The sequence below is a fragment of the Phoenix dactylifera genome, unplaced genomic scaffold (genome assembly GCF_009389715.1).
Source record: "Phoenix dactylifera cultivar Barhee BC4 unplaced genomic scaffold, palm_55x_up_171113_PBpolish2nd_filt_p 000207F, whole genome shotgun sequence".
NCBI lineage: Eukaryota > Viridiplantae > Streptophyta > Magnoliopsida > Arecales > Arecaceae > Phoenix > Phoenix dactylifera.
Window position 1 is genome coordinate 24,210 of NW_024067723.1, and position 144,179 is coordinate 168,388.

At 40.9% G+C, this 144,179-nt stretch overlaps 6 protein-coding genes and 1 pseudogene across 9 annotated transcripts in view; 3 read left to right on the top strand and 4 right to left on the bottom strand.

Moving 5' to 3' along the window:
• Positions 1-405: 405 nt before the first annotated feature.
• LOC103719059 (protein ENHANCED DOWNY MILDEW 2) lies at positions 406-27,725 on the bottom strand. Of its 2 annotated transcripts, XM_039117359.1 has the most exons (19): positions 26,862-27,725; positions 26,674-26,770; positions 25,244-25,294; positions 24,944-25,101; positions 22,507-22,603; positions 22,295-22,393; positions 18,541-18,788; positions 18,343-18,432; positions 17,765-18,178; positions 17,284-17,337; positions 17,028-17,172; positions 16,832-16,933; positions 14,303-14,395; positions 13,430-13,471; positions 7,792-7,902; positions 1,619-1,690; positions 1,381-1,499; positions 1,208-1,271; positions 406-1,103 (listed from the first exon to the last, which is right to left on the bottom strand). In XM_039117359.1, exons 1-19 carry the CDS (start codon positions 27,266-27,268, stop codon positions 558-560), a joined length of 3,009 nt encoding a protein of 1,002 aa, XP_038973287.1. In that variant the 5' UTR covers positions 27,269-27,725; the 3' UTR covers positions 406-557. The 2 variants fall into 2 exon arrangements, with proteins under 2 accessions (XP_038973287.1, XP_026665046.1); XM_026809245.2 differs by lacking the exon at positions 17,284-17,337 and having other exon boundaries at positions 26,862-27,724.
• Positions 27,726-49,908: 22,183 nt separating this feature from the next.
• On the top strand, positions 49,909-62,805 carry LOC103697422 (BTB/POZ domain-containing protein At2g04740). Its single transcript, XM_008779273.4, has 6 exons — positions 49,909-50,596; positions 58,232-58,973; positions 59,053-59,223; positions 60,218-60,586; positions 60,819-60,910; positions 61,019-62,805. The coding sequence occupies exons 1-6, from the start codon at positions 49,924-49,926 to the stop codon at positions 61,156-61,158; spliced, it is 2,187 nt and encodes a 728-aa protein (XP_008777495.2). The 5' UTR covers positions 49,909-49,923; the 3' UTR covers positions 61,159-62,805.
• Positions 62,726-86,637, bottom strand: LOC103697421 (fimbrin-5-like). 2 transcript variants are annotated; one of them, XM_008779271.4, is made up of 15 exons: positions 86,437-86,637; positions 86,050-86,246; positions 85,765-85,935; positions 85,426-85,664; positions 85,082-85,253; positions 83,823-83,861; positions 83,458-83,526; positions 83,241-83,357; positions 81,901-82,112; positions 78,475-78,630; positions 78,207-78,406; positions 64,239-64,396; positions 64,025-64,121; positions 63,708-63,799; positions 62,726-63,300 (listed from the first exon to the last, which is right to left on the bottom strand). In XM_008779271.4, exons 2-15 carry the CDS (start codon positions 86,131-86,133, stop codon positions 63,034-63,036), a joined length of 2,073 nt encoding a protein of 690 aa, XP_008777493.1. In that variant the 5' UTR covers positions 86,134-86,246; positions 86,437-86,637; the 3' UTR covers positions 62,726-63,033. The 2 variants fall into 2 exon arrangements, with proteins under 2 accessions (XP_008777493.1, XP_026657039.1); XM_026801238.2 differs by having other exon boundaries at positions 86,050-86,331.
• Positions 86,638-91,693: 5,056 nt separating this feature from the next.
• On the bottom strand, positions 91,694-94,239 carry LOC103697420 (fasciclin-like arabinogalactan protein 7). 2 transcript variants are annotated; one of them, XM_039117360.1, is made up of 2 exons: positions 94,008-94,239; positions 91,694-92,759 (listed from the first exon to the last, which is right to left on the bottom strand). In XM_039117360.1, the coding sequence occupies exon 2, from the start codon at positions 92,707-92,709 to the stop codon at positions 91,930-91,932; it is 780 nt and encodes a 259-aa protein (XP_038973288.1). In that variant the 5' UTR covers positions 92,710-92,759; positions 94,008-94,239; the 3' UTR covers positions 91,694-91,929. The 2 variants fall into 2 exon arrangements, with proteins under 2 accessions (XP_038973288.1, XP_038973289.1); XM_039117361.1 differs by lacking the exon at positions 94,008-94,239 and adding an exon at positions 93,894-94,006.
• Positions 94,240-111,516: 17,277 nt separating this feature from the next.
• LOC103719729 (rho GDP-dissociation inhibitor 1-like) lies at positions 111,517-114,961 on the bottom strand. The gene is made up of 5 exons (XM_008809106.4): positions 114,159-114,961; positions 113,971-114,037; positions 113,172-113,390; positions 112,806-112,930; positions 111,517-111,966 (listed from the first exon to the last, which is right to left on the bottom strand). The coding sequence occupies exons 1-5, from the start codon at positions 114,453-114,455 to the stop codon at positions 111,883-111,885; spliced, it is 792 nt and encodes a 263-aa protein (XP_008807328.1). The 5' UTR covers positions 114,456-114,961; the 3' UTR covers positions 111,517-111,882.
• A 26,818-nt stretch (positions 114,962-141,779) lies between these two features.
• LOC103719058 lies at positions 141,780-142,392 on the top strand (annotated as a pseudogene).
• A 1,635-nt stretch (positions 142,393-144,027) lies between these two features.
• LOC103719057 overlaps positions 144,028-144,179 on the top strand; it is a 700-nt gene continuing 548 nt past the window's right edge. The window contains exon 1 of the mRNA XM_008808122.4: positions 144,028-144,179. This exon is cut by the window's right edge and continues 548 nt beyond it. Within this exon, the coding sequence (XP_008806344.1) occupies positions 144,088-144,179 (92 nt within the window). The 5' untranslated portion in view covers positions 144,028-144,087.

Here is a 144,179-nt window from a genome sequence, read left to right on the forward strand (position 1 = left end):
CCGTAGCAAATTATGGACCATACCTGCCATCAGCCTGATCTATTTGACCTTTCATAGTCCAGAAATCTGCCCAAAAGACTTTTCTCGAAGGATGCCATCTCAGCCATGGATACCTGAAACGCCAGTGCTGCAACAACTGGCAACCAGCTAGTAAACCACAATTTTTTTTTTTAAAAAAAAAGGAAAAATATGAACAGAAAAAAAACCTTCCGAAGGATGTGGTTTTCTTTTTGGTGCGTAACACTGGTTTTAAGATTTGGAAAGAAAAAAAAGAAAAGAAAAATATATCCTTGGGGTCTTGGGGATTATAGATGATCGACACCCAGCGTGCCAGACTTTTGCGCCATCACAAAATTAGCATTGCAGTCCCAACCGACAGCACGAACGCATTACAACAAACCAACCTGCCAATAAGCCTCATAACTATAACAATATCAAAAAAGAAGTTCATTAAGAATTTACAAGTGTTTGTGCAATGTGTAACAAACTCCAAAACCGTGTGACCATAGATGGTTATAATTCATGCCGAGTCTACAAAAAACGATCTAAATGTACCATCAGTCATCAAGCCAACCACAAGAACGCTGGTCGAATGACGGGGGTTCTGGACAAAGTGCGAAGTCGAACAAGCCAGAAGGCGCCCTATCTAAAAGAGTTCCAGAAGAAATGGATGGAAGTTGGTTTTCAAATGGGAATGGGTAATCATTCCTATCAGGAGGTGAAATGCCCATATCTGACAGATCATCTTTCTCTATTCCCTTCAATACCTCGTCATTACAGTTTGATTCTCTTCTTTGGGACCTATCCACGGGGTTTATTGAAGAACTATCGCAATCTTTCTTAACCTCATGCTCTCTCTCTTTTGGAGCAGAATCTCTCTCTTCATTTTGCTCTGCGGGAGGAGCATCTACTGGTCTATCTTTTTGACTTTCTTCATCAGAAGACCCAGCATGTTCCTTGGACATGTGGCCATGCCTTATAGCTATATCCCTGTGCCTCTCTGTCCAGCCACTGCGGCTCCATAGATAGAGGGGAGGTGGTCTCAAGTTCCACTGTTCAATCTGTTGTTCATCGTCATCAACAGAACCAGGTAGGTAGAAGGACTGCGCAACAGAAAATACAAGTTACTCGCCAATGGAGGCTCTTCCCAGAAGACCCAGGTAAACTTAAATGAGTATACAGGATCAACTACTGATTTCGAGTGTACCTTCCCTGAAAGTTTAAAAGAGTCCTCCCAGATTAGGTCATATCTTGGATCTCTCTTATCGACTCTGTCCAGATTAAAAAGCATCAAAGTATTTCATATCAACCACAGACTTGACCATTTATTGTCATTCCAACTAGTAAAAGCAGGACAGAAGGCAGCCAGAAGTTGAATACCTTCTAGTCTCCCTGGGGACAATCAGAATGAGGAGCTTTGGTCTGAATGTCAGGGCTTTGTCAATGAACTTGTTGGCAAGTGATGCTTTGACCCCAAAGGGAGGATTGAGCCCCATGATCTGTCAGAAATAAATGAAATGAGAATATAAAATCTTTGGTTATAAAACTATTTAATTACATAGGCAGTTCACTAAAAAAGTTAAATAACAACATACATGAAAAGCTTATATTTTCATACCAATTTAGACCCAGCAGGTAACTCATTTAGCTGCACTGTAAACCAATCCCTCTTCTCAAAATTGAAATCATTCTGCAGATAACATTTATAAGTCTCAATTTCAATTTTCACTATGAGAAAATATTAAAGCGGCATAAACTCGTCCACTTCATATTTATTCAATTTACACAAATACTCGAAAGCAAAAATAATACTACAGTAATCACCTCAAACCAGCTCAATGATGAAAGAGAGTAAAATTGCTAATTTTGCAGGAATTTGACTCAATATTCAATGCAGTTAACCAGTCTGAACTGAACATTTAAATCATGTAAAGTCTAGCTTCACTGTATGCCTAACAAGTAAACAACCAATTCTTTTCAATTCCCTACATTCCATATGATGGGGGGCGAAATGGATCGTCCAGCCCACAGCTAAAAGGCCGCCCAGTCTTGGCCCAATAAATGCCAACACCGACTAATTGAATCCTTGGTCCAGCTCAAAGCCAGCTCGGCTTCGAACTCCGCCGAAAGCTCCATCGGCTTCAGATATTCGCCCACTCTCCCGACCAAGTTCGGGGTGCCTCCAATATTCGCCGATCCGCCCCGACCAAGCTTGGGGCACCTACTTCAAAAGTGTGCCTCGACCCTCGAGCTTGAGGCGCTCCACCAAGCACACCTCGGAACCCGGAGAGCCGAGCTACCCCCAGCACCTGTCTGGCCGACCTCGCCAAATGCATGATGCGACCTCTCAACGGGCTCGGCCTCGCCAATAACCGCACTCATATGCGCGCCTACACCCTTATACGTAGCCGTACATTACAGCACCACCGTGCCACGCTTCGATAGCTGGCCCTCGATAGTCAAAGGACGGCACCATGACTACTTCGGCCATACCCTGCTGTGACTGTCAACACCTTACCGTTCTCGAGAACGGACAGCACCACACGCCATCAACCAGCCTAGGCTGCGCGCCATTCGGCTCAGAGCTACGCCCCCTCATAATGAGTGCGAACAGTGCCTCTGCCACCTGGGCCTCTCCATCGGGACTATAAATAGTCCGGTCTGGTAACTTCTAAGAAACTTTTGGCTGGACCAAATTTATCCCACTCTAACTTGATCGTCGAAGAGCCCTCACCGGAAACACCGGTGAGGCTTTGTGCAGGTCCGTCGCCGTCGTGCAGGAGGTGGCCCCCCATTTTCTTCTTCCAACAACCAGCAGCTCCCTTGACTCCTCCGGCGTGGTCACCCTCAAGCCAAATTTGAACCACAACATTTCTGGCGCTAGAGGAAGGATCTAAGTCGTGATCATGAGGCTAAGGAGTCACGGAGCTCCGAGTGCATCGAGCAGCCGGATCTCGCCACCTGGCCGCTCTCGTCAAAATCCACTCCCCGCAGTACCTGCAGCAGCGGACCAGGTCCCACAAGTCCAGCCAGAGCGATTTGACCTGCTCTTTCAGCAAGTTCAAACACTAACCGCAGCCGTCCAGGGTCTACAACGAAGTGGGGCCCAATCTGCGCCCCCTCTTCGTGGGTGTGAGTCCACGGGATGCCACCCGCGGCTTCGCTCCCCTACTAGGCAGCGTACGACGGGCGAAAGGGAGCCCCGCCGTCATTGAAGCCTCCATCGAGCTCGGTCCCCAAGCCGGGAGAGCTCCCCGCGCCGTCATCATCCTAGAAGCCAGCGCCGAAGTCTAACCCTCCGGTCGCGGGAGCAATCGTTGGAGGCAGGGTCTGCCCCATGTCGAGGCGCCTGCAACGTTGACCAAGAGCCGAAGAGGCCCCGCCGACCACAGGCGATGGTATCCACGTCGGGACTCAACAGAAAAGTCGAGGAGCTAGAGCGACAGATCCAAACGTTCCAAGACCAGGCTCCCAGGCGCGACGCGGACGTCGACTTCACGACCGAGTCTCCATTCCCTCGATCGGTCGCAGACGAGCCGATCCCCCAGAGATTCAAGATGCCACAAATGGAGCCATATGACGGTTCGTCCGATTCTTTGGACCACCTGGAGAGCTACAAGGCTCTCATGGCTCTCCAAGGAGCCACAGATACCCTGCTTTGCAGGGCCTTTCCAGCAACCTTCCGCAAAGTAGCTCGCCTCTAGTTCTCCGGGTTGAAACTCAGCTCGATTCTCTCCTTCGAACAATTGGGAAGGCAACTCGCTACCCACTTTACTGCCAGCCGGCATCAGCGCCGGACCTCAGACTCCCTTTTTGCTATCAAGTAGAGGGAAGGGGAGCCTCTGAAAGACTACATCGATCACTTCACCTCAGCTACATGGGAGGTTCGCGATCTTAATCAGTCTATCGCCATGTCTTCTCCATCGAGAAAAAATTCCATGCCAACTTTGCAGAAATGTTGGCCCGAGCCCGAAAGTATGCCAAGGCTGAAGAAGCCATGGCCTCTCGGCATAAGGCGGCCGAGCAGCCAGCCAAAATGCAGAAAAAGTGCCTCGAGGAGCGCTCCCGCCCAAGGAGCCGATCTCCTCGGCATGAGATGAATCCTCTTCGGTCCAAGAGCCCGGTTAACCCGAGGTCTCCTGCTCAAAAGTTTAACAAGTATGCTCTCCTTCCGAAGTTCGGGAGGTACACCCTCCTTACTTCCACCCGAGTTGAGATCCTCCTGGAGATTGAGGGTCGAGGCTACCTCCGACCCCCACCGAAGATGTGGTCTTCAGCACCGCGGAAGCGCTCAGCCAAGTACTGCCGCTTCCATAAAGACTATGGCCATGACACGGAGGACTGTTACCAGCTCCGTGACGAAATTGAAGCGCTCATCCGCCGGGGACGGCTGAGTCGTTTTGTTATCGGCCAACCTGAAAGAAGGGCACCCGAGGAGCAGAACCGCAAACCACCCGAGGGGCAAAGAAATAGATGCCTTGTTGCAGGTGTTATTCACACCATTGGCGGAGGATAATCCAAAGTGCCTAAGGTGTCGGGCCGAAGAGAAGGAACCCCTTCAAAACATCAGCGCACCACGGAGGTTATCTCCTTCTCCGACAAGGACCTAAAGGGTGTCGAAATCCCCTATGATGACGCTGTAGTGATTTTCCTTACCATCGCGAACTATGATGTAAAAAAGAGTTCTGGTAGATAATGGAAGCTCTGCAGATGTCTTATTTTATGATGCCTTTCGAAGGATGGGAATGGCCAGAGAGCAGCTTGAAAAAATGAACACTCTCCTGGTTGGGTTTATAGGAGACTCTGTACCCTTCGAAGGGGTTATCAGCTTACCAGTCACGGTTGGAAGTGCGCCCCGCGAAAGTACTGTGAAGTTAAACTTTCTTGTGGTCCAGATCGCTTCGACCTACAATGCCATCCTCGGTCGACCAAGGCTGAATGCCTTCCGAGCGGTGGTATCAACCTATCACCTCTTGATGCGATTTTCCACAAGCCAAGGGGTCGGCGAGGTCCGGGGGGATCAAGCAGCTGCAAAACAATGTTATATGACTGCGCTCAAAGGCAAGCGGCCAGCCGAGCTCCCTTCTCAAGCACTGCCCATTGAGGGGCTGAAAGTGCGAGCCGGGCGAGCCTCTCCTTCGCATCCCCTTGAGGGATGACAGACCCGAGCAGACTGTGTAGATCGGATCTGGCTTAAGCCTGGAGACTCGAGCCCATATGATTGAGTTTCTCCAGGCCAACACGGACATGTTCGCCTGGTCGTCTACCGACATGCCAGGAATAGACCCCGAGGTGATGGCCCACCACCTCAAAGTACAGCCGAGCTGAAGGGTTACTCGACCTCAAAAGTGGAGGGCAAATGATGGGGGGCGAAATGGATCGTCCAGCCCACGGCTAAAAGGCCGCCTAGTCTTGGCCCAATAAATGCCAACACCTACCGATTGAATCCTTGGTCCGGCCCAGAGCCAGCTCGGCTTCGAACTCTGCTGAAAGCTCCATTGGCTTCAGATATTCGCCAACTCCCCCGACTAAGTTCGGGATGCCTCCAATATTCGCCAACCCGCCCCGACCAAGCTCGGGGCGCCTACTTCAACAGTGCGCCTCGACCCTCGAGCTCGGGGCGCTCCACCAAACACACCTCCGAACCCGGGGAGCCGAGCAACCCCCAGCACCTGTCTGGCCGACCTCACCAAATGCATGATGCGACCTCTCAATGGGCTCGGCCTCGCCAACAACCGTACCCATGTGCGCGCCTACACCCTTCTACGGGGCCGTACATTACAGAACCACCGTACCACGCTTCGATAGCTAGCCCTCGACAGTCAAAGGACGGCACCATGACTACTCCGGCCATATCCTGTTGTGACTGCCAACATCTTACCGTTCTCGAGAACGGACAGCACCACACGCCACCAACCAGTCTAAGTTGCGCGCCGTTCGGCTCAGAGACGCCCCCTCATGATGAGGGCGAGCAGTACCTCTGCCACCTGAGCCTCTCCACGGGGACTATAAATAGCTCGGTCAGGTAACTTCTAAGGAACTTTTGGCTAGACCAAATTTACCCCTCTAACTTGATCGTCGGAGGGCTCTCACCGGAAACACCAATGAGGCTTTGTGTAGGTCCGCCGCCGTCGTGCAGAAGGTGGCCTCCATCTTCTTCTTCCAACAACCAGCTGCTCCCTCAACTCCTCCGGCATAGTCACCCTCAGGCCAAATTTGAACCACAACACCATATATCAATGAAATGACGACCAGATGGAACATAAACCATTCAAGTTGACTTCAACTCAATACTATGCAATGTAACTAAGGTAATGTAAACAACCAATTCTTTTCAACTATCTACATTCCATATATCAATGAAATGACGAGCAGACAGGGAACATAAACCATTAAAAATGACTTCAACTCAACAATATGCAATGTAACTAAGGTAACATGTAAAAAATGTTGTTCCTGCATCTGATACACCACAGAAGAACGTAAAACTTCCTGCATATGGTATAAGGAAGTGTCTGACACTACCACGTGAAAGAACAACCTAAAAAAATAATTCAAACAAATTTTAGTACAACATGCTAAAGGGGGAAATTGTAAAAAGAAAAGTTCTAGAGAAACAACAGTCCATTTATCCCCTTTCTAGTCTCGAAGAATAAATATCACCATATCCTACTAGAAATACAAGGCGAAAGAAGAAAAAGAAAACTCAACAGACAAATGCAGGAGTCGGTGTCAAAAGTCTGCACTCTGCACCAGCAAGGCCCAGGCCAAGGATTCCCCAAGCCTTTTTCTGGGATGAAAGCACTAAGCTCAGCATTGTCTGAATCAGCCTAAACATACCAGGACCAAACCCAACCAAGACATTCGCTCTTTGTTTCTGGGCTGGGCTCAGAAACAGGTCAAGCAATTGTCCATTAATATCACTTGGCATAACTAGAATTAACTAGAGCTTAAAACTTCGACTTATGGATCCAGCCAGTTGGTTGAGTTCTGAGCACTTTATTTTTTTTTCAGGCAAGCTGTTTAAGCTGATTGGACCTGCCCAGCCCTTTGACAACTTTCAAGCAGAAAGAAAAGGTATGAAATTTTTGAAGTATATAGAAAAAATAAAGGCACAGAAACATCTGAACATTGGAGATGAGACAGATGAAAAATATGTAGGTTTAGCGCCAGCAGCAACAGGTCATTGAACAAGCCTTATAATGTACATATTACTACAAAGATGAGCATACTATGTCCAGCATACTTACACTAAGAGTGTTATATCTACCATAGCCATCAATCTAATTTAATAGTAGACAAGATCATGGAAACTCTATCAATTTGGGGGCTGGCTACATGGATTACTTTTCACTGTCAATTCCAAGGTTGTCCGATCAATTTGGATTAAGCTGTAGGGACCCTACATTGCCATTTGTTCCTTACAAGGTCCTCAAAAAAATAGATAGATCTTCAGTAAGGCACGGATCAAATTGCAACCATAATGTCCCATAAAACCACATTTTCCATAACTAGTAGTCTTACAAGCAAATTCATTTTGCACTCAGACAAGAGTACCTTCAAGTGCAAAGAGTTCCATAAACAATTTTTTCGTACTGAGTTGCTCCTGATCTTCGATACGCACTTAGTATTTGCATTCATACATTAGCACAAGTGCACAAGCACCAAGTACAAAATCAATAGTATAAGCAAATAAACACCTAAATATATTCTATCTTTAAGTTACATGAAATAATTGATCCACAGAAGAATATTTGAAGTAAAGCAGCTTGAACAAAAGGCATTCACTACCTTTGGTGACATGATATCATAATTTTTAAATGAGCATTTCTTCCCAACAGCATCCAGCTTGTCTTTCATTAGTATACTAAAGTCATTGGCACCACAGCAGAAGTCAACTATCTGCAGTGAAAGAAAAATAAGAAAATCAAGAATCAAACAAGAAAGAAAATAATATGAATTGCACTAATGCTCTCTATGAACAGAGTTGCATCAGATCTCGCATGCAAATTGTATTTGTTAATCATTAAGTTGCCCATCCACCACACGACCGCTGAGTTGTACTACAAAAACGAAAGAGAACCAAAATGCCGGAAAACTAGTCAATCAATACAGAGGGCTGTGCACAGTATCCACAAAAAGCTCATAGATTGAAAATGCGCACATCAAAATTCAATGAAGAAATTATTAACATTGACTTTACCTTATTTCCTAAAGAATAAATAAATATTCCAAACAAAGAAATAATATTTACATGAGTTCTGATGAAACATATTCAACTGAGCATCAGCAGTGTTAACATGCAGTCTCAGGAGTTTTCTAATGTTACCACTAAAAGGAACAAAAGCAAGCAAACGAACAAACAACAAGAGTTATCCACCAAAGTCAGCTATGGACCTACTTCCTTGATGACTTGCATCCAAAGCCAATCCACCAAATCACAGACTATCTTCAACTATTTCTAGCAAACTTCATACAAATCTTATGGTCCTCTCTATTTCTTTCCCATGCTTCAAGCTGCACTCTAGAACCCCACCTCACCGAGGCCTAAATTATCCAAAGCTCCACTTGTTCAGAATTGCAACCATCTCAAACACAGCACCACATTTAAATTGGCGCTAACTCTTAAAACCCTCAGCCTCTCACTTTTTCCATACAATTACCTTAATATTACACGTGCACAATCTTCACCGTATGTCTTGGACCTCATGGCCCATCTCACTACTCAAAAATTTACCTATATCAATAATCTGTCATATAATTGTTTACTTTTTCCAAATGGTATTCAATAACAATATTAAAATGCAAAGGCTACATATTTATTTCATTCACTCTATCTTACAGGAACATCCTCATCTACCTGAATCATTTTGTCACGTAATCAAACGTCATCCAAGCAGTTTGTCTTGAAAACCAGAATCCCCATCTACTTGCCAATGCTTTCTTTCATAGTCCAATTTGGCATTCACTCGTCCCTAGTTTTATACATGTAGATCCAATTTTGATTAACTGTACCCACAGAAGGTTATGATCTCAAGATCAACTCATACATGAAGTAATTGGTAAATTTTAATTTATGTTCCAAATTTTGAAACAAAATCTGTGCATGGAATTAAATCCTCCATCCAAGGGCGACTCCTCAAGCCCGAAACAGAAGAAAAGAAGGAAAAAAAAACCAACAAATCAATTTCTCAAAACATTTCCAATGCATCATTTTAACACACCCTCTTATTACTAAGCAAGTTGTATTATAAGTTCAACAGATCACAGAAACTGTATAATGCAGTACAGCTGTGTTTTGATGATGAGAAAGGAAGTAGTGAAAAACTGAGAGGCAGGGTTAGTCAACATCGCATCTGTTTCTCTTCTTCCTTATCCTTTTTGCATTTCTTTCTTCCTTTTCTTCTTTATTTTATTGTTTCTTCTCTTTTCTTCCATTGTTCCCATAGCTTCCTGTGTAGCCTCCCCTATGGCCACAAAGTGAGCCGGAGGTCAAAGGGCTCATATTTTTACTTGATATTTTAGCTCTGCAACCACATCTGTTGCCTATATGGCCAAAATGGATAAGTCGTGCCCGATCATCTCAGAGCTTGGACCATCTCTACCAAAACAGACCATAATCTATTCATTATCTCAACAAATGGGAAAAAAACCCCTAACAACTTAAACTGAACCAGAAAGCAAAGGAATTTTTTTTTTAAAAAAAAAAAATGACCCTTAGGACTATTACAAGCATCACTAAGACAGAAAAGTGAAAAACTAACACAAAAATATAAGCTTAAAATTTAAATTCCTCAACTTTTCTAACCCTAGACCATCACATCTACAAGAATTACCAAAAAACAGTACAAATATATGTTCCCATTTAATGCAGATATGCCATGATACTGGGAAGGCCAATAAGCATATGATATGATGTCGCTCTTCGACCATGTCCTGCATATTCATATGAAGGCCAAGAGATTCCTTCTTGCAAGTTCTTTCTAATGATATGATGTTTCAATCATGTAATCTCTAACCAGATGTGTGCATCACATCTCATGTTTCAACGAATCCCTTCCATCTTTCCCTAATATCAGTTATCATCCACAAGTCGTCATTCTTTAAAATACCAAGCCCAACCTCTCTTATTCCAATAAATCTATTTAATAAAAATCATTTCTGACCATATTTTCTATCTAGCTTGATGTAAAAATTACCAGAAGACACAACACTGGCTTCATTACCTCCCTATAGTACTCCTACATCTTTAAAAGTGCCCAAATATTAGCTTTAATCTACAACTATGGCTTTATATTCCCAATGGAGCAATTGTTGAAGATCACTCAGCGTGCACCAAAGGAGGAAATGTTAAGCAAAGCAATGTAGGGATAAAATCAGAATACCCTCAATGTATGATAGTGCACTTCATTCACATCTACCCTACTGGCACATTGAAGGAGAAACTTGGTTCCCCATAGTTGTTTAACGGCTTAGCATTTATTCTAGTCTGAGTATTTATTTTCTTCCAACTGAATCTAGGAGTTGATTGGACACTTCAAAAAGGGTAAGCAACTAGTAGTGGCCGAACTTTATATTAATCTAACATCACATAATATAATAATATATTGCAATAATATAATATAATGCAATGTAACATATCTATATAATTATGACATAATATATTGATATAAAGTATCACAATTATTATTACATAGTATAATATTATTATAATATATGAATGTGATGTATTATTTAGTATAATATTAGAATAGAATTATATTACAATATTATTTGCATATTAATATAATATAATGTAAAGTTTAGGGATATTTTGACAATACATAGCTTTCCAATGGGCTTCAGAAAGTGCTCTTGGAGAGAAGCTCCAAATTGGAGCTTTTGCCAAATGAGATTTTTCAACTTCTAAGAGCTAGAAAGCTATTTTAAGTTCTTTACCAAACACCTATATAACGCCCAGAAGTATTTCGGCTCCAAAAAGCACTTTTGGCCCCTCCAAAAAGTAAGCTCGAACAAGGCCTAAAAGCATTTTCTCAGTGGTTACCAGACATACATTAATCTTCCACACACTTCAGAAACAACGTTAACAAATAGCAGTTAGCTTTTATTAAAAACTCTATTAATGAAAGCTCTATAGAAAAAAGCTCTACTACCTGTATCAATGCCAAATGAAGCCTTAGTCTCCATTTTTCATGAGATATTTAACATTTACACCACTCAATTATTCAATCATCCTATTTAATTATAATTGTAGTAAATATTGAATTCATTTGCATAGAAAACTCAATCCCAAATATGTTGTTTAGCACTAACTTGTGCTTATACATGTTCTATGTCACTTCCTTGTCTCACAATGAAATATATTCTCTCTCTCCTTTCCAAATTCAGCATACTTACGAGAAAAAAAAATTCATTTTCATCCCTCCCACTAGGCAAGGTTTTAAATACTATGAGACGGGCTTGTCCCGATCAAACATCTTGGTAGATACCCTCCATCTCTCTTCCCCTATTCTTTCTCTCGCTTTCCTTTTCATCTTTCATTCCTTCCTTTCTTTCTTTTTCTTCGGCCTTCCTCTCTTTCTTTTTTCTTCTTCTTTTTTTTCTTATCCCTTCCTTTCTTTTTTCATTTATCATCTTCTTTCTCTTTCATTTCTTCCTACTTGACTTTCTTTCCTTTTTCTTCTTCTTCTTTTCTTTCACTTTTTCATTTGCTTCACATTTCATGCATTCATTCCTTTCCTTTTTTTCCCTCTCTCCCTGTGTGGATAGGTTTCGGAGTCCCAACCTCATCCCTATCCCATTCTTGACAGCCAGGATGGCCTCCATTTCATCAGGACTTAAAACCTTCTTGCTAAAAATGTCAACATGTTGGTTCAGATTTGATCATGGCCAAGTCAAACTCAATACAAAATATTTTAGGCCTTACCTACCTGATCGAATAAGCCACCATTTTAATCCAGAGCTCACCTCGAACGAGATTGATATCTAATTCCATCCCAAATATGTTAAAGTTGAGATAAAGTTAGGATAAAGATGAGACAAAGGAGGCAGCAGACGTCAATGAAGAGGAGTAATGGCAGTAGGCACAGCTTGGGTGAAGCTAGCAGCAAGGGCAAAGAAAGGGCAGAGATGGTTGGTGTTCCAGTAAGGGTGATGGCACAAGTTAAAGGAAAGTGGTGAGGGCAAAGAGAGGGCTAATGGGAGAGAAGCTGGCAAGCGAAGCAAAGTGTCAGCAAAAGGGAGGAAGAGAAGCACCGTCCTAGTTTAAGACTGCTGGTAGGTGATGGTCTCAAACAAAGTAGCATAAAGGCTGTGCTCGAGGAAATGCAAAGAGGAGAGAGCAAAGAAACAAGTAGATAAGAGGAAAAGGCAGAGGATGGGGTTTAAAGATAAAAATAACAAGTAATATTATATTGATAATATAAAGCATAAATGTATTTAACGAGCAAAATAATTTATACAACACACAAGGTTCGTTTAGTACTAGACTGAACCTTTTTCAACTATTAGGCTTAATCCGTGGACCATACCAGGTCATCAGTTCAAGTCATCATCTAACTGCTCCATTTGATATTGTTGATGCAATATAGCTTAACTGGATTGGATTCAAATTGAATATAGGCTAACATCCAATATTTGGCAGGTCAACCTACAGCAACGATTGATTGCAAAAGCATTGACACTTCGCCAATATAGGGTCTTCAAATCAAGCAAGCTTAATTTCATCCAAAAAATAGTGGCATATAATTTTAACAATTCAACATTGTTAGGTACAAAATTATTGATTGTTAGATTAGCAATTACAGTGCTTAAGCATGTCATTGCCATTTACAAGTACAGTGTTATGCCACCATACAACCATGCTCACCCAATTCAAGTCCCAAGTGCAAATTAAAATGGGAGAGCCACTAGAAAAAAGAAGATCAAGCCACAAAATGAACACCAGTAATATAGATATTATGTGGCCATAATGTAAAAGATCATTACAAAGTTACATTCAACAGGTGCCATAAACTATCTTCCTAAATCTATTTTCTGTAAATGGAAATCATGCTTTCTATTTAGCATTTGGGATTCATTGTCATTTAATTCGCACATCCTTCTATTCTTTCTTCAGTTTCAGCCTGTTCCTGCAAAAACTTCCTATGATATTTTTTAGGCTCCTACAGACTGAAATGTAAACAAAAACCAGAAGTCATAACCCTCTGAATCAACCAATTTATGCAACAATAAACATCAAACAATATAACTAGGCGCTGCAAATAAAATAATATCAAGATAGCAACAAGAAAGATTCTTCTCCTGCATTGATACCCCAAAAGTTATTAATCGGTTACACATTTTGCATTCAAAATCAATGGCAATTCAAAGCCAGGTCCTATCACCTGAGAACAAAAACAAGATCGCAAGAATCGAATAAAATTATTACCATGTCACCGCTTTCTACGTACCACTGAAGCATATCCACAATCTGCATATCAGCACATATCCTATCAGTGTCAGTAATCATGATTACACAAGTAGTCCCCGAATCATGAAATGTAACAGGTAGAACAACAGTATATAGATATCAGCACTTTTCATTGATTAGAATGCCTACAAATTATGCAAATTGCACAAAGCATCTAACTTGAGAGCATGCAGCATGAATATGTAAGTACTAAATGGGGCAGTATGTACTGATCCAGGAAGATTCATTTTTTATAATTTAATTGGACTCTTAAAAACAATAAAAACACAATCTGCTCTTTAAAGAGTGAATGCAAAACCTAACAAGGTAAAAAATATTTTATTTGCCAGAAACAACATCATTCCTCATTAGAATGTCAGATGAAATGAGAACAATAATAACTCTAGAAAATAATAAATCTATAAGAAAACTATAAAAAATCTATAACGCTGTTCCAAATTCCAAAAAACTATAATAAATCTTCTAGTCAAGCTAGTTGGCAAAGAAAAATTGCAAGAAGAAATATGTGGTCTCTAATCCAATGATACAATGAAATGACACCTCCCAAACTAAACATAAGTTTTAAGAATATCTCTAGAAAAATTGACCGACATGATAGAATGAAGAGTTTTTTCAACAAGAAAGGTCCTCAGGAATTATATTAAATTTTGGGAAAGAGGAGGTACCCTTGTTTAGCATAGAAAAACCAGATAAAACGAAATATAACTTCAAAAGCAGCCAGTATCAGTACCCAAAGTAAATGCATAGACCACCTTACTTAAAGTGAATATTTTCAGACAGAAAAAAAAAAGATTAACTAGCTGGTTGCTTATTTATAATTTGTGCACAGACCTCCTTAAGTTTCTCCACTTTTGTGAAATGGCGTCCGAAAGACGTGTAGCGCATACCATGGAGAAATGGTGCGAGATAAACTCCGAGGTGATTCTACAGGGAAACAACAATTTCCAATATAAAACATATCAAAAATTATTTTGCAGATATGGTAATTACACGTACACCCAAAAATGCCACATCCTGAAATTATTACCACATTCTGGATAGAAAGAGATGTAAAAGCATGGAATAGGGAAAAAAGATTGAAGAGCAAGAAATGCAGAAATAGAAAACTACTAACCAAAAAGCTGAAATTGGACTATCTGGAAGGGCTTTGGAGATCTAACCAGCAAAACTCTTAAAAATACAATCAACGCCAAGTAAGACAGAAAATGCATGAAATTTCATTACTGAACTACTTGCCAAGAGACACACTCCCAAAGGTGAACTATTTTACTTGTTTCTTTGATGATGGTTCCAACCACAATAGGACAAAACTAGGAATCAAAGTTTGAGTCAACAAAGGAATCTCACGAGAAGAATAGACATGAAAAAAAAGTATAAAAATCAAAAACAAAGAGCAAATGTAAGGCAAATTTAAGCCCGAGATTGCATTGATTAAGTGAATTATGACACCTAAATATGCCTTAAAGTCTTCCACGGTGCATAAATCAAAGCACAGAGTTAATTAACCAAAAAAAGCAAAGAAGTTGAAGTTGAACAATAAATGGTTACTGACAGCAAGTATTCTATTTTCCTCTTGTTTCATATTATCTAATATTTCTAATTTTTCATACTTGAGCTAGATATATTGAACTGCTGAAACCAAAACTTGGTGGGCATAGCCTAAACAGGAATCAAAAGCCGATCTGCCAAGCCTTGGATATTCATGAAGTATGATGACGCATATATTTCTCGCAGTTCTTTAACTTTTTCCATTTTAATTTCAAAAACAAGAAAATGATTTACTTGCATTTTTCTCTTACCTTTTCTGTGCAAACACGTACATGGATATGATGAGTGTTTGAGCCATGGGCATCAGACACACTAAGCAAACCAAAAAAAAATGAAAAGAATTCATAAAAACACTATTTTACTACCACCATTAGAGAAGGCTACATAATGATATTCGGAAGAGATACCTAATACATAACATCGCTTTTTGAAGAAAATGGCTCATCTAAATATGTGGAAGAGATACATATTTAGGAACATCACTTTTTGATAACTGCTCATCTAAATATGTGGAAGACATACATAATAAGTAACATCACTTTTTGAGGAAAACATCCCATGTAAAAGTTTTCCAAGTCTATTAGGAACATGGTAAATTCCCAAGCATGACCCCAACCCAATTAATTAAGCCATTCTATCAAAATTTAAAGAAGCATCCATAAAACCCCCATACACTTATTTGGGCCTAACAAATGGGGCTAATGACATCTAAGAGCGTGCTTCTCAAATCAACCATGGAAAGTGTGCCTCCAAGTAAAAATTCTTCTCCCATAGTTTGCCATTAATAAGTGCTTCCTTAAAATGCTGAAAGCAGAATTCTCTTGTCAGTTAACCATGAAACCTTATGAGTTAACACTAAACCCCAACAGCTCCATGGCCTGCAATGCATTACCTGTTACGAAAAAGTTCATTCGTCAACTTGTTAAATCTTTTGCGCTTGTAGGATGAAGAGCAACATGCAGGTCAGCTCATGCAAGATCACTCAGCTACTTGGTCATTTACCTCCAGATGCATGCCACATCCTAGCCAACAAAACTAAACTCTCCTGCGATATATGGCATCCTCAATGAAAAGAATATCACCTTCCACATCAAGAGGATTACTGAGGACACTTCAGGCCCTGCCCAAACTTTAACCTCAGAAATGTCATCTAGCAAAATTCCAAGTGTCGTGCTCACATACTGACCTTAACCTCAGAAAGGTTGGCATCAAAACATTCAACCCCAATTGCTCAAGCAGAATTTTGCAAGCCTTCCTTCTAATCTGTGGCTTACTGACACATTCACATGTTCTTCACTGAAATCCTCTTATTGTACCACCCATAGCAGAGACTGAGAAGTAAATATTAGATTCTTAGAATCAATATAAAGCTCCCATTAATAGTGATCCTGTTTCAAACTTCAACAGCAGGAAAAATAATAATTTGAAATTAAGTACATATAGTTTTCTACCATAAAAGGATTCTGAGTGATGATCCCATACACAAATCTCCACCATATGGTTGTTGTGCATACACCAGCTTTAAATAGAGAAACAAATTTGGCAACAAACATGAAAGATGTAAATGCAACTGGGGTACAGAGAGCCTAATGGTTTTGAATTGTTAACAAAGAAGTTGCTTAATTTATTAAGCAACAGGTGGTGATGCAAAAACAAGAGCTTTTTCCAACACAATGTGGAAATAATTGTATAGTTGTTGACAACAAAAAGGCTCAACAAGAGCTTTTCTAAGAATAAACAAAGAGCTAATTGTGAAGTTCAGTAGCAATAATGCTTCAAAAACAAGGTTTGCCGAGAAATATCTACACATACCCTCCACTTAATTATCTGACTGACTACATCAGGTTCACATACAGCTTTGGCATCTTCCATGCTCGCACCATCTTCTAGTTTTTGTAAAGCTGTTCGAATAGCCTGAAAATAAAGCAACTAAAAGATAGTCACAATCATGAAGCACCAGGTTGAAAAGTTCAAATATCAATTTTTCAGATTTGTAATGGATGATTACCACAACAGAACCCTCCACCTTTCCCAGAGTAATGCTCTTGTCAATGTGCCTTGCAGAGTATGAATGAGTTGATGGTGTCAAGTGCTTTTTTACAACATCTTCAAGTGTTAATGTGGATGATACCTCCTCCATTAAAGAAACAAGCCTGCATTTGAACATATGTGATGAAATACACCAGGAGCTTAAATTGAAAGACACATGCTCTAAAAATAAAATAAGGAATCAAATTTAGCATTAAGAAAGAACATCACATAACTGAACTGTTGGAAAGCAGCAACAGCACTGCTTGCTCATGGCTTGATTTAGCGGCCTAGTAAGAAGGTAGATTTAGAAGATAAATCCAAAGTATATACAAATTTTTTTCTCCAATTACAACTGATGGAAATACTTAACAAACTAATGATGTACATAGCCATATAGTTCATTTTTCTACATATAGTTCATTTTTCAATAAATATACTTCTATGAAAGTTTATAGCCTTCTGAAACAGGGTAAAGGGCTGCAAACACGGGATGATCAAATTATATTTATCAAATGAAAAAGTTTACCCAATTTCATTGCAACCTGACTAGATACTACAGACTGAAGTACTATCAAGCAACAAATTCACCAAGTTGTTGAATTCAAGCATAAAATTCACTTAATATCAAGTTGAAGACTATTTTAAGTCATCCCTATATGGGGCTAGGAAATTCACAAGGTACAAAAGTTACAATTTAATATGGTAGAACCTTACTTTCTTTTCGTTACACCATCTATCACAGGAAATGAGCTATGAAACTTCTCTCCAGTCAAGATTGGAGAAATATCTGACGCTGGAGCTTTCCCCTTCACTTTCAATGCCTTACTTGAGTCCAATTCTGTGTTTCTAAAAATATCAACTTTTTTCTTGTGGCCTACCATTTGCTTTGCATCAATTCTCCCAGCTTTACCTGCAGCATAACTATCTTCTGCACAAGAAAGCTTTTCAAATAATTTCACTGAATTTTCAGAAGGCAGCTTTTCAGGCAAGTCATCAGAGAGCTTCCTTTTCTTCAACGAAATCTCAAGTTTTTTTGGTTCATCCGCTGTTTTTCTCTTTTCCATGACTTCAGGAAATATGATACGGTCTCGTATGGGTGTTCCAAGATCTTTATCAAGCTCATGCCTCCTGGCCAAAACAAAGATAACAGTAGTATTAGCATTCAAACGTTCATACAAAACCAGTGAGAAACAATAGTACCTGATTGTAGCATGTATAAGATCCCAAACAACAATAACATTTGCAATGCACAAGCACAAAAGCAACAAGCAACCCCAGAAATGAGAACATACAGGCAGTAAATCAAGATACGATTTGGGAGAAGACCATCCCAAGCCCTCAGCATGACACCTTTTTTCTCTGAACCTTCAAAAGAAATTTTCCTGATTAATGCAGTAAGAATATGATCAACAGAAGAACATAACAGTTTTACTTATCAAATGCTTCACGGCTACAGAACAATTGAAAATTGGAGAAGAATTTGTGAGTACCTTGGCAAACACTTTCTATGGTATGACTTCGGACAGCGTCTACACAGTGCAAACTGCAGCTCCCAGATCTCTTTGTTTTCTGCTTGTTTACAAACGATGCACTTATGAATAGGGCATGTAAAGGATTCCCTGTTCGCAACTTTTCTTTCACATTCGGTTGCTTCTTCTTGATTTTCAGGAAAAAGTAATCGCGCAACACATTTTGGATGGTAGAAGTGACCACAAGTTGCAGAAACACATTGAAACACCTAAAAACAGACAGAAAGCACACATTTTATAACAAATATAAAGCAGAAAATTGACAAAGAAGGTTGAGCTACAAATCCATAATATGTTAGAACCACAGTGAAGGGTTGAAATTTGAGTGCACACCAAGCAGTATTTTGGAATGGGAAAGAAGAAGAAAGCTACATAATACAGTGATTTGAATGTACACTAGATAGTATTTTGGAAATGGGGAAACAAAAAGAAGAAGAAGATGATGATGATGACGATGACAAATATTATTGTGACATGAACCTTAATAGAAACTGAGATCTACATAAATATTAGTCAGCAAATATTCTATGGTTGGACAAGAATGTAGTGATTGCTATTCAATGTTTTTCAAGAAGTAAATTTCTTAAAATAAACAGTAAGAATAAGACAAGATCAAAAATAAAATCAGGATGACAAATACATTGTTGTAAGGTAATTTAATTTCACATGTTTCTTTTTATGGATTTTGTCAGTGTAAACAACAAGAGGCATCCTTAAGCAATAAAAGGGGACTTGTTTTTACTCCCGTGTGTTGAGTCCTACATTTCAAAAACTAAAACAGTTTTAAATATGACAAATGAAGAGGAGAATGTCTGCAATTCGGATTAAGAGAACTACACAAAAAAAGGCAACCATAAGTCAGAGCAAAACCTTATTTTTAGAATGGAATGCAAACTAGTAGAGACTAGAAACCATTTATCTTTTTAAGCAACACGAATAAAATGAAAAATTGGAGAAGTAGCATGGAGGCACACCCCATTTCATTTGTAAGATCTCAGCAAATGTCTAACTTATGCTACCCAGTTTTCAAGCATACAGCACACATATTATTCAAGAGTGGAACTCTGACTTGCAATTGGTCCAAGCTAATTATGTTTTTCAGAGACACCATAAATATTCGACCTATGCAACACAATCGAGGTCCTCAGGACCATCAGAAGAACAGAAGGAAAAGGAAAAAAATGCAAAATGTGAGTCTCATTTCTGTTGACCTTCAGTCCACTCTCCACAAAGTATCGTCTTACCTCATAAAACAAACTTGCATATTTACTCCACTCTTTCCTCAAAAAGGTGACCACCAACTTCTCTTTGAAGTTGCTTAGATGCCATAAGTGCCATTCATGGAAAGAAACTCAAAAAGGAGAACTCGCCACATAACAAATAAATCCATTATCTAGCAGTCTTTTTTGCTCACTCTAAATCTTTGAAAATTGAAAGTTGCAGAACAGGCATATGATCCAATACCCGATTATCTGCCCACAAAATATCATTCTCTGCAATGCAAAGCCTATAAAGCCATTAATATTAACCACCTTTGATTTTCTTACTCCACTTTATCATCCATCATATTGTTAGTTTCCCGCAACCACAGCAGAAGATAAAATATATGCATCTCCCCAAGCTCATGACAACAATTTTCAACTTCTGAATAATGTTTAAACATCAAACAGTGAAAAGCATTGAAGCTCAAAATAGCTGAAAAATGTTTTAAGGAATGTATTAAACAAGGCAACTCATTTTAAATATGTGACATAAACAATAATTGCAATATTACCACCACTAGTCCAATAATTGACTACCTAAGTGCTCTAACCCCGATCAATTCACCCCATTCATGCAACAATAATACAAGTGATAGTAACAGTAGGAGATAAACTAATCATGAAAGCAGCCATATCACAAGTATCTAAATGTCCTCGGGTGTCAAAAATGGCAGCCTACAAAAATCCAGGCACAGGGACACAATATACACACGCGAATGTCAAAAATGTCAAAAAGCCTACTAGAATGTCAAAAATGTTTCGAATACCACCAAAATGAGATGATACAACAATACTATACCATTCTAGTAGGTTTCCAGCAACTGTGCATAGTGAGGCAGTACGGGATGCAATCCCACACCATCTGCCAGCATTCGGTATCATACAATTTCAGCGAAAAACTGATATGAGGTCCACTAGTATTTGACACCTCGCACACATGTTCGTCTGTTTTGATGCTTATTCAGAAAAAGAAAAGAAAAGAAACTTCAAAGTTAAAAAGAAAAGTATAGTTATAAATGAAATCTAACAAATAAATTAATAGCATAGTCATGAGTTTGCAAGTTGTTTCATTTATTCGCTAGGTTCCTTCAAAGTTACTAAAGATGTGGTAAGATAGTTATATTCATCATTTATCATGGTACATTTATATTTGAAACATTATGACATTTTGCTTAAAGCATCCATATAATCATAAGAACTTTATATTAAACACACAATGTGCTTATGTATCTTGATAATTTTATATTAAAACTATAAGGACATTTCACTCGATAAGCCAACAAAACCTTGATAATTTAATACTAAAACATAAGAGCATTTCACTTAAAATGTCCATCAATAAAAACTAAAAGTCCCCTACATGACACTCCAAAAAAAGCACCAAGCATTGGTCATTTCAAAGTGGAATGTCCAACCAAGTTGTGCCATATCCAAGTGTCCAAAAAGTGTCCACACTCCCAGACAGCTTAAAATAGAGAACCAAGGTAACAAAGAGTCAACCATGCTTAATAATGCAAAAGTTTATGCAAGTGATATTTCAAAATTCACTATAACAGTCATTGGTCTTTTGCATCACAAGTCATAGAATTCATGACTCGCCCTTGATGCATGAGTTAATATCTCAATGTCCAGCTAAGCCTAGCCATAAGTTACTAAGCCAATCAGAACCAAAAGAAGACAGAGTAATCAGCTCAAATAGAGTAAGTTCAAAAAACATAAAGCATATGCTGTGATCACTAAAATAAAAATCAGAACAAACACAAATTTCATGCATTCATAGCTTTTAGAGATGGTTAAGGCTTTTGTCTATGTAAAATTGTAAATTGGAAGTCAAAACTCAAAAAAAGCCATGATATGCTGAAGGGCCCTGATATGTGATGATGCTCCAACAGTAGAAAAGTTAAGGCTTAACCTAAACAGGCATTTCAGGGAAAATTCACAAAGGTCCAACCAGGAAGGAAGTGGCACAGAAAGATAAAGTATTGATATATGATTCTTGAAGTAAAGACCAGATAAATGGGTTAATGCTTGGCGGTTGTGATCGTGGTGATATTATCTTCAGTAGCACACACATATGAACACAAATGCAAACATAGATAAGAAAGGCATGTAAATGAAAACTATTATGACATGCTTGCATGGCCTTTAGTGCAGTGCTGTAACAAATACTATTCATCACAGTACAAGAATCTAATGCAAGACCAAAACATGCCTGGTGTTTTGTTGAGTAAGAGAAGCCTAAATGGTTAAAACATGTACACTTAAAAGGTTATGCTATTGACCTGAACCATCTTTGAAACTACAAAAGAGAACAACTTTATGCATAAACTAATAAATGTAAAGTGCACAATTGGATTTTCCAAAAATTCTGACAGATCAATTTTAACAAATCTATCACCTGAAATACAATAATGAGGTGTAAGGGGACTAATTTCCAGTTGAAGATTTCAAACCTTAGCACCAGCTGTTTCATCCGAGGAACCCAACTTTCCACAGGCAAAGCATTGATGTTGCTTATACTGGCAATTCTTGCATAGAAATATCTGCATTGCCTGCACAGGACCAAAGATTATTAAAAAGATAAGTGCATATTTGGGCAAGCAAACCAGTAACCTCAGAAGAAGCTTAAAACAGGAGTAAAATTGCACATTTCATGAAGAGGTACCTCTACTTGAGCCCTGGAGTAGCCAAGGGATCTACAATCTGTATCAATGCCTGCATCTCTAGTGGCATGAAAGGACCTCAGGCACCTGCCTTCACAGCTGCAATAGGTATATCACAAATTTCTCTTATATTACAGAAAATAGAAGGGAGAGCATCAATAAGTATTAGTAAATAACCACGCATCAATTCCACAGTGATCATGCCCAGCATCAAACAGAAGCAGAAAATTAAGCAGCTTATACGTTTAATAATGCTTGAAAGTTTAGTTAAAGAGAATGTTATACAATGATAAAACAAGCAAATATTTAAAATTTGCATAACCTTGATGGCCATCTCTATACTGTGTACTTGTGATGATCAGGAAATCAAATCCTTATCCACAATATACTGTTTTAACAGTATTTTATTGTGCCAGCAGGTCATTGCCACAATAGAGGAATGCATACCTATGTACCGTCCTAATCAGGCCACATCATTACATATTGACACGTATCAAGGCCTATCAAGCCTGTACTCAAGGGTATAGACCTGTAAGAAGCAGCAAATGCTCATCTCCTCCTGGCCATCTTAAATAATTCTCTTCCAACTCAATATGGTTTGAAACTTCTCTGATAATACTTCCTTAAATCAGTTTCCCAAATACTTGCAGTATGTTCAGAATACCATGACAGTTTTCTAAGCACAGTTACAAATCTCCATGCAGTTTAATCATGAATTTTAACATTGTTTTGCTATTTAAAACATAATTACATCATATTGCCTATATAAGAGGTTACCTGAAACAAAGGGATACGCAAATAGTAAACAATAGTTAGCACAGGCTTATGATCCCAGATTTCTGTACGCTGAACTAAAACCTGTCTTTATGCTTAACATTCCATAGGCATTTGAAAATAATCAATATTCAAAAACTATCAGAATAGCATAACTAAGCATGCCAATTGCAAATCTCTTCAACAACTTGCATTTCCTTCCATGATAGTACGTAGCAAGCATCCGTGCAATGCAGCACAGCACATGTAGTATGCCATCCTTTAACCAACACAAACATGATATGAGATTCTTTAACCATTGGCTGTGACTTGTGTTTAAGTACTTGTGGCAAGGGTTTTCTAATAGTCAACGATCACCAAGTATTAATCCTGAGACCATATATCTTATTGCTTGCTAACTTTTAGTTGTTTGAGCCACAGTATATATTTATTGCCAATGGCACTCATTTTAATTGATGCAGCAAAAAACAACTAAAGGCTGGGTGGAATTGGAGTTATAAAGGAAATATGTAAAGAATCAAAAATTCAATTTGAATAAAACAAAATATCCAGAAAACAATTTGATTGGAAATACAAAGGAGACAAAGGACGCTGATAAGAAAATGGGGAAATTACATTGTTGCCCCTACTTCAATTGCAATTTGACAAATAGAGCATATTGTTCAAAACTTTACTCCCTAGTCCCTTGTTTTGACTGCCATTTAACTTTTATTTCCTAGCATATGTGCGAAACAAGTCATACAAAACAGGCACAAGTAGGCATTAATATGTATAATATAGGCATGTATACACCAGGGACTAAGAAGCAAACACAACATGGCTAGCGACTAATTGCTAAAGTGCAGTCACAGTCAAGGACCTAGAAATAATTTTTGCAAAGAAGAGAGATAACCTAAAAGAGTTACAACCATGTAATTTTTTGCAAAATGGATCATAATAGTGCTGGAAAACAAAGAAAGACCAAGTAAATACAATGGACGCCCAGGAAAAAAATGATGAGTTTAATGTGATAAATTTATTCTATTATGGATTTAGAAATCAGGAAATGACAGGAATAAAAGAGTTTATAATGGGAAAACCACTTTTGATGGTATGATGGGAAAGAAAGATCAGCATATAAGCTTGAAGAGAGGGTTGTGATCAAATTATTGTTGAATGATAACAAAAAGTACTATATAAAGGCAAGGATGGAACTTGGAAAGCATGAAAAGAAATCTGAAAAGGCTTCCAATAATGTAAGATGCAGATTTGGTAAGAATGCAATGATAAGGATTTACGGAGCAGGACATTCAAACTGACTTCATGTCTATGGTCATGGTATGGATTTTCTGCATTTAGGGGCACAAAGAAGGCATGGACATTCTTTCATAGGATGCAGTCATTGGTAATACGATCTTGAGAGAGCAGATTTGTATGGAAAATGTGGAAATATTTCTCATTCACTTGTTTTTCTAGTATACATTGCCTTTCTTCTTTTAGGATCCTTTCAAGATTTTTTTCTTTTACATTTTATTGTAAAATATGTATGTGTTAAATCTCATAGATATTTCTTTCACCAGAGTAGAAGAACCAACACAAGATGAAAAAGAATTTTATAAATGAACATAAAGATATGCCTTATTAGGCACGAGTCTTAACTTGCTAGAGCAGTAAGAAAATACAAACCACAAAATTTCGCCACCATTGTCACAAATGGCACATATTGAATCAAATAACCCTCTCTGTTCATTGGATTCCTCGCTATCAGCATCTCCTATGCCCTCGTCCACTTCAACATCATTGGCAATAAATTCTTTTTTGTCATCTAGATCGCTTTGAACAGCCTATTAAAACAGCACTTCAGTCATGTTCATGTCCAATTTTATACTATAAATATGATATCATCATTTTTTTTATGCAATATCTTAGAAGGATGTTAGAAGAAATAATTAAGGTGACATGGAAAAACTAAATAAAATAACTGACCACAGCAGAAATTAGTCTCTTCCCTAGCTTCTCCTTCAGAGCCACCACTAGCTATCCAAAAAAAATCTTCATTAGAAATACATATGACAATGTAATGATTACATAAGCATGAATCATAGCAATTAATACATATCATATAGTGTCAAGAAAACTAATTCTATTAGCAAAAGTCAAATTAGGAAGGTGCAGTAGTTACATCCAGGTACATGACTAGAATAAACCTCAGCAGTGTGCTTGGCTGCATGCATTTTAAAATTCAAGAAACTCGAAAGCTTAAAAGTGCATATTTTCTAAATATAAGTCAGTCCTCATGTGTCTGACACAACCTAAAACATGATCAACGAGATGATTTCATGCGTTTAGCACATCAGAAACTGCAGTATAAAATTTATAAAACGAGAAGAGAGTCAGTCAAGAGAGACAGAGGTGTTTGTCAGGACAAAGTGGTGTTAACTGGTGGATACATCCAAAAGGTTTTCACCGTCAACATTTCTTGGCATTCTTTGAAAAATAGAGGGCGATGTTCTCAACAGTGAAAGCATGTTGAGCAAGATATATCTAACCTTTTCCAGATAAAATCTGAATTAACTTCAAGGGTAAGAAGTGTGATCGATAACTAGCCCATTCACTTAATTCGTCTCACTCCTCATGCTTGTTGAGCAGTATAAAATTTATAAAACAAGAAGAGAGACAGTCAAGAGACAGACAGAGGTGTGTGTCAGGACAAAGTGGTGTTCACTGGCAAAAGGTTTTCATCGTCAACTTTTCTTGGCATTCTTTAAGAAAATAGAGGGCGATCTTTGCAACAGTGAAAGCATGTTGAGCAAGATATATCTAACCTTTTGCAGATAAATCTGAATAAACTTCAAGTGTAAGAAGCGTGATTGAGAACTAGCCCATTCACTTAACTCGTCTCACTCCTCATGCTTGTTGAGCATTCCAGTTCTATCACCTATATACTATTTCCGCAGAGAAACAAAATTGTGCTTATAACTTACAAATTCAACGCAGATACCACTGAATAGCATATAGATTTATAATATCAGATTGTGTAACCCATTTGCTGGTTCTGTATAAGCAATAACATCCCAGATAACTAAAGCTCTGATTATAAACAACTCACTGGTCTCAATTTCCTAAAAAAACATCAGAAAGACAAGCCTGTCAAGATGATTTGGACCTCATATGAATTTATTTACTCGGTATCACATTTTACATGTGTTTAAAAGAGCTATTAACTCTCACTAATCCGAGATCCAATTCAAAACCTGGCCATTTTGACAAGATGCTAGAAATTAATAGCCACTCATTAGTCACCATTGGCATGACTAACAGCCTAATTTTCCTCATAATAAACTGTTGATACAATATAACGCAGTAGTTTCATCCCATATATAAAATCATACATATGTTGCAACTGGAATCCAAACCTGAGAGTTTGATAATATGTTGTCTCTCTCTGCAACCAGCTTGATCAACGAGGTGTGATCCCTGAGGTCATTCTCAGAAGGTCTGACCTCAAACGAACTGCATATTCCAAGCCATCCATCAACAATCTCAGAGAAGAGCACTAAAATAAATTAATACTAAAAAAAAGAACCCTCAAATTGTACCCCACCGGAAAAGTTTGGATAGATGTTCCCAAACACTCTTTGCACAAGCTCCCGGATTCCTTCTTAAAAAGTGAAGCCAATGTATAGTGATCATTATCGTCCTCGCAGTCTCCAAGTAGCTCTCCCTTGGTTTGAGAAGCCTTATCCACTCATTTTCCTTCGTCAGCACCGAAATCTCAGGCTTACCCCCTTCAAGCCCAAGCTTCCAGGAAGTCACTTGTTTATAGACCACCTGGTGGCCGTCGGCAATGCCACGCAAGAAAACTCGACCTCTACTGGTGTTGGGTCTCTCTGCTCCATGCCACCAGGAAGGCAGAACCGAGAACGAGATCGGCGTCTTGTTTTCATCGACAAAGCGATAGTCTCTGATGAACTGTGGCACGATCTCATCTTCAACTTCTGAAAATGACATGATTACCCGGAAAACCTAACGTGGATAAACAAGAAATCAGAAAAGATGATCGAGGAATGCAACAAGAATCAAACCTCTAAATAACTTCAACATGATTATACTCCGACTTTCGTAAAACAAATCTTCGTCAATCAAACTCTTGTTTCTTTTTTTTTCGCCTTCTTTTGGAGAGAACCGTGGTCATGTTTCAAAAATATGGATTTGGAGTAGATAAACCATAACTACTGCAGAGAAACTAAAATTGATAGAATTTTCAAGAAAATTTCAGAAAGAAGCTCAGCTTCTAGTTCTTAAATCTCATAGGAAACGAGGAGAAAAGGCACCAAAAAAATGTCCGGAAACTACGATAGCTCGAAGGGAAAAAGAAAAGAAAAACCTAAAAAAGTCCCATAAACGCAAGATAAAACATGTAAAAAGTGATTTAAATCGAGTACAAAAAAAAAAGTTCAAGAAGAACAATGGCGTTAGACTAGAAATGCGGCGCCTCAAGAAAAAAAAAAACCACAATAACCGTCCGAGGAGCAGGATCCGGTACCTAAATCCCTAAAGGGTATCAAAAGTGCAACCTAACAAAGATCGAGCTACGAAATACCAGCGAAAGATCGGGGTTTCTCCAAAGTGGGAAAGAGAGTAAAAACTCTAGGCCTTGCCTGGATTTTCAGAAAAACGACGAGAGAGACTCCTTGGCTTCTAAAACTGGCTAGAGTGAGAGAGAGCGAGAGCGGGAAATAGGAAGTCCAGGAGCCACGTAGCAGCCATGGGGCTTTGCTCGGAAGAAGTTATTAAAACACTCACATGGGAACACCGATGGTCCATGGATTCTAACCGTCCATTTCAAAATCTCAGGGAAGACGAACAGCCGAGAAATAACCGCGTTGGTCTCTTGGTTGGCAGTCTTGACGCAAAAGCACGACGATTATGCGATGGTTGCCAAGGAAAAAAATGGATTCGGATTTAGGAGGAGTGTGATTGCACGGCGTTATAGGTTTTAAATTAAATGTATATCGTCCGTTGATCTATCAACGGTGGTATGATGCTATTTATTAATGCACTGGATAAATTTATTATAGGATTTTTTTTCATCACCATCCTTCTAAAAATTTAAATTTACATAATTTTTATTAAAAATTTATATTTATTTTTTGATCTTCATAAAATATTGTTTTTACATAAATACCTTTAATATAGCCGTTTTAGTACCATTTATAAAACCATATTTATTTTAATTAAAAATTAAATAGAATTTTTAAATTATTTTTTGTTTTTCATATATCTACCCATTAACAATATTTTGGTTATTTTAATTTGAAACCGTTAATTTTTTTAACAGCATTAGATGACGTGTATACATATACAACAATAAGGATTAAAAAAATAGAATAATAAAATAAGTATTTTATGAAAATATACATATAAATATCTATTTTAAAAAATATTATATAAAATTTAATATTTAAAAAAAGATTTATGTAAAAAAAATAATATATCATTGAGCATAGCGCACTAGCGGCACTGCCCGCTCCCCTTCAAATGGGTTTGGGTTAAACCACACGCTGGGCGAGTTAAACCTTTTTTTTCAGGACAGCTGTAATACGGAATTTCTTTCTCTCAGTGAATTTTACCTTGTGGCCATGTGACCTTCTCATCAGGCCTGTCATGTCACCTTCTAGTTTAGTGACATGTGACCTTCTCATCAGGCCTGTCATGTGTTGTTCATCCAGTTTAAAAAGATACAACAAAAATATATTGCTACTTGCTTATGTCCCTGGAGTCTCTACCATCCAAACTATGTTCAAGGTTGGAGATATAACTAACACAAAACCTATGTGATGCTTGTGAGATAGTCTTTTCTCTTTATATTATTGATATATAATATAGCAATGTAATAATTATAATAAATAAAAAAATTTAAACCTAATTTTTTGCTGCACATTAAAGGATAAATTTTAACTAATCAAACATACTGGCATCCACATGGAAAATAGATAAATGTATAAGCTAAACCTCCCATGCTCCTATCATTAATAATAATGTCATTAATACTAGCCTTTCATGATTGGTGGTGTATAGTTTTTTTTTCATTTTTAGATATTTTTGAAATACAATATAAGAATGTAATAAATTATAATATATATAAGGCTAGCTAAGTTTATGTTGCATATTAAGTAATGATTTTTAATACTAAGTAGAAACTCTTGTGATGTCATTAATACTAGCATCCGCATAGCTAATAGAAAATTCTGTACAAGAGTTTCAAGAGCCTCAATCAGAAATTTTCACCGGCAATACCAGCATTATTAATACTTGATGCATGAGTACAATCTTTTTCGCATTTTTCTAACTGCTCTTTCAATACAATATGACGACGTAACAAATTATAATAAAAAAAAGTTTGAACAGCCAAAATTTTGTTGCATATTGAGCAGCAAACTTTAATAATATCCGAGCATATTAGTATTGGTATTATTAATATATGTTGCATATTAGACAATAGTCTTTAATAAAGGCCAAGAATATTAGTACCGATTTCATTATTAGTATCCAAATGGAAAATGGAGAATGCAACACAAGTTGAGTCTCCATTTTAAATACGCAATGTACCCACTTCAACCTAGGTCCTCTATTGTAAAGAGTGCTAAATGTACATGAGTGTGCACAAAATAGTTTGCTAGCAATTTAGTATTGTCATGTATCTTAAATTTTAACATGAAAGTGTTTCATTATCCGTTCTGTTGCTTTGTGCTTAACTAAATTGTATAGGATCATAAGATTACAAGCACTCATGTATATGCTTGAGCATCTAATACTCTACTAACATTTTATATCACGTATTGCAAGAATTGAAGTCTATGTACGGATGTTGGTGTAAGTTAATTTTACTTGAGGATAGCAGGCAATGCACATCTTGAATCCTCATCCATTTATTAATTCGTCTTTTACTCCATTTAATCAAACCGTTCTGTTTCTGCTAATGCAATAGGAATTTTGGAAAGTGCAAGGTGCACGCAAAGGTCAACGTTTACTTATAAGTTTAAAAGAAAAGGTTTTTTGTCATGAAAAATAATAGATTGGAGGGTAAAACAATATAAGGATCCATAAATACTTCCCTCTCGTCCAATTTATGATTATTATGCAAGGCATATCAAATTAGTCATGGAGTTGACTGAAAAAACTGCTTATGATCTTTGAACTTCAAGCATCTACATATTAATCAGAATTAGAAGGAAACAAATATACATACTGTTGCTGGTGGTCCAAACCGAGAACGATTGACACGACGGTGTGAACGGGGTTCCGCCTGAGTTGTCTTGGTTGGTGCTGGTTGCGCTCCACCTTCCGCCAAGGAACCTGCAAACAAGCCTTGCACCACCACCAGGGTGGTGATGGCCCTCCGACGGTCAAGTCAGAGGAGATTGGAGGAGGAGAGATGATAATCCCAAGTGGGAGAGAGTGCTCTGGGAGGTATTGCTTACCCCCCCCTTCTCCCCCCAGTCGCATATATACCTGGCTGGGAGGTCTCTCAGGGGGGTTTGTCGTCGTGGGGCACGATAGAATGGCCACTGACATGGCCGTTACGGGGCGTCGTGGAGCAGCGCCGGGTACGGTCATGGCAGGGCGTAGTGGAGCTCCGCTTTGTACGGTCGATACAGGAGATCGTGGGCAGCATCGGGTACAGCCGTTGCAGGGAGTAGTGGAGCAGGAGGCCGCGGCGTGCCTCTGGAGAATAGCCTGTCGTTATCAAAAGATCTCCGACTCGGGGTCGGAATGCTGGATCATAGGGCAGCCGACCCGGGGTCGGGCTGCGAAGCCGGGGAGGTCCGACTCGGGGTCGGAGTGCTGGATCATAGGGCAGCCGACCCGGGGTCGGGCTGCGGAGCCGAGGAGGTCCGACTCGGGGTCGGAGTGCTGGATCATAGGGCAGCCGACCCGGGGTCGGGCTGCGGAGCCGAGGAGGTCCGACTCGGGGTCGGAGTGACAGTAGCTTTCCTGGATACGCGTGCCGATCACGTGGGGCATGGCGGCTCAATTCCCCCATAACAGTAGCCCCCCGCTTCCGAGCCTGGAACCAGAAGGGGAACAGGTGAAGGGAGTGATGTTTCGAGATTGCCGCCATCCTTCGGAGAGGCGCGCGCGCTTCAAGCTTCCCGCCTTCTTTATGGCGTATGGCGGTTGCTGCTGACCTGGCAACCTGAGGATTTCGGCGGACATCCTTCCTTAATGGTGTCGATTCGCCTTTGGGGTGCGAGCGACCCTTCGGCGGCCAGGCGTCTTCTGGCGTCATCGAGGTGTCACTTGCCCTTTCGCCTATTTAATCGGGGGCCCTCCCCCGTCCGTCTTCTTCTTTACGGACATTTTCGAGTTTCTCCTTTGCGCTACCATTGTTGCCGCCGAAACGTTCGCTTGCTTTTCCTTTGACGCTCTCGGAGCCGTTCTTCCTCCTCTTCAAGTGAGTTTCCCACTCTTCTACTTTGAGCTCTTCATACTTTTTCTTTTTGTACTAGTGCACCCCAGTCGTTCCGGCCTTTCCCTCCTTCTTGACCCCGTCCTGACCGTAGATTGGCCATTAGGGATGGGCGAAGTGGGAGCAGATAGCATCAAGTCAAAACTGGTCGCCGAGGACTTAGACGGATTTGTGGCTCGGTACCACCTTCCCGAGGCCTGCAATGTCACGCTCCCAGGGCCTGAGGAGAGGATGTCTCATCCTCCCCGAGGGAAGATCGCCATCAATGAGGGCATCCTCCAAGCCGGGTTCCGCTTTCCCCCTTCAGACCTAGTCTTACAGGTGCTCCGGGGTTTAGGAATGGCACCGACGCAACTGGTGCCGAACTCGTGGCGTGCTCTGACGGTCTTCCAGGTTCTCTGTCGCTTGCATGCGATTCCCGCCACCTTGAACGTTTTCTGGGAGCTCTACGGCCTGAGCGGCCACCCCCAGGACAAAGGGTGGTGGTGCTTCGCAGCGCGGCGAGGGTGCGGCCTTGTCAAGGAGGGTCCTACCTCCATTCACCACTGGAAGGAGCGCTTCTTTTTCGTTGATGCAGACCCCTCCTGGGAAATCAGGGCAATCTGGGGGACGCCGGTGAAGTCCCCAATTGGCCTGTCGAAGTTGTCGAGGGAGGAATCCGAGGGCGTCGCCGCCTTGAAGGGGTTGGTCGCCGAGGGCCAGCTTCCCCCGGTGGGCCGCCTTATTTCTGAGGATACCTTGGTGAACGTCGGTTTGAGCTCGGTCCCCACCGACCGTGAGTCCGCCATCGTTTCTTTAGCTCTTTTCTTCTCTTTCGTTCCTTCTTCCTTTCGGTTTCTCAGTCCCTGACCATCCCGTCCTTCTTGCAGAGGTCGACGACGTCATGCGGTCGGTGAAGTCGAAGGCTGTTGGTAGGGCGTCCCTGCTGGAAGCAGTCCGGAGGAGGAAACGAGCTCTTCCGAGCGGGGCCCCACCGGCGAAGAAGTCCCGTAAGGAGATACCTCCGATGCCGACCGACGAGTCCGGGCCCACCGGTCAGGGAGATGTCGTGGGCACCGACCGGCAGCTGACGCTGTATCAGCCCTCCGGTGGTAAGGTTGCCGCTACTCCGGAGGTGCCACCTGAGCCTGCTCAAGACGGACGGGTCGGACGTGATCGGTCCCCAACCCGGCCTTCGACTCGGTCGGCTCCTGATGACTCGAGGAGGGACGCGCCGAGGCCCCGGCCGAGCGGGACCCTATCAATTCCTGGGGCGACCCCCGCCCCGAGCGTGATCAGCCGGACTCTTCCCCAGGCGATGGATAAGGGTAAGGCTGCAGAACCACCATCCGGCTCCGGGGAGAAATCGGGGTCTGCCTTCACTACCGATGGCGCCCGAAATCTCATCGAAACAGTGTTGCTGGAGAAGGACCGTCGGCGGGTCCGGGAGTTGGATGTCTCTGACGTCGGGGCCGCCAGCTGCGTCTGTCTCATGTCGGTGAGTGTTCTTCTGGCCGTCTTTCACCATTTATTGGCTCTGTTGTTCTCCGCCTGACTCCCTTATTTTTCCTATTTCTTAGCTCGCCCAGTACATGATCCGTCTGGAGGAGTGCTACAAGGAACAGGCGGGGCTTTTGGCGAAGGCCGAGGACCGGCTGAAAGCAATGGAAGAGGGAGGCCGGGCTGCGGCAGGCAGGACGACCGGGGACCTCGAGGCGAGGCTCCGGGAGGCCGAAGAGCGGGCACTCGGCTTCGCCGCCCTGGAGGAGCAACTGTCAGAGGCTCGGGAGCAACTCAAAGCCGCCTCGGGCCTCGAAAGCAGGGTCAAGAAGGCGGAGGAACGGGCTGAAAAGCAGTCCCGGAAGATCGCGGACTATCGAGAGCGGTGGGAGAAGGCCCAGCGGTCTGCCGACAACGCCTGCGACCGAATCCGCTCTTTTGAAGCCAAACTAGGCGAACTGGAGTCGGCCCTGGAGAAGTCATGCACGGACGTCCAAGAGCTCCGTTCGCGCCTGAAGGAAGCCGAGGCCGCTCGGGTTGCTACCGAGGCAAAGCATAAAGAGGCTCAGGCTGATCTGCTGAGGGTCTCCTCTGAGGCCGAAGGCCGGATTGTGGCGAAGGTCTTGGAGGCCAAGGCTCAGATTATGGAGCGAGCTGAGGCGGAGCTGGCCGAGAAGAGGGCGGAAATCGGGCGTCAGGCGGTAGAGGCTTATCGCCAGTCCGCCGAGTTCGCCCATGATATGTCGGAGGCAGTGCGGACCTATCGCCAGTCTGACGAGTTTGTCCATGACGCGTCGGACGCGGGGGCCGAAGCCTTCACCTTGGGCTTCGAGGAGGGCCTGGCAAGGGTGTCGGCTAAGTATCCCGAAGTTGACCTGAGCGAGATCTCCCTCCTGGACTCCTCTCCGGCGCCATCGCCTGCTGGTTCTCCTGCTGCTTCCCTACCTCCCGCGGACGAGCCCGGCGTTCCCGACCCGGGAGTTCCTCCAAGCTGACCTCTTGTACCTTCCATTGTCTTTTTTATTTTTGTATGTCGGCGTTTTGCCCAATTGTATGGGCCTCGGCCCTGAAAATTAATGCACGTTGAATATTTCTTCATCTCGCCCTCGTCCTCTTTTTTTTTTTTTTTTAGCTCTTGGTTGCTTCTTGCTGACTTTTGATTCCCGAAGTTCTTCCGGCGCTAGGCCAGGCATCCGAGGGTTAAACCTCAGGAAACTCTTCCGGCGTTAAGCCAGGCATCCGAGGGTTAGGCCTCAGGAAATTCTTCCGGCGCTAAGCCAGGCATCCGAGGGTTAGGCCTCAGGAAATTCTTCCGGCGCTAAGCCAGGCATCCGAGGGTTAGGCCTCAGGAAATTCTTCCGGCGCTAAGCCAGGCATCCGAGGGTTAGGCCTCAGGAAATTCTTCCGGCGCTAAGCCAGGCATCCGAGGGTTAGGCCTCAGGAAACTCTTCCGGCGCTGAGCCAGGCATCCGAGGGTTAGGCCTCAGGAAACTCTTCCGGCGCTGAGCCAGGCATCCGAGGGTTAGGCCTCAGGAAACTCTTCCGGCGCTAAGCCAGGCATCTGAGGGTTAGGCCTCAGGAAACTCTTCCGGCGCTGAGCCAGGCATCCGAGGGTTAGGCCTCAGGAAACTCTTCCGGCGCTAAGCCAGGCATCCGAGGGTTAGGCCTCAGGAAATTCTTCCGGCGCTAAGCCAGGCATCCGAGGGTTAGGCCTCAGGAAATTCTTCCGGCGCTAAGCCAGGCATCCGAGGGTTAGGCCTCAGGAAACTCTTCCGGCGCTGAGCCAGGCATCCGAGGGTTAGGCCTCAGGAAACTCTTCCGGCGCTCAGCCAGGCATCCGAGGGTTAGGCCTCAGGAAACTCTTCCGGCGCTGAGCCAGGCATCCGAGGGTTAGGCCTCAGGAAACTCTTCCGGCGCTAAGCCAGGCATCCGAGGGTTAGGCCTCAGGAAACTCTTCCGGCGCTGAGCCAGGCATCCGAGGCCCGAGCCTCGGGAGATTCCACTCGTTGGTCGGCCTAGGCTGGCGCAAGCCGAGGCGACCGGTCGGGGCTTCCGGCTAGTCTGCTCCCGGGATGATCATCGGGTTAGCCAGGCATCTGAGGGTCGTCAAGCCTCAGGGAAATTCCGCTCGTTGGTCGGCCAAGGCTGGCGCAAGCCGAGGCGACCGGTCGGGGCTTCCGGCTAGTCTGCTCCCGGGATGATCATCGGGTTAGCCAGGCATCCGAGGGCCGAGCCTCGGGAGATTCCACTCGTTGGTCGGCCTAGGCTGGCGCAAGCCGAGGCGACCGGTCGGGGCTTCCGGCTAGTCTGCTCCCGGGATGATCATCGGGTTAGCCAGGCATCTGAGGGTTGTCAAGCCTCAGGGAAATTCCGCTCGTTGGTCGGCCAAGGCTGGCGCAAGCCGAGGCGACCGGTCGGGGCTTCCGGCTAGTCTGCTCCCGGGATGATCATCGGGTTAGCCAGGCATCTGAGGGTTGTCAAGCCTCAGGAAAATTCCGCTCGTTGGTCGGCCAAGGCTGGCGCAAGCCGAGGCGACCGGTCGGGGCTTCCGGCTAGTCTGCTCCCGGGATGATCATCGGGTTAGCCAGGCATCTGAGGGTTGTCAAGCCTCAGGAAAATTCCGCTCGTTGGTCGGCCAAGGCTGGCGCAAGCCGAGGCGACCGGTCGGGGCTTCCGGCTAGTCTGCTCCCGGGATGATCATCGGGTTAGCCAGGCATCCGAGGGCCGAGCCTCGGGAGATTCCACTCGTTGGTCGGCCTAGGCTGGCGCAAGCCGAGGCGACCGGTCGGGGCTTCCGGCTAGTCTGCTCCCGGGATGATCATCGGGTTAGCCAGGCATCTGAGGGTTGTCAAGCCTCAGGGAAATTCCGCTCGTTGGTCGGCCAAGGCTGGCGCAAGCCGAGGCGACCGGTCGGGGCTTCCGGCTAGTCTGCTCCCGGGATGATCATCGGGTTAGCCAGGCATCCGAGGGCCGAGCCTCGGGAGATTCCACTCGTTGGTCGGCCTAGGCTGGCGCAAGCCGAGGCGACCGGTCGGGGCTTCCGGCTAGTCTGCTCCCGGGATGATCATCGGGTTAGCCAGGCATCCGAGGGCCGAGCCTCGGGAGATTCCACTCGTTGGTCGGCCTAGGCTGGCGCAAGCCGAGGCGACCGGTCGGGGCTTCCGGCTAGTCTGCTCCCGGGATGATCATCGGGTTAGCCAGGCATCCGAGGGCCGAGCCTCGGGACATTCCACTCGTTGGTCGGCCACTTGTCGCTCGCCGCCCATCGGGGTTTCTCTGTGCCCAGCCGCGACCGTGTTTCTCCTCTCCTCCAAGCGTTGCCTGGGGGGAACACGAGAAGGGTATTAAACGCTAATTAATGCGTTACCTGGGAAATCGGATCGCCAGTTGCTGCTGGTGAGGAGTGTTAGTTGAGCGGCCGCGATACGCGGGTTCTTCGAGGAGGATGCGGCCTGGGCGCGAGCGGAGACACGTGGACCTAGGGGTATACGTCACCCGGATCGTCCTGCACAAAGAATGCGATTCAAGGAGAATGACGCTTAGGAAATCGCGGGGAGATACGCCTCGGGAGCCGGTACGGCTCCGGATTCAGTGCGCCTGCATTTATTGGAGCCACCCGTATCGGAACTACCAGGGGGCCGCAGCTTGGCTACAAATACAGGTGCAGGTACGATGGAATTTGCTAAGCCGGAGCTGCAGGTTGCCATGGATCGCGGACCTCCTCCTTGGCATATGACTGAGAGACTCCTGTCGAAGGAAAGGGGAGGCGCTCCCCTTACAACTTCAGCCAACTAGCCGTTTCATCTGGGATCAACAAGGAGGGTCTCCCCGGCGGAACTCCGCTCTAGGCGTTTCATCCGGGATCACATCTCCCCTCCTTGAAGTTCAGCCTCCCGGTTGAGCTCTGCGCCGGACGCTCAATCCGGGACCGCGCCTCCATATACTCTTCCCCCTCGAATCCCTTCTCTTCCCTACCACTGGGGAAGATGGGAATATCCTTTGGAGGCGGCGTTCCCCTGGGGGCAGCGGGAGCTTCTTCTGCGGCGGCTCCTCCTCTTTTTGGTGAGGTGCTGGATGGCGCCTCCGGTTAGAAGCACCCACTTCTGGTGGGACTGCAGCCGCCCTGGGTTGAGGGTTTGGGTCCCCACCTCTTCTTTACTTTCTTTACTCCCTAATTCCCCTCTGGGAATTCCTTGTAATCACACGAGCACGCCACTGTAACCAGAAATTATTGAAATGAAAAGTATTGCACCTTTTTAAATTGTCTTTCTGGCCTTGTTGTTCTACTGGTAATACATCCGCAGGTTAGCGGAATTCCAGCCCCTTGGAATTTCTCGGCCATCTAGGGCTTCCAACTGGTAGGAGCCAGGTCGGTTTACCCAACGAACTTTATACGGGCCTTCCCAATTTGGCGCTAGCTTCCCACCTTCCGTAGGTTGAGATGCCTTAGCTCGCCTCAGCACCAGATCTCCAATTCTGAAAAGCTTCGGTCGGACTTTGGAGTTGTAATATCGGGCCACCCTCTGCTGATATATTGCCATCCGTACCTGAGCCATTTCCCTTGCCTCTTCCAAGAGATCCAAGTTCCCTCGGAGTTGCTCTGAATTGGCCTCGGGTCGGTGCGCGGCCACCCGAGGCGAGGGGAGTCCGAGCTCCACGGGGGCAACGGCTTCCGTGCCATAGGTTAGGCTGAAAGGCGTCTCTCCAGTAGGAGTCCGTTGTGTGGTCCGATACGCCCAAAGGACATTCTCGAGTTCCTCGACCCAAGCTTGCCCCGTCCGGCCGATCCGCGCTTTGATACCTTGGAGGATTGTCCGATTTGTGACCTCGGCCTCGCCGTTGGTTTGGGGATGCGACACGGATGTGAACCGATGCTCGATCCCAAATTCCTCGCAGAAGTCCCGGAAGTGCTTGTTATCAAACTGTCGACCGTTATCCGAGATGAGGACCCGAGGTACTCCAAATCGGACAATGATGTTCTTCTTCACGAACTTCCGGACTTGTGCCTCCGTGATGGTGGCCAGTGGCTCTGCCTCCACCCACTTGGTGAAGTAGTCGATGGCGACAATCAAAAATTTCCGCTGGGCCGAAGCGACGGGGAATGGTCCGAGGATATCCATTCCCCATTGTGCGAAGGGCCAGGGCGCGGTGATTGGCGCCAAGGGGACAGAGGGGACTCTCTGGACGTTGGCGTGGTGCTGGCAGGCGTCGCATTTCCGCACGTGGTCCTTCGAGTCCTCCATCAAGGTCGGCCAATAGTAGCCTTGCCTCATGATCTTATGCGCCAAGGACCTAGCCCCCAAGTGCGATCCGCAGATGCCTTCGTGGACTTCGCCGAGGGCGTAGGCCGCTTCCGCGGGGCGGAGGCACCTTAAGAGGGGGGCGGTAAACGAGGTCCGATACAGCCTCCCTTCATAAAGTACGTAGTGGGCGGACTTCTTTACAAGCCGCCGGGCCTGATCTTCGTCTTCAGGGAGGATTCCTTCGGCGAGGTAGGCGACGAGCGGGTCCATCCAAGACGGCTCCGGATCAATTGCCATCACCGCTCCAGCCCCGTCAATGCTCGGGGCATCCAGGGTCTCCAGGTAGATTGCCCTCGACAAGTTGTGCGCGTCTGCGTCCACTAGGCGGGACAACCTGTCGGCCCTGGCATTTTCGCTCCTCGGGACCTGCTGAATGTCAACACTGCCGAGGTCGGGAATGAGTGTTTGCACCTTCCGGACGTAGCTCTGCATGGTCGGGCTCCGCGCCTCGAACTCCCCTCGAACCTGCCCGACCACCAGCTGGGAGTCGGTGAAGACTTTCAGACGCCGGATGCCGAGCTCCTTGGCGAGTTTGAGTCCCGCGACTAGGGCCTCGTACTCCGCCTCATTGTCGGTCACTGGAAATCCGAACCTCAAGGCATACTCGGCTATCACTCCATCGGGATTGGTGAGGACCAGCCCAGCCCCTCCACCTTCAGGGTTCGACGACCCGTCAATGTGGAGCGTCCAGATCGGGAGATCGAGGCTGGGTGTCTCCGGCGGCTTAGGTTCCGCCTCCTGCACAGTGCACTCAGCGAGAAAGTCCGCGAGTACCTGGGCCTTGATGGCTGGTCGGGGCTGGTAGCGGATGTCGAACTCACCAAGTTCTACTGCCCACTTCACCAGCCGTCCCGCATTCTCTGGATTGCTGAGAATCTGCCGCAGTGGTTGATCGGTCAAAAGAGTGACAGAATGAGCCTGGAAATAGGGGCGAAGCCTCCTGGTCGCAGTCAGCAGCGCGAAGGCGATCTTCTCAGCCTTCGTGTACCGCGTCTCGGCATCCCGGAGGACTCGGCTGATGTAGTATACAGGCTTCTGAAGTCTTGCCTCTTCCCGAACCAGTACTGCGCTGACTGCGGTTGGGGAGACCGCCAGGTAAAGGTAGAGCATCTCCCCTTCTTGCGGCTTGGACAGCAGGGGAGGAGACGCCATGTACTCCTTGAGCTGGTCGAACGCCGCATGGCATTCGGCCGTCCAGAGGAAGTCTTTTGGGCGCTTCAACACCTTGAAGAATGGTTGGCAGCGTTCGGCCGACTTTGCCACAAATCGTCCGAGCGCGGCGACCCTTCCAGCGAGCTCCTGAACCTCCTTCACTTTGGTCGGAGGGGACATATCTTGGATGGCTTTGATCTTGTCCGGGTTGGCCTCGATCCCGCGCTGGTTGACAATGAAACCGAGGAACCTCCCGGCCGAAGCACCAAAAGCGCACTTCGCTGGGTTTAGCTTCATGCGAAACTTTCGCAAGGTGGTGAAAGTCTCCTCCAGATCTGCAATGTGCTGGTCTGCATGGCGGCTTTTTACCAGCATATCGTCCACGTACACCTCCATATTCCGGCCGATCTGCTCCTTGAAGATTTTATTGACGAGGCGCTGGTAAGTGGCGCCAGCGTTCTTCAGACCGAAGGGCATTACCTTGTAACAGTACAGCCCCCGGTCTGTTATGAAGGCAGTTTTCTCCTCGTCCTGTGGAGCCATCATTATTTGGTTGTAGCCGGAGAAGGCGTCCATAAAAGACAGTAGCTGATATCCGGAAGTCGCGTCGACCAGTTGGTCTATCCGTGGAAGCGGAAAGCTATCCTTGGGGCACGCCTTGTTCAGGTCGGTGTAGTCGACGCACATCCTCCACTTCCCGCTCGCCTTCCGGACAAGTACGACGTTTGCCAGCCACTCGGGGTAGCTCACCTCTCTTATGAAACCTGCCTCCAAGAGTTTGTCTACCTCCTGGTCGACCACCCTGATCCGATCCGGGGCACAGTGTCTCTTCTTTTGCTTTACCGGTCGGTGGGTCGGGTCGACGTTGAGGGCGTGAGAAACGACCTCCGGGTCGATCCCAGGTACATCGGCCGCCGACCAGGCAAACACATCTGCATTGGCTCGGAGGAATTCCACTAACCGGAGCCGAGCTTCCAAGTCGAGGTTGGCACCGACCCGGACCGTGCGGTCCGGGCGGCCTTCTTCGAGGGGAACTTCGATTACGCCCTCGGCCGGCTCCCCGTGCCGCAAGGCCACTTCGTCTCTGGCGTCAAGTGACTCGACGCTTAGGGCCTCCATGGGCTTCTTCCCTTTGAGAGTTGCTAGGAAACACTGCCGTGCGGTCGGCTGGTCACCTCGGACCTCTCCAATCCCGGCCGCTGTGGGGAACCGCATGAGCAAATGGTAGGTAGAAACCACCGCGCGAAGGGCGTTCAGTCCGGGTCGTCCGAGGATAGCGTTGTAGGCCGAGGGGACACGGACGACCAAGAACCCGAGCCGCACCGTGGCTTCTGCGGGTGCAATGCCCGCAGTCACAGGCAGCTCGATGACACCTTCGGCCGAGATAGCGTCTCCAGTGAATCCTATGAGGGGGGTGGATGTTTTGTGCAACAATTGTCGGGAAAAGCCCATCTTTTGGAAGGCCTCGTAATACAAAATATCAGCTGAGCTTCCACTATCCACAAGAACGCGCCTTACATCATAGTCCGCCATAGTGAGAGAGATCACCATGGCGTCATCGTGGGGAGTCTGAACCCCCTTTACATCTTCATCACAAAAAGTGATTACATTTCCGACCCGCTGCCTCTTTGCGACGGCCACTCCTGATACTTCCGCCGAGCCCCCTGCGTTCCTCACGGGCCGAGAGCAGCCCCCAGTGATGGTGTGGATCACTCCCGCAACGGGTCGATTCTGCTCCCGAGGCTCCTGAGGGGCCGGGTCGGCTGGACGCGGGTCTGCGGGGGGACGTCGGTCGTTTACATATCGACCGAGACGTCCTCGGCGAATGAGAGCCTCGATCTCGTCCCGAAGCTGGAAGCAGTCTTCGGTATCGTGGCCGTGGTCTCGGTGGTACTCACAGTACGCCCGAGAAGGCTTCCTCCCAGGGATCTTCTTCATCTGCCTCGGGACCGGGAGGTCCTCCCGCCCCTTGACCTCCATGAGGATCTGGGCCCGGGGGGCCAGGAGTGGGGTGTACCGGTTGAAGCGTCGGTGCGGAGAACGAGGGCGTGTGGCGCCGTGGTTCCTTGCTGGTGACGGGCTTCTGCGCCGGCGTTGAGGCGTCGGGCTCCTCCTCTGGGGTGCCTCTTTTCGCCTTTTCTTCCCGGGCTTTAGAGGGGCTTCGGCGGCCTCCTTGTTCCGGTGGGAGGCTGCCTCCTCGGCGTCTGCATACTGGTTTGCCCGAGACAACAGCTCCGGGAAGCTCCGCGGCAGACGTTTGTCCAGGGAGAAGGTGAGTCTGCCCTTCCGGAAGCCTCGCTTCAGGGCTGAGAGAGCCACCTCCTGGCTCAAATTCCGGACCTCCAGTGTTGCCTTGTTGAAGCGGGTGAGATAATCCCGCAGGCTCTCTCCCTCGTTCTGCCGGACATCGAAGAGGGAGTCGGAGACCAGTCTTCGCCGGCTACTGACGGCGAAATGGCTGATGAAGAGACGGGTGAACTGGTGGAAGGACTGGATGGAATTAGCCTCCAGGCCGGCGAACCACGCCCTTGCCGGGCCGCGGAGGGTCGCCGGGAAGGCCTTGCAGAGGAGAGGATCCGATGCTCCATGGAGGAGCATAAGAGTCCTGAAACTCTCCACGTGGTCCCGTGGGTCCGCCGCCCCGTCGTAGGGTTCGATCGCCGGCATTTTGAACCCCGGCGGGTTTAGGGTTCGCAGGATCCTTGAGGCAAGCGCCGGCTGGGAGGAGATTTCCAAGTCGGCGAAGGGATCTTTGGAGTGGCCCTTCAGGACCTGGAGCTGTCTGTGGAGATCGTCCACCCGCCGGTCCAGGGAGCGCGACCGGTGGGTGGGAGACAAGGAGCGGCGCGAGGGGGACCGACTGGAGTGCGGGCCCCTCGAGGACTGGGGTGTCTGAGAACGCGCCCGGGTCCGCCTCTCGTACCCCGCGCAGCTCCGATGAGAAGGTCCTGGCAGAATGGACCGCACTCGAGAATCCTCCCCGCGCCGGCGCTCCTCTCCATGGGAGAGGAAGGAGCGCGGGTTGTGAGGAAGAGGCGAGTGCTCGGGGAGCAGCGGCTCCTGAGCCCGCTGCGGCACCCGAGAGATCACACCCTGCAGATTCTGCACTGCCTCCGCGAGGGTGCGAACCTGCTGGGCTAGCTGGTCGAACTGAGCAGGTTCGACCGTCTGAATGGGAGGAGAAGCGGTGGAATGCTGCTGAGAGTGTGTTGGGGACGCAGCAGCCTCCCGGCCAGAGGCGCGAGAGGCTCCGCGACCGGAAGCATTGGAAGCTCCGCGACCACCTCGCCGTGCCATTACGATCGTTCTGAGATTCGGTGCCCTTCCTCTAGCGCCAACTGTTGCTGGTGGTCCAAACCGAGAACGATTGACACGACGGTGTGAACGGGGTTCCGCCTGAGTTGTCTTGGTTGGTGCTGGTTGCGCTCCACCTTCCGCCAAGGAACCTGCAAACAAGCCTTGCACCACCACCAGGGTGGTGATGGCCCTCCGACGGTCAAGTCAGAGGAGATTGGAGGAGGAGAGATGATAATCCCAAGTGGGAGAGAGTGCTCTGGGAGGTATTGCTTACCCCCCCCCTTCTCCCCCCAGTCGCATATATACCTGGCTGGGAGGTCTCTCAGGGGGGTTTGTCGTCGTGGGGCACGATAGAATGGCCACTGACATGGCCGTTACGGGGCGTCGTGGAGCAGCGCCGGGTACGGTCATGGCAGGGCGTAGTGGAGCTCCGCTTTGTACGGTCGATACAGGAGATCGTGGGCAGCATCGGGTACAGCCGTTGCAGGGAGTAGTGGAGCAGGAGGCCGCGGCGTGCCTCTGGAGAATAGCCTGTCGTTATCAAAAGATCTCCGACTCGGGGTCGGAATGCTGGATCATAGGGCAGCCGACCCGGGGTCGGGCTGCGAAGCCGGGGAGGTCCGACTCGGGGTCGGAGTGCTGGATCATAGGGCAGCCGACCCGGGGTCGGGCTGCGGAGCCGAGGAGGTCCGACTCGGGGTCGGAGTGCTGGATCATAGGGCAGCCGACCCGGGGTCGGGCTGCGGAGCCGAGGAGGTCCGACTCGGGGTCGGAGTGACAGTAGCTTTCCTGGATACGCGTGCCGATCACGTGGGGCATGGCGGCTCAATTCCCCCATAACACATACATACATACATATATATATACATATATATGTGTATACATACATATATATATACATATATATGTGTATACATACATATATATATACATATATATGTGTATACATACATATATAGATACATATATATGTGTATACATACATATATATATACATATATATATGTGTATACATACATATATATATACATATATATATGTGTATACATACATATATATATATACATATATATATGTGTATACATACATATATATATATACATATATATATGTGTATACATACATATATATATATACATATATATATGTGTATACATACATATATATATACATATATATATGTGTATACATACATATATATATACATATATATATGTGTATACATACATATATATATACATATATATATGTGTATACATACATATATATATACATATATATATGTGTATACATACATATATATATATATATATATATATGTGTATATATATATATATCTATATATATATATATATATATATATATATTGCCGCTCCAAACCTGACTCGACGATGGACGAGCAGACAAGTAGCGCTGCTATGCTCGATTAGGATGGAAGAGCATAATACAATGCTAGAGTTGGCCTACAGTTATAGAAAACAATTAGAGGGCCCTTAGGATATATTCGGTTGGAAATCCCCAGATGCACAGAGTTTTGGGAGAAAATAGAAAAGATAAAAGAGATATTGAAGTATTATAGTGTGGTGTTTATATTTTCTCATGCTTAAAGGGTCCCCGTGCCTGATATTTATAGAGGAAAGGGTGTGAATATGCATAGTTAAGATCATGCGATTTGTAGACGAGTAGTTGAGGGTGAGATGAGACACTTTCTTTATTTGTTGATATGGTTGGTTATGATATTTCTTTTTGGTGCATGTTAAGATCACCCCTAGTTGTAACCGATTGAGCTGATTATTTGGAAATTTGATTGACTATTAATATTGCGAGACACGTATCGTCGTTTGGTTGGGAGGCTGAGCTATCAAACAAAACTTTAGGGCATGCACAAATAATTTTTATGTAACATTTGTTAACAAAACCTTGTTGGATTCACTCTAGCTTTCACATGAGCTATATGGCGCAACACACACACACACACACACATATATATATATACATACTCGTGTACGTAAAAGAACGCGTTTCTATAGAAAATGGGGGTATTATACATGATTTTTAATTAAATGTAGATATGGTTGCGCATTTGTTCATTAGAAAGAGCCTTCCCAATTTTTTGAGCCAAGGTTTTATGTATTGGAGGTAGAGGTGGGCAACGGGCCGTGCCGGGCCGGCCCGGCCCAGGCCCCTCGGGCCCAAAGACTAAACGGGCCGTGCCTGGCACGGCCCGTCCAGCACGGAAGGCCAGCCCGGCCCGGCCCCAGGCCCCTCTATTGGTGGGCCGGGCCGGGCACGACACGCCACGGGCCGTGCCAGGCACGGCCCGTAACGGGCGCAAACGGGCCGTGCCAGGCACGGCCCGCAACGTCTCCAGACGGGCCGTGCCTGGCACGGCCCGTGGCGTGTCGTGCCCGGCCCGACCCACCAATAGAGGGGAGGAAAATAGCCGTTTCCAACGGCTATTTTCGTGAAAATGACCCTTTTACCCCTCCCAACAGTCCAATAACGGCTGAATTGAGGGGTATTTTGGGAAAAATTTTTTTTTGGGCTTCTATAAATAGCCCATTCCTCCCTCATTCTCACCACACCAAACCTCTCATTCTCTCCTTCTCTACTGCTATTATTTCTCTCTTCAAAGTGCTCTTCTAGCAATTTAATTTTTAGTTTGTTCAAGTGCTACACAAGAGGATGTTCCTGTTGAGAAGAGAAGGTCGCTTCTGTTGAGAGCACAAGAGGAAGCTCGGAATCTCGGCTCTGCCTCTGCCCTCCGACCCTCTACTCAATTCCTCCTTGCGGTTAGTTTTTATTTTTTGAATTAATCATAGATATGTCATCTTTTGAGGAAAGTCAGTTTGGCATTCCTGTTTCTGAGGGAGAAGAAACTAATCCCCAACCCCCTGTTCCTAGTTCCTCTAGAACTGGTGAACCGAGTGAAGGTCAAACCTCTTCTCGTAAGAGGACTAGTACTGTATGGAATGAATTTGATAGAGTTATGGTTGAGGGAGTCTGGAAAGCTAAATGTAAAAAATGTGCCAAACTTTATAGTTGTAGTAGTAGTGGGGGAACAGGGCATTTAAAAAGACATCAAGAGAGTCATAGGATGCATGATTCTCATGCTCAAACTCAAAGTACCCTTAATATACAAGGGGGATTACTTGTAGGTAATTTTGCATATAATCATGAAAATCAAAGAAAAGCACTTGTAAAATGGATAGTTAAGGATGAATTACCTTTTAGTTTATGTGAATCTTTTAATTTTGAAGAATATGTTCAATTAAACCTACAACCTGCTTACAAAAGAACTAGTAGGCGTACATTTAGAAGAGTAGCTATGACCAATTTTTTAGCAATGAAACAAAATTTAATTGAAACACTTTCTACTTTAAATGTAAAAATTTCATTAACTTCTGATATTTGGTCAGCATCTGTAGGTAGTAATTGTTTTATTGCCATTACTGCTCATTATATTGATAATGATTGGCAATTAAATAAACGTATTCTTGCTTTTCGTGCTTTTGATTTTCCACATTCTGGGCAACAAATTTCAAATATAATTTATCAAACTGCATGTTCATATAATATTAATGATAAAATTATGTCTATTACTTTTGATAATGCATCTAATAATAATTCTGCTGTTGTATTATTAAAAGACTCATTGCATCCCATATTAGATGGAAATTTACTGCATATTAGATGTGCATGTCATATCTTAAATCTTTCTGTTCAAGCTGGCATGGGCATGATTCAAGATGTGATTTCAAAAATTAGAAATGCAGTTTCTTTTATTCATACTTCTAGATCAAGACTTCAAGAATTTAAGGAATTATGCATAAATCATGGTAAACGTTTTAAAAAATTTAAACTTGATGTAATTACTCGTTGGAACTCCACATATAGCATGATACATGATGCATACCCATATAAAAATTTATTAAGTGCATATATTAATGATCGTGGATTAGGATTTACATTGACTGAAACTGATTGGAATAAAGGAAAAATTTTGGAAGATTTTTTGCTTAGTTTTTATAATGCTACCAATGTTCTTTCTGGTATTTATTACCCTACTTCATGTTCATTTTTACAACAAGCATATATAATTAGTCAAAAATTTGCAGAACATAGATATGATGATGTTTTAATGCCTATTATTGACCTAATGGAATCTAAATGGAATGAGTATTGGGACAGGATATGTCCTATGCATAACTTAGCTGCTGTATTTGATCCTAGAGTTAAATTAAATGGCGTGCTAATTTTACTTGATGCATACTCTGAAAATATGAATCAAGATGCTGAATCTGCTAAAGATGAGGTAAAAAAACTTCTTTATGATATTTATGCTATATATGATGAAAAAATTTGTGGATCTAGAACACAAATACAAACCTCTATTTCTCCTTCTAGTAGTTCTCGTTCGTCATCTATTTTTTCATTCATTGCACAGAGAAGACACACACATGCTTCAAGTTCCTCTTCATCTTCTTCATCTTTAAGTAGTGAACTAGAATTTTATTTACGAAATGATCTTCATTCTGCATATGATGAAAATCAAATAGAGAATCTAGATGTATTATCTTGGTGGAAGAGTGTTAGAAATCAATATCCTGTTATGTCTGCAATTGCACGCGATATTTTAGCTGTGCCGATGTCCACGGTAGCATCGGAATCCGCTTTTAGTGCAGGTCGGCGTGTTCTTGACGAAAAGAGAAGTAGGATGACGGGCGAAACGGTGGAGATGCTTCTCTGCTTCAAGGATTGGCTGGATGCTGAGGCAAGACTTCAAGATAAAGGTGGACATAATACAACATCCTATGATGATGATGATACAAACACTACTGAAGACTGAAGAGTGAATACTGATTCACTGAATCACTGATGATTAGTAAGATTTCTTAATTTTTTATAATTGTACATTTTTATTGTATTCTGGAGGTCAGACCAAGGTCCAAACCTCGGCCCTTTCTTAGTTTCTTATTGTATTCTAGAGGTCAGACCAAGGTCCAAACCTCCCTTCATGTACCATTTTGATTTAAATTAATAAACTGGTAGGGGTCTATGCCAAACCCCCCACCATTAAGGTGGCTTTATATTCATAAATCATAAATTCTTAGTGTTCAATATTTATTAATTTATTAAAAAAATTTATGAAGCATTAATTTTTATCGGGCCGAGCCGGGCCCAGGCCCGGACCGTGCCAGGCCCGCGTGCCAGCCCGGCCCAGGCCCTTATGGGCCGTGCCGTGCTGGCCCGCGGGCCGTGCCGTGCTTGGCCCGCGGGCCTAGACCGGGCCGTGCCGGCCCAGGCCCGAAGCGGGCCGTGCCAGGCACGGCCTGCTGGCCAGGACCCTCTAGCCCAGCACGGCCCTCTCAAAGGGGCCGTGCCAGGCACGGCCCGTCACTGTAGCTGGCGGGCCGTGCCTGGCACGGCCCGCTTCGTGCCGTGCCGGGCCGTGGGCGGCCCGGCCCAGTGCCCATCTCTAATTGGAGGGGGCGCATCTCAACCATCCCATTCGGCTTTTGTGAGAAGATGGAATCGGGACAGGATCAGGATTCCAAAAATCATCCATGTGGGAAGAAAAGAAGAAAAGATGGAAAAAAGAGAAAAGATAAAAGAAAAGAAGAAGACGAAAAAGAAAAAAAGGAAGGGAAGGGAGAAGAAAAAGACAAAAAAATTGAAGGAAAGATGAAAGAGAGGAAAGAGAAAAGAGAAGAAATTTAATATTTTGATTAAAACATCAATATCTCAACTAACATACCATTCTATTGGAAAAAAGTTTTATATAAGTTTCATAACTAATAATAGTGAAAATACAATAGCAATTAAGTGTTAGACAATATTACACCCCCATAAAAGTAAAAATTAAGAGACCAAAAAGGTGCCAACCTACTAATACAGAAAAATTTTCTTGGTGGATTTGGATTCAATTATCATATCCATCAAAGTTTGTAGGGTTAGGAGTGTCGTGGAGGATGGTTGTCATAGACTAGTATAATTTATTATCTATGTACATTTCACTGCCTATGGACCTATTTCACACGAGAAGAATATAATAGAATAGAGAGCTACGAGAAAGTCAATCTCTGGTCTTTTGCTCACATTCATGTTTGAACCGGACAATGAACATGTTATCATGAGGTCAATATTTTGGAACAATAAACTTGTATAATTTCATTGCATGCTAGATTCAAACCTATCCGGAACTAAAGACAATGTATGAACAGGCATCTTAAATACTTTAATGTGTATTTCAGGCATACGTGCACCTAGTAGAAGCTATAGGGTAGATTCGCAACAAATTACATCAGACACGATTAAATTGATCAAAAACAACTTTGAAAAGTTCTTGGAAGCCCTCGCCGCCTAGCCATCTCAAGATAAATTTTGATGACAACCTGCCTGCTCGTGGAGACAGAGCTAGAGCTATGTTTGTGATCAAGGACCATGACTCCAAGTTGATTGCTGCGGGAGGCGTCAAGGCATCAGCTTTTGGGGTAGAGCTCAGGGTAGCGTGGAAGGAAATCTTCTACGCAAGGCATGTGTTAGGGGTTAGGAGTATCGTCCTTGAGGGAGACTCAGCCATGATGATTGAATGGATACTAAAGGAGGGGTGGAGGGGGGCAGAATACCCGCTACTAAGCAATATCCGTCGGTTGCTGAGGGAGTGTGATGCCTTTTAAGCCGTGTATGTGTATTGAGAGGCAAACAGAACAGTTGATTGAGGCGCTTTCTTTGCTGTCCAACACTCCGATAAGATTCTCTGGACTTGGCATGTATTTGTTCCTCCACCACTGTGCCGTCTTCATTTTCTTGTCTCTGCTGGCTGTGCTCATGCAAGATTTGTGTGAGCAGCTGGCATATAAAAAAGAAAAAAAATGTTCAACACAAAAATGCCAAACTCAGATCAAAATCGAACTCGGATATATGTCATGATAAATCTTACAAAACCAAAAGGTTCAGCGATGGACGCATCATGGGCCGATCAACCAACTCGGATCCATCCTTGCATAATGTTACATGTCCGGCAAGTATCAAACACCAGCAAAGCAGAGTTGCCTACCCCTGCTCATACAAATCTCCGCAAGTTTTATAAAACCATCTCCACCACATCCCAGGGCTTCCCGCCCGCTTCCCCGATCCCTAAAGACCCACTCCAAAAGATGGACCGGCGGCCGTGGGCCATCGACCCGGACCTGGACGGCCTGGACCTCGACCCAGAGGACCTCCAGCCGTCCGTCCCGCTCAAAAAAGTCCCCGCCGGCGACGTCTTCGAGGCGGCGCGCGCCGGCGACGTCGACCGCCTCCGCTACCTCCTGGAGACCGGCGTCAACGTCAACGCCCGGGACCAGTGGGACTCCGTCGCCCTCTACTACGCCTGCCTCGCCGGCCACGTCGAGGCTGCCCGGATGCTCCTCGAGGCCGGCGCCATCTGCTCCGAGCGCACCTTCGACGGCGACCGCTGCCACTACGCAGCCCTCAACCTTCGCGTGCGCCGCCTCCTCAAGGCTTTCGAGGCCCGCCCGCCGCCGCTCGGACCGCTGCCCGCCGCCCTCCGCGACACCTTCCTCGGCTGCCCTGCCAATCGCCGCGCCTATCTCGAGCAGTGCGATGACGCCGCCGCCGCGTGGGCAACAGGTCAGGTTGCATGATTCCCCAAGAGAGCTTAGATTTTTCTTTCAATTTTTTTTTCCGATTAACTAGTCAGCAAGCATAAATTGGTTAATTGGTTTTTTTTTTCCGACTTCATCAGTGCCTATTTAAGTGCTGACCTGGTAATATAGAAAACAATTTGGTAAATTCACAGAAAGAATGCGAGTGACTGACTAGAATAACGTAGGAGGGTATTTTGGAACACTTCTGGATGATCACAGCTGCCCGTTGGTGTTAATTTTGATGAATTAAGCTGAGAAGGGAGAGGAAAAGGGGAAGAGAATAGAGAATATAGTGATCTGAACCTACTTAACGCTAAAGGAGGGAACAAAGAGATGGAGGAGGAGGGTTTACTAGGTGGAGTGAAGGAAGATGGGTGTAAAGGGAAGAAGAATAACAGAAATGAGACTACAGGGATGAGGAAGAAAGAAACTGGTAAACAAAGTTTTATTTAGTATTAAGGCACTACTGAATTTGATGAAGCAAGTAAAAAACTACAAATTTATTACACTAACCAAGAGATGCAATCTGTACTAATGAGAATCAAATATATTTGTCTTTTGAATATCTTTCTCTTCTTTCCTTTCCAAATGATTGAAATAAGGTAGATAAAATGACTTCTCAGTCTCTGTCCATTATTGCCTTTAAACGGCCAGAATTGCTGGTTGAAGTCAAAAACTCCAAAAGCAATCCAAGTTGGCCTTCTTTATGCTTTTCTAAAACTTGATAAAACCTAGAGCATACATCTGTATATAGTAGCCGAAAACTTCTACCAAGGGTTGCAGACCTACATCAAGATGTCTTATGAAACTTGTTCTGGCACCGACTTCCTATATGCTTCCAATTCTAAATAATTTTGAGAGATTTGCTTTCTTGCACTTATACCAAATCTGCTCCAACACTGAAATCCTGTTTCAAGTAGCCAAGCATTGTGATGCCCTTGATGCCTCTGTTGCCTTTTTTAGCAACAGCTAATCTATGCTTAAGTTCTTTCTAAATTGTAGGGCATACAATCCCCTAACAAACAAACAAAACGCAGTAGTGCTTATCACATCAAGATGGAGTAGGCAATAGAGCACATCTCAAGAGAAAGGTCCAATGAGTACATGGGGAATTTTACAACCTAAGTTCCCAATTGTCAACCTTGTATCAATACCCCTTGATTTTGCAAACATCCTTGGCTTATGCAAATTGGTATTTAGGGGAAGCTACATGTAGGAGAGAATGGAGAAGAGATAAAAAAGCAATCTATTATAATCCATCTTTTACTTCGTAGTAAGTACTGTTGTGATTACCTTGTATGCCCATTTTAAAAGGCTGATTTGTATGCCATAAATTGTATTTGCCCTTCTTCAGCAATTGTGTGATGGAAAGTTTTCATTAAAAAGGAATCTTTCCTAAGATAAAGTATGCTAGGTGCTTCAATTTATTCTCAATATATTGATTCCTTTGTGAAAGTTGATAGAAGAATAAAGGATAATAATCCTAATCAAGGGCCTTTTCTCCTTTTAATTCAAACACAGAGTGCTTAGTATTGTTTTTACCAAACCTGTTTTGATTAGTATAGCCTATTCAACATTCATATTTTTTGAACTGCCCTTGATATGACCCTAAAGATCTCCCACTGTCTGTGTATAAAAGGGTCAAAAGTGATTCAAATACCCAATTAAAACACACAGACATGGGTGCATTTTATAAGAGTAACCTCACTTGAAGTAGGATCACTGAAGAGGTCAAAACTCAAGTTTTTCTTTTAATTAACTTGTCAGTGTTAGCTGATCTCATCAGGCGAGAAATTTTATATCATACTCAATCCTTGGAGACCTTTTTGATGCTGTATAATCAAGATGATGCCAACCCCATACAAATCGGCACCAAATCCTTGGTAAAGGTAACTCTAGGTAGGAGGCAAGCTGCATTGAGACCTAGGCTGCTAGCGGCTGAGCAAGACATGTACGCCCTTGGTCATCAGAGCTTATACAACTAGGTAAGAAGAAGGTGACACTTTATCTTGAAACTCCTTTATAACATGGTATATAACATAGTGAAGACCCTTTCTAGGTGGTTGATTCTAAATAGGGTCAACAGACAGGCACCTTTTCTTAATTTACGCTTCCTAACTTGTTAATGCTCAAGTTTTTTTGAGGATTTGTAAAGGTGTGGCTTTATAATGATCTTTCGAATTTCATTTTTAAATAGTTCGAGAAGTACAATGGTTGAGTAGGACTTATAAAACATAGTGAGCCTGTGATAGGATCTATCAAATAAAATAAAGGTTGATTTCAAGCTAGAAATCTTAGTTTGATTTGATCTTGTAATCTATTGGATCCACCTGTCATTCAAATTCAGATCTATTAATCATTCAATAACCAATCTGACAAGGTAGGGGTGTGGGAAGGGGACTTAGGTGTGGGGTGTTTGTGCGTGACCGTGGCACATGAAGGTGAGGGGGTGATTGTCGGAGGAGGTTGGTGGATGGAGAAAGGAATAGAGAGAAATATGAAGAGGAGAGGATTAGAAAGAGAGAAGGGCCTTTATTATTGGTGGTAGTGGGTGGTTAGCTATTGGTGGTGGATGAGTATCCACTATTGGATATTTGCTGCTCCTCAGTGCAGTAGATGGAGATAAGTGGTGAGGTTGGGAAAGCCAAAGAGGGAGATCTCGGCAGTTTCTGGATTTGGTGGGGAGGATTGTGTCCTTAATGTCTCCACTCCTCTTTTACTTTTGAAATCTTTAAAGAGGATCCAAATCTAATGGAGGACCTTCAAGATTAATTTAGACATTGTATAAGTATAACAATATCTGAAAATTCAGTTTGGGTCGTTATTGGACCAGACCCCAACCCAAGTTCAGTTCATTTTAGTATTGGGTAATCGTATTTGTGTCATGATTTGAATATTGTGTCAATTTTTTTTGAATTGAGGTTGCTATGTCAAAATTGTTTACCAGATTCACCCAGTTAGATCGATTGGCCTAGAATCTAATCCATTGATAGGACTATTGCATAGGATGAACCAAATTATTGGAGATATGTAAAATTTGTATTGGAATCTACTTCTTAGCCATAATATATGAATGTCGAATCTTGAGTAGTTAATTATGTGTTGTCCATTACCGGTTCTTGATAAAAAGCAATAATAGTAAAATGATAAAATATATGTAAAGTGATGTACATCTAGATTAGACACTATATATATTTTAAATAATCATAAACTTACTCAACTTGAATCTCATGATGGGTGCTATGCTCCCTTTAGTAATTCCCCTTTTAATGTTTAGGAGTGTAGGACTTAGTTGCGTTGTCCTTCGCTCCTCATTAGAGGGTTGCCTGCTAGATGTAGTATTCGATCTACCCATACCCACCTCTACGAATAGATAGCTTGTGATCACGACCTGATGCCTATGCGGTTGTTAAGACACATGCTTGCTTCCACAGGACATACTTGATGCGGGTTCAACCTCCTTAGCATAAAGATATACCTGGCCTAAGGGTTTCAAAGTGCCTAAGAAAGAAAGATTAAGGGTAATTAGACTAATTTGGATGCAATGAATATACCTAAACTAAAAACTAGAAAGAGAATAATTGAAATAATACTAACTTGGGGATTTGGTAGAGAAAGGAAGGTATTGGGACACCTCGTCTTCCCTCTAAAATCCCATAAAAAGAAACTAAAGGGACTAGGCTAATGCAATTATGCCTCATATGCAATAAAATTAATTAAAAAAAGAGATGAGAGACTGAAGGACTTCCTGGAGACATGCAAACCGAGGTTGAGCCTTATTGCCAGTGACCTTCAAATCTTCAGCACCCTCCATGACTATCGGAAAAGTTATGTCCATTAAGGCAAGGTAGCCTTAGTCTACCTAAGTTTGTTATTGCAAAGGCTTAGAAATCCAAAGTGGGACTTTTCCAAGACATTTCTCTCTTCTCTATTTTTTTCATCTTTTGGTTTTAGGGGCTTGGGGGTTTTATAGGGCTCTCAAGAATAATGTTTTATAACCCGGACCAAATAGGCTGGTTGAACTAGGTGTTTGATATGGGTAGACCTATACGCTTAGCTTTCCTAAAAATCCATTTTAATTTTGAAAAATTATGAGAAATTGCTGGTTGAATTGATGATTTGTTCAAACTAGAACAAGTTCATGGGAATTGGCTGGTTTTTAAATAGTATATGAGATTAGGTTGAGATGGGGAATAGGAAAAGTGGATTGATAGAATTTGAAGCCTCATAGGATTTTCTTCACTCCGTGATCTCTTTCCCTTCTTCCTTTTCCTCCATTGGTCAATGGGGGTGCACGGTTGGTGAGCATTGGATGACCTAGGTCTCTCTCTCTTCCCCTCCCCTCTCCCTCCCTATAACCAGCCTATCTCTCCCTCGCCTTTCCTCTGTGTCTCTTTCCACACTTTCACCCACCCAATAGTAATTGGAGCTGGTGAACGGTCTTAGCCCCGAACCACCTCTGCCTCCCCCTTATTTGGCTCGAGGGCCAAGGCAGTAGCCTTACATATAGGCCATGCTTTTCTTTTAATTTAATATTTCTTTTTATCTTTCAGATTTTATTTAATTTGGGAGAGTAAAGCAATTTTCATTCACCATAAATCCTTGGATAGATGTTTAAAGCAAGGGCAACAAGTGTTGCTGCTAGCTGCAATTAATAAACTAGATAACTATAGAGCCCATTATGATTTGTTATGACTTTTTTCCTTCTTAGTCCTAGGGACACTCTTGTAGGAGCAGCAGGGGTCGACTCTTTGCTTTCAAGAGTCGACTCATGAATAGCAGGGGTCGACTCTTTGCTTTCAAGAGTCGACTCATGTGTAACGGGGGTCGACTCATTGCTTTCAAGAGTCGACTCATGTGTTTAGTGAGTCATCCTTTGATCCTGGCAGCATGACATAGTTGGTTTTGAATTAATTCTGGAAGCAATATATGGTTAATCAGCTAGCATGCCATATACCATTGGAAAGCTTTACTCCTCTAATTTCCAACACACTTGATCTCGTGCCATTTGAAGATCCTTAGAGAAAGTTATGGCATTTTTACTACTGCACGTCTGGACTACCAACGCCTAGCGAAGTGCATTTAAGTTGGTCTTTTTCCAGCACATAGTTTCATTTCCCTAAGTGTCTTTTGGTATTTCTAAATATTGGAACTTGTATCTAGACTCCCATCAATGTGTTTTAGCACTGTTTTGTTTTACCTATGCTTGGAGGGATGTTCCAAGATAGCATATAAAGCTGGTATATGAATGAGATGAAAAGGAGAGTTATTATTTTTAGAATTCCTTTCCAGCAAGCCTTTTTTGCTTTTGTGAGTTGAGTGACATTCTCCTCCCAATCAAGCGCGTGGCTTGGTCGCATCGAGTGGCATCTGCGATTAGTAGCGTCGAGTGGCATTCGCTATCACTGGTTGAGTGGCATTCCAGGATTATCTTTTTCTTGGTTGAATCCTTTTGGTTTGGCCAAGACTTGCAGGTTTCAGCCTGCATCACACTCTTTGTTCCAAGTTGGTTCCTTGTATTGGTTAGTGCCACCCCCTACTGGGTGTGCCATATTGCCTAGTACTGAACCAATACTTGGTATGGGGGGGCACACCGTGTCTCGATGTGCCAAACTAACCCCTATTTCAGGCATAGCAATATTGCGATCTTTGGTTCCAACCCTTGCTACTGATCAACATTGTCCTTGGAGAAAAAGTTGGCACAAGCAACTTTTGGCAAATATTTTACTTGTCAACCCTATCTTTTGGTTTATTTTCAGTGAATAAATGAAATTTTGACAATTAATTCGTAATCATATTGTACATATATTATGCTTAATCGGTATTGTGCATTATTTGTAATGCCATATTATTATAGAGATTAGAGAGTAGTAAAAGTTGTTAGAAATGTTAATTATTTTTTTGTAAGTTTGTGTGTTGATAATATTAATATTATATATATATAAAATACTATAATTAATATATTTATTGCATCATTATGATATCATGGTTCGATTAAGGTTAACCTGATGGTTGAATCAGCGACGCATGAGCTTGCCTCCTTTCCGATTCAATGAATGGTCCAGGTTTTAGAATATTGCTCAAAAGAGGTCTAGGCTAGGTGCATACCACGTGGAACTAAAGAAAAGTAGTAAAAATTTCGTGAAAGCTCATCAAAATTGGCTAGAAATCAACTCAGGGGAGTTTGAGCTCAAGTCGACTTTGGATCCCTTCCAACAATGAAGGTGGTGCCATTAGAAATGTATTGATAATGAATGGTCCACCATCATGCACCAACCAACATCGAGAATAAACAGTTAAAATTACTGACTTTGGGGAGTCTCACTGTCAATGCCTACTAATGATATGTAGTTTACTGTCAATATGGTTTGGATTTGGTCTAGTCCTTTCCCTTGTAAAATTGATGGATGTAATGCATGTGGCAGGCTATACGACATGGCTAGGCCCTAATTCTCAGGATCTAGAATCGCATGGCGTCCTTATTAGTGACACTTTAGTCTTTGTCTGGATGTCAAAACTCGGGTCTCTACAAGGGCTAAAGTTCATATTGTCATTTTTTGTTTGTAGGGCCCTAAACCTGCCAAGAGTAGTTTAACCCCCTATCATATGGCTGTAAAAGATGTCTAGAACTGCAAGAAGTGAAAATTTGACAATTGCAAAGAGAAAAAAGAAGTTAGGGTATGAACACGGTGCCGTGTCATTCAATGTCCTGAATTCAATTGTCATATGATCCATGATTCAGATCTTATGATGCCTATCATGTGCATGCATTCAATCGAATCTGTACAATTAAAAGAAGGAACCCTGGTACTTCAATGAATCAAATTGGTCATGCATAATGTGGACCTAAATGTCTTACATAGAATATACATTGGAGGAAACTTAGAGGCAACGTTATTTAAGGTGAAAATAAGGGAACAAATTGAGTGAGAAGGTGTGCTTATGTCCATTCGTCCATGACTAACAGGAGGGTAGTCTATCATGATTGAGATTGTACCTTTGCAGTGCTCTACAGGTCACTGCACCAACATAAAACACTGAGATGATGCTGTTGCTGTGTGTACATGGGTTGCTTGGTTATGCACACAGCCCCTCTGTGTGGTGTTTTTTTCTTTGAACTTCCCCCTCCAGGTTTTTGAGTATTGTTTTTGTGTACAAGGCTCTATCAATCTCCTTGTTTTCATAACTCAGGTTTGATCACTGTTGAGGAATTACTGCAGAATATCTCTATTTATTCTCTAACATATAGGCATCTTTGTATGCAAAAATAAATTACATCCTAGATAAATTCTGTATAGTTTTCTTGCCAGTGTTGTTGCATATTAGTATAATTTCTACATGGGCTATCAGCTCTCACATGTCCTTGATACATGAGGCAGTTGCTATTTATGGGTTAAATATGACTAGAATAAATGGGTGTTCCTCGTACTGATGACATCAATTTTTTGTTATCTGCACTGCAACCAATATCACTTACTTCAGATCTATGATAAACTGTTTTTCATTTAAACACAATATAAGCATATTTCTATTTGTATGGCAAAAGGAGATGTTTGAGAATACAAAACTTTATCATCTAGTGTCGTTACTTACAGAATTTAAACACATTACTGAACAGGTTACACTTTGTTAAATGATGGATCCATTTCCACTCCACTGCCCCCAGATATCACCTTCTATGTGGATGGAAGACCTATTGAAGCTCATCGGGTTATATTAAGTGCCCGGTCACCCTTCTTTAAGAAGAAATTCGAGACAGATTGGAAGGATCGCAAGGAAGTGAGATTTTCTAGCCAAAAATTGTCTTATCGTGCATTATATGGCCTTATTCATTTCTTCTACTCCGATAGACTTGAAGTTGCAGTGGATGACATGGAAGATCTTGCACGCACATGCAAAGCCTGCAAGTGTGAGGAATTGCAGAAAGTCCTTCAGAAAGAAATGATTCACCAAAAATATGCAGACTATAAAGCACTAATGGAGGTGGATAATTCTCAGAAAAGGTTCATTTTACAAGGCTTGTCCCTACCAGAGCAGGATAGGCTTCCCTTTGCCTTGCATCGCATTCTAGAAATTTCCCTTGCTAACTCCAGTGGGACAAGCATGTGTTCTGATGATACACGGGACTTGCAAATGAGCCAATCTAATGATGATCTTGCTGATGTTTGTATAAAAGTTGGTGAAAGGATTTTCCGCTGCCACCAAGTGATCCTGGCCTCAAGATCAGAGTATTTCAGAGCAAGGTTGTCTCGAATGACAGGATTTCTTGAAGGGAATGATGGACTGCCTAGTGTCTCACTTCCCTTTCTAGAAGAGCATGACTTGAGTACAGAAGCATTTGAGAAAATGATAGAATATATGTAAGCTGCAAGTCTGTTTCTGAAGTTTTAGTTTCTACAATGTGTCCCACTTGCTTCTGACATGCCTGATTAAACTCAGGTACACAGATCGCTTGAAGGATATGGACCCTGATCAGGCGGAAGAAATGTTTGATGCTTCTTCAAGATACTTGTTATTTCCTCTTAAACGCGCTGTTGCTGATGCTCTGCTACCGCATCTGGAGCTGGTCTCACCTGCTGAACTCTGCCACTGGCTGATATTATCGGACATGTAAGGGATTATATGTCTCCTTTCTGTTAATCATGTTCTTAGCTGTTACTTGTATCTGATGGATACTTATTACATATATATGATGAATAAAATACACGAATAAGTTCTATTTATGATACAGTTTATAATCAGTTACATTGCAAAGGTTTCTGCTACAATGTAAATTTGTAAGCTTTTTTCTTTAAATTCAGAACTCAATGATTCAGCTCGAGTATAATGTGATGTAAGTAGATTCAACTGATCTTAATTCCGTGCTTTTTCCAGTGCTTGAATCAGGTGCCGGACATCCTTATTCGGCAGATAGTCTATCCCTTTATGCCATTGTTCCTGATTGACACTTAAGTTATTTATAAAGATCCTTAGTATGGAAATCGGTTAGCATAAATATTGAAATGTCTCCAACAATAGTTGAACATAGGAAGTAGTAGGTTCTTACATACTCATTTCTGATCAATACACATCGTCATGGATTAGTAAGCTTGAGAAAGTGTCATATGAGTTTCATATTATGAAGCAGTGTGCTTTATTATCCAATAGCTTTTTAATTATCATTTTTGTACATCATATCTCTATACGTCTCTCCAAACAGAATACAAGTCCTTTCCCTATAGCCTCTATTTTTTGGGTATACCTAATTAAAATGGACAGAAATATATCTCACTCATCCACTAAAATTGTGCTTATGCAGTTTTTTAAATTATTTTTATAGCAAATATTACTTGAATATTATGAGGCCTAAAGTACATTGCCTGCCTGATATTTTCGCTGTTATCTGCAGTGCTAATCTTAACCAAGAGTCTTTATATGATAAAATCACTTCACCAGTACTGAATTATCACTGTCAGATAATGTTTGTGCAATACAGTAACCCATGACATCATATATTCCTCGAACACTCATAAAGGCCATGCAGAAATCTGTGCTTGCAGCTTCAGTAGAATGATTATCACTTAAATGCATGGTTTTGCTGAAGTAGGTTGATGAAATAATGCAGGTACGGTGTTTTAAAGATAAGGGAATATTGTTTGGATGTTATTGCTTGTAATTTTGAGACATTTGCTGATACACGAGAGTTCCGGGCCATGCTCTTGACACTCCCGCCGCCCTCTGGAGACGACTCATTGCGTACAACCCTTCCTAGTGCCCCAGGGTCTGTGGGCAAAACTGATCAGGGCAATCTTCTAGATGACTTGAGAGAGAAATGGTTAGAAGCTGAAGCTGCAGAGCTTGACAAGAGAGATGAGAGTGCGGCTTTGTTTGACAAGCGGCTTGAGATGCTTATGCTTGCAGCAGAACAGGAAGCCAATGAAGTTCATGGTGATTCCATTGAAAGCAAGCACTGTGATCAGGTGTCCACCATGTTGTAAGTTGTGCCCAATCTTGATTTATGTTGTAGTGAAGGGGTCTGGTGCGGAATAATTGTTTTTTGCCCGTCATTCATTTTGCTTCTTGTTACTATATGAATGAAGATGAATTACAGATAGCGGATACCATACATGTTCTTTTCTTTGCAAAGCTGAGTCAATGAAAAAGAAAAAGGAAAACTGCTATTTTCAGCACACTATATCTTTTTAATTATTTTGTTTTGTTTCAAGATCCCATTGGAGAAACAATTTAACTTCACTGTGGTTGCTTCATCATGCGCAATTGCTTAGGCTGCCAGCCATTCTTATGGTGTTTTCAAATGGTATTATTCAAATCTCTAATGTTCTTTACACTATTAAGTATTAACAATTATCTTTAATAGATTCTGGCATTGCTATTATCTCTTTCTTTATGCAATAACAATGAGCAGGACCGATCATTTCAAAAGAAATGATGCGAGTTACTAGGTTGGATAATGACTTGTGTCAAATTAAAGATCCGGCAAGCTGGCTTCATCATGAATGGTTGTTTAAAAATGTCAGCTGCTCTGCGGCTGTTGGGATGAAATAACATGGTGTGATTGGCACCCTCCATGTCCAGATCCTCTACAGCATGTGACTGAACTGGAGATACTTCAGTTCTGCAATCATGATTCATGACTGTTTGTATATCACATAATGACCCATGATTGCATGATTCCTGCATGATCATGCAACGTGCTATCATTATACTGTGCATGTCCTTGCAATTAGGAGCTGTCTCATGATACACCAATGACCATGATTTCTGGATCTCTACAGTTCAAAACCCAGCATGACAGGATCGGATCTAACTTTTAATTAAGCATGATTTTCCACCAGATGTGAAATGTGATTCATTCATGAAAGAACATGCGAGCTGGAGTTTCAGCCTGAATCATAAGAATCAGGATGTAACTTGATTTCTGCCCACTGCAAAGCATGCCCACAGGACAACTAAGAAAATATACACTTCACTGACCTTTTTTTTCTTTTGGTAAATATGCTTTGCTGGCCTTTGGATGAACACCTGTCTACAGTCAGTTTTCACATTTGGTGATGAACCAAAAATGTTCGCAAACTCTGAGCTCAAAATGCTGCGTTTTGCCTCGTGGTCTATGCTGTTGAAGCTATTAATCAACCAACTAACATCCAGGATTCATGTAGAGATGAACTCCAACACCTTAATCATCAATCTCAAGATTTGTGGGATACTCCAGCGCAATCGTCTGCATCCTGAAGTGAAATCTTAGCTGTGTAATTCAGAGCGATCAGTATAAGACCAACATGAAGCATCAGGGGTACGTTAGCAGTACGACTCTACAAATTCAAGAAATCAGAAGAATAAGCAACTCAGATATTTGAGAGGTACTACTCTCACGCTAGTTTATTAATCAACATAAATCGCAATAACGTAGATGATCTCAACTTCAGAGCATAACCTGTGGGATATTTATGGTTTCCTCAACTTAAAAGCATACGCATGCCTCCAAGTCCAGCACAACAATCTCAAGGAAGTTTTCTGCGAATTTTACTACAGGCTTCACCATTAGAAGAGGGATTATAAATTAGAGCATATAAAGGCTCTCCCATAAGAAGGGTAAAAAAGAAGAAACCTTCAGATCTTTTACCAGAAAGTAAAAAACCTTCAAATCCACTAGTGAAGCACATGTGCCAGCTACTGGCTTTTAACATCATTGAACAGAACCTTCATCTGCTGTAACGGTAGCCTGCAACCTTCCATAAGATTTAAAACTTAAGAAACAAAGGAAATGTTGTCACTCCCGGGTCATTATCACAACACAGGCCATAAAGCCTTCTGATTTCATCACGAAACATCTTTTTTCCCCAGATGTACGATAGACATGCTATCATCCTGAGACAAATTGGGAGCTCTCGACTGAGGGAGGTGCGAACCAGCTGAGAGAAGTCTGGTTAGCTGATTTGGACCTACAACAGTTAACCACACCATTAACCAAACAAATCCCAGGCGGAAAAAAAAAAAACATTCAATCTACATTTGTGAATAATAAAATAGAAACATTCTCTCACAAGCTAAACCATACAAGAGTTCATTTATAAAAGAAGTTCCATGCCCAGAAACTGTCTTCACCCACATCTGCCCAAACAATGCCACTCCTTTTGCATTATTTATTCAACAAGAGATGAACAAAATTCAATTGTCAAAGAATACCTATAACAGAATTGAAAAACCTATAAGCACATTCTGATACCTATAATTTTCTTTTTCTTCTCAAATGAGAAATTAAAAAGCAAAAAGATTTTTCTTTTGATGCAACCACTTTGAGATACAAAAAAGCATCCTGCTATCTGGTACTGTGGATCTATAGAAGGTTTTTCTACCAAAATACTAGATGTGCTTTCCTTTTTAACTTTGCTTATCTTTGGATGGACTTGAGTTTATGAGTCACTCTCTAATAATATCATTGCCATTTTCAATTTGTGAGGTGTCTGAAGCTGCATCATCAACACTCAAGTTTGAAATGTTGTCTGCAACAACACTTTCATCTTCTTTGTCTGAGGGAGATTTCTCTGAGGCAGCATCCTCAGTGGATGGCTCAGACACTGCACCGGGCTCTGCAGTTTCTGAGGGTGCTTCGGAGTTTGTTGCAGGTTGCTTCAGACTCCAGTACATGATGCTTGCAGTTAATGTAAGGATCATCTTCTGGTTTACCTGTCATAGCCAAAAGAAAATTAAACAAATAAAAATCTGACTAGAAAAAAAATTGTCCAAAGCTTCTATTAGAACCAGTGCAAAAGTAGGGAGGGACACATCAATTAATAAACAAGCCAAGTATTTAATTCCATTAGATGATTTTAGCTATCTGATCATAAAGTTCTTACGAAGAAAGGCGGCAGTGTACAGGAAGATGCTGGCATCCAAATGAACAATCGAATAAAATATGTTTGGCATGGATAATCCAAGATTTGATAAATGCATGGTCATGCTTTCAAATCATTGAAACAGTTTTCAGAAGCAAACTGTGCTCTAAAGTGTCATCCTTTTATGAGTTGTTTGCACAACATTCAGATCTGAAAATATATTGCAATATTTACTGATCCAGGTTATACTAATTTTACCTCCATTATGTCCTCAGGCAACAAAAAGATGGAACATCCAAGCTTTCTCGCAACACTGATTATATATTGAGCGTTTAACTTCTTCTGTTCATCTGCATATAAAAGATGCGGACAATAAGATTAATGGGTGATCTTTTATGTGATCGAAAAGAGTAGATTCAACCTAATTTCATTCTCCTGCTTTCATTTCTGTAAACATAAAAAACAAAGTACAATTTTTTTCTCCCAAACAAGCACATCAAAGACCTAAGATGGATGAGTTGCCACATGGTAACAGACAAATATTCGATTTGATGTGCACCGGATAAAGAGCATACCTTCTTCACCCTTTGTAACAAGTTTCCAGTTTATAACCCTTGGCTTGACAGCACTAAGAAGCTCGAGGAAAAATATTCCATTTGATAGGCTTTTGTCCTAAAGGAACAAAGAAAGTAAAAGAGGAAAACTTGAGAGGAAAATAATGTTTCAAGAGCTGACATGCAATATTTGAAAAAAGAAAAAAGACAAGCAATAGGAAATTGTTGAGAGTACCTTAAAACTTTCCATTTGAGTAGTTTTGCCTGATTTCTTCACTTTATTATTGGCCCAAATTAGGATATCAGCATCTGATATCTCTTTTCCTTGGGAGTGGAATCTCAAGTTCTTCAGTAGCTGAAGAATATTGAATCTCATTAACTGCCACAAGTAAGCTGGAAGAAAGCAAGATGAAAGAGTCAAATTATAGGTTGAAGCAGCGATCTGTCTGCCAATTTTAATTGCACAAAAAATAAAAGGTCAAAGCGAGAACAACAGAACCAAGTAATTATCAGGATCGCACCACATTTATGTATGTATGTATGTGTGTGTGTGTGTGTGTGTATATATATATATGTATGTATGTATATGTATGTATGTATGTATGTATGTATGTGTGGGTGTGGTTATATTGCACATCGGGTGTAAACAAAGTACATATACCTACCACCAAATTCAATGTTTGTGGTTGAAAAATGGAAATTTAAACCATTAGATGTGATGTGATTTGGATGGCTTAAAATATTTATTCACAAAAGATTACATGTTTTGGAGTCCCCCAGCCAATGCATCAAGTCATCCCAAAAATATTGTTGTAATCAAGCGATGGTGTGTAGATTCCAGGATGACTCAATGCATAGGCTAGGGGTCTTGAAAACAAATGAATTTCTGTAGACATTTTAAGCCTTCTAGATCATATCCAATAGTTTAGATTTCCAACTCCATCTTTTAATCACTAACAGTGAATTTAGTAGTGGGCGTAAAGTTTTTTCTTTGCAACCGATGTGTATTATCACCTCAACCTCACCTCCACACACACACACACACACACACACACACTCAAACAGAAAAAAGTATATCTGATTACATGATCGAAAAGTACCGGAACCTTTTATGTTTATGGTTTAATGTTATACATAAGGAAACCCTCATAGTTTTATGCATGTCAAAGGGATAAGCTTATCTTTTTATGCTTTCCATGTTAAACATCAAAGACACATTACACCTTCTCTATTCCTGCCTCAACCACATTTGGCTATGAAAAAATGTTGCATCAAGATAGCCATTTGTTTGAAGGTTGGAATATGATATATTTTTTTTAAGATTAAGAGAGGCTAATCACCACCTTTCTACATTATACCCATTGTGAGAACAAGTACGAACGTGTCTTTAGTCCCACATTGGCTATACACTAGGTAGATTTTAAGAGCTTATATAGGAACGAGGAACCCAAATAACACCCCTCTGACTAGCCTTTTTGGATAAGCTTCTAGGTCGTTACAAATGATATTAGAGCAGATCTGGCCCATGGCCCATGTCAACTTGGGGACACTGCAATACAAGCCCATTTGGGTTGACCATAGGCTGATCGAAGTGTTTGTGATTGAATTTATGATACTTGTGATTAGATTTGAATGGATTTGGACTCTTAGCTTGGCAAGAACTCCAGAATTTAAATGGGAAGTATGTAAAGATCCGTGCGAGTGTGTATTTAGTCTTTTATTGGCTATACACTGAATAAATTTTGGGTACTTATACAGGGGCAAGGAACGCGAATAACACATTTTGGTTAGCCTTTTTGGTTGAGGTTCTAGGTCGTTGCACCCACCTCATCCTTTTAAGGGCTAACTCTCACGAGAATGAAACCAACATCCCCTCGTTCAAATGGCAAGGAGTAATACTGTAATACCATCCAAATAGGCGCTCAGTGGTTACAAAATGATATCAACCCATCAGAAATGCGATGATGAAAACTGAAGGTTGATGATCATAACGTATAGTAACATATATTCGATTGACGAAATCAGATAGAAATTTGTTTTGCATTAGAGGGCGAGTCTTGGCACAATGGTAAGGTTGCTCCATTGTGACTTGGGTATCACAGGTTTGAAATACAGAAATAGTCTCTCCGTATATGGAGCTAAGGCGGCATACATCTGACCCTCTTCAGAGTCCACAGTGGTGGGAGTCTTGTGCACTGGGTCATCGTTTTTTAACAACTTGCTTTGCATTAATAAGTTTAAATAAGAGCATTGAGAAATGGAAACCCATCCGTCCCCTTTTATTTTGGTGGTCTCTTGTCTAATATATTTTCATGATGCAATATTCAGATTATTTGTTCCAACTAAACTCCCAAATATCTAAGATCTAACCAATTTGTTTTGCATATAATTTTGACTAGCAGTCAAAAGAGCAGAAAATCTACAAGGAACTTTTACTGTGATCTTCATTGGTTCAATACATTTAACAATACAACCTATCTCCATATATTTGAAGAGATGATAAAGCAAAGCTAAAATTAGTCAGTGCTCAAAAGTAGCTAAAGAAGTAGTTTTGAAGGATAATGTTTATACAAGAAATCTAGAAAACCTACAAAATGAATCAAAATGAAGGACTTCTTTTGCTATAATTGATATCTTCTTCCTTTACGCATATTAATTTGTACATCTTTAGAATGATATAATTCAGCATATCATTAACAATTTGTTGTTGATACATGCACCAAACTAATAAACAATGAAAACTAGCATATCTATAGAAATAATATGATCAAGAGTTTGCTCAAACACCTCAAGTATCAATATGATAACTATGCCCCAGTGAGGTTCTACTTTTATCCAAAAATTAAAAATAAAAAAGAAACAACAGAATCCAATATCCAGTAAAACAATTTGTAATGCCATACAGCATCATTATTAAAGAAGCTAAAAAAAGGGAAAAGATAAGCTTGCAGATAAATGTTCTGAAAACTTCATTGCTGAATCATTGAATTTCCACTCATACAGTGCCTGTTGGGAATTGTATCCTAAATGTCAATCGTCAGCATATTGATGATTGAATTTTGTAAATAAATTGACAAATTAATAAAGTATTATTTGGCATTATTCATCATTTCATCTTCAAATGAACTCTTATATGATGAAGTCCTTAGGACTTATGTTATGATAAAGGAGGATTTATCTTTGAGTCCTTAAACTTGTTCGCGACCAAATAATATGTTGTTACTAGGACGACAACATTATCGAGATTAGGTCGTTGTGTGACATATACGTTGGTTGTCCTCTTAACCAAGGAGTGTGGAGACACTGGTATGCCATACAGGTGAAGTGTAGGAGTACATTTCACTGAACGTGACCAATTCCGGAACGCTCTACTGTCGAGAGATGTTCCGAGTGGATATGGGTATAAGTTTGGCCCTCTGACCTGAGACCGCAACCTGTGACTAGCAAGCAACTCACTGTACTTTGGTATCGGACTACCTGAATTTCTAATTCAGTGACGGAAGGTCACTGGGTGCAGTCAAGTACTTGCGTAGTCAGTTGTGAGTCAAGATGGAATTGACCCCTCCTGGAAACAGGAATAATGTCTTGTGATTAATTTAGCAAAACCTTGGCCAGGGTAATCCCAGTGAGGAGTCACGGGATATCTAAAGTTAATCACATAATGGATGTACTAATTATAGGGTTGACAGTGAGCTCTAAGTCATCCTGGCATTAAGAGTCAAAGGGATTGAATTATACAGTAACCATAGTTCAGGGTTCCAGAATATTTGCTTCGCATATATTCGGCCTATTCGGACGTCGGGTACCATTGCTAGATGGTCACATCGATTAGTGTAGGAAGTCATTCCTATACTACCGGCTTAGGTTCGAACCTATGAGGTCACACGCATAGAAGATTCCTGATTGATCAAGAAGGCTGATGAATGATTAAGAATCATTCAGGGGTAATTTGGTCAATTCGATTGGCAAATTATCTTATAAAATAATTAAAGTAATTATCGAAGGATTAATTAGTAATTAGATTGCTAATGAACTCAATTGGATTGAGTAATTAGACTAAGGATGAGCCAAATTGAATTAGATTCAATTCTGGGCTCAATCAGGATTTTTGACCTGATTGGATTAGGTCTGAATCAAGAAGACTTAGGTTGACCAAATTAAATTAGATTAAATTTGTGCTTAATTAGGGATTGACCTAATTGGATTAGGTTCAACCCATGGTAATTGGATCATTCTAATTGCTAGGATTTAATTAAATTAAATGGGTTTGATCTGAAACTGTTCGGATCTTGAAATCCACTTGTCACATATCCATGCATGGCGCCATAAATTGATTTTTAATATGATTAAAAATTAATTTAATTTATTTAATGGTGCCATGGGACACTTGGCAACATCAGGGACCTCTTTCATCATTAGATGGGTCGAAATGGAGAGATAAATTCATGAAAAGAATTGGATAAGATCAAATTCTCTCTCTTCATGACATATGTCATCCTTATCTTTATCTCACTTCTAATTAAGGTTGAATTTCGAATTTAATCATCACAAAATCACCACGTGACCCTCTAATCTGTTTGGGGGCATGGGAATTTCGAAAATGAAAGAGAAAAGTGGCAACATGATGAATGGTTTAGATTAGATCAAGCTTCATCATGTAATGGCACATAAACTTGAATTTTGAATTCAAAATTCAAAACCCCACAAAATCCTCCACAAATATGGGATGGTTGGCATGAAGTTAGGTAGGAGAGCAACATTAAAAGGACCTCCATCATCTGGTGGTCGAATTCAAGGAAAAAGAGAGAAAAAGAAGAAGAAAAAAGGGAAAAGAAAAGAGAGGAACCCTAGTTCATGCATGGAAAAATTCTGCATTCAATCTAGCTGACTTCTTCCTCCTCTAAGTCCATCGCGCCATTAGTGTTAGGGGTCCCTGATAAGAGTCTTTAGATCAGATCTAAGTCCTCTTCAATCCCTTTAAACCTTTCCTCCAAGTTCTTCCAAGAAGGCGGATCAAAAGTTGATAGCGTTTGGAAGATCAAATTTCAGCCTCAAGAAATTCTGCGCAAGCTAGCACTTCCGCAGGATTGGATCTCTTCAGGAACTTCGCGTGGACTTCTCGTAGAGGCCATTCGTGTGCGTGGCTGCGAAGTCGAGGATCAGATCCACAAGTTTCATCCATCATAAAAGGTATTAATCCTACATTAATCTTTTATTATGGTGTCAAGATCTAGGTCTGATTCCCCGAGATTTTACCCTCTTTTGGGGCTCCTCACGGAGATATCTCCAGAATCCATTCAATGGATATTCGGAGATTAATCGGAATAGAGTTCTTAAGTTTCAGATCTGATAGTTAATCATGCATGAAAGTTTTAGCATAATTGTTTAAACGATTCCGGCATAATCCTATGTGTTCTTAAGGTGCTGATTTCTAGATTTGATCTTGTAAGCATGCATGAATTAAATTGTTTGATTCGATTTTTCCGCTGCGTTTTAAAACTTAAAAAGAACTACGTATGGCTTGATCCCCCTTATGAAGGGGTACGTAGGCAACCCGATCAGGTTCAGCCATGGTTTTTAAAAAAAAAAAATCAGCATGCTTAACACCGAAGAACCTAGGATTTACTTTCAGTGGTATCAGAGCCAGGTTCATGTTTAAACTTTTATGTTTTAATTATTGTAATTAAATCTGAAATCATTAACATATTTAGATTAGATCTAAAGTATTTTTTATGATTGATTTAATTGCTGATTATGCATGATTAAGTAGATCTGAAATTTTGGATGCATATGATGCATGTTTGTGTTAGGATTAGTAACATGAATAAATCTGAAATTATAATATTATTTAGATTAGATCTAAATAAAGTTTATGATTTATATGATCTCTGATTTTAATGAACAAATTAGATCTGAAAATAAAAGTGAAAAAATAAATACATAAGATGTATGTTGTTTGAATTAATTCATGTTGTTGTGTATATGTGATGCATGAACATAAAACATAATGACTTAAACATGAATTAAATCTGATTACATGTGATTAATTACAAAAACTCAGATCTGAAAATATGTTTTAAGAACTGAAAGATTGTAATTAATATGTAATTAAAAAGAAATATGCAATGATCAAAACTTTCATAAGTCTAAACTTAATTAAGAATTAAGTGTTATGAAATAGAATTGTAACTCAATTAATTGACATTGCATAATTATTTGGGCATATGGGTTAGCTTGAATCAAGTTCCTAGGATTGGGTTAGACCTAAGGTTAGAATCATACATGGACAAATAGAATTAATTGATCAAATCTAATTAAGTAGTAACTAGATTAGGTCAAGGAAATTCTAGGTCAATTTACAATAGTTGTAGATGGATCAAGTCCGTGTCTTTGATTAGACAAAGATGGAACTTGATTTAGGCTCAGAGGTGTAGCCCGAGTCATTTGAGTAATCAAATTGAAATTGATTAACCAGTCGGTGTCTAAGGTAAGTTTGGCAATTTTGACCGGTGGTTTTTAATTGGGAGCTACTCGCACTGATTCGTCTTTGCCGAGTTAATGGCATATCCCTTCCACCGATCTCACTTACCTGGCCGACATGGTCAATCACATTTTGATTGGATCACTTAATGATTTGAGTTAGCCCATGCCTATAAGGAAAATCAGTTTGACTGATTTAGGTGCCTCCTTAACCGGTTTGAGTCTAATCTGATTTGGTGAAGTCAGTGGGAGAAATTAGACTAACCGGATCTTCTTATCTATCCTAATTAAGAAATCCTCTAAAATTATTAGGTCCTAAAAATGAAATGGTTATGGGGATAACTAGGTCATAGCCTCCCATTAAGTTGGGTGATAATGGGTCCAATGCTTTGATAATTATTGGAGGCGCGACACGCCTGGTACTTATCAAGCATTGGAATTGTCATTCAATATATGATGAGTTAAGTGTACCTTCAATAGGCGGTCAGGTGAGCCGAGCCACACTCGGGCTTGGTCGTCTATTAGTTGATTAGACTTAACCCTATCATTTAATGGTTGGACCTGACTAGGGTATTCGGTGGAGGCGCCACACGCCTGCCGAAGAACCTAGGGCAAAATTATCACTAGAAGTTGCTTGGTGAAGCAACTGGTTTAGAACCTACCAATAGGTGCATATGGGTTAGCCGAGCCACACTCGGGCCTATATGCGATCTATTGGGTTCTAGTGCCCACTAAAGAATTAGGAGTAATTTTTCGAATTGGAGGTAGAGGCTACCAATTTGTATAAAATAGTGGGAGTACCTTTAGACTAAAGTCCAAGTCTAATGTGTTTAGTCAATTCATATACTAATAGCCAAATTTTTTTTTATGCAGAAATGGCCACTAATTTGTCACTTCGCTCATTGTTGGACAATGACAAGTTGACTGGTCCAAATTTTAATAATTGGCATAGGAAACTGAAAATAGTGCTAGAGCATGAAAGGATCCTTTATGTGATAACGGATCCAGCACCTGAGCAGCCCGCTGCTAATGCATCAAGATCGGCCAGAGACACTTATCAGAAGTGGCTTAGTGACCGGATCACTGTTCGATGCATCATGTTGGCAGTAATGAGTGATGAGTTTAGTAGGCGTTTTGAGAATACGCAGCCGGAAGATATTATTCAAGTGTTGAATGAATCATTCGGTGTTCCTGACGACGTTGAGAGGCACAAAACTAGTTGTGCCATCTTCAGCGCCCGAATGAAAGATGGAATCTCGGTAACTGATCATGTACTGTACATGATTGAGTTGATCGAGCGTCTAAGCTCTCTTGGTTTTCCCCTTCATGATCAATTGGGGAAGGATGCCATACTAAACTCATTGCCTGGATCATACCGTCCTTTTCTCACTCATTTTCGTATGACGAAATCTGTAGTGAATTATCACCAATTGTTGGGGTTACTACAGACGTTTGAGAATGATCACCAACTTCTTAAGAAGACGGTGAACTTTGTGGGAGGTTCATCCAAGGGTCGCCCCTTTAAGAAATGGAAAAAGAAAAATAAAATCCAAAAGAAACAAGTGCACCATGCTTAGCCTAGTCAGAAAAAGAATAAAAAGGCTGATCAGAGCAAGGCGGAGTGCTTCTTCTGCAAGAAGCAAGGACATTGGAAGAGGTGTCCTCTTTACATTGCATCTCTCGATCCGAACCGGCTTAAGAAAAGTGGGCAATCAGTTGCCAATCAAGGTACTTATATGATAACACCTTGCAATTTTTCTATTTGTGATAATTCGACCTGGGTATTGGATATCGGTAGTCCTTTTAATATTTGCAATTCGTTGCAGGGGCTACAAGTCAGTGAGAGGTTTGAAGAAGGAGAAAGGTTCCTGAATGTTGGAGATGGAAGATCAGTTCCAGTTCTAGCTTTAGGAATTCTTAAACTTGAATTTAGCTCTCATGTAAATGTCCTTAGTGATTGTCACTATTGTCCAAGTTTTTTATTGAATGTCATTTCTGTAGGCCTTTTGGCCAAAAATGGTTATGAAATATCAATAAAAAAGGATTATTGCAATATCATTTGGAATGGTGCTGCTGTAATGAATGGAACTCTGAGTAATGGCATTTACATTTTGTCACAGCCTGTTCATGTAATGTACAAGTCCAATAAGCGCCCTAAAATAGATAATGTCACGGATGTCTACCTTTGGCATCATAGGCTAGGACATATTAACAAGAACAGGATGAACAGGTTAAGTAAAGAGGGAATCCTCGATGTTAATGATTGTGAATCATTGACAACCTGTGAATCATGCCTTCTTGGTAAAATGACCAAATCACCTTTTACCGGAAAAGGTGAACGAGCCAGTGACTTATTGACCCTTGTACATTCTGATGTATGTGGGCCAATGAGCACAAATGCTAGAGGTGGGTATTCATATTTCATTACGTTTACAGACGACCTTTCTAGGTATGGTTATGTCTATTTAATGAGACATAAATCTGAATCATTTGAAATGTTCAAATTATATCGTAATGAAGTAGAAAAACAAACTGGAAAGAGTATTAAAACTCTTCGATCAGATCGAGGAGGTGAATACCTCACCAGTGAGTTTTTGACATATCTAGGAGAAAATGGGATTCTCTCTCAATGGACTCCTCCTGGTACACCACAGTATAACGGTGTATCAGAAAGGAGAAATCGAACTCTGTTAGACATGGTTCGATCCATGATGGGGTTTGCTGATCTGCCCATATCCTTTTGGGGATATGCTCTTGAGTCAGCCTGCTACATTCTAAATAAGGTTCCAAGTAAGTCTGTAAATAAAACACCATATGAGATGTGGACTGGACGTAAGCCGATGCTCTCTCACCTTAGGGTTTGGGGGTGTCCAGCGTACGTCAAACGTTTGAAGACAGACAAACTTGAACCCAAGTCTGACAAATATTTCTTTGTTGGTTATCCTAAAGAAACTAAAGGATATTACTTCTACTTTGCTAAAGAACAAAAGTTATTCGTAAGCAATAGAGCTATTTTCTTAGAGAAAGAATTCCTTAGTGAAGGAACTAAAAGATCTAATGTTGAGCTTAGGGAAGTTCAACATGTAGAAGATCCGACACCATCTACTGAACTAGTTGAGTCGGATTTGATTAGATCAGATCCAGAACCCATCTTAGATGCACCATTAAGGCGATCAGGTAGAGTACCACGTCAGCCGGACAGATACTACAGTTTCTTGGTCCAGGACGGGGATCCTGTCGAACTTGATGAAAACGATGAGGATCCGATCACCTATATGGATGCTATGCAGAGGCATGACTCTGATGCATGGCTTGGAGCCATGCAATCCGAAATGGAATCCATGAAGGTCAATGATGTATGAACATTAGTTGACCCACCCGAAGGGATTAAACCCATAGGGTGTAAGTGGATTTTCAAAAGAAAACGGGGCGCAGACGGAAAAGTAGAGACCTATAAAGCCCGTCTGGTTGCCAAGGGATATCGTCAACGTTATGGTATTGACTATGACGAGACATTTTCTCCTCTGGCAATGCTCAAATCCATTCGGATTATGCTTGCGATAGCAGCACACTTAGATTATGAGATCTGGCAGATGGATGTTAAAATCGCTTTTCTAAATGGAGATTTAGAAGAGGAGGTGTATATGATGCAATCTGAAGGTTTTATATCTGCAGATGAGTCTAAGGTGTGCAAGCTTCAAAAATCCATTTATGGATTAAAGCAAGCTTCACGGAGTTGGAACATACGATTTGATAAGGTGATCAAATCATATGGCTTCATTAAGAATGAAGAGGAACCTTGCATTTATAAATGGGCAAATGGTTCAGTTATTATATTTCTTGTTTTGTATGTGGATGACATTCTTTTAATCGGGAATGACATTCCTGCATTACAAGGAATAAAGGTTTGGCTATCATCTCAATTTGCCATGAAGGATTTGGGAGAAGCATCTTACATCCTAGGGATGAAGATCTATAGAGATAGATCTAGAAGATTGCTTGGATTATCCCAATCCACATATATTGATACTATACTGAAAAGGTTCAGTATGATTAATTCCAAGAAAGGCTATCTTCCAATGGGCCATGGAATTAACCTCTCTAAAAGGGATTGTCCGACAACCTCTCAAGAAAGAGAGAGTATGGATAGAATTCCATATGCTTCGGCAGTGGGATCTATAATGTATGCCATGACATGTACTAGACCAGACGTGGCATACTCACTAGGAGTAGTGAGTAGATACCAGTCTGATCCAGGTAGCAACCACTGGAAGGTTGTAAAAACCATCCTTAAGTATTTGAGAAATACTAAAGATCAGTGGCTTGTCTACGGTGATTCTGACTTAAAACTTGAGGGATATACAGATTCAAGTTTTCAGTCAGATCAAGATGATAGTAAGAGCGTGTCGGGATATATCTTCACTCTTAAGGGTGGGGCCATCTGCTGGAAGAGTTCCAAGCAGCATACAGTGGCAGATTCTACATGTGAAGCAGAATACATTGCAACATCTTATGCAGCCAAGGAAGCCGTATGGTTGCGCAAGTTCATCACCGAGCTGGGAGTGGCACCTTCCATTGATGGTCCAGTTCCTATATTTTGTGATAACACTGGAGCCATAGCTCAGGCAAAGGAACCTAAAGCACATCAGCGGACCAAGCATATTCTGCGACGCTATCACCTGGTTCGAGAGATTATAGAACGAGGTGATATTGATCTTCAGAAGATTGACACAAAAGAAAATCTGGCTGACCCATTTACCAAAGTCCTCGGCATCAAAGAGTTCAACGAACACAAGTCGAAGATGGGTATTAGATACTGTGCCGATTGGCTTTAGGCTAAGTGGGAGTTGTTGGGAATTGTATCCTAAATGTCAATCGTCAGCATATTGATGATTGAATTTTGTAAATAAATTGACAAATTAATAAAGTATTATTTGGCATTATTCATCATTTCATCTTCAAATGAACTCTTATATGATGAAGTCCTTAAGACTTATGTTATGATAAAGGAGGATTTATCTTTGAGTCCTTAAACTTGTTCGCGACCAAATAATATGTTGTTACTAGGACGACAACATTATCGAGATTAGGTCGTTGTGTGACATATACGTTGGTTGTCCTCTTAACCAAGGAGTGTGGAGACACTGGTATGCCATACAGGTGAAGTGTAGGAGTACATTTCACTGAACGTGACCAATTCCGGAACGCTCTACTGTCGAGAGATGTTCCGAGTGGATATGGGTATAAGTTTGGCCCTCTGACCTGAGACCGCAACCTGTGACTAGCAAGCAACTCACTGTACTTTGGTATCGGACTACCTGAATTTCTAATTCAGTGACGGAAGGTCACTGGGTGCAGTCAAGTACTTGCGTAGTCAGTTGTGAGTCAAGATGGAATTGACCCCTCCTGGAAACAGGAATAATGTCTTGTGATTAATTTAGCAAAACCTTGGCCAGGGTAATCCCAGTGAGGAGTCACGGGATATCTAAAGTTAATCACATAATGAATGTACTAATTATAGGGTTGACAGTGAGCTCTAAGTCATCCTGGCATTAAGAGTCAAAGGGATTGAATTATACAGTAACCATAGTTCAGGGTTCCAGAATATTTGCTTCGCATATATTCGGCCTATTCGGACATCGGGTACCATTGCTAGATGGTCACATCGATTAGTGTAGTTTCCTATACTACCGGCTTAGGTTCGAACCTATGAGGTCACACACATAGAAGATTCCTGATTGATCAAGAAGGCTGATGAATGATTAAGAATCATTCAGGGGTAATTTGGTCAATTCGATTGGCAAATTATCTTATAAAATAATTAAAGTAATTATCGAAGGATTAATTAGTAATTAGATTGCTAATGAACTCAATTGGATTGAGTAATTAGACTAAGGATGAGCCAAATTGAATTAGATTCAATTCTGGGCTCAATCAGGATTTTTGACCTGATTGGATTAGGTCTGAATTAAGAAGACTTAGGTTGACCAAATTAAATTAGATTAAATTTGTGCTTAATTAGGGATTGACCTAATTGGATTAGGTTCAACCCATGGTAATTGGATCATTCTAATTGTTAGGATTTAATTAAATTAAATGGGTTTGATCTGAAACTGTTCGGATCTTGAAATCCACTTGTCACATATCCATGCATGGCGCCATAAATTGATTTTTAATATGATTAAAAATTAATTTAATTTATTTAATGGTGCCATGGGACACTTGGCAACATCAGGGACCTCTTTCATCATTAGATGGGTCGAAATGGAGAGATAAATTCATGAAAAGAATTGGATAAGATCAAATTCTCTCTTCATGACATATGTCATCCTTATCTTTATCTCACTTCTAATTAAGGTTGAATTTCGAATTTAATCATCACAAAATCACCACGTGACTCTAATCTGTTTGGGGGCATGGGAATTTCGAAATTAAAAAAGAAAAGTGGCAACATGATGAATGGTTTAGATTAGATCAAGCTTCATCATGTAATGGCACATGAACTTGAATTTTGAATTCAAAATTCAAAACCCCACAAAATCCTCCACATATGGGATGGTTGGCATGAAGTTAGGTAAGAGAGCAACATTAAAAGGACCTCCATCATCTGGTGGTCGAATTCAAGGAAAAAGAGAGAAAAAGAAGAAGAAAAAAGGGAAAAGAAAAGAGAGGAACCCTAGTTCATGCATGGAAAAATTCTGCATTCAATCTAGCTGACTTCTTCCTCCTCTAAGTCCATCGCGCCATTAGTGTTAGGGGTCCCTGATAAGAGTCTTTAGATCAGATCTAAGTCCTCTTCAATCCCTTTAAACCTTTCCTCCAAGTTCTTCCAAGAAGGCGGATCAAAAGTTGATAGCGTTTGGAAGATCAAATTTCAGCCTCAAGAAATTCTGCGCAAGCTAGCACTTCCGCAGGATTGGATCTCTTCAGGAACTTCGCGTGGACTTCTCGTAGAGGCCATTCGTGTGCGTGGCTGCGAAGTCGAGGATCAGATCCACAAGTTTCATCCATCATAAAAGGTATTAATCCTACATTAATCTTTTATTATGGTGTCAAGATCTAGGTCTGATTCCCCGAGATTTTACCCTCTTTTGGGGCTCCTCACGGAGATATCTCCAGAATCCATTCAATGGATATTCGGAGATTAATCGGAATAGAGTTCTTAAGTTTCAAATCTGATAGTTAATCATGCATGAAAGTTTTAGCATAATTGTTTAAACGATTCCAGCATAATCCTATGTGTTCTTAAGGTGCTGATTTCTAGATTTGATCTTGTAAGCATGCATGAATTAAATTGTTTGATTCGATTTTTCCGCTGCGTTTTAAAACTTAAAAAGAACTATGTATGGCTTGATCCCCCTTATGAAGGGGTACGTAGGCAACCCGATCAGGTTCAGCCATGGTTTTTTTTTTAAAAAAAAATCAGCATGCTTAACACCGAAGAACCTAGGATTTACTTTCAGTGCCCATATGCAATAATATGTTGGAAAAGAAAGACTGGTGCGCAGCATGTCTCTGTACATCCGTACATACATTATGCATACAAAACTATCAGGCTACCTACAAGGAATGTTAGTGCTACTAGAGTAATGCAATAAGACTGACCGCCCGTCTCATTAAATTTTAGGTAAAAAGGGTGGATTTGTTTTTTAAGCTACAACTAACGTAGTACAGAAATATTAAGCTTAACATAAAAAAAGAACATCTGCAACGTACTACTTACCCAGAATGAGCTTCTTATTTCCTTGTACAATGTCATTCCCAGCTACATTTACTAGTGAAAATTTCAACTCTTTTCCAATCTTTATAACTTGGTTGCAGTTTTCCACTTTTCTGAATGGCATCTTGATGGGAGGCTTTGTTGCCTGCTTCCAATTAACTGATTTGGGAGACACTTTGTCAAGCACTTCCAAAAGAACCCATCTGCAGGTATTTTTACCATTTAGCAACATAGCAAAATAAGCCATCTCTGTGTGTCAAATATAACTTACCCATTTCTGACATCCTCAAACAAATTATTAACATATGTCGCAATTCCAAGACTGTTGATCCACAACCGGAAGGCTCTTTCTTCTCTAGATATTTGGATATCATCAGGCATCATCTCTGCAAGGGACATCTTCTTGCTGTCAGTGGACAGACCGTTCCTGCATAACATAAAAATTATTAGTACTGTGCTACATTTACATCTCAAAATGAAAGAGCACATTAGAGCCGAAAGAACAATCATGAATATTGCTGATGATCATTTGAAACTTCAAATGAGAAAATCATATATAAATATATCTAAATGTTTAATAAATTAACACTTTACTATTGTTTAAAATGATAAAAAGGGTGTTCTATGTAAATTTTTCCAACTTTGAACATCTACAACCTAGATTAAAAGACGGAAGGTATTATTCACTTCAAGATGCTTCATCCTACCATACTCTTTATCCTGACAGGGGTGAATTTTACTGCTCTAAATCTGATCTTTTGTCAAATGTTCCATGAACAATGACAAAATCAAATAATGTTGTCATTTTGCCATTATTGTTTGGTACTCTTCATCATTGTTTCGAACACGTGACACCCATGCTATGGTGGAGCAATCTTAGCACCGCGCCCAGGCCCGCTTCTCCCTTTCCATGCAATTGACTAGAAAAAAATAGTTTGAAAGGAACTAACACAAGAGTTCTAATGACCTGGGAAACAAATTAGATATACCAAGGGAGCTCATTTATAGAGCCATGAGACTGAGGCATATCTGATGTTTTAACTATATGGAATGCCGACGGCTAAGAGGAAGGCCTCCATGCCTGAAGCCCTCCTAATTTAAAATCCTTTAGTGTTTCTCCAGAGTCCATGTATACCCAAAACAAAAAAAAGGAAAAAATCTGCCACGTTTATTTTATTTTTACAGTGGATATCCAATAGAGTTTAGAGCAAGATCCGCCGTACCGACTGTACCAACGTACCGGTAGGCGCCGGTATCGGTATTGTATCGGTTTGGCTGGTTTGGGCCCAAAGCCAAAAAAATTTTGGAGCCGGTATAGACCGGTCGGTTCGGGCTAGTACCGGTACCAACCGGTACAGATTGCGAATAGGCGGAACCGAAAAATGTAGCTGTACTGTATCGGTTCTATCCGGTACCGGTACGTACCGGCCTGTACCGATCCGTATCGACCGGTACGGCAGACCATGGTTTAGAGCAAGGTCTGCCGTACCGGTACCGGTCGGCGTACCGGTGGCGGCCCGGACCGGTACAAAACCGGTCCCGTACCGGTCCAAAACCGGTCCCGTACCGGTGGCGAACCGGTCCCGTACCGGTCCGAACCGGTGGCGTACCGGTTCTTCAACAATAAATTACCGGTACCGGATTTTACGCTGATCCAGTACCGGTCTCAGGCCGGACCGGTACGTACCGGCCCGTACCGGCCGGTATGGACCGGTATGGCAGACCATGGTTTAGAGTCTTTCCTCATCTCAAATGTGGAAAAGACAATAGATGCATCAGAACCTGTTTATTTTTATTTTTACATGGATATCCCATAGAGATTAGAGTCTTTCCAAATCCCAAATGTGGAAAGGACAGATAGATGCAAGCAGGACCCTCAATAAAGTTTCTTTTTTTGAGAAAAGATCATGTGCATCACAGGTGCCAAGTATGAGGAGCAAAGACAGATGTACAAACTACTAGCGAAGAGATTAGGGAGTTCCTAACCCCTATTGGCCTTCAGTGGAGGTCAACCTTATACTCTGCACGTATTCAATGAAAAGGCCATAATTATGAGATTGGAGCAAGGTATGTGATCGCTGTCAGAAAGGTGTTGACAACAAATAGATCAGCTCACTTTCAAGTCCATCTGCTTTTTATTTTAATGATATAAAGGTCTAAAAAAATCAACATCAATCAAAAGGTACACTTGGAATGGCCATAATGCAGAATGCAGTGAAAATTAAAAGGTAGAGGGTTTTCCTCAACAAATATATTTGTATACAAGTTCAATTATACAAAAAGATTTGCAAAAGATTCTTTTATGATATTTTAACACAGTCAATAAAGTGGATAAGTTCCATTAAGTATTTGAATCATTGAATGCAACAACTAAGTACAAGAACCTTCAGACCAATTATATCATTTGCATCAAGGTTTGGGGATTTAAGAAAAATGTAGAACAAATGAAAGTGATAAATAAAGGAATGCAAACACGGAAACGATTCAATCGAAAGGGTAGAGTTAACATGCACCAGAACAGCATAATTAGAGTACAGATAGATATACAGTTCAGTCCCATGTCATGCAAGCTAAAGATGGTCCAACAGGAAAGAAGATGTAGGGGGAATGCAATAAAGATGATCATGGATGAACCCAAAAGGAAGTATAGATGTGCATGAAAGCACCTAGGAGTAGCTGAACTTGTTGTAATTTAGTCTAATTTTAGTAGATAATTTGCATTATTTTAGGGTTTATTGCAAATTTAAGTTTTGATAAGTGGGATGATACTATATAGTCTAATGGATCAAAGGATAATTTTCATAAATTAGATAACGGTGCATCCATGATATAAATTGATATAGGTAAAGTTTTACGAGGTGAGGCCATACACTTTGTAGAAGACAACTAAGTGGTGGCTTTTAAGTGAGATCTCCCTCATTTGAGAGAAATAAATAAAGAATCATGTCTAACAAGAAGAGATGAATAAGAGGTTACACATTCTTTTCTTAGGGAAGCCAACAACCCTTTCATCACTCAAAACTATTGTTCAGAACTTCAGATGATATGTGGCCAAACACCCTTTTGGGCCTCTATTCTATTTGCCATTTTCTTTGGCCATCAAACCAATCTAAATTAAACTTTTGTAAAGTAGGTCTATAAAAAGATTCCTTCTTTTACCAAAATAGGATCTTTTAGGTCTTTGAAAAAAAAAAATTCTTGTAAATTTCCAAAGATAAGTGAAGATATAATTGCCTATTCTTCTTCATCCTTCTTTTTTTCATTTATTCACATAAAAATTGAGGATTTATCTTCTTTGATCGAGGAGTCAATCTGCAAACAAAATTTTCATAATATGTACTTATTTTATACCGGAGTTCTTTTCATTCTTAATCTAAATCTGACCGGCATGCATTTAAAATTAAAATACCATTTTTAAAGTTTAAAAATCATGTTGAATTCATTAAGGAACAAAGATGGAAAGACCTCAGCAAACTTAAATGGAATAGCAAAAAGACAGTAACTTGCCAACCAAATAATTTCACAAAAACTAAAAATGAAAACGACGAAATAAACTACGCTTTAGAAATGTTTCTATTTGCTTAATATAGTTAATAGATTTATTCTAGTGCAGTGCAATAAGCCACTCATAAACAATCAATCTAGTTCTTTACAAGGCATAGGATGTAAGGGGGGAAAAGGAAATGCAAGTTCTTGCCTGTGCTGGAATATTTGTGCTACAAATGCAAGATTCAGATTAGGAGAGCCTTCAACAATGTCCTTTGGAGATAAGTATCTTTTGCAATCCAACTTCTCTGCATGGTCAAGTACCATTTTTGCCCTTGCATTATGATCCTTGGTTTCCAAGGTGGCTGTGCTACAATGCTCAGGAGCAAGAGCATTGAGAAGGTAAGCATAAGCCTCTCCATCCTGTAAGTATATGGGTTTGTGAGATAAAGACAATATTGTAATAACTAGCGGACACATAACAGATAGAGAAAGTGATGAGAAGAAACGCCTGGAAGAGAAACATTAATTACATGTAAATGCAAGAGAAGTTCTTCCTGGTGACTAGAAAAGCAACTAAGTCAAATAAATCTATCAAATCCTCCCAGTTGATAAATGAAATGAGGCAACAAGGTTTCAGTTTAAAAATATCACCAAATTTATTTAAAATGTACAATGAATTGATCAAATTCTATAAATATAGTGCCACCATATGGAGCAGAACATACATCTGAAGGAGCTTTAGAGGTAGAAAAGAAGCTCCATTGCTGCACCTATAAATTTTATAATTTTGAAGCTAGAGGAATCATATATCTTAAGAATGTCACTGAAGTTCACACTTGTCAATTGCCAGGCAGAAAAATGTGTTCCTTTTCCATTTTAAAATACTTTTCTTTTATTACCTTCAACAAAATCTCTTTGACTTGATTCCTTAATAATATTAATCACCAAAACACAAATATAAGCCTTCAGTGAAAACAGAAATGCTGCACTTAATGACAGAAGATCTATTATCATTTACAATCAGGCACACAATTTACAACCATAAAATGATAAAGATGTACTCCAAAAAAAGTCATATCAATAGATGATCTGCATGAAAAACATGGTTTTAATTATAACAGAATAGCAGAATTGGTTTTGTCAGGACTCAAAACAGAGGCACCCATGTACTTAATACTCCTGTGTCCAAAAAAAAAGTAAATAAATACAAGAAGTCACCCTCTCATTATATTTTTGATCCCCTCACAAGAGCATGATCTGTTGCATGATGATTAAAGCTTTCAATAAGTGTCCAAAAAACCAGCAGGATTCATTTAAGTGCAATCATTTAATGAGAACTCAAGAGCTTCAGTGTGAACGTGATATTAAAACCTGAACTAAAGTTTTCCAGTCCATGGCATTTCAACAATAATGTTTCCATTTCTTCACATGTGACTCACTCTATATTCTAGTATAATTTAGGAACATTTTTAGTGAGGTCAACATGGTGTGAATAATTGAAGGAGAAAATTTTAAAACATGTTCTAATTCAAAAAATCAAGTATGTACCTTAACATCGGAAGAAAAATTTGATACTGTTTTCTTGTAACCTGCTTTCTTGAGATGAAAATTCATCCATTTCAGTAACATTTTTTCTGGTGCTAAGCTCATCAGCTCCTCCACATCCTGCATATCATAATACAGCATAATAAGTTACATAATTATCCTATAATAATTATCTTATTGAAATTAAAAAAAAAGAAAATAAAAATCAATGTTACTTGACCTGGCTGTCATCCACCAACTCCACCAGCTGAGGTGTCTTCTTGAGGTTAAGATCCGCTAATAGTTGTATCTGATTATTGTAAGGCCAAGTTAGACAAAAATATCACTGGATATATAATCATACATATTGTATATATATTGTTCTCTCTTTCCAGATAGAACAGCTATTTTAGCCTATTTATTGCACGACCTAAGTCATCATAGTTACAATGCTCAAATGAAACAATCAACTCTTCCTACAATACCCCTCTTTTCAGAATATTGAAGCACTTCATAAAAAGATTGCAGACAACTTCCAGTGTGTCCTTAAAAGGAGAGAGGAGGGGGGGGGGGGGGGGGGGGGGGGGGGGGCGGGGGAGATTGTACCTTTATAATTTGAGATATCAACCCAAGTACCAAATGAGGCTGCATAAAACAATAATTTGTCAGTTCAGATAGCTAGAAATGCAGTAGAGTTAATTAAGATAGAAGAGAACAAGTGCTCCACATGCAGCAAAAAGCAGTCAATTTTCAAAGGGAATTCCCATAGCAGCAACTTCTAAGGTAGAAGAAGGCTTCTCAAGAAACTAAAAGTCCAAAAGCCATTTTTCAAGCTAAAAGGCAGCTTCTGGGGTTGTACAATTCTTGAACATATTGTTAATGTTCAAAAAGATGCATCATAGATCTTATGCACAGATGGTATAGTGTCGAATGTTTAAAAAAGGCTAAGTTCTAAATTAAATTTTAGGAACTAAGCTTTAGAGGACAAAGGTTTAAAAATCAGCAAAACAAAGCTAGAGTATATGGAGAGCAATTTTTTTGGAATTAGAGATGAAGATGAGGCCTCAATTTTAACGGACAAGACATACCACAAGGTCGGTTTTGTAATTTCGGAATTATTATAAAATAACAGAGAGATAGATGAAAACATATATTACATACTTAGAACTAGTTGGCCATGATGTATGGCTCACAGCATTATGTAATAAAGAGGGTTTACAAAATCAAGATGAGTGTGATAGAAATAAAAATGTTAAGATGAATGTGTCATAAAACTAGGAAATAGAGAGTAACAGTTCAATATACTAGAGCAGCTAAAGGAGTTGTATGAGGACAAAGTGATTGAGAATAGATAAAAACGGTATGATAATGCATAACAAAGATCTGATTAGGCTCCAATTATAAGAGTACCATAACTGAGTTGAAGGATGCAGGAAAAGGGGGAAGACCTAAAATAATATGGATGGAGACTGTGCTAAAAGTATATGAAAAAAGCTCCAAATAACATCAAGGATGGCCCTGAAAAGAAACATTTAATGAATGAAGATCTGCCAAATAGTTGGCAGAAGGCAGGATGCTGATGGTTATTGCAAAAGTTGTAGTAGCCAATAGGTAATAACTGAAAATGAAAAAAACAATCAGATCATATTTAATAACACAAGTAAGAACATCAAAAACTGGTAGGGGTCTGTGCCAAACCCCTCATTTGAGCTGGATGGTTTTTCTCAAAACAAACACAAGCAAGAAGAGACTTGTAAGAAAAACTACTAAAAAACTAGAAGAAGAGTCTTACTCCAAAACTAATGAAGCAAAAAAAGAAATATGACTTACTAGTCTTTACCAAATAAAAGATCAGTTGCACTTACCCTCCCTTCAACCAGGTCCTGAGTTCCAATGTTGACCACCGTGCATCCAATAGCCTTTGCAGAATTGAGGCAAAGAGTGTGATTCTCATTCCTCTCCCATGGATTGAGTACTCGTTTTGTATTAATTGCCCTCTCATCTATTGTTCCCGGCACCGCCACATTGATCAGTTTACTAAATCAAATCAGAATCGAGAAGTTCCAAATAAGAGCATGTCTCTTGGTAAAACCAGTACCATTTGGAGAAGAAAATTGCAAACTTTAATATACAAAACCAATCATAACCATCTACTCTATTCTTATTCTGAGCTTTTCCAAAGAAAACTGCATCGAGCAGAATAGCTCACCAGAGGAGGACACCATCCTTCACGAGGTTGAAAAGATCATTAGAGGCAGGGTCCAGAGGCAGATACTTCTTCAGAAATGGATCCTCCCCAAGATAACTGTTGATATGTGCCACATAGGACGACTTCTCTGATTCATTAATGGTGTGAAGGAGTGTCGTGGTGGTTGCCTTCAAGAACGACGATGAATTTTTCGTGCTGCCCAATTTGGCTGCTGCCTTTGCTTGTAGATCCAAGTATGCCTGCCCATTATAAACAATTCTACTTCATCAATCTTGCCCCTACTCTCATTATACATAAACTTTGATCATGAAACAATGACCAAAATCTGGATAACGATACCCGAAGGAATGATTCGAAGTCTATCTCTTGGCTGGTGTCAGGATATGACTTGCCCAAGATCACCGTAATTTCTTCCTCGGTAAGCAACTCATTGAGACCCTTCAACTTTCCCAACGTCGGCGGCAGATCTCCCACCTTCACGAGACCCGACTCCTTCTTCGCGGAAAGAAACTATCCAAATCCGTCACAGGATAAGCAACAAGAGGAATAAATATATAATTCACGAAACAAGAAGTAATACCATCGGGTATACATCATCGAAGGAGGGCCGTTCGAATGGCTTACTTTGGATTTAAGACCTCGGAGCTCCACCTGGGTGAATTGGCTCTGGAGCCAGGGATCGGAGACGAGGACCCCAGCAGCTGACATCTCTTTTTCGATTCAATCCCCTGTTATCGGATCTTTTGACTCCTTTTCTGCTCCGTTTTGTGGATTCACGAGACCAAGAGCCGAAACAATCAAAACCCAATCGAAAAATCCACCTGCGAACCGATTTCAGATCGAAATCACCAACCAAACTCAGAAAGCACGATCTTGATCGATCCCAATAGGAAGATACGCGAATTTCTTGATCCAAGAACACGAAGAAAAATAGGGAAAAACCTTAAAAAAATCTGGAAAACACGGAAGAGAGACCTCTCGATTTGCTGATGGGATCTGAAGAAAACCTACCTGTGGGAATCGAAGATTCGCGCGAGAAGGCGAAAATTTCGTAATCTTTTTTCGGGCTTTTGTTTTCTTTTTCTATTTCGAACTCGGGGAACGGAGGGGAGCGGTGGAGGGGGCCCGAGTTCTCTGATTTGGCCCCGCCGACAGGGGTAACGAAAGACTAAATAATAGGAAGATGGAAGGGTTTGACGGATAAAAAACGGCTTTTTCTGCGGAACCGCGAAGCCTTCGGGGCCCTGCCACGTCCATGCTGGCGTTTCAATAGACCGCGATCCAAGAGGGGGCATGTTGGGTGAGCGGTAAGCCTGGAGGAAGATGGACAGTAGTGCCGCACACGGTGTTGGCTATGATCGAGCGGCTACTTTGGAACTCTTTTTGGGTTCTTTTTGGGGAGAGCCGTGGGGTACATTTGGTCTGCCAGCTCCTCCTAGAGAGTAGAGGCCATCATTGCCCATCACGCAGTATGGTTGGTTTTGGAGCCTCACGAGCTTTGGAGTCAGATTATGATAGATCTCTTTTATGGCGAAAGATTGGAAGGTATCTGTCAATCACCATGGCAAATACCAGATGATTGATCCGTGATGCGAAAAGCTTCGATGTGGCGAAGGACACGTGTGTAGATGCTTTGCCCCTAAGTCTATGGCTAACCATGGTCAGCACAGAGATGGCCAACCATGGTTAGCATAGAGGTGGGCGACGGACTGCGGGTGTGTGACCTTCTCGCTCCTAGAGGTAGGCAGTGGGATGGTGATAGGTTGCGGCAGATTTTCGAAGAATCCCTTACCGAACGCGTACGGTTCCTCTCGGTACCTAGGTGTGGGGGACCGGGCGTCCGGGTTTGGCAGGATCTTCATGTAGGACTAGAGTCAGGATGAGGGATGTAGCCCGAGCCTTGCAGCAGGATCTCGAGGTAGGCCCTAATTGTGCTTGGGTCTGGCGGCTCGGCCTTCACCCCGGCTTGGCACTGTTCCTTTGGAAGGTGGTCTAGAACCGCTTTCTAACGAGATCGGTAGTTAGTGGTTGTGGGACGAGGATTCCCCCCCCCCCCCCCCCGTCCGATGAGACGGTTGAGTATGTATGTGCTGTTACAGTGTGCATGGGCGAGGAGGACCTAGTGTCTAGCAAGGCGAGGATTCCCCCCCCCCCCCCCCCCCGCGTCCGATGTGTAGGGCCGATGAGACGGTTGAGTATGTATGTGCTGTTACAGTGTGCATGGGCGAGGAGGACCTAGTGTCTAGCAAGGATTCCATAGGATGCATGGGGCTTGAGGGATCAATTCATACGGATCATTTAATGCTGGTCCGGCAGCCCCTAGCTGCGCCCCATGGCTAGTGGAGCTACGAACATTGCTTACCAGATCTGGTTGGCCCAGAACGCTAGGATCTTTGGCGAACGCCATTGGTAGCTGAGGTTTGTGGTGGAGCGTGCATGGGTAGAGGCAGAGGAGCTTAGTCATGGTACCTCATCAGCTAGTGGAGACCTCGATCCTCAATGCTGAGCTGAGGGCTGTATGGGAGGGTCCTCAATATGCGCAGCGAGTATTGCAGGCCAGCTCCATTATTATGGAGGGCGACTCAACTACTATAATAGGATGGATCCAGGAGGGTTTGAGGGTGTTGGGGTGGGACCATCCCCTACTCCGAGACATTTGGATCATGTGTAGGGATGGGGAGGTCTTCTTGGCCAAGTATGTTTATAGAGAGGCCAATGAAGCCATAGATTAGGTGGCCTTTTACATGGCTAGTTACTTAGGCGGTACTCTATGGACACGAGGGGAGAGCTGCCCAGGGCTCTCCACAATATTTTATTTTCAGATTTTATTGGATATGTTCATAGTCGTATACTATGAGGCGCTTACCTAAGCCAAAAAAAAAAAAACAAAAAAAGATAGACCGGTTTCGGCATCAAAGTGGCCGGCTTTTGTTTTTTTTCTTTTGAAAGGGAGAGATACCCACTATAGCGGTTTACCTTCCCATATGAGTAGGCCATCACCTATGCTCACCTTGTATTTACCTGAAAACTGGGTATGGGTATAGTTAGATTGGACAGTTTGAATCAGATAAAGCTATTTTTTTTATGCATCAGAGAAGAGATTTATGAAGAGTTATATATATCCAGATTGAATTTAGGATGAATTTTACCATTTCTTGTATCCACCCCATATCCGCTATAGGTTGGATAAAACCTTATCTTATTAGAGTTGGATTGGGCTGGGTACCCAATGGGACGGAGTAAATTGCCATCCCTAGTTATGGAAACAAAAATTATATCAGTGTTGGATCTAGATGTTAATTGAACCATCTAATGATCAATACAATACAAACCCTTGGATCATCCATTCAGATACATAAAACATATGTTATGACACGAGACTATATATTATAACATATCCATGTATGGCCCAAGTAGAGTTGGTCATGAGCCGGGCTTGAGCACAAAACCATTAAATTTTAAATAAGCCCAACCGGAAGCCCAACTAAAAATAAATATATTTTAAACTTGAGGCTCGGCTCATGATCTACTTTAGATCCAAGTGCCTATGCTATTTTAGACCATCAGATGAGGTGATCCATGGAGCATTGGGCCTAACCTATAAGATACCTCAAATTTGCCACATATTCATAGATCTCTGGATTTCAATCACTAACCTACTTCATGAAAGTGTTGTTGGAGTTGGGGCTTATGTAGTGATTACTGTTCATGTTATTATTCATTGCTTTTCTAAGGAGGAAGTACTTATAAGAATTTCTTTCTCGATTAATACCTTTTGAATGCCAAGAGTACATCATATGATTTCTTAGAAAATAAGCAATAATTCATGATGTAATGGATGTAGAATATCCCAACAAAGGTGTATGGAGAGATGATGCGTGACAAGTTGAGTCTTGCTCAAGATTTATCATATATTATAACAAGTAGCTAGAAGACTTACATATAATTTGAAATCTATTAAGCTAAAGTTGATTAACTTCATAATTACCTCAGCATGAAAACTATTAGCATGCAATGCTCTTCTGGCAGAAGGGTTGAAGGCAGGTGGAAGAGATATGATCATGAATTGGCTATGGAATATGGAGGCACGGATAGTATAAAATATATAATAGAGTAGACGTGGGAAACTCAAGGGATAATAGGACACGATGAGCATGTGGAAAATATTTAGGTTGGCGCTCCTATTGCCGGTCAAAATTAGTGGTGCTCACAAAAGCTATATCAATTAGGTGTCAATTACCATCAAAATGGATGGATGTGCACTATATTGATTTTGAATTCTCAGCAGGTTTTCCAATGTAATGTCCAAAAACTAAAAAGAAGCACATCTCCCCTTGCATTCACATATATTGGTAAAAGCCGGAAATGCTCAACCCGACTCTCTATCAATAGTTCTATGATCGAAGATCTCGAAGGGCGGGTAAACATGGCCAAATATCATCAAAATGGGAACGAGTATCATGGTGCATAAAATATTATGCTGGAATAAGAAAAATATTCGATAACATACCATTGTTGTGTATTAAGTTTGAAGAATATAGACTTATTTGGCATTACTTTTAGATGATTATGTCATTTAATTGAAGGTTAGTTGCTTTAGAGAATGTTGCCACATGTAGGTTGGCTGCTTTTGAAAAGATTGAGCCTTATATTTTGTTCTTGTTGTTGTTGTTTATGAATAGTTATGAGCATGTTATCAATTTTTGCTTTCATATGCATTAATGGGGAAAATCAATGAAATTTTCACCTAACCTCAACCACAAATGCTATAGAGTACAATATCAACAAAGAACTACTCTCGCCTTGGGATTGTCTATCAATATCTAATGTCTCAAATAATTCACAAAAGCAGCTTTTTTCGATTAGTTTGTAATAGTTAATGGTTTAGAAATAGTTCATATTATTATCCAGCTAATAATGTACGCACTACCAAGGAATTGTATTATAACAATGGAGATAAATATTCCATTATTATGTGGACTTCCATAGAGTAATTACATATTACATGTAAAAACTGGACATCGAGTTTGACCTAACCTTGACCGTCGGATTGCCGAGACAGGTTCAAATTAACACATGCAATTCATTCATCATTTTTATACATTTAAGAGATCTATTTGTAATTATTATCAAATTAACTTTAAACTACTCCCTGCATGCGGCCTACTTGGACTACTTTAAACCTGGTAAAAAGTAACATTACACTTAATTTCTTAAGACTAATATTACAAAAAGTGTATGTTTGTATTTTTTTTGTAGACGTATCTTGCAGGAGCCAAAGTCTATTGCCTAGCCCAACTAGCATCTTCAAGGGACATGTCCAAGTCCTAGTTAAGACCCATCTTGTGGGCCTGTTGATCTCTATGAGGAAAAAAATATTTATGAAAATCTTTTTCTTCCCACATGATTCGGAGATGTTGGATCGATATGAGCCATACTTAAATGAGCAGCCTAATCCACAAATCCATCAGAGAATTCAGTTCAATTTGGCCGGATTACCCAAACAGATTCCAAGTTGTAATAACTCTCAAGTAAACTTTCCATGCCAACAATAATTGAAACATGAAACCAAGGAATGCTGCATTCATGTCCTTAACATTACTAATACTATTGACAAGTCCTACAAAATCTTGATGAAACATCCATCTTTTTTTCTCTCTCAATGTTGCACTAGTTTGCCGCATCGATCTGAATCGATCCGAACCGGATGGCATGAGACATACCGTACCAATTCGATATATATGATATACCGATATTCAATATATTAAAAAAATTTCACATCATACCGATACAAATTTAGTATACCAAGATTCAGTATCGAGACAACATTGGAGGGCTTCCTTTGTTACGGCAAGGATTTCTGTAATTACAAAAGAAGCTTATAAAATGGCATCATTAGACAGACCAGGTGACAACAATATAAAGAGAAGTTTATACAAACAGCTTGATTTGCCTAAGTCAAAAGGCAAGATAGACAAAGATTGAGGAGACCTAGTGGCCTTCCAAAAACCATAGCCACAAAAAAGGGCACCCTTAAGATATGGTGAATCACATGCCCCATCTTGTTTCTCTGACATGTAATAAACTTACACATGGAGCTTCGATGTTTCCAGGCCAAAGGCCAAAAAGAATACCTGCATTCATACTAGAGTAGTTCATTGACATGCTCCTTCACTTATCTGACATTACTCAGCTTCTCCTGGATTCAGTTTATGGATCCAATCAGCTTATATAAAGTTCTAGCGACCCAATGAAACACAAGGAGGAGGACACAAGTCCCAAATCAGAGGCAATTAAGAAAATCTCTTCCATATCATTACATAAACACAAAAAATAAAATGAAACAATAGTAACTTCAGCATATTACATATATGAAATCCCATTTCAACAACATAACACTACTCTATAGAAAAGAATGAACATGAAAGAAAATAGAGGCCACAGACAGAGCACTGAATGTCCTGTGCTGCTATAACTCAAGGCACTTGTGTATCAGGATCCTTCTCACAAAATAAGCATGAAGCCACTGGAAACTGCCATAACCAAGGAACTGAAGAGGCCAATGCTAATGCTGGAAGCAGAACTCTCAGTGGTTGACGACTCAGACGATTTGGGAGCAGACGCAATTCCCCGCCCGCTCGACGGAGCTAAATCTGATGGCTTTGTAGTCTCTGGAGCCGGGGCCAGGGCAGGTGCTAGAGCTGGCTCAGTGCTGAAGATTGCCATTGGAAGTAGAACCTTGTTGATCTGATAAACTGCGACAGGCGCGGTTGAGTACACACTGCTAGTTATCTCTGGGTTCGACCAGGTAGAAGCGACATGAATACGCCCCGAGTTGTCGGTGAGGTTCAGAGTATATGATCCACCGGCAAATGTAGCAGGGTTCGAAGCACTAAGGTTTTGGAAATCTGACAGGGAGTAGTACTTGGGGAAGGCATGGTAGAGGAGGAGGGTCTTGAGTTGGTCTCGGGTGAGGTTGGAGAATGTAGTCTTTTTAAGCAAAGAGAAGGCTGAGTCCTTTGGGACAAAGATGGTGATGCCTTGTTTGGTGTTGTTAGCTTGGTTTTGGAAGGTTTGGATGACTTGAGTTTGTTCGAGATAGTTGAGGAAGGTATGGAAAGGGCCGGCAACAGAGAGCAGGTCGGCAAGGTTTACAAAGTGTGGGGCAGGGGCAGGTGCTGGAGATGGAGGAAGAAGTGGTGATGGGGCAGTTTGTGCATTTGTTGGAGAAGAAATCAATATGGCTAGAAAACTGCAAGCCACAAACATTGCACTAAGCCCCATTGATCTAATATTTCTCTTTGCTTTCTCGGCGATCAAACACTCAAGGGGCCCTGCAGGAACATGACCCAACAAAATAAGCAAATTTTGTATATATATACATATGTAAGTTTAGATTCTTATGCCAGAAAAATTTAATGAGCTGTGTTAAAAAACATGTAGGTATATAGTTTTTCTCCCTAAACTGTGGTGGATTATGGTCTTCTCCTTTCAACTCATCAACCCTCTGCCATTGTATAAACTTAAACAAGTTTTCTGCCTATAATTATGATCGATTGCTCTTCTTCTTCTTCTTCTTGATCTCTAAGTGTGTAAAATTGTAAACAGTTCATAGAAGAGCAAAGGGAATCAGAACCATTAACATGATTGAATAGAGTATAAATATAAGAGACAAGTAAATATATTTTATATGAGCTCTTTTTCCTTTGTTGGGCGTCTTTGGAAGCAAAATGGACCAAAAAAAAAAAGAGGAACATAATAGAATTGTCATCATGAATTAGAATCTAAATCAAATATTTAGCCATAAAAAGGGCAGATCTAGTTGTTTGACTCTTTTCACCATTTCCATGCACTATATGCAAGCAAAACTCTAGTGTAGCTGACTAAAGCAGATGGAGCTCTGTCACCTTCAAAGGAGGGCCAGATATAAAAGTACACCATGCATGCTCTTTAAAAATGGTCAGCATCTTAAAAGTGATTATTGAAATAAAAAAAAAAAATAGTCAAAGAAGCAGAAGATGTAAACAAACAACTCAAGAACCAGATCTGGTACCTCGCAAAACTGAATGGCAGCCATGATCTAAAAACATGGTATATCTCAAACAAAAAGATTCACCGACAATAAATTCAAGAAAACAAGTCAAAATGACTGAGAGCTACAAACAGATCTTCCTAGATCTAAAAAAAAGGGAAAACACCATAAAAGTTGTACATTGATCTCATTTAGGGAAAAAAAAAAAACATAACAAGAGAGAAAGCACAACATGAAGATCTAGAGACAGGCTTCACATCATGAAACTAAGAGATCCCCCACTGCAGAACTCATTTAAGAAAATACCAAGAAAATATGAAGCTGCACTTAGACCCAACCAGAAAGGTTCCATATCAGAAGGTCTAAAAGCCCCAAAATTCATGCATCAGATAAAGAGAAAAGGTGGTGGAAAACAACATTCCAAACTTCATCCCACCTCTAGGAAGAAAACCACTAGAGGAGAATGCCACAAAAATCCCAACACAAGCAACATTTAAGACAAGTAGAAGAGAACTTAAATGCAGTGAGGAGAAAGGTGTGAAGCACAGACCAGAGCAGACGGCCTTGAATGGGAGATAGGAGGAGAGGCACAAGTTGAAGTCAGGCGAGGTAAGGGTGGGAGGGGCTTGCCATATAAAAGTGTGTTGATTGGCAGTGTTGTGAACCAAAAGGTGGCAGCTGGTGAGGGTGGCAGTAGGTGGTACCCAGAAGAACCAAATGGAGAGAGCAAGGAAAGGAAACGCCAGCCAGCTGTGTGTCGACCTTTTTCTTTTCTTTTCTTCTTTAACCCCCCATGTTTGGACCACAACTCTCCATGGGAAGCTTCAAAACAGGCCTTGTCAGGTGAGATTTCAAAACTGACCCTCCAACTAATGATTCTTTTTTATTTATTGAAATGTTCCACCTTGTACTCTACCCCAAGTTTTAACACCAACTTTATCATGGTGGAGGTTTCTCTGCAATTTCTCAGCAGCTTCTCATCTCGTGAGAGGTTGTTTTATTGCCTTATTGGGCTCTCGTATGCATGCATGGGTCCCCTTCTGACTTCTTAGGGAGCACTCAATGAAAGTCCCGTGATGAGCCCATGGATACCATGTGTTGCTATATGGATGGGTCGCCACTCGCAAATGATGACTCCCAAATGTGCGGTATAAACATACACGCCCCATACTTTCTCTATTTGAAGGTAAATCTAAGTATCTCTTAATTCACATAGATCATCAATTGGATTCACTCTGATAATATTTGTAATAATTATGACTTTACTCAAAAAGATTAGCTAAAAGGTATTATCTGAATTTCTTTGTCCTATACAAGTATCTATGATCTATCTATTGCATAGTCGATGTGGTCCTCACATTATGTATGCACTTAGTCATTATAAAGGATTGGATGGCTACGAGTGATGCTGTTGCTGCTGACTTGTGATATCAAATTAGCAATATTTTACCGACTTCAATGTATTATATGGCTATATTTATGTACTTGCATGGTTAATAATGTGTTTGCACATGATTGAAATTTTAGTATTTGGCAATGTTTTGGGAGGATTTCCAGCTGAACAGTTTTTGAAATTGGTGCTTTTAAATATGAAAGTATATTTGAATGCTGCAATATGTCATCTAAAATCTAGAGAGAATTATAGAGTATGAGTCATATGATTTGAGTTTTAAATTTTTGATAAATAAATTACTTTATGAAAAAATATTGATATAAATTGCAAGGATCCATGATCGCACGTGTTTAGTCCTATATTAGTTATTTGTCGGAGAAAACTTAGATACTTATACATAACCAAAAATCTAAATAATACATCTTGACCATCTTTTTTTGATGAGATTCTAAGTTGTTACATAAATATAATATAGAAATCATGCACATACTAACTAGCCACGATGACTTGAGCATTCAAAGTAGCATTGCACTATCTTGGGAAGTAATTTTGATTATTTTCTTCGACGACTAGATCATTTTCATACCTAGGGTCATTGATAGAGAGCTGGTGTCTAGGATTTGGTGTTTTTAATGAAACCAAGGGCCCAATCAACATTCTACAACATAGAGCCTTGTGGAACAACGAAATCCGCCTCCATTCTAGAAAATTCAAAACTCTATCTTCTAAGGGATGTGGGAAGGCCCCTCGCTTGCCTTTAAGCCTGTAAAAGGGTTGTCTCCTTGCTGTGTCATGGCCCCCCATCCTGTCCACTGGCACGTTAGATTGGAATGAGATATAAGGAATTTGTTGCCATTTTAAAGGGCAGTGAGCTGGATGTTCTTCAAGGCAATGATGCATTTCGTACAGGCACAATTACTTGTGCATGATGCAATGATTTATAATAATTCAACTAATCATCCTTCTTATGAATTATGGTCTAGTTTTTACTGCTGTCATAATGTGCAATAGCCTTGCACAGTTGTCTTTGAGATCCAGATGGTGTATCATTTCCTCTATCAATAACTACTGACTTGTTTTAAAGTTGGCCATACCACAAGTATCATATATAGAACTTTGGATCTTATTTTTCACACATTTCTTATGGTTTGGATGATAATGAACATGGTTGAATATTACATTGCCTGTCATCATAGATGTAGCATGTAATAAGTTCGATTGCAAGGTAACACCACCAAAAGGCTTCTAGTCATTACACTAATAGCTACAATCCTGATCTTAATTAAAAAGAACACACTAACAACCTAATCAGAGCTTGTTGTATGATTATTTTTTTTTTGTTACAATGGATGACTAATATAAGTCTAGTATAAATATATCTACAAATATAAAAAGTTAATAAGTCTCGGAGCGCTGTAGGCAGCTCTCTTTCACCAAGCTTCTTTTGTTCTACAGAAAACAAGGTTAGTCCAATCGGTGCTAAAGATTAAAAAAAAATAAAACTTGGCATACGGATCAAGGAAATCAACTTAGGCTCAAATGAAACCTAAAATCTGGACATGAGTCAAAATCATCCAAACCAAACGCCGACCTCCAACTGATTTATTAATGATGGGTACAAAAAAAAGCTAGATTCAACGCACATGAACAATCCATAAGCCTAACCTAAATAGTTTTAAAAGTTTATTCCTTGGCCTTAAAGTTTAAATTTAACCTAATACTGAATGAAAATTGAACCTAATCATAGTCCAACAATTCAACCAACAAATTTGGGCCCACATCCAAGTTTTTCACCTCCCATTAGCATTACCTCCAGTTGTTTCACCTTCCAACCTAGCTGGCCATGTCCATTGTCCCACACTCTGCATGACTTGGACCAACTTTTCCACCTACCAACATAATTAATGTACGAGCTCAGTTCAAATATTTCACCAAATCACTTGTTTTTTTTTTTTTATCCACACATTTGAAAGTTTCACTCTTACCATGACTTCAGACATGTATTAAATAGCATGTCTTGAGCTTGTCTTAAAAGGACGGTAACCTGGGGACCAATCACTCCTTGTGAGCCAGAAGTTTTGTGCATAGAGCTGGAAAGCATTGAGAGTGGATCCAATAAATATTCAAACTGCATGTGCTCGTTACTCCTCCTATTGGCAAGTTGCCATTGCGGAAAACTGCACTGCTCCATTAAGAATGTAGGTCAGCTCTATTGTGCAATGGAATTAGAAATTCACATGGCTTGGATCGTGCGACATATGCGGTGGTGCTCGAGATCTGGTCATAAATTTGATTTTGACTATGGTGTTTTTGTTTCATTAGAAATGCAGGTCAACTAGTGGAGATAGCAACTTGCTTTGCTAGGATCATACAATTATTTGGTGTTCCTCGATTCCGGTTTGAAGCTGATTGAGATCTTAATGAAACACTAAACATGTACAAAGCTACCACTGTAATAACCTAGGACTTCACCTAAAAAGACAAGCCGAAAGGTATTATTTGGATTCATTGATTCTGTATAAGTATCTAATGTTTACCCAGCGAATAACCAATGTGAGACTAAACATATGTCCGCACGGATCCTCACATGCTTCCCCCATTTAAACTCCGACGTCCTCGTCAGAGTGAAAGTTCGAATCCATTTATATCTAATCACAAACATCGTGATCGGCCCGTGGTTAGCTCCAATAGAATTGTGCTACAGTGGCCTCTCGTCTACATAGGTTATGGGTCAGGCCTACTCTGATACTATTTGTAACAATCCTGGACCTTACCCAAAAAGACTAGCTGAAAGGTATTATTTGAGTTCCTTGATCCTCATAAGAAACCAAAAATGCCAGCACAGTCCTCACAACAATGCTTTAAGATGATTCGTCGTAAACATTTTACTCTTGGCGTATAATGGGACAGACTTCGAGCTTTTCATTTTATTTTTTTCTTGTGGTACAAACTTAGATCTTTTCGTTACATGAAAATTATTAGCCCAATGATGCAATGTGTTAGGGTTTTTTTTCATCCATTATGTGCTACCATGCACACTTTGGATGATCTTTGATCAGAAAGCTATTTGCCTTCCCCAGCCAGAGTAGTAGTAATCTTAAGTTTTATTATGCCAGGGGGCATGATCAAATAAATGATATAATGCGGACATAATAGGGTTGGAGATACCACGTTGTGGGCTACAAAAGTGCAAGAAAAACCTCATTTTCCATGATGAGTACTAGCTTGCATGATGCATGAGCTTTTATCACACGAGTTTCTATCACACATGCTCCATGTGGAAAGCTGGAAATGAATTAATTTTCAAAGACAAGACCCTTTGCTAGCTCCACCAAACACCTTCATCTCCCTGAAAAGACTTCGGAAAGCTACTTATTTGAATGTATTGTTCCACATGAACCAAGTAGATCAAAGTTCACTTTCACGACAATGCTAGCTACAATCAGTCAATCTATAGCTGGACATCAGTAGGATTCATTGATGCCAGCATAATAGCTTGATAACAGGGCCTTTGCAACTAAAGAGGATGAGAAAAAACTGGAAAAATTATTCAAGCGTGGCCCATCTTTTGCATCTCTCTCCTTCTTTGAAGGAGAAATTATTCACAGCATGCACCATGCAGCCGTGCATGCCATAAATCATAACTGCTCATTTCTATAGCAGTGCAGGCATACTTGGCTATGTGGTGCATGCAGTGTAGAAAATAATTTCTCTATTTTGAAGTTCCCGAATGAAGAGTCTTTTGGAACAAAATGAATCAAATGTATGAGGCCAGTTCTTAAACGAAGCATCTTTCTGCTGTTCCCTTGGCTGGTGAAGAAGGGCACTTAAAGCCCTATTAAAGATGATAGGTGGCACTTAACTGAAGTGGCCCGGCCTAAGAACTGGTGCACAAGGGGCCATTTCATTTGAGGTTGGGCTCGGTTGGCAGGCTGGACTTGCACAGATTGGACCACATTCATTCAGTATGAACCCACCATGTTGCTATTTGACCCTCGAATCCAAAATTACAGATGACTCACTCTTTGGTGTAAAAAATGAATCTTTTTATTGAAAAAAAACTAATTTAAATGATTTATTTTTCTAACAGGAGAGAGATTGGATTATTACACATATCACTCTGAGTGTGATTGGAGTACAATGAGAAAATCACTAATAAGAACAAATATGTGAATGGTATTGTTCTAGTTATGTAATCACTGATGGTAATTTGCATATAAGAAAGTTTTGGCATGCTAACTAGATATTTTTTTTTTCATACATAAAAGTCGATCCAAGGATCCAAAATCGAGCGTTTTTAGTATAGTAAAAGAAAAAAAAGGAAGTCCTAATATCAGACGATTCCAATGCAAGAATTCTTAGTACTTTTTATATTTTTAATTCTCTGAATTTTTTCACAAATATATAAAAGTTTAACTTTGGAATAGAACTCAGACGAGTGCTGCGCAGCATGAATTTCTCATTCCTTCACAGCAGGCTTCTTTCTTGGACAGAAATACAAATCTGACGTGATAAAAAAGTTTCAAATAGCATATCATGATATAATATCATTGCAGAATCATAATAATAGAGAAAACATATCATCTAAATATTATAATGATATTACTATAGAATGACAATATTACAAGTATCAGGATACAGAGAAGGGTGTATTTCTTTATTATTTCCTGGGTATGAATCCTCTTGTCCCTCATCACCCCATATAATATATATATATATATATATATATATATATATATATATATATATATATATATATATATATATATATATATATATATATATATATATATATATATATATATATATATATAGAGTCATCTAAAGATACCAAGGATTGAAGAATATGGAATGTGGTCTAATGACATTTTTAAGATTTGAAGAATGAGAGAAAAGGATTCATCATAAAGGTATATATCATTAAAGGACAGTGCCAACTTACCAAAGGAAAGATAATACGCTATAAACAACATGGAATATCCTCCAATGAGAAGTCTTAATTTAAAGTCACAAATTCTCTTCAATCCAGGATTCATGAGGTGAGCAGATGGCCTATAGAAGGCACCACTAGCTGCTTTGTGGCCTTCTATCAGCCATGGAGCAACATACTAAGTGTTATAAATAAATACGGCACAATACACTAAGGTTTATTATGACTCATTGAAAATTCGGGCTAGGAGAGTAAGTGAGGATGATAGTGTTATTTTGATGATTAACAAGCAATAATCAAGAGTATGTTACAAGTTAATTCGATACTTCATTTATAAGTCTGTTACTCTCAGTATATTTGTATAATAAGATAAAGATGCATTTCATTGTTTATTTGGATGAATCTAACCTTGAGTTGTAGCAAAGTGTGGATTGAGTCGACTCCAAGGATGATTGGGTCGACCCCGGTATATCAAGAAAGCATCTGGCACACTTCTGCAAAAATGGCACGGATGAACAGTAGTTGGGTCGACCCAAGGAAAGCATGAGTCGACCCAAACCTCAAGCCTCTCAAAGACTCAAGAAAACAATTCTCTGGAAACACTGAGAGGGTCGACCCAAGAGGAAGTTGAGTCGACCCAAGCTTGAGTCGACCCAAACACTGAGAGGGTCGACCCAAAGGCAATGACAGAATACATGACAGAAAAGGTTCTCTGGAAATCCTGAGAGGGTCGACCCAAGTGGAAGTTGAGTCGACCCAACTGAACCTTGAGTCGACCCAAAGAAATGTTGAGTCGACCCAAGTGAAGGAAGGCTGAATTGCAAGTTTCTGTGGTTCTGAGAGGGTCGACCCAAGGACAGGTTGAGCCGACCCAAGCACGGGCAGAAGCATAACGGCTAGATCTGCAGAAGTACTTTTTGTCCTTCCAACAGTGAGTAACGGCTAGTTTTTGAATTCTAACCATTGGGGCTTGTCCAATGGATGAAGGAAACTATTTAAAGTGGCACTATTCATCAGAGAGAACATCCTTTTGCAAAATATCAAAAAGTACACAAGAAAGACAAAGTGCCATAATCTTCTTCATCCAAGTGCTTCATTCAAGAGTCAAAAGAAAGTGGTTGAGCAGATTCCAAGAGTCATTAAGAGCTCCGTCCACCCTTGAAGAGTGAAGCATCCTTGACAAAGAAGAGAGAAGTCACATCAAGCGATAACTATTCTCTAAACTCTTCGTTGTAGATTATATTGTTATATTTGCTCATCTAGGAGCTTAAATCTTCTTACTTTGTTTATTAAACTCATTGTAAAGGTTAGTTGGGAAGCCCGCAAAACCAACGGCATAGGTTGATTGGTGAACCCGTAAAACCAATTGTAAAGGTTCGTTGGTGAGCCCGGAAAACCAACATAGGTTCGTTGGTGAGCCCGTAAAACCAAAACAGGTTTTTGGTGAACCCGGAAAACCAAAGTGTAAAGGTTTTTGGATTGTAAGCCCGGAAAACAATCCAACTGTAATCCGCGGGATTATAGTGAATTCCCAAGGGGTCGCTTGGGGAGTGGACGTAGGTGCTTAGGAGAGCACCGAACCACTATACTTCTTGTTGTTTGTATTGTGCTTTGTTTTAATTCCACTAACTCATCAATTGACATAAGTAAGATAGTTAAAATTAAGAAAAACCAATTCACCCCTCCTCTTGGCTTTTCACCTTGGGCAACAAGTGGTATCAGAGCAAGGTGCTCCAATAGTACTTATTGATCTTACAATCAAGAGTTAAAGATCATGACAACCCAAGTGGGATGTTCTATGAGTGAGGGGCAATCCACAAATAGACCTCCTCTATTTAATGGCACAAATTACACATACTGGAAAGCTAGGATGAGGATATTCATTCAAGCTTTAGACTATGAATTATGGTACATTATTACTAGAGGACCTCACACACCCACACTTAATATAGAGGGCACTATCATACCCAAACCAGAAATGGATTGGAATGAAAGTGATAGAAGATTAGCACAATTAAATGCAAAAGTAATTAATGTACTTTACTGTTCATTAGATGTAAGTGAATTTAATAGAATATCTACATGCATCTCTGCAAAAGAAATTTGGGACAAACTTGAGGTCACTCATGAAGGGACTAATCAAGTTAAGGAGTCAAAAATAAACATATTAGTACATAAGTATGAATTGTTTAAAATGGAATCCACTGAGTCCATAACTGATATGTTTACTCGTTTTACTGAAATTATAAATGAGCTTAAGAGTTTAGGAAAGTCTTATACTAACTCTGAATTGGTGCGAAAAATTCTCAGGTCTCTACCAAGAGTTTGGGAGGCCAAGGTAATTGCAATTCAGGAAGCTAAGGACCTCAACACACTGCAATTAGAGGAACTTCTAGGATCACTCATGACCCATGAGTTGACCATGAGGCAAAATTCAGAAGATGAGGTCAAGAGAAGAAAGACCATTGCCCTAAAGTCTACCACCCCTAAACAACAAACTGAGTCGGAAAATTCAGATGATGATGATGAATTTGATGAAGAAGGAATGGTTATGCTTGGAAGAAAATTCAGAAAATTTATGAGAGGTAAGAATAGATTTCATAAAAAGAAACCCTTCTTCAAAGGTAGCTCAAGCAAAGAAAAGGGTAAGGACAAAGAAAAAGAAAAAGAATCACCTATTTGTTATGAGTGTAACAAGCCCGGGCATTATAAGATAGATTGCCCGGAATTAAAGTGGATGGCAAGAAAACTCAAAAAGAAGAACTTCATGGCTGAATGGAGTGAAAGTGAGGAATCAAGTTCGGAAGAAGAAGATCATCAAGAGACGGCCCAAATGTGTCATATGGCCAATGACGATGAGGTAGATTCTGAACTTGAATGTGATTTTACTATTAATGAATTACATGATGCATTTTTAGAACTCATGGAAGAACATAAAAACCTAATCAATAAAAATAAAGTTCTAAAAGAAGAAAATCAATCTCTTATCAAAGATAAGTTAAAACTATCTCATAACTATGAAACATTAAGTAGGAAACTCACAAATGAAACCAAGAATCTAATTGCTGAAAATGTCAAGTTAAAAGAAGATGCTGAAAAATATAAATCCTTAGTAGATAAGTTTACACTTAGTTCAACCAAATTAAATATGATTCTTGATAGTCAAAAAGCTGTATATGATAAGGCTGGATTAGGATATAAAACAAATAGGAAACAAAAATACTTAAAGAACATTTTTGTAAAAGCTAAAAATGAAAATATTACTTGTCATTGCTGCAATAAATTAGGACATAAAGCATATGAGTGTAACTATAGAAAATCCAGTCAAAACAAATTGAGTAATAATCATAAGCTTAAATTCAAGAAAGTTTGGGTTCCAAAAGGAACATCAAGTACTAACCCTAAAGGACCCAACATAGTTTGGGTACCTAAAGCTCTTTCTTGATCTTGATTGCAGGGGTGTCTTGTAGCTAATAAAGTGGAAAAACGATGGTATCTAGATAGCGACTGTTCAAAACACATGACCGGTGACGTAGACCAATTTGTCACCTTGGAATCTAAGAAGGGTGGAGTAGTAACCTATGGAGACAATGGTAAAGGTTATATCATTGGAAAGGGTAAAATTTTCATCACTCCATCTACTTTCATAGAAAATGTCTTATTAGTTAAGGGTTTGAAACATAACCTACTTAGCATAAGTCAATTTTGTGATAAAGGGTTTAAAGTCACATTTGAAGCATCAGTATGCATAATCACAAATCCTAAAGATAATAGCATTGTACTTGTAGGACAAAGGCAAAGAAATATTTACATGGTAGATCTTCATGATTTAGGCAAGAAAAATGGATTATGCTTAATTACTAATGAAGAAAAGAAAAATGAAACAAGTTGGCTTTGGCATCGTAGACTAGGACATGCTAGTATGGAATTAATATCAAAACTAGTCAAGAAGGAATTAATAAAAGATGTGCCAAAATTGATTTTTGAAAAGGACAAAATCTGTGGACCATGCTCATTAGGAAAACAAACTAAATCATCCTTCAAATCAAAGAATATAGTATCAACAACTAGGCCTTTTGAACTCATACACATGGATCTATTTGAACCCACTAGAACTGCGAGTCTAGGAGGGAAGAAGTATGGACTAGTTATTGTAGATGATTTTTCAAGATATACATGAATTTCATTTTTGGCACATAAGAATGAAGCATTTTCAGAATTCTTGAAACTTTATAATAATATCATAAATGAAAAGAAGCTCACCTTAGTAGCAATTCGAAGTGATCATGGTACTGAATTTGAAAATCAACACTTTGAAGAATTTTGTAATAAAAATGGCATCTCACATCAATTTTCAGCACCTAGAACGCCTCAACAAAATGAGGTTGTTGAAAGAAAAAACAGGACATTGGCAGAAATGGCATGCACGATGTTGTGCGAGTCAAATCTTCCAAAGTACTTTTGGGCTGAAGCTATAAGCACTGCTTGCCATATTCTAAATCGGGTTTTAATACGACCAATAACCAAGAAAACTCCTTATGAACTTTGGAAGAATAAGAAACCAACTGCTAAATATCTTAGAGTATTTGGATGTAGATGTTTCATTTTAAACAATGGGAAGGAGGATCTAAGTAAATTTGATGCCAAGTCAGATGAAGGTATCTTCTTAGGATACTCCACATCTAGCAGGGCATACAGAGTATTCAATAAAAGAACTCTTGTAGTCGAAGAGTCAATTAATATTATATTTGATGAGTCTGATAGTGAGTATGCTAGGAAAGAAAATATTCTTGATGATGATACAGGAATTATTAACTTTGAAAAGTTGAATATTGATGACGTGCCAATTCAAGATAAGGGAGATGATTGCGTGCCACCACAATCTCAAAACTTGCCAAAGGAATGGAGGTATGCATATGGACACCCTAAAGACTTAATCATTGGTGATCCATCTCAAGGGGTAAGAACTCGATCCTCTCTTAGAAATTTAAATGATTATCTTGCTTTTGTTTCACAGTTAGAACCTAAGACTTATGAAGAAGCTGAAAAAGATACCAATTGGATAAATGCTATGCAAGAAGAATTAAATCAATTCAAAAGAAGTAATGTATGGACATTAACTGAAAGACCAAAGCATAACTCAGTAATTGGAACAAAATGAATCTTTAGAAATAAATTAGATGAAAATGGGTTAGTTATAAGAAATAAAGCTAGACTTGTAGCTAAGGGATACAATCAAGAAGAAGGGATAGATTTTGATGAAACATTTGCTCCTGTAGCTAGATTAGAGGCTATTAGATTACTTCTAGCTTTTGCATGTTTCATGGATTTCAAATTGTATCAAATGGATGTAAAAAGTGCATTCTTAAACGGTCTTATAGAGGAAGAAGTATATGTAGAGCAACCTCCTAGTTTTGAGAATCATGAATTGCGAAATCATGTGTTTAGATTACATAAGGCATTATATGGATTGAAGCAAGCACCTAGGGCTTGGTATGATCGATTAAGCAAATTTCTACTAAATAATGACTTTAGTAGAGGAAATGTAGATAAAACACTGTTTCTCAAAAGAAAGGACGAAAATCTATTAGTGGTATAAATATATGTGGATGACATAATCTTTGGTGCCACAAATGATACTCTTTGCAAAGAATTTGCTAATTTAATGCATGGAGAATTCGAAATGAGTTTGATGGGAGAACTAAGTTTCTTTCTTGGATTACAAATCAAACATACTAAAGAAGGTATCTTCATTCATCAAACTAAGTATACAAAGGAAATACTAAAAAAGTTTGGGAATGAAAATCATAAGGGAGTAGGCACTCCAATGAATCCTACAAGTAAGCTAGACAAAGATGAGAAAGGAAAGAATATTGATACTAAGCTTTATAGAGGACTAATTGGATCCTTGCTCTACCTTACTACTAGTAGACCAGACATAGTGTTTAGTGTAGGAATATGTGCTAGATACCAATCAGATCCTAAGGAGTCACATTTAAGTGCTGTTAAAAGAATCCTTAGATATTTAAGAGGAACTACGAACATAGGATTATGGTACTCAAGAGACTCCTGTCTAGATTTGCTTGCATACTCAGATGCTGATTTTGCTGGATGCAAATTAGATAGGAAGAGCACTAGTGGTACATGTCAATTCTTAGGAAACAACTTAGTATCATGGTTTAGCAAAAAGCAGAATTCAGTGGCACTGTCAACAGCTGAAGCTGAATATATAGCTGCTGGCAGTTGTTGTGCTCAAGTACTATGGCATAAGCAACAACTAGAGGACTATGGAGTTAAGCTAGATAACATTCCTATTAAGTGTGATAATACTAGTGCCATCAACCTTACTAAAAATCCGGTTCAGCATTCTAAAGCCAAACACATAGAAATAAGATATCATTTTATTAGGGATCATGTGCAAAATGGAAACATACGTATTGAGCATATATGTACTGAAAAACAATTAGCTGACATATTCACAAAACCCTTGAGTGAAGATAGATTCTGCACGCTAAGGAGGAAATTAGGCATATGTGATCCTTTTTATTGAAGAGATATAAAAGGGAGCAAGCAGTCTCATGGTACATTCCTCCCATTTCTAAAAACCCATGAAACATGAGTCAAACTTATCATTTATAGATTCCTTACTCATGTATCATAGTCCCAGAAAGAATTTGTAAGGATTGGAAGCAAGGAAAATTTTTAGAAGCGAAAAGAAAGAGAAAGGAAAAATTCTGAACTTGGGTCGACCCAACCCAGAATAGGGTCGACCCCCAACGTTGAGTCGACCTAAGAAAATTCTTGAGTCGACCCAACGTCGGGACCCCACTGTTAAAAGGGGGACCCGTGAGCTATCTAGGGCACTGTTTACACTTTGTCCTCTTCCGAAAACCTTATTCCCCACTCTCAAAACTCCTCAATCATCTCCAAACAGTAGATTACTTCAAGATCTTGGAGAAATGGGACCCAAAAGAGCCGTAGCCAAGCGATCCGGGAGAGTCTCACGGATCCAACGTGCGGAAAGAGAAGCTACGGAGCCATCTACAGTGTCTCCACAAGGTGAGACACGTGTAGAGCCACCTTCTCCTCCCTCCCCCTCAGTACAACTTGCAAAGTTTGCGGGGAGACCGGTTACAACGGGGAGAAGGATCCATTCCGAGTTCTTTGATCAAGAAGGGTTCCGTTTGGGGGAATGGATCCGAAGGCAAGGTTGGAAGTATCTTTGCTCCCTAGATGTGGTGATCTACCCCGGACTAGTTCGGGAGTTCTATGCCTTCCTCAAAACTGGGATGGGAGGGCTCATATCAGAAGTTCGAGGAGTTAGGGTTCGAGTTTCCGAAGAGAGTTTGAGTGAGTTGCTTCATCTCCCCTGCGAAGGAGCAACTCCAGAAAAGCCAGAAAACAAGTTGAGAGCCCTCCAGTTAATTCTTGAGAATAAAGACTTCGACTTCTCGGAGAAGGTTATAGCGAGCTCTCTTTCTGCAGAAATGAGGTTGTTGCACAACATCATTGATAGGATTCTATTTCCGAAGAGCGGTAGATTTGATCTCATTACAGAGCGAGATCTAGCAGTGATGGAGCATATTATTCAGGGTATTCCCCTGAATCTCCCGGCCATGATACTGAGGCAGATGAGGAAGGTGATCTGCAACTCCAGAGTATCCCTGCCTTATGGTATGATACTCACCTTGATCTTCCGACAGCACGACATATCTGTCGAGGAGGAGGTCTCCAGGCATCTGCTTTTTACTGATACATACACTGCACGATCACTTATTCACATGGGCTATGAGAAAGTGAACGGGCAGTGGGTTCGTACTGGAGCAGGGATTCAGGGTGATGCACCAGAGGGTGATGCACCAGAGGGTGATGCACCAGATATTGGAGACCCTATCCCTGAGGATGAGGAGCATATGGATCATCCTACTGCACCTTCAGAGGCTGGACCATCGTCATCTGTTCCTGCGGAAGACACAGATGAGTTCTGGAGTAGGATGATTGAGCTTATGTCAGCTTAGGCGAGGACTATCACTGATGGGCTGACGAGCCGACTAGATATCATGTCTGCTGAGATCAGTGATCTGAGAGAGCAGATAGGAGCTCTATGGAGAGAAAGAGAGACTAATGGACCATCTGTGCCACAGGCTGCTGAGTCAGAGATTTCGGCACAGAGTCATCCAGCTTACCGTGCTCCACGCCAGACTCAGTCTCATCAGGCTCGACCTCCCCTCGCCACTTATACTAGGAGGATGAGGACTAGATCACAGCCATTAGATACTCCCTAGGCTGATATTAGTATTTCTGTTTAGAGCCTAGGATATGTATCTAGTTCTCATATGTATTTTGTGTTGATCATGTATTTTGAACCTTGATTGAGGGAACATTGTATTTGCTTTTGTTTTGGCATTACTGTACTAAAATGTTCCTATGTTGATCAATGAAGTTTAAATGTTTGTTATTTATTGTGTCTATTCCCATGCACCTATTTGATGATAATAAAAAGGGGGAGAAGTAAAGAAAGAGAAATAAGTTGTGTAAGAAAAGAGAAATAAGTTGTTAAATAAGTTGAAAATTATAATAGGAAAGCATATACATTTAAGGGGGAGCAATTTGTAATAATGAAAATAATCAAATCTAAAATTTCTATTAAATTTCAGAATTTGGCACATAGAATTTCAGAATTTGGCACATACCTTTCACACCTTGATACATAATCTGAAACTCATGCTTTATCTCAAATTTTTGAAGTTTCATCTTTAATGAAATATAAATGAAAGGGGGAGCAATTCAAAAAGTCAAATTGGAAATATTTGGATGAAATAGGGGGAGACTTCACTCTCATATTTGAAAAGCTGAAATTCAGCAACTTGAGCCCTTTTAAAACTGATTTTAAGATAAGTATCAATAGGCTCATACTCTATATTTTGTAATCATCAAAAAGGGGGAGATTGAGGATGATAGTGTTATTTTGATGATTAACAAGCAATAATCAAGAGTATGTTACAAGTTAATTCGATACTTCATTTATAAGTCTGTTACTCTCAGTATATTTGTATAATAAGATAAAGATGCATTTCATTGTTTATTTGGATGAATCTAACCTTGAGTTGCAGCAAAGTATGGATTGAGTCGACTCCAAGGATGATTGGGTCGACCCCGGCATATCAAGAAAGCATCTGGCACACTTCTGCAAAAATGGCACGGATGAACAGTAGTTGGGTCGACCCAAGGAAAGCATGAGTCGACCCAAACCTCAAGCCTCTCAAAGACTCAAGAAAACAGTTCTCTGGAAACACTGAGAGGGTTGACCCAAGAGGAAGTTGAGTCGACCCAAACACTGAGAGGGTCGACCCAAAGGCAATGACAGAATACATGACAGAAAATGTTCTCTGGAAACCCTGAGAGGGTCGACCCAAGTGGAAGTTGAGTCGACCCAACTGAACCTTGAGTCGACCCAAAGAAATGTTGAGTCGACCCAAGTGAAGGAAGGCTGAATTGCAAGTTTCTGTGGTTCTGAGAGGGTCGACCCAAGGAAAGGTTGAGTCGACCCAAGTGAAAGTTGGGTCGACCCAAGGACAGGTTGAGCCGACCCAAGCACGGGCAGAAGCATAACGGCTAGTTCTGCAGAAGTACTTTTTGTCCTTCCAACAGTGAGTAACGGCTAGTTTTTGAATTCTAACCATTGGGGCTTGTCCAATGGATGAAGGAAACTATTTAAAGTGGCACTATTCATCAGAGAGAACATCCTTTTGCAAAATATCAAAGAGTACACAAGAAAGACAAAGTGCCCTAATCTTCTTCATCCAAGTGCTTCATTCAAGAGTCAAAAGAAAGTGGTTGAGTAGATTCCAAGAGTCATTAAGAGCTCCATCCACCCTTGAAGAGTGAAGCATCCTTGACAAAGAAGAGAGAAGTCACATCAAGCGATAACTATTCTCTAAACTCTTCTTTGTAGATTATATTGTTATATTTGCTCATCTAGGAGTTTAAATCTTCTTACTTTGTTTATTAAACTCATTGTAAAGGTTAGTTGATAAGCCCGCAAAACCAACGGCATAGGTTGATTGGTGAACCCGTAAAACCAATTGTAAAGGTTCGTTGGTGAGCCCGGAAAACCAACATAGGTTCGTTGGTGAGCCCGTAAAACCAACACAGGTTTTTGGTGAACCCGGAAAACCAAAGTGTAAAGGTTTTTGGATTGTGAGTCCGGAAAACAATCTAACTGTAATCGGCGGGATTATAGTGAATTCCCAAGAGGTCGCTTGGGGAGTGGACGTAGGTGCTTAGGAGAGCACCGAACCACTATACTTCTTGTTGTTTGTATTGTGCTTTGTTTTAATTCCACTAACTCATCAATTGACATAAGTAAGATAGTTAAAATTAAGAGAAACCAATTTATCCCCCCCTCTTGGCTTGTCACCTTGGGCAACAGTAAGAGATCCTTTATAATAACATGGACAAAGTACTAGGCCTGAGAAATCAATCCAAAGAAAATACAAGAAAGATCAATACAAGAGACCATGCTGACAATTTAAATACAATAGTAGCACATCAAAGAACGCCGACGAGCCTTCATTTATAACATAGCTTCCTTCAGTTCTACTCGGTTACAGAGAGGAGGCTTATCATGCTTCCGCCGCGGTGTGACTGCTTAGTCCTTCTGGACTAATCCAATGAAGAGGCAATGGAAGCCATTCTCCCACCAATAAAGACAGTTTTAAGAAAAAAGTTAAATAGAATACTTATCACATGAAGTCCCGATGTAGAATGGTAGAATGAAAGGGTTACCATTGTCGCTGGAATATGTTTGGTTCAAAATTGGAATCGGAACCAAAATGGATTGGAATGAAATTGAACTGGCCATATTTTCTGAAGTATTTAGTTTGTAACTGGCATTAAAATTAGAATAGGATTTGAATACTAAGAAAGAGTTAGAATTAGAATTTGGGACATAGGGGCTTCCCATCATTTTTTGAATTGGGAATGGAAATGAAACTCCTCGGACCAAACAGTTGGAATGGGAGTTACTCATTTTCATTCCCCAAACCAAGCATGTCCTAAATATTTTGTCATGAACTAATCAACATCGCGAGCAGAAACAAGATGTTGATGGCAAAGAGCATAACATTTTCACATTTAGTTAGAAGCAAGATGGTGCAGAATGTATTGAGAGAACAATATAGCAAATGTTTTAAGCAATAAAATTGCTAGAGGAAGTTTCTCACTTCCTTCACTTTAAAATAAAAAAATAGAAAAAAAATTATTTGGTATAAGCATACTAAACATAAACCTCAAAAAAGAAACTTGTAATTTAAATAAAATAATATATCAAATGAAATAGCTTTTGTTCAACCAGAAACAGACCTCAAACTACAGTACAAGTTATTGCTACGAAACAAGATCATTTACCTCGACAGTAGGATCAGCTTTTCCTTTATATATATATTTTTTAAAAGAGGTTTGATTCAAATGGGCTACCAAGTGACAGGGGCAAGTTCCTTGATTCCCTACAGGAAAAACCCATGAAAAGTAGCTATGAAAGTTCAAAGGCAATGAAAGCCAGCCTACTGCAGCGCACTTCGAGTTCATGCTTCTTGATCATGGAAAAGCATTTGAGTGGAAGAATACATGCATACAGGCGCATGCATGGTTTGGAAACTTAGCATAGGGAAGATCATGAGTAATAACTCACTGATAGCGAAGACCCTAAAAGAGCAACAAGCATGAAATATAATGATGCTTGAAACAATCTCACACAAAAATACCTTCGAGGAATAAAAATCAGTTCACATATGCAAGAAAAAGCTGGTGTACATATGCTGACAAATAGACTGATAGTAGTCCTTGATGCGACTCCTGTCAATGCTATTCCTAAACAATCCATATACAGATGGTGAAACCTTGCAACAAGAGAGAAGTCAAAGCAATAGAACAAATAAATTCCTTAACCCACAATGGTATTGCAAACTGACAAGTAAAAGGAGAGGATAAATCTCAGAGTACTAAGCTTCGCTATGATGCCCTCGTAGATTTTGCTGAAATTGCTGAGATAATTCATAGCCTCTGAAGGCAATGTGAATTCTCTAGATGGAAAGCGTGCTCTCAGCTGGTTGTCGACGGCCATTCTTTACGGATGTCAAAAGTGTAATTGATCTCCAAGTAGCATTTGCCATCATCATCAAGAAACTGACAAAAGAAAAGTTATGACTTTAGAAAAACATACAGGCTTTACATGGAAATCAGATCAAGACAGATTAACGTGGTACAATAGAGAGGAACTGTAAGAAGAGTAAATATGGAAGATTAATGTTTGTCTAGAGAAAGATATCAAAGAAGTGTTTGAGCCAGCCATACATTTTCTTTGATTTTTTTTTCCTTCCCTGGAAATGCCCCCTAAAGTATTATTGCTCTTCTTTTTTAAGGAGAATATGTCGTTAATCTTATCCAAGCTTATTCAACTATTATACTGTCACAATTTTATGATATTAGAATGATATGGAAATAAATGGTATGGTCATGATTATAAAATTGTTGGCTTCATTAAAAGTTTCAATTCATCAATACACATTCAAGCTTTTTCCCCCCCAAATTCCAGGTAAGTCATGCTTAAACCATTTGAATCTTTCAAGTAAACCATGCCCAGGTTCTGAATGACGACTATGGAAATAGCAAATTGACCTTGTCCTTGAAAGTTGCATAAGCCTACAGGCTCAAAAGGATGAAAACTTAGGCTTTTGTATGGTTTCTTGCATCTCTGGTAAACTAAATACAGCTGATCTACAAACCGGTTCATGTAACATTAATACAGAAAGAATTGCAGCAACGACTTCAAGCATGGGCATTCGATTAGCATGAATATCCAAGAAAACCATTATCGTTCATTGAATACACACACACATGTATGCAATTATGTATGTATGGATGTATGCATGTAATTATTGTTATCTCATCAAAGAAAAAGCTTCAGCATATACAGAGTACTCATGTTTAGTTAGTTTTGAGAACAAAAAGCAGCATGATCATACCCTTGTTCTTGCAGAATACGATCCTCTCGCAAAAATACCAGAGGGAGTGGTTTCTTCTGGTGCTTCATATGTGTAAGGCTCAAGTTGAGGGCTGAAGGTACCTAGCATTTCTTTTATGCTGTCCACTGAAATGGGAACCACTCAAGTCAACATCAATTTAGCACCAGTGAGTTGTGGAACCTAAACATAGTACCTCTTTCTAATCAAATGAGAAGAACAAAATAATTTTCCTTCTGAGATAAGATAAGATCAAGTTAATTTAAGAGAATAACAGCATAACCTCATATTTGAAGTAATCTATTAAGCATTTGTTACATATGAATGGCTTGGTGCCATTTGAATTGCCAGCATTGAGAGAGAGCTCACCCTTAACACCAGTTTTCCAGACTGTGTTGGTGTATCGTAGGCCAGAGACAATGTTCTTGCTCACAGAGAAGGAGAACTTGAGCCTGTAGTTGCTACCTTCTTTCAGAGTAAACCATACACCCTTGGAATTGGGGACCATAGGAAGTGGAAGGAATATGTCAGGTCGACCAGGGGATTGGATTGAAAGGCTCAGGATCTTAACCTCTGGCTCCAAATTTTCTATAACAAAGTCAAGTATGAGTACACCAAACATACCCATCGCCAAGCTGGTTCGAAATAAAATTACAACAATTCATGGAAGAATATATAAACAAAAAGCAGCAACTGTTCAGGACCCAATTCAACAGAAGTCCAGCTATGGCTGAACTGATAGAGATAAGTTTATACCTGGATCTCTACTTCCAAATTTTGTATCAGATATATGTGGGTCAAAACAGAAGCAACCCAAAATTGAAGGCAGAGAGTAGTTCAAAAACAAAGAAAAGAGAGGATAAGTTAAAAGCGTAACCTGCATTAAGATAGAAATAGTAGACTGGACAAAGTAACCAACAGAAACAGTCCCATAACAAATAGGACTTTAAAAAAAATAAAGATCTTAAATGCAGCAATCCTCCTACAATCAATCCAACTGGATTGAAAAAAATCCTTAAATAATGAAATACGACTTAAACAACAGTGTGAGAGAGAAATTGACTAGCTCCAACAGAGGGCAGAATGAATACCTTTTTTTTTTTGGAAAAAAAGGCATGCTTTTAGTGAGTACAACAAACAAAAGTTTGGCAGAAAGAGAGTGGGGTACCTCCTACAGAGCTCAAATCCACACTCCCCAAAAGCTGCTCCTTCCACCTCCTCAGGCTCTCATCATCCTGCCATCCAGAGGAACGCATGCCAAGGAATGCAGCCCATAAATACCAATAATTACAACAGAGCAAGGAATGAGACTTAGAAGAAAATAATGAAACCTGAAGGACAGAAATGGCACCAAACCTTATCTTTCTCCAGCTGAACCTTGAGACTGAGCTTAGGCCCCAAATCAATCCCCTTGGTCCCTTTCCCATCCTCCTCCTCCTCCTCTTCTTCATCATCATCCTCGGTGGCATACAGAGAAGCCACACTCATCTGCCTGTTGAGACCCTCCTCTCCATCATGCCCATCCTTTCTCTTCTCCTTCTCCTCTTTAACTCCTTCCCTTGCCATCAAGATCCCATTTTTCTCAGCGACCTCTTTGTTCTCCTCCAAGCCCATGGTTTTAGAAGTAGTAAAAGCTCCGACGGCCAAAGACATTGCACTCCCAACACATCAACAACAGACTCCGAGAGGCAAAACAGAGCAAGAAAAAGGCAACCACCCACTAACGGTCGAAAACACAAAGGTGCTCAAAAGAAAACAAAGCCCAGATGCCCTCTAATTTTAAACCGACCAAGAGGGAAGAATCCAGAAAGAGGTGATAAGAGAATGCCTACAAAAAGGCAGCACCTTGAAAGATCCCTTGCAAGAAAACAAAACAACGGAGCCCACAGATGGGAATTCGCTTATGAGACAAAATTCTCCAAGGGAAAAAACTCCAAGATGGCAACTTTAAGAACAAACAGAGGATAATGAAGGGAAGCAGAAGAGGCGAAGAGGGGAGCAGAGTCTTTACTTTGTAGCTTTGACGGAAAAGAAGAGATTGAGAGAGAGGTAAAAGAACGTGAGGGTCACTAACTACTGCGAACGGAGGGAAGAAATGGGGAGAGACAGAGGAGAGAGGGAGAGCATCTCTCACGAGATTGGCTGGAAAATGGATGCATTTGACCATTCCGATATCTTGCGTTGCAGTTAGCACTTAGCGAGAGCAGAGATGGGCTCTGAAATATTTGGCTACATCGACCGAGACTATTGATTTATTTGCTTATTTAATGGAAGAAATATGGAGATGTGGGACCACAGCTTGTGCTCGCGATGATGTCAAATCGACTCAGTTATTTTCCTGGAGAAAGTCGTACGCATATGGGTTTCAACTGCTGTTATCTTCATTCAATTCCCTGTAGATTGAGATCGGTTATTTATTTTATAAATTGGTATGAATTTGGATTTTTGACCAATGTAACAAGTTGATCAGATTCAAATTGATAATTTTTTTAATAATTTAAATTCAATCTGACTTCTATTTGATTCGATCCGGTGTCATACCATCTTAGTAAGTGCGAGGAGAGTGGAGGTATAACTAATGTTTAGGCTGATTGGGTTCAAATTGATTATTTTTTTAATAATTTATATTTAATCTGGCTTCTATTTGATTCGATCCGATATGATTACCATCTTGGTAAGGATAAGGGGCAGGGTTGGAGGTATAACTACTGTGTAAGTTGATTAGGTTCAAATTGATAATTTTTCCAATAATTTATATTCAATTTGAGTCCTATTTGATTCGATCCGATTTGATTATCATCTTAGTAAGGGCGAGGGGGAGGATTGGAGGTATAACTACTGTTTAAGCTGACTAGGTTCAAATTGATTATTTTTTTTTAATAATTTATATTTAATCAGACTTCTATTTGATTCGATCCGATGTGATTACCATCTTAGCAAGGGCGTGGGGCAGGGTTGGAGGTATAACTGCTGTTTAGGTTGACCAGATTCAAATTGATATTTTTTTTTAATAATTTATCTTCAATTTGGGTTCTATTTGATTGGTTCCGATTTGATTATCATCTTAGAAAGGGTAAGAGGCAGGATTGGAGGTATAACTGCTGTTTGGAGTTCAAAGAGCTTGTGGTAAGCTACAAATTTGAGCATGATAACAATAAAATTTGCCTGCTATTTAATAAATTTTTACAGTGGAGCAACTTAAGAGGTCACGAGAATACCGGGGGGAACTAAAGAGGGAAAGAGGAGAGCGGGAGAGCTCACGAGATTGGTTGGAATATTGCTGCATTTGACCCATACCCAAAGACACGTTAATCGGTTTATTGGCTGCGTCTGAGAAACTTAATTTATTTGCTCGTTTAATGGGTGTGGGTGTAGGACCCATGGCTTCCGACCTCCAATTGAATTCGTTAGGTTTTGGAGTCCGAACGGCTTGAAATTTGAGCATGGTAACGATAAAATATGTCTCCTATTTAAAAAAATTATACAAGGTCAAATGACTAGTTGTATATTTTTTTTTTTCAAATTTTCGATGATTAATGAATTTTAGAGCTCATTTAACCTTCCACCTCCCTCCAATCCTATAATGCCAATGTCTGTTCCCAACTAATTAATAAGTGATTTTAAGAAGCATGTTTACTAGTACCTTCTTTTTCGTGATTATTTTTATTAATCATGAAAAAAAAGGGTACTAACTATTTCTTTAGTTGATAACCCACTCTAGAGATGGGCACTGGGCCGGGCCGCCCACGGCCCGGCACGGCACGGCACGAAGCGGGCCGTGCCTGGCACGGCCCGCCAGCTACAGTGACGGGCCGTGCCTGGCACGGCCCCTTTGAGAGGGCCGTGCTGGGCTAGAGGGTCCTGGCCAGCGGGCCGTGCCTGGCACGGCCCGCTTCGGGCCTGGGCCGGCACGGCCCGGTCTAGGCCCGCGGGCCAAGCACGGCACGGCCCGCGGGCCAGCACGGCACGGCCCATAAGGGCCTGGGCCGGGCTGGCACGCGGGCCTGGCACGGGTCCGGGCCTGGGCCCGGCTCGGCCCGATAAAAATTAATGCTTCATAAATTTTTTTAATAAATTAATAAATATTGAACACTAAGAATTTATGATTTATGAATATAAAGCCACCTTAATGGTGGGGGGTTTGGCATAGACCCCTACCAGTTTATTAATTTAAATCAAAATGGTACATGAAGGGAGGTTTGGACCTTGGTCTGACATCTAGAATACAATAAGAAACTAAGAAAGGGCCGAGGTTTGGACCTTGGTCTGACCTCCAGAATACAATAAAAATGTACAATTATAAAAAATTAAGAAATCTTACTAATCATCAGTGATTCAGTGAATCAGTATTCACTCTTCAGTCTTCAGTCTTCAGTCTTCAGTAGTGTTTGTATCATCATCATCAGAGGATGTTGTATTATGTCCACCTTTATCTTGAAGTCTTGCCTCAGCATCCAGCCAATCCTTGAAGCAGAGAAGCATCTCCACCGTTTCGCCCGTCATCCTACTTCTCTTTTCGTCAAGAACACGCCGACCTGCACGAAAAGCGGATTCCGATGCTACCGTGGACATCGGCACAGCTAAAATATCGCGTGCAATTGCAGACATAACAGGATATTGATTTCTAACACTCTTCCACCAAGATAATATATCTAGATTCTCTATTTGATTTTCATCATATGCAGAATGAAGATCATTTCGTAAATAAAATTCTAGTTCACTACTTAAAGATGAAGAAGATGAAGAGGAACTTGAAGCATGTGTGTGTCTTCTCTGTGCAATGAATGAAAAAATAGATGACGAACGAGAACTACTAGAAGGAGAAATAGAGGTTTGTATTTGTGTTCTAGATTCACGAATTTTTTCATCATATATAGCATAAATATCATAAAGAAGTTTTTTTACCTCATCTTTAGCAGATTCAGCATCTTGATTCATATTTTCAGAGTATGCATCAAGTAAAATTAGCACGCCATTTAATTTAACTCTAGGATCAAATACAGCAGCTAAGTTATGCATAGGACATATCCTGTCCCAATACTCATTCCATTTAGATTCCATTAGGTCAATAATAGGCATTAAAACATCATCATATCTATGTTCTGCAAATTTTTGACTAATTATATATGCTTGTTGTAAAAATGAACATGAAGTAGGGTAATAAATACCAGAAAGAACATTGGTAGCATTATAAAAACTAAGCAAAAAATCTTCCAAATTTTTTCCTTTATTCCAATCAGTTTCAGTCAATGTAAATCCTAATCCACGATCATTAATATATGTACTTAATAATTTTTATATGGGTATGCATCATGCATCATGCTATATGTGGAGTTCCAACGAGTAATTACATCAAGTTTAAATTTTTTAAAACGTTTACCATGATTTATGCATAATTCCTTAAATTCTTGAAGTCTTGATCTAGAAGCATGAATAAAAGAAACTGCATTTCTAATTTTTGAAATCACATCTTGAATCATGCCCATGCCAGCTTGAACAGAAAGATTTAAGATATGACATGCACATCTAATATGCAGTAAATTTCCATCTAATATGGGATGCAATGAGTCTTTTAATAATACAACAGCAGAATTATTATTAGATGCATTATCAAAAGTAATAGACATAATTTTATCATTAATATTATATGAACATGCAGTTTGATAAATTATATTTGAAATTTATTGCCCAGAATGTGGAAAATCAAAAGCACGAAAAGCAAGAATACGTTTATTTAATTGCCAATCATTATCAATATAATGAGCAGTAATGGCAATAAAACAATTACTACCTACAGATGCTGACCAAATATCAGAAGTTAATGAAATTTTTACATTTAAAGTAGAAAGTGTTTCAATTAAATTTTGTTTCATTGCTAAAAAATTGGTCATAGCTACTCTTCTAAATGTACGCCTACTAGTTCTTTTGTAAGCAGGTTGTAGGTTTAATTGAACATATTCTTCAAAATTAAAAGATTCACATAAACTAAAAGGTAATTCATCCTTAACTATCCATTTTACAAGTGCTTTTCTTTGATTTTCATGATTATATGCAAAATTACCTACAAGTAATCCCCCTTGTATATTAAGGGTACTTTGAGTTTGAGCATGAGAATCATGCATCCTATGACTCTCTTGATGTCTTTTAAATGCCCTGTTCCCCCACTACTACTACAACTATAAAGTTTGGCACATTTTTTACATTTAGCTTTCCAGACTCCCTCAACCATAACTCTATCAAATTCATTCCATACAGTACTAGTCCTCTTACGAGAAGAGGTTTGACCTTCACTCGGTTCACCAGTTCTAGAGGAACTAGGAACAGGGGGTTGGGGATTAGTTTCTTCTCCCTCAGAAACAGGAATGCCAAACTGACTTTCCTCAAAAGATGACATATCTATGATTAATTTAAAAAATAAAAACTAACCGCAAGGAGGAATTGAGTAGAGGGTCGTGAGGGCAGAGGCAGAGCCGAGATTCCGAGCTTCCTCTTTGTGCTCTCAACAGAAGCGACCTTCTCTTCTCAACAGGAACCTCCTCTTGTGTAGCACTTGAACAAACTAAAAATTAAATTGCTAGAAGAGCACTTTGAAGAGAGAAATAATAGCAGTAGAGAAGGAGAGAATGAGAGGTTTGGTGTGGTGAGAATGAGGGAGGAATGGGCTATTATAGAAGCCCCAAAATTTTTTTTTCCCAAAATACCCCTCAATTCAGCCGTTATTGGACTGTTGGGAGGGGTAAAAGGGTCATTTTCACGAAAATAGCCGTTGGAAACGGCTATTTTCCTCCCCCCTCTCCAGACGGCCGTGCCTGGCACGGCCCGTTTGGAGACGTTGCGGGCCGTGCCTGGCACGGCCCGTTTGCGCCCGTTACGGGCCGTGCCTGGCACGGCCCGTGGCGTGCCGTGCCCGGCCCGGCCCACCAATAGAGGGGCCTGGGGCCGGCCGGGCTGGCCTTCCGTGCTGGACGGGCCGTGCAGGCACGGCCCGTTTAGTCTTTGGGCCCGGGGGGCCTGGGCCGGGCCGGCCCGGCACGGCCCGTTGCCCACCTCTAAACCACTCGGCTGTAATTATTAACTGTTTCTAACAAAGCGACATCTGAGCAAATCACTACGACCGAGAAGTACGAGCGTGATGCATGGGCAAAATATGTAATTTGTTATCTTATCAACTAGTGTATAGCTGCAAACTATCCGGAAATAAACTTTAGCCCCTAGCCTATATATTGATATATTGTTGACTATCTGGTTCAATTTAAAGTTTGAGGTCAAGCAAGACCAATGTCTAGCCTGTAGGGTCTTTGCTGGAGTCAATCAGAACAAAAAAAAAAAAAAAAAAAAAAAATCCTCGAACGGGCCCGCTGGTGACCACAGCCCTACTCATGCATAAATGCCGTGCCATTGCTTTGGATGCCCTTGCCTCGCTGCTTCTTGTCACTTTCTTTCCGTCATCCGGTAGAAAGAATCATCCATAGCATATTTTATTTTATATCTCTGCACTAACCATGTCAAGTTTGCCATTGGTGCCTCATTGTTTTAGTCTATCATGACAAAGTGGTAATACACAAATGATGCCAATATGAAGTTTAAATGAAAGTTATGAGGAGTTGATAATTGGCTGACCAAGGAATCATAAAGATACATTAAATAATAAAAAAGGATATATACATATGATTTTTGTAAATACAAAGACACCAAATGGTCGGGGTTGCTTCCTTTACAGTCCATCATTCTAGAGCAATCTCATAGACATGGATTGATATTGTACCCCATTTTTATGCCACCGTGTTGTATCTTGACTTAGTTGGTTACACTCATGCAGATTAACGTGAGCGACCGTGTTACAAAAAAAAAGAAAAAAAGAAAAAAAAAGGGAGAAAGAAAGGTATCAAAGGTATGGGTAAACATATAAATATAAGGAGAACAATGTAGGATATAAATGTCCTATGAAATGAAGCATGTCATGAGGCCACAAAGATTTTCTACCACATAAATGATGACAAGAATTGAATAATGAAATCTCCTCCACGACTGCAGTGCTGTTCAAACGTGGAACCTAACTAATGCTGCGGGCCAAATGAGCACAACCCAAATTATGGCTTTATTTATTTTGGGCCACGCGTAAGCGGGTTCCGACTTGGTCCATGTGTCCTTTAATTTGAATTGCTCGAGTGGGCCTAGGAACAACCCGGATAGAGTGCAGAGGTTCAAAAGAGAAGACCCTCTTATTTTTAAGCAGCATGCAAACACCAAAGCAATACAGTATACGGAAAAGATGCCCTGTTACAAAGAGATGCTCGCATGCTTACATTAGACAACCATTTATTAGGTTAAGAAAACGTTACATCTTACCTTCTTACATAAAATGATTAGAATTATATAAGTTTTGTATTCAATATATCATGCCATTGGCTTCCTTAGTTGCTTACATGCGAGAAAGCATTAAATTGGGTCCTCATTAGCTTTAAAAGGTAGCATAAGTGTGGGTATAGGCAGTTCTGTGGGCTTGGAGTTGTAATGAGAATTTCACATTATAATAGTTTGTAATCAAAATCATATATTTTGCATTCCTTACAATTCAAAAAATTAAAAGCTCTAATCAGCCATTGTATCTTGAAGAAAAACACTTAGTGGAAGACATGCTAGCTAGTTGGACCCGAGACAATCTCACCTTCAAAACTCTTTTAGAGGTATCATGGTGACAAAAGCCGAGATGCTTAACAACTTCACATAGCTAATTCTTATCCAACTAATACTGATGGAAGCCGAATAATATATATTCTCTTGCTGCATTTCAAGAGGACTGTATATGCCATGAAAACTTCCTTTAAAGATAATAGATTTAGCTGAGCCTTGACGGACGTCCACAAATTAAAATACCATCCACGCCATCGAAGCAAAGGTTTGGACTCCTCCAGGACGCGGTCCCAACTTTGATTGATGGTAATAAGGATTACCATCATTTAACTAATGAGTAGTTTGCACAATTTAAGACGCATTTGGAAGTCACCCCAAAACCAATTGGTCGTTGAACGGCGAGGATTAAGGTTTACCAGATTCGAGGGACAAAGGGCACAGGGTGCCTTTAAAACGTACTAGGAAATTGTGAAGTACGTAGTATAAAAGAGTAGGTGAGGCCAGAAATGCATCAAATATTATAGGGTGGAACTTGGGCAAGCGTGGGTTTCAGAGTCTTGAAACCATGGTGAGGAAGAAGGTGAAGGCCATGGCAGTTGATGTTGGTAGGTGCTAGCTTCAGCTCGTCCGATAGAAGCCAAGGGGATGCAAAGATTGCATGCTTCATCAAATTCGATCAATTGCGACTGTCCTTGCTCGTTGTTTGTGAATGGAATGTCTCAGGAGAAATGTTGGAAGAAATTGTTGGGAGAAATGTGATTCATGCAAGGGGAAGCCTCGTCTCTTCGAATGTAGGAAGCAAAAATATAGCATATCACAACGAGGGGAAGGATCTTCCAAATGGAAAATGATAATTTGTACTTTGTCAAGAAGCAAAATGTAGCAGAATCATGACCGATAGCTTGAGTTTTCGGTTTTAGAAAGTACGGTTCTATTACATTTCCCATAGATTAGAAAAAAAATTGTTTGCTACTTTTCGGTCTTTATTATCCACAACTCAAAACTATTAATGCCATTACTCAAGTTGTTAGCATAATTTTAGGAATCACGTAACAACTTGCATTGCCCATAAAATTTTTCTTTATTAGCATGATTCTATATTAACTTATATTATTTTTATATTAGCATGATCTTGTTAGAGTGATTTTAGGAATCACATAACAATTGTATCAGTTAATAAATTTTTCATTGTTAGTGTGATCCTATATCAGCTATATTATTTTTCTTATATGGAGTCTGCACACAAGTAATATATAGTCCCTGAGATATACTGATATGATGGAACAGAAAAATAAAATCACTTTTCTCTCTCTCTTTTTATTTTTTGTTTTCTTCTTTTGCAAATATTTTAACATGGTATCAGAGCCACCTATCCCATAACCTACTGCTATCATCTCTTCTGCTTTCGCTGTGGCAGTCATTGCTATGTCTAGAAATTTTAAAATGTCGATCTATCGATCTTTGTTCGGGTGAATCAACACTCGAAATTCTCTATTTTTTTTGGTGATCCGCAGATCTTGTGTTTCTCCACAGATCTCTAATTTCTAATAAATCAATATTTATCTCACTAACAGATATGCATATCTTGGATTTCTCGTAGATTACTTTCCGAGATTCTTTGTTTTCTATGGATTCGTAGCTCCTCTCTACCGCTTTTCTCCTTAGCTTCAGATCTTCGGTTGACTCCTTCTCACCATGTCTCGATCCTTTTCTCTCCATCTCCAATTTTATTTGCTGTCTCTGGCTCCTTCACCATTCAGTTCGACGTCTCTTGTTCCTCTTTCATGGTGCCTCCGTCTACGAGAATTATCGACCTTCGGTTGCTTTTTTTCCAAGCTCTGTCATCGCTGCAATTGTCATCTTTATATGTCTTCTTGCTGCCACACATCAGACAAGTCAATCAGTCACATCGAAAAATATGTCGTCTGTTACGTCAGTCATACACATCAGTTTGTCATATCAACTTCTGATTGTTATGTTAACTCTTAATCTGCTACATCAGCTTCTAAGCTGCTATAATAGCTCGGTTCTACCACATCAAGCCTATACTGTCATGTCAGTTTTGATCTACCACCATGTCAGTTTTTGAGCCACCATATCAGCTCCTCGTCTATCACATTAGCTTTTTGAGCTACAACTCCAACTCTTCATCTAGTACGTTAGTTTTTCAGTACATTTGTGATCTAGTTTCCAAACTCAAGTTGGCACTTATGGTACCATCTTAAGTTTTAGGAGGGATGTTAGCATAATTCTAGGAACCACGTCATAATTTGCATCACCCATTATATTTTTCTTTATTAGTGTGATTCTATATCAATGTATATTATTTTCTTTTATTAACATGATCTTGTTAGAGTGTTTTTAGGGATCGCATAATAACTTGTATCAGTTAGTAATATTTTTCATTGTTAGTGTGATCTTATATCAGCCTATATTATTTTTCTTATATGGAATTTGTACCCATATATAACCCCTCAGATGTACCGAATATGATGGAATAGAGAAATAAAATTACTTTTCTCTCTCTTTGTTTTTCTCTTCTTCTGTAAATATTTTAACATTCCAAATAGAAATGATAATTCGTACTTTTTCAAGAAGCAAAATATAGTAGATCATGACCAGTAACTTGAGTTTTCGTTTTAGAAAGACGATCACTACATTTTTGCTTGATTAGAAAAAACAAATTGTTGCTGATTTTGATTTTATTATCCACAATTGACCAACTGCTCTATGATCAAATCCTTTCCAGAAGACCATCCACTCTCCCAATCTAATATATCCACACATATAAATCCAATTCTTGTATCGCAAGGCGCAACCCTTAATAGGGGCGACCGGACCAAGCCCGACCGGACCCACCTCATCAATTAAAATTTAGAAGAGGTAATTAATTCCCCACCCTTCGGATGACTTGGCCATAACAAACCGTCCTTGTTGACCCAAAATGAAATATCTAGTTCAATGACTCTCCAAAGTTTAATTCGTGGTCCCTGGGAGGATTAATCATTCAAGTTAATGTACTGGATATGCCCCGATCCTTGCCAATGCCAGTCTTTTGAAGGTGGGAAAGTGAGCCGGTTGGAGTTCCGGTATTCCCTGATCGCATGGCCAACGGAATGCTTTTCGGTTTGAAGGCGGGAGAAGGTGTCTGTTGGAATTCCATAGAAGACTTTTGAAGGTAGAAAATTGAGTCCTCTCTTCTTTGAGATTCCAACGGACACTTGTTTTCCGTTCGATCCCTGTTTTTCTATTTGAACTTGTGCCGTGTGGTTGAGATTCCAAACCGGCAAGCAGGAAATTGGGTCTCTCTTCTTTGATACTCCAAGCAGATTACCCATCTATTTTCTGTTCGATCCCTATTTTTCTGTTTAAACTTCTACCTTGTGGTTGAGATTGCATGCTGATTATATCCCATCTTCTTCCGTTTTGCCTTAGGGTGTGGGAAATTAAGATCAGGTTTTTTTTTTGTTTATGAATGCTCTGTTCTGCTCCACTCTTCCTCTGAGTCTGTTATAACTGAGATATTTTGTTGAGGTGCCATTTGAGATCAACTTTTTTCTATTTATGGATGCTTTGTTCTTCTGCACTCTTCGTCTGACTCTGTTATAATAGAGATTTTCTGCTGAGCAGCTATTTGGTGTCCAAATAATTTTTATTGATTGCAAATAAGAAGCACCTGTTGATCCCTCCTTTTCCATTATCATGGCTTCAAAGAACAGTAGTAGTACAATTTTTATGGATATTTGTTGTTATGGTAGCGAGGCTATTATTATTTCCATCTGCGAGACACAATTCTTGATCAAATTTTCAAGAAAATAGTGGAATGGTAGAGACATTATCTTCTACAATGATAAAAGTTAAGTTTTATATTCCAAATAAATTTAGAATGCTTGTTACGCTCATGAGCGATAAGGATGTTCGTACATGTATCAAATACATATGAACTTAGCGGCGGTGATCGAGATGGTTGTTACTCATTCTCCAAGCTTGATCGAAGCTGCTGATGTGGTAATCAATGCGAGGTATTCCGTATTACAAATTTTAGTTTGTGCATTTGAAGCTCAAAGGACATTAATAAGTGTGCTAAAATTATGTTTATCCTTTTATATGGATAGTGGCTTATCCCATTGTGCTGAAATTAGTTGGAGATCCCAAAAATATTGCAAAGAGTAGCTCAAGTAATTTTGGTCAAGTTGTTGAAGAAACAAGAGCTACAAACTGAAGAGGAAGAAAGTCAAAGAAATTCCTTGGATGCTTGAAAAGCGTATAGAGGGTGTTGGTCAGGAGTTCAAGGTTGTCGAAACTCTTCGTGACACCATTCGCAACTTTTGTATTGCAAATTGCAGAGATTTTATGTTTGTGAAGAACAATTGTGAGCGAGTTACTGTGGAATGTACATATGAAGAATGTGAATGAAAATCGGTGGTATTACGACACCATTCTTCAAACAACCCCGACAGCATTGCAGAGTATGAAACAATTGAAGGTCGATTCAGACGTCTATTCATATTGTTTTCATGCTTCACTATTGGATTTCATAAAAGATGTCGACCTCTAATGTTTATGGATGGGACATTTATAAAACATAAGGATGGAGGTGTACTGCTTGGCGCCACTTCCAAAGATGGCAATGATGATATATTTCCTATAGTTTATGGTGTTGGTAGATACAGAAACTGATGAAAACTGAGAATGTTTTGCCGGATTTTCAAAGAACTTATTCATAGTTATAGTGAGTATCGTGGTCAACAGTTCACATTTATGATGGATAGATATCAGAAAATTATTAAATTAGTGTCGAAGTACTTTTCTAGTTGTTTCCACTCATATTGTATCCGTCATGTGAAAGAAAACTTCAAGATTAGGTTTGCATAATAATATTCTGAATAATTTAAAGTAGAAAGTATCTAGTAATATACCATGCGATATATCTGATATTTAATTGTAAACGCAGGTGCTTGTCTTTTTATCATACAGCTGACAGAAAGAGGCTGCTTGATTTACTAAATACTGTTGCGTATACTCCAAGGCTTAATATTTTCCAAAAGCTAATTAGGAAGCCTTACATCAGAAGCCTCTGGTGCTACCACCTTTCTCCTATATGCAAATCCCGAGCATTGGGCAAATGTAGTTTTTCTAGGTCCACGTGGGGCACTATGACATCTAATGTGATAGAGTGTTTTAATAGTTGGATCATGGAGGCTCGTCATCTACCCTCCCTCGAATGGTTGACCATATCAGGCTTCAAATAATGCAGATGATGCATAAACAGTGTAATCAAGGATATAGCATTCAAACCCACATATGTCCGGATGCTGAGAAAGTATTACATAAAAAATCAGAAGATGATCGGAGATTATCCGTGCTTACGTCCAACATAATGATATATGACGTAAAGGATACAAACTACTCATGCAAAGTTGACCTCCAGAATTGCAACTGCTCTTGTAGCGAGTGGCGAAACTTCGACATGCCATGTAAGCATGCTTGTGCTTGCATCGGGAAGGCCGACAGATCATTGTACCAATTCACTAACAATTGGTTCCAAGCTGAATTGTATAGAACAACATATGCCAAAGTAATTAGTCCAATTCCTAATATTGAGAAGCCCCACATGCCTCTAAAGAGATTTACATTCTACCCCCTATGACAAGGACATGTCTTGGCAAGTCTCAAAAAAAGAGAAGACTCAAGTTGGTTAGTACGTGATATGAAATATGGACAATGCGGAAAACTTGGATACAATAGAAGGACTTGTAAGAGGTTATAGTGTAAACAATATGGAGAATGTTTGTAATGTTTGGGAATCTAGAACTTTTATTTTTTTCTTAGTCTGTGGTTCGCATATTAGATAGAAATTTCTTGTATTGATGTTAAAGAAGTGAAAGTGTTCTTTATTATTTGGAGATCTGAAACAGTTCTTTTATTGTTTGTAATGTTTGGAGATTGAAACTACTCTTTTATAATGTTTTAGATATGAAACTGTTCTTCTATTCCGAAATTTTGTTATTTGTAATGTTTGGAGATCTGAAATTGTTCTTTGTTCCCCTTGCTTATGCACACTTCAGAATAGAATTGTTAATTTTTGGAATATCCACAGAGTTTAGAACAGTGACATAATTTGAGAAACCACATAATTAAGTAAGATGGCATGCTGTGAAATGAAACTGGCACGCTCTGAAATGACACTGGCATGCTCTGAAATGAAAGCACGCTCTGAAATGAAACTAGCATGCTCTGAAATTAAACTGGCATGCAATTAGAAAAAAGCACTGTGTGGAGTGATCGATTAAAACCCCGTTTGATTTTGATGAGCTCAAAGCATTTGAGTATATCTTGTGATTACTAATGAATTCAATTGAGTGTTTCAGTGAAAATCCTGTCCAAGTGTCTCTAGACTTGGTTCATAGCATTTTGGATAAGTTAAGAAGTCTGCATGAACCAATGTTGAGATACGAGTCGACTCCCGAGTTTCACGAGTCGACTCCAAGCGTATCAAGGTCACTGGCACGAGCTCGAGTCGACTCCTGACCAGTACGAGTCGACTCCGACTGAAAACAGACAGAAGGACAGAAGAGCAGTTTTTCAGGTCTGAGATTCGAGTCGACTCCAGTGGAATGCGAGTCGACTCCCAGCGGTACACACAGAAAAAGTCAGAGAGCGTTTTATGGACTCTGAGATTCGAGTCGACTCCAGTGGAACGCGAGTCGACTCCCAGCGGTACACAAAGAAAAAGTCAGAGAGCGTTTTATGGACTCTGAGATTCGAGTCGACTCCAGTGGAACGCGAGTCGACTCCCAGCGGTACACAAAGAAAAAGTCAGAGAGCGTTTTATGGACTCTGAGATTCGAGTCGACTCCCGCAGTACGCGAGTCGACTCCGAGACTGTGCGACCATCGACAGACAGAAGACCATGTTACTGCCTCTGAGATTCGAGTCGACTCCCAGACAGCTCGAGTCGACTCCAAGACAAGCTTCACGTCAAAAGGCAGAAGACCAACTTTCGGAAACTGAGAGCCGAGTCGACTCCAAGGAAGTTCGAGTCGACTCCAAGACTGGATGAGCCAAAAGACAGAGAATCGGGAGTTCGGGCTTTGAGATTCGAGTCGACTCCCAGGACAGTCGAGTCGACTCGAGTGGACAAAATTCAAATTTGGATCCACGGACTACAGAGGATGAGCTGACTCCAAAATTGCCAGGTCAGCGCCAGAAGTTGGCGAGTCGACTCCGGGTCAAGACGAGTCGACTCCCAGTCAAGACGGCAACTTTAATTCAAACTGGGAACAGTTGCCAAGTCGACTCCGGAAAAGCTCGAGTCGACTCCTGCTACAGCCGAGTCGACTCCTGATCGCGCGAGTCGACTCCAACCCACCAACGGTCACATTGTCAGGCTGCGCAGAGTGTGCAGAACGGCCAGAAAAAGCAGAAGTAACGGCTAGTTTCCGTGGGGGTTGGGTTAAATAGCCACAGAAGACTGTAGCAAGGCAGAGAACACACATTCCACTCCTAGCATTCAAGTCTTCAAGCTCTCTAAGTGCTCTTCAACGAGAAAAAGGGAAGATCTGCATTTACTGCTCCACCAACATCTTCCCAGCATTCAAAGCTTCCTCCTCCTGCTTTCAAGTCGATCACTCTTTCAAGAGGAGACCGGAGTTCCAGAAGCCACACCTCTTCACCATCTTAAAAGCGTTTGAGGGCTTCTAACTCCTTTACGATTATATTGTTTTAAATCTGCTTTTTGAGAAGCTATTTTCTGTTTTCTTCTATCTCGTATATTTACTTGATTCAATCGGGGGATTGAATCAAGGGGATTAAGGTTGGTTGGTGAGCCGGTTTAAAACCAACGAGTGTAAGGGTTTGATTGTGAGCCCGGAAAAACAATCGGGGTTGGTTCTAGTCGGTGAGCCTGGGAAAACCGACCGAGTTTGTTGTGAGCTCGTAAAACAACAAGTTCGGTTGTGAGCTTGCAAAACAACCGGCTGTAATCCAAGGGGGTTATAGTGAAATTCCCAAGTGAGACTTGGGGAGTGGACGTAGGAGCAAGGGTTAGCTCCGAACCACTATAAAACTTTGTGTTTGTAGTGCATTGTCTCTCATCTTCTTCCCCACACATTACTCACAGCACTTAGCTTTAATTAAATAACTGGCTATAGTATTTAGTTAATCATCCACAAAGTTTTAATTAGCTAAGTTAATTTAAAAACCCAATTCACCCCCCCCTCTTGGGTTGTCTATCTGGGCAACAAGTGGTATCAGAGCCAAAAACTCTTCCACTCAAGAGTTAAAAGATCAAAATGACAACCCCTTTTGGATCTTCTCACATTGAGGGTCAGTCCACCCAAAGACCCCCTTTCTTCAATGGATCTGACTACTCATACTGGAAGGCTAGGATGAGAATATTCATCCAAGCCCAAGACTATGAGATGTGGTCCATTGTAGTAAATGGGCCCTACATCCCATCCATATACGTAGATGGTGTTAAGGTACCTAAACTAGAAATGGACTGGGATGAACATGACATGAGGAAGGCACAATTAAACTCTAAAGCAATGAATGTCTTCTATTGTGCCTTAGACCGTAATGAATTCAATAGGGTCTCTACTTGCAATTCTGCAAAAGAGATTTGGGACAGACTTGAAGTGACCCATGAGGGCACGAATCAAGTGAAAGAGTCCAAAATAAATATTTTGGTTCATAAATATGAACTATTTAAAATGGACTCTAACGAAACAATTACATGCATGTTCACTAGGTTTACTGATATTGTCAACGGCCTAAAAAGCCTTGGCAAGAACTATACTAACAGTGAACTTGTCAGGAAAATCCTTCGGTGTCTACCAAGGTCGTGGGAAGCTAAAGTGACGGCAATCCAAGAAGCTAAAGACTTGAACAAGCTTCCACTTGAAGAGCTCCTTGGATCCCTTATGACGCATGAGCTTACCATGAAACAACACAACGAGGAAGAGTCCTCCCATAAGAAAAAGGTAATAGCTTTAAAATCTACTTCTTCTAACAAGGACTTGTCTTGCAGCAGCAGCAGTGAAGAAGAAGAAGATGAGGAAGATGGTGGTGAGGCTCTTCTTGTGCGCAAGTTCAAGAAATTCATCAACCACAAGAAGTCCTATCATCAAAGGAGAGGCCCCTCAAATTCCTACCGCAAGGACAAAGGTAAGGAAAGGGAAAGTGAGGGGATCGGGTGCTATGAGTGCAAAAAGCCGGGACACATCCGAGCTGAGTGTCCCTTACTAAAGAAGAGCAGCAAGTACAAGAAGAAGAAGAAGGCACTTGTCACCACCCTATCGGACTCCGACGCATCATCTTCATCATCGGATGAAGAACAAGAAGAGAAGGCCAATTTCTGTTTCATGGCCAACGAAAATGAGGTAATTTCCGATACGCATTTTGATTTTACATTTGATGAACTTTATGATGCGTTCAATGAATTAATGATTGAGTATAAGAATATAAATGTTAAAAACAGAGAACTAAAAGTAACTAACCAAAGTTATATTCATAAGCATGATTCATTAATTAAGGATAAAGATAATCTCACCAAAGAAAATCTAGAACTTAAGACAAGCAACCAACTCCTAATTAAGAAGACTAACACCTTAACGAAAGATATTGAGAAACTAACAAAGGAATTTTCAGATCTCAAAAACCATGAACAAGTCTTAAACAAGGATCTAACTAAAGAGCTAAATGATCTAAAAACCGAAAATCAGACATTAACTAAAGAACTAAACAAATACAAACCCTTAGTTGAAAAATTCACATATAGTTCTGAAAAGTTAAACATGATACTTAATAATCAACGGGCCGTATTTAATAAAGCGGGTTTAGGGTATAAACCAAGGAATAAGCAAAAACTTCTTAGTAACTTCTTTGTTAAAGCTGGGGAAACTAAAATTAAGAAAATAACTTGCTTTTGTTGTGGAATAGTAGGACATAAAGCAAATGCATGTAATTTTAGAAAAAGTAAAACTAAAAGAAAAAATAAAAGGGTATGGGTTCCAAAAGGAACCAACTTGACTAACCATGAAGGACCCAAGAAAACTTGGGTACCTAAGATGACATGATTTGCTTGTGTAGGAGTGTCTTGCAGCCAAGGTCAACAAAAAACTGCTGGTATTTGGATAGTGGCTGTTCAAGGCACATGACGGGTGATAAAGATTAATTTTTCACCCTTGAAGCTAAGAAGGGAGGTGCTGTGACTTTTGGAGACAACAACCAAGGTCACATCATTGGTATTGGTAAAGTTCAAATCACCCTTCTACCTTTATAGATAATGTTAGATATGTTGATGGTCTTAAGCATAACTTGTTAAGCATTAGTCAATTATGTGATAAAGGATATGATGTTATGTTTAAACCATCACTATGTATTATAACAAATCCTAATGATAATAGTTTAGTTTTTAAAGGGATGAGACGTGGAAATGTATATGTGGTAGATCTAGAAGACCTTACAAAACATAACCAATGTTTAGTTGTTAATGAAACTAAAGAAAATGATGCTAGTTGGTTATGGCACCGTAAGTTAGGTCATGCAAGCATGGACACAATAACTAAACTAGTTAAAAGAGACTCCGTGATAGGTTTGCCAAAATTAAATTTGAAAAGAACAAAATATGTGAAGCATGTCAATTTGGCAAACAATCTAGAAACTCTTTTAAATCCATAAAATGTGTCTCTACTTCTAGGCCTCTAGAATTACTACACATGGACCTATTTGGTCCAACTAGAACAACAAGCCTAGGTGGAAATAAATATGGTCTAGTTATAGTAGATGATTACTCTAGGTACACATGGGTCATGTTTCTAGCGTATAAGGATCAAGCATTTTCTATGTTTAAGAAGTTCCATAAGGAAGTAACAAATGCTAGAGAGTCCTCAGTTATAGCTATTAGAAGTGACCATGGTACCGAATTCGAAAATCAATTATTTGATGAATTTTGTAGTAAAAAGGGGATAACCCATAATTTCTCAGCACCTAGGACACCACAACAAAATGGAGTTGTGGAAAGGAAAAATAGAACCCTAGAGGAAATGGCTAGAACGATGTTATGTGAAAGTAACCTCCCTAAGTACTTTTGGGGAGAAGCCATTAATACTTCTTGCCATGTATTAAATAGAGTTCTATTAAGACCCATCATAAAGAAAACACCATATGAACTGTGGAAAAACAGAAAACCAAAGGTTAACTATTTTCATGTTTTCGGATGTAGGTGTTTTGTACATAATAATGGGAAAGATAATCTAGGGAAATTTGATCCAAAATCTGATGAAGGAATATTCCTAGGTTATTCTACAACTAGTAAAGCCTATAGAATCTTTAATAAAAGAACCCTAGTTATAGAAGAATCTATACATGTTGTTTTGATGACTCTAGTGACATCTCATCTAGTAAGAAGGTTAATTTTGATGATGATATTGAAATACTTGAAGAAAAGATAGATGAGATGGGATTACAAGATGATAATCAAAAGTTGATTGAAGGAGAATCATCAAACCAAGAGCCTATAGTGGATCATGGGCTAACTAAAGCTTGGAGGTATGCTCATGGGCATCCTAAGGAACTAATTCTAGATGATCCATCCCAACCCGTTAGGACTAGAGCATCCCTTAGAAATTTGAATAACCATCTAGCTTTTGTTTCACACTTTGAGCCCAAACATATAGAAGAAGCCGAAAATGATGTAAATTGGATAAATGCAATGCAAGAAGAACTAAACCAATTTACTAGAAACAAAGTGTGGGATCTAGTAGAGAGACCTTCTGAATATCCAATTATAGGTACAAAATGGATATATAAAAATAAGCTAGATGAAAATGGAATTGTTATAAGGAATAAGGCTAGACTAGTAGCAAAGGGTTATAATCAAGAAGAAGGTATAGACTTTGATGAAACCTTTGCTCCCGTAGCTAGACTTGAGGCTATTAGACTATTATTAGCATATGTATGCTCTAAGGACTTCAAGCTATATCAAATGGATGTAAAAAGTGCTTTTCTAAATGGGCTTATTAATGAGGAGGTATATGTGGAACAACCTCCTGGTTTTGAAAATCATCAATACCCCAATCATGTGTATAAACTGAACAAAGCACTTTATGGTCTAAAACAAGCACCTAGAGCATGGTATGAGAGACTTAGTAAATTTCTATTAGAACATGAATTCTCTAGGGGAAATGTAGATATAACATTATTTCTGAAAAAGAAAAATAAGGATATGTTATTAGTACAGATTTATGTTGATGATATCATTTTCGGTGCTACTAACAATCGCCTCTGCGAGGAATTTGCTGATTTGATGCAGAGTGAGTTTGAGATGAGCATGATGGGAGAGCTGAACTACTTCCTCGGGCTTCAAATCAAACAATCTGAAGGAGGCATCTTCATCAATCAAGCCAAATATATCAAGGAGATGCTCAAGAAGTTCGATATGGAGGGAAACAAGTCAATCAGCACCCCCATGAGCTCATCATGTAAGTTAGACCAAGATGAATCAGGTAAATCTGTAGATCAAAAACTTTATAGAGGTATGATAGGTTCTTTACTGTATCTTACTGCAAGTAGGCCTGATATTATGTTTAGTGTGTGCATGTGTGCTAGATATCAGGCTAATCCTAAAGAATCACACCTAGCTGCAGTTAAGAGAATCTTTAAATACTTAATAGGAACTAAGAACATAGGGCTGTGGTACTCTAAAGAATCTAGCCTAAACTTAATAGGGTACACAGATTCAGACTTCGCTGGATGTAAGCTTGATAGAAAAAGTACCAGCGGGTCTTGTCAATTTCTAGGAGAAAACCTAATCTCATGGTTTAGCAAGAAACAAAACTCGGTTGCATTATCCACTGCAGAAGCTGAATATGTTGCAGCCGGGAGTTGTTGTGCTCAAATCTTGTGGATTAAACAACAATTAGAAGATTATGGCATTAAACAAGATAAAATCTCCATTAATTGTGATAATACAAGTGCCATAAACCTAACTAAAAATCCAATTCAACACTCAAGAACTAAACACATTGAGATAAGACATCACTTCATAAGAGATCATGTATTGAATGGTGATGTGACTCTCCAATTTGTTTGTACTGATAATCAATTAGCAGATATTTTCACAAAACCCCTAAGTGAAGAGAGGTTCAGTGTACTTAGGAGGGGATTAGGAGTGATTGACCCATCCTAGTGGGAGTTTCCACTAGATTAATTGATTTTGATGGTTAAAATGAGGATAAAATAGAGTTTCTATTCAATGATCATCAAATCAGATCCCAACTAGGTGATTTTCCCTCATTTGGCACGGTTATAGCATGATTTTTAAGTGCGTGCCAAGGTTAGAGACGACTCGAGTAAGTTTCAGAGCCGGCTCCTAAGGGAGAGTCGACTCGCGCATTTGGGGGAGTCGACTCGCAAAGTTGGCAGCTGAGGGGGAGTCGACTCGCACATTGTCGGGAGTCGACTCGAAGTCTACAGGCGCATAAGGAGAGTCGACTCGCGCATTTTCTGGAGTCGACTCGAGGTCGAGTCGACTCGCGACTCAGGGGAGTCGACTCGCAGTCGGGATCCGACTTTTTAACCCTAGGTTTGTCGTTTCGCAAACACTTTTTCTCAAGCCGCCACTGTTCACAAAGCCCTAGAGCCGACTCCTAGGTCATCCTCGATCGTCTCCAAGCCCTTTTCCCGTCGATTCTTCGCCGGACATTGAGTTTCCGTCCGTTCCTAGGTCTTTTCAGGTCAGTCCCGAGCTTCCTCTATCGATCCTTCTTCGTTCTCTAGGTTTTCATCTCGTTTAGGTCAAGATGCCTCGCAAGGGAGTTGTTAGAAAGAGGTCCCGTCCCGTGGCCGGTCCCGAGCGGCGCTCCAAGGCGCGGCACGATCCCGCGAGGCAACCTCCTCCGGATCGTTCCCCGTCTAGGGTGGTTCATGTTAGGGCCGTTGGCCGGAAAGGCCGTCACCTCCGGGAGGTATGTCACTTTCGACTATCTCTCCCGGGAAGGATTCACCATAGGCGATAGGCTTAGAGCCCAGGGTCTAGAGTACTTCCTCACCTTGGACCTTCCCACCTATCCTGGCCTAGTTCAAGAGTTCTACAGTACCGTCCATCGGAGAGATGGAGGTATTGAGGGCACGGTATTAGGTGTCCCATTGCGTGTCACAGAGGACCTCATTGCCCATATCCTCCACCTTCCATTAGTAGGGGTGGCTCCTGCACATCCTGAGGATAGATTTGAGGCCCTTACGATCGTCTTAGGGCATCCACCTCAGTCTCCCCTAGATGAGGTATCTGCTAGCTCACTTTCTATTGAAGTGAGAATCCTTTTGAGCATTTTGTCCAGGTCCATCTTCCCTAAGACAGGGAGATTTGATTTTGTGAATGAGAGGGACCTAGCTATTATGTCTTACATTCTTCAGGACACCCCGGTCAACTTCCCCAAGCTCATTTATAGGTATATGTGTGAGCCCCTGGATAGACCTAGGCTCTCCCTCCCATACGGAATGATATTCACTCTTCTCTTTAGGCAGTACGAAATTTCCATTCCTGAGAAGGAACCCTCTCGTGCCTTGCGATGGACTGATCGCTTGGGTACGGGGACCATGCACAGGATGGGATTTCGGAAGAGAGAAGGGATCTGGGTTAGGAAGTCTACTCTCACCGCTCAGACCACCAGACCATCACCCAGTCCTGAGCCAGATTCTGACTACCCAGAGTTCCCAGACCATCCAGACCTTCCATCCACTCCTCCTGCTCCTACCACCTCTGCCGGACCTTCCTCCTCAGCTCCACCATCTATGGAGGTCCGTATTGATCCAGAGCAGCTCCGGGAGTTGCGGCAGGAGATCGTCCGAGATTTGAGGGACGAGCTGCTCCGGGAGCTCCGAGGTTCCGTGCCAGCTCCCACTCCTGCACCCACTCCATCCTCAGCATTGGTCCCATCCTTGACAGCCGTGACAGACATGACGGCTGAGGTGCGGCAGGAGATCTACAACATTAGGACCCTGGTGCAGGCCCAGTTCCACAGCATGAGCGAGGTCACGAGCACCACGAGGAGGATGCGGGATGACATCCGCCGTGACATGCACACCACCACCGAGGGGGCCGAGCGCTTGTCGAATGTGCTCATCGACAAGCTGGACGCACTTCAGACCTCGGTGACTGGGCTTCAGACGTCGGTGACTGAGCTCTCCACTACACATAGCAGAGCCACCACGTCTATTATCACGCAGCTGGGCCATGTTACAGAGGCAGTCGCCCTCCTCATGGAGCAGAGCCGATTGAGAGGAGGAGTCACATCCTCGAGAGGAGGAGCTACATCCTCCAGAGGAGGAGATGTATCCTCGAGAGGGGGAGCTACATCCTCCAGAGGAGGAGATGTATCCTCGAGAGGGGGAGCCACATCCTCGAGGAGGTCATAGATGATTTTGAGTTGTGTTTTGTCTTCTTTTGTATTGTTCTTGCTTTACCTATTGTATGCTCAAATGTATTCACCTTCATATCAATACAATGAGTAGACATCTTATCTTCATTTCTGTGCCATTTGATGATTGACTGTGCCATTTGTGCCATTGATTGTGTGTGATTACCTCCTTTTTGGTATGATGACAAAAAGGGGGAGAATTGTGTAAGTATAAAATATGTAAAAGGGAAGAAATATTAAAAAATATGTAAAAGAAATCAATGGAAATAAATAAAACGATAAACTCTTAAAAACACACATAAATTTGTTCTAAGTGGATTCGGTATCTCGAGGCTCATTATCTCTCTTTTGGGGCTCCTAATGGAGTAATCTCCAGAATCTATTCAAGGGATATTCGGAGATTAGCTGAATCCTACTCAAGAACAAATTGACAGATTTTCCCTCTAAAAACAAAAATTTTAGTTCAAAAATTTCAAAGCATTAAAAGGAAATTCAGAAAATCAAAACATAGTTGAATGCATATGTTGAGGGGGAGAATCTGAATTTTAATCAAGCTAAATCATTAATGTCATATAAGCCAAATAATTGATTGCAGAATATGAAGGCTTATATAATTCCAAATGAAAGGGGGAACTTTAACTCCGAAATTTAATGTTTCACTCCTTTCAAACTTGGATAAATTAAATTATCAAGACATTTGAATTCATTTATGGAGTTTATTTCATTATTTACTGAGCAACTCATTTTACATATACTCAAAGTTTTGTCATCATCAAAAAGGGGGAGATTGTGGAGTGATCGATTAAAACCCCGTTTGATTTTGATGAGCTCAAAGCATTTGAGTATATCTTGTGATTACTAATGAATTCAATTGAGTGTTTCAGTGAAAATCCTGTCCAAGTGTCTCTAGACTTGGTTCATAGCATTTTGGATAAGTTAAGAAGTCTGCATGAACCAATGTCTGAGATACGAGTCGACTTCCGAGTTTCACGAGTCGACTCCAAGCGTATCAAGGTCACTGGCACGAGCTCGAGTCGACTCCTGATTAGTACAAGTCGACTCCGACTGACAACAGACAGAAGGACAGAAGAGCAATTTTTCAGGTCTGAGATTCGAGTCGACTCCAGTGGAATGCGAGTCGACTCCCAGCGGTACACACAGAAAAAGTCAGAGAGCGTTTTATGGACTCTGAGATTCGAGTCGACTCCAGTGGAACGCGAGTCGACTCCCAGCGGTACACAAAGAAAAAGTCAGAGAGCGTTTTATGGACTCTGAGATTCGAGTCGACTCCCGCAGTACGCGAGTCGACTCCGAGACTGTGCGACCATCGACAGACAGAAGACCCATGTTACTGCCTCTGAGATTCGAGTCGACTCCCAGACAGCTCGAGTCGACTCCAAGACAAGCTTCACGTCAAAAGGTAGAAGACCAACTTTCGGAACTGAGAGCCGAGTCGACTCCAAGGAAGTTCGAGTCGACTCCAAGACTGGATGAGCCAAAAGACAGAGAATCGGGAGTTCGGGCTCTGAGATTCGAGTCGACTCCCAGGACAGTCGAGTCGACTCGAGTGGACAAAATTCAAATTTGGATCCACGGACTACAGAGGATGAGCCGACTCCAAAATTGCCAGGTCAGCGCCAGAAGTTGGCGAGTCGACTCCGGGTCAAGACGAGTCGACTCCCAGTCAAGACGGCAACTTTAATTCAAACTGGGAACAGTTGCCGAGTCGACTCCGGAAAAGCTCGAGTCGACTCCTGCTACAGCCGAGTCGACTCCTGATCGCGCGAGTCGACTCCAACCCACCAACGGTCACATTGTCAGGCTGCGCAGAGTGTGCAGAACGGCCAGAAAAAGCAGAGTAACGGCTAGTTTCCGTGGGGGTTGGCTTAAATAGCCACAAAAGACTGTAGCAAGGTAGAGAACACACATTCCACTCCTAGCATTCAAGTCTTCAAGCTCTCTAAGTGCTCTTCAACGAGAAAAAGGGAAGATCTGCATTTACTGCTCCACCAACATCTTCCCAGCATTCAAAGCTTCCTCCTCCTGCTTTCAAGTCGATCACTCTTTCAAGAGGAGACCGGAGTTCCAGAAGCCACACCTCTTCACCATCTTAAAAGCGTTTGAGGGCTTCTAACTCCTTTACGATTATATTGTTTTAAATCTGCTTTTTGAGAAGCTATTTTCTGTTTTCTTCTATCTCGTGTATTTACTTGATTCAATCGGGGGATTGAATCAAGGGGATTAAGGTTGGTTGGTGAGCCGGTTTAAAACCAACGAGTGTAAGGGTTTGATTGTGAGCCCGGAAAAACAATCGGGGTTGGTTCTAGTCGGTGAGCCTGGGAAAACCGACCGAGTTCGTTGTGAGCTCGTAAAACAACAAGTTCGGTTGTGAGCTTGCAAAACAACCGGCTGTAATCCAAGGGGGTTATAGTGAAATTCCCAAGTGAGACTTGGGGAGTGGACGTAGGAGCAAGGGTTAGCTCCGAACCACTATAAAACTTTGTGTTTGTAGTGCATTGTCTCTCATCTTCTTCCCCACACATTACTCACAGCACTTAGCTTTAATTAAATAACTGGCTATAGTATTTAGTTAATCATCCACAAAGTTTTAATTAGCTAAGTTAATTTAAAAACCCAATTCACCCCCCCCCCTCTTGGGTTGTCTATCTGGGCAACAGACTGAAAACATTTTCAAATGGTGCACACAGAATATAGATTGAGACCCATTTACTCAATCGTTGGCACACCATGGGCATAACATGGGACAGGTTTGGCACACCTTTGGCACACCATGGCACATAGTTTCAATCCCATGGCACGCCATGGCACACCATGTATTCTTATCATACACATGGTATTCAACACAATACATATTTTAACAATCAAATTAAAAAAATACAAAGATGCTTACCACCAGAGCGACCATGCAGCCATCCATATATCCTCCAGATCCATTTCTAGTGATGTTCCTTCTCCTCACACTCTCGGATATACTAGGTATCTGCTGGCGAACAAAAGCAAAAACGGCAAGACTCCAACTATATGAGCCTAATCGGTCTAAATCATTAATATATGAATATAATGCCTTAGGAACATAGTAGTATACGGTTGGAAACAAGATAGTCACAAAGAGGTATAGAAACCCATAATTTGGTGAAATTCTCTACATCTTGTCGTCCTCACTTTCCAACTAGTAATTGTAATCTATTTTCTATTGCATCCCTACCGGCCTTTTTAGTAGTCACCATCAAAAAAATGGATGATAAGGTCAGAAGTAACTCTCCCCTCCTTATACAGTTTGACCTCATCGTCCATGGCACTCAAACCAAGGATGAGTGCAAACTCACTCCCTATAAAAGGCACTAAAACTTTGCCAAACCAAAAATTCTCCTCCACATCATCCCAAAAAGAGAGCAAAGTGTCTAGGACAGGCCTACTCTGCTTGATATATGGCAAACCTAGCATATGTCCAAAAGGAGTTGCGGTCACCCTATCCTTCTGCTTCCGAGATATAGATTGCACAAGGGTGACGATAAATTGGACATAGTGGCTGAAGTAGCACCTTCCATTGACCATATTATTCGGTGCAACAGAACGTGCTTTGCCTCTACTCTGAATTAGAGCCATATAAAATGTTTGGCATCAAAAATATTAATGAGACATATTATCCATAAAACAAATCTTTCATGAATGCATTGTGATATAATTAATTAACATCAAATTAAGAATTACTGCAGGATAAAATTAAAGAAAACAACAACCTTATATGATGTATTCGCAAGAAACTATGCCAATATATCACCTACCAAATCTTTCCCGGGCGAAATTAATAATTTATTCCATATTATTCAAAACCGAAATCAAAAAATTTTTTGGAACAAAAAATAGGGGAAGTAAGAGAGATTACGGTTTAGCTTTGATTATAGCCAGCATTATGATTCTCAAAAGGTAAAAACAAATCTTACCTAGGCGAAATCAATAATTCATTCCATAATATTCAAAACCGAAATCAAAAAATTTCTTCGGAACAAAAAAAAAGGGAAGCAAGAGAGATTAGGGTTTAGCTTCGATTATAGCCAGCATTATGGTATCCAGTAGCATTGGGCGAGCGGAACCTTACCTATGATTCGGTATGCTTATCGGGGCAGACTCGGCTGATAGGAAGATGACTCCGTCGACTGGAAGAGGACTCTGTCTACAGGAAAAGGACTCAGTCGAGAGGAAGAAGAAGAAGGGTTTCTTTCTGGGTCGAGAAGAAAAATACTCGGTTGAGAGGAAGAGGAAGACGAAGAAAGGTTTCTTCCTGGATCGAGAGGAAGATGACAATGAGAGGAAGAGGAAGAGGAGTCAGTCGAGAAGAAGAGGAACAAAGGAAGCCGGAAGGCCCAAGGGAGGAATAAAGGGTAGTTTCGTCAGCAAATACAAATCCAAAATCTTTTGGAACCGGGAGTTAAAAGACCGGTCAATAGAGACTATTCCTTATACTCTGGTCCAACACTGGACCGGTCATTAGTTTCCCCAAATTAGAATTCTTTAGCCTACACCATTTGAAAGATGGCAAATTGTTTCACACGGTGTTCCCCTTCCAATGGATTCTCAAGTTTTTATATCGCGATGCGCGTCAAATGGACGTTTTGATCATTCGAGAATCCCACCGACCCAAAGCTTTAACCTTCGGTCACAAAGCTTGCCGAGGACTTACGGTGGTCTTTGTTCTTTATTTATTGCTTTGTTCTTTATTTCCATTCCCTAAATCCTACTTTGTTCTGGAAATCAGAAACCACAGGCCCTACAAAACAACATGCCAGCACCCAAACAGAAGAAGAATACCAGCCTCTACCACCACTCAGTCCATGTTTATATAAAGAGGCCTAACACTACATTCTTCAAAACAAAGTTAGTTCTTCCAATTGTAGTTTTAAGCAAGTCTTTAAGCAAAGATGAGTGTGGAAGTATTAGATGGAGCTACCATCCTCAACTTTGTCGAGGATGAGGAGGCCTTCAATGTGTTGATCGAGGACCGGTTTGCGAGCCTCGACACCGACCATGACGGCCTACTTTCGTATGCAGAGATGGCGAGGGAGCTGATGAGCCTTAGGGTGCTCGAGAAGCACTTTGGTGTGGATGAGGTGGCTTGAGCCCTGAGGAGCTTCTTCAACTCTATCATGGCCTATTTGCTCGGTTCGATCGTGATGGCAATGGAACAGTCGACTTGGAGGAGTTTCGGGCTGAGATGAGGGAGGTGATGCTTGCGGTGGCTAACGGGCTTGGGTTCTTGCCAGTCCAAATGGTGCTCGAGGAGGGAAGCTTCCTCAAGAGGGCTGTTGAAAGAGAATTGGCCGGAAAGGTCGCTGCCTGAGTTGACCTGCAGAGAGCTAATTGCCACCTGATCGATCGTTTTGTTTCTTTGTTACTTCTTTTTAAACCGGTTTTGCTAGGTAACTATAGAGTTGTATCCATACGGGCCGATACAATATTAGAAGCTGCATGTTTGTATGAGTCTACGAAGAAATAAATGGTGGCACTTCTGAAAATTACGCGTTGTTTAGCTGGAGGGATATCTATCCCAATACCAAAAATATTTACTATGTTCGGTAGTTTTTCGATAGCTTCTCTTGTATTGTTGGGAATGAGTGGGATTGTTGCGGAATCAGTAATATTTTTTGGAATGATTACTAGTATATGTAATGGCAATTAGAGTGATTTTGTTATCATCAATTGTTTGTAGGATTATGCCGATGCTATGGTTATCTAATTACTGAATATCAGTTTTCAAGAAGAGATGGAATACTAAATAAACTTTTACGAATAAGCTTTTATAGAAGACCCATGCCCAAGATCATCCTCGGGCAATCCAATCTTGTAAGATGGTTTAAGTAAAAAACTAGGGTCTGTTTGAATATTCTTGCAAGAATATTCTCAAAAAATTAGGCTTGTTGGTGCATTCACCCCAGATCTTCTAAGATACATTGGCATGGATTGTAATATAGCATGTTCTTAAAAAGAAATGTTGCTTTAAAATCAAAACATCATCTTATGTAATTTAATACTGCAAAATCGTAATTTGAAAAAAAACACTACCACCATGTAATTATTTATAGTTGTTGCTGCCAAAATCTGATCCGACCACAAGGCGCTTTATAACTGCTTTTGATGCGGTCGGCGAAGATTCAGGCCAGACTTGCAAGGTCGGTCCAAGCCCCGAGCAGAAGGCAAGAAAGTTGGTGGCTGACCTGAAATAGAAAAAAATAAGTTTATTTGCCAAAGTTTGTTCGGCGAGAAATTTTTTGATGCCTAAGTTAGGTAAGGATCTTGAGAAAACAACGAAGACTTGAGAAATAAAAGTGGCAACATGATATAAAATATGCCAATAAAAATGTACTTGGAGGTCCCCAATAAAGACTGTCACACGCCATCTTATGCATGCGGGACTTAGCTACTCGTGATTGTGAATTGCCGTGGGAGAGAAATTTAAAGCGCGTTATGGCCATTTTCAATGAGGGCCACATTTCGAATTGCCATTGGAACGTGTACAATTTTTTGATACGGTTGGCATCAACATTCCCCTCAAAGTATGTCATCCCTAAGAGAAAATGACACCTGCAAAGCGACAATCTACGTGGATGAAAGCAATGTTTTCAAAAGGCATTGCATTGGCAAACAGCATATTCCTAGTATTAATCTTAAAATGACGGTGGATAAAACCAACATTAATTAGTGCCGTTGTCTCAAGTCTAGGCACTAACCCATGCTTAGTTACCAAGCAAAACAGCACTAGTACTTGAATTAAACCAGGGGCAGGATCGACTCAGTACTCATGGAAAGAGAGGTTGGACTTTGGCGTACTCTGTGGGCTGGTTGTCGGGCCGTAGCTCTGAAGTCATGCCAGAATCCACCTGACCTCGTCTCAAGAACAAGCAGCATGGGTGTTTTTTGACCGTGTAGGCGCGTGGACTTTGTCTCTTCGTGGTTCTGAACTTCCCATGCACTTTCCCGCTTTTAGAATACCCTGGTCAACTTGCAAAAGCCGCAGCTCCACGGAAACAAAGGGCAAGGGTGCAAAACAACACGCCACGACCCACAGGGCTAAGTTGAAGCCTAAGGTCTCTCTCATTATAGATATATAAGCAAGTAAACACCACTTCTTCCTCAAGAGTCAAGACAAAGCATTCTCTTCATACTTTCCTTCACTTGGAGGTGTGCGTGCTTAATTGCTTGGTGAAGCAAAGATGAGTGTGGAGATATTGGATGGAGCCACCGTTCGTGATTTCGTGGAGGATGAGGGGGCCTTCAATGGATCGATCGAGGACCGGTTTGCGAG

Bases quoted from the DNA above. Each gene is read 5' to 3' on its own strand.
- LOC103719059 (XM_039117359.1), bottom strand. From the start codon at position 27,268: ATGTCATTTTCAGAAGTTGAAGATGAGATCGTGCCACAGTTCATCAGA. The intron at 26,771-26,861 runs GTGGGGTACAAT...TGGAATATGCAG, and splicing joins CATCTATCCAAACTTTTCCG to TTCGTTTGAGGTCAGACCTT. The intron at 18,789-22,294 runs GTTTGAAATCTT...GTCTGTTTTTAG, and splicing joins ATGAAACAGCTGGTGCTAAG to GTGTTTCAATGTGTTTCTGC.
- LOC103697422 (XM_008779273.4), top strand. From the start codon at position 49,924: ATGGACGCATCATGGGCCGATCAACCAACTCGGATCCATCCTTGCATA. The intron at 59,224-60,217 runs GTAAGGGATTAT...GAAATAATGCAG, and splicing joins TGGCTGATATTATCGGACAT to GTACGGTGTTTTAAAGATAA. The intron at 60,911-61,018 runs GTATTATTCAAA...AACAATGAGCAG, and splicing joins TCTTATGGTGTTTTCAAATG to GACCGATCATTTCAAAAGAA.
- LOC103697421 (XM_008779271.4), bottom strand. From the start codon at position 86,133: ATGTCAGCTGCTGGGGTCCTCGTCTCCGATCCCTGGCTCCAGAGCCAA. The intron at 85,936-86,049 runs GTAAGCCATTCG...GGATTTGGATAG, and splicing joins TCCGAGGTCTTAAATCCAAA to TTTCTTTCCGCGAAGAAGGA. The intron at 78,407-78,474 runs GTAAGTTATATT...AAATACCTGCAG, and splicing joins TTTGAGGATGTCAGAAATGG to ATGGGTTCTTTTGGAAGTGC.
- LOC103697420 (XM_039117360.1), bottom strand. From the start codon at position 92,709: ATGGGGCTTAGTGCAATGTTTGTGGCTTGCAGTTTTCTAGCCATATTG.
- LOC103719729 (XM_008809106.4), bottom strand. From the start codon at position 114,455: ATGTCTTTGGCCGTCGGAGCTTTTACTACTTCTAAAACCATGGGCTTG. The intron at 114,038-114,158 runs GTTTGGTGCCAT...TCTGGATGGCAG, and splicing joins TTCAGCTGGAGAAAGATAAG to GATGATGAGAGCCTGAGGAG. The intron at 111,967-112,805 runs GTATGATCATGC...TTCTTTTGTCAG, and splicing joins CGTATTCTGCAAGAACAAGG to TTTCTTGATGATGATGGCAA.